This window comes from Astatotilapia calliptera, chromosome 15 (assembly GCF_900246225.1).
Source record: "Astatotilapia calliptera chromosome 15, fAstCal1.2, whole genome shotgun sequence".
Lineage (NCBI taxonomy): Eukaryota > Metazoa > Chordata > Actinopteri > Cichliformes > Cichlidae > Astatotilapia > Astatotilapia calliptera.
This window is the reverse complement of record NC_039316.1, coordinates 31,985,936-32,096,095: the sequence shown is the minus strand read 5'-3', so window position 1 is coordinate 32,096,095 and position 110,160 is coordinate 31,985,936. Positions and strand designations below refer to the sequence as shown.

The 110,160-nt window shown below is 41.4% G+C and overlaps 4 protein-coding genes and 1 long non-coding RNA gene across 10 annotated transcripts; 2 read left to right on the top strand and 3 right to left on the bottom strand.

Annotated features, from left to right (window-relative positions):
• The first annotated feature begins 1,641 nt into the window (after positions 1–1,641).
• Positions 1,642–25,039, top strand: gopc (golgi-associated PDZ and coiled-coil motif containing). Of its 2 annotated transcripts, XM_026194118.1 has the most exons (9): positions 1,642–2,233; positions 5,486–5,650; positions 10,019–10,042; positions 17,856–18,031; positions 20,449–20,614; positions 20,697–20,792; positions 22,673–22,837; positions 22,911–23,076; positions 23,595–25,039. In XM_026194118.1, the coding sequence occupies exons 1-9, from the start codon at positions 1,973–1,975 to the stop codon at positions 23,708–23,710; spliced, it is 1,335 nt and encodes a 444-aa protein (XP_026049903.1). In that variant the 5' UTR covers positions 1,642–1,972; the 3' UTR covers positions 23,711–25,039. The 2 variants fall into 2 exon arrangements, with proteins under 2 accessions (XP_026049903.1, XP_026049904.1); XM_026194119.1 differs by lacking the exon at positions 10,019–10,042.
• Positions 25,040–29,382: 4,343 nt separating this feature from the next.
• On the bottom strand, positions 29,383–48,842 carry cep85l (centrosomal protein 85L). Of its 4 annotated transcripts, none has more exons than XM_026194115.1 (12): positions 48,386–48,842; positions 45,746–46,560; positions 43,568–43,653; positions 41,470–41,587; positions 41,212–41,379; positions 40,948–41,100; positions 39,856–40,007; positions 38,404–38,521; positions 38,274–38,324; positions 37,367–37,474; positions 33,677–33,854; positions 29,383–30,693 (listed from the first exon to the last, which is right to left on the bottom strand). In XM_026194115.1, exons 1-12 carry the CDS (start codon positions 48,429–48,431, stop codon positions 30,527–30,529), a joined length of 2,160 nt encoding a protein of 719 aa, XP_026049900.1. In that variant the 5' UTR covers positions 48,432–48,842; the 3' UTR covers positions 29,383–30,526. The 4 variants fall into 4 exon arrangements, with proteins under 4 accessions (XP_026049900.1, XP_026049899.1, XP_026049902.1 ...); XM_026194114.1 differs by having other exon boundaries at positions 39,856–40,010; positions 48,386–48,839; XM_026194117.1 differs by lacking the exon at positions 48,386–48,842 and having other exon boundaries at positions 39,856–40,010; positions 45,746–46,131; positions 46,472–46,537.
• A 4,178-nt stretch (positions 48,843–53,020) lies between these two features.
• LOC113007052 (uncharacterized) lies at positions 53,021–64,610 on the top strand. Of its 2 annotated transcripts, none has more exons than XR_003269843.1 (6): positions 53,021–53,224; positions 54,313–56,274; positions 56,356–56,415; positions 63,065–63,145; positions 63,733–63,798; positions 64,114–64,339. XR_003269843.1 is itself a non-coding variant. In XM_026143394.1 (6 exons), exons 2-6 carry the CDS (start codon positions 55,743–55,745, stop codon positions 64,350–64,352), a joined length of 978 nt encoding a protein of 325 aa, XP_025999179.1. In that variant the 5' UTR covers positions 53,022–53,224; positions 54,313–55,742; the 3' UTR covers positions 64,353–64,610. The 2 variants fall into 2 exon arrangements, 1 of the variants encoding a protein (XP_025999179.1); XM_026143394.1 differs by having other exon boundaries at positions 53,022–53,224; positions 64,114–64,610.
• Positions 64,611–93,323: 28,713 nt separating this feature from the next.
• Positions 93,324–101,187, bottom strand: LOC113007072 (uncharacterized). The gene is made up of 5 exons (XR_003269845.1): positions 100,867–101,187; positions 100,374–100,417; positions 99,350–99,490; positions 95,600–95,713; positions 93,324–94,313 (listed from the first exon to the last, which is right to left on the bottom strand). It is a non-coding gene; the product is annotated as an uncharacterized LOC113007072 (long non-coding RNA).
• A 413-nt stretch (positions 101,188–101,600) lies between these two features.
• On the bottom strand, positions 101,601–102,667 carry LOC113006963 (uncharacterized). The gene is made up of 2 exons (XM_026143244.1): positions 102,040–102,667; positions 101,601–101,945 (listed from the first exon to the last, which is right to left on the bottom strand). The coding sequence occupies exons 1-2, from the start codon at positions 102,595–102,597 to the stop codon at positions 101,601–101,603; spliced, it is 903 nt and encodes a 300-aa protein (XP_025999029.1). The 5' UTR covers positions 102,598–102,667.
• Between the last annotated feature and the right edge of the window lie 7,493 nt (positions 102,668–110,160).

Here is a 110,160-nt window from a genome sequence, read left to right as displayed (position 1 = left end):
AGTGGCAATGTTCCTTATCCCATAGCCCAGGCAATATTGTGATTCACATTCGTATATACGCAGCTAATCAACGTTGTTGACAGGCTATGACAGCGTCCTTATAGTTAGCAAAGCAGCGTGGCTGATGTGGAGTGAAGCCACGTTAATGACAACGTGTACAACCGTTGGAGATGTTAGCAGGACAGACGGAGCAATTGACGGAAAAGGTGGACTTTATACCAGGTTTTTAAATTGTGTTGATAGGCCACGTAAAACCAGAGTTATGATAAAAAAAAAATATATATATATATATATATATATATATATATATATATATATATATATATATATATATATATATATATATATATATATATATATATATATATATATATATATATATGCAATGTTTGGTTTTCTTCCTGAATACTATCGTTGTTTATATTTACTGCGGGACGAAACGGTAAAAACAGCGTTTTATAAGGAAAACGCTCGAAAGCCTGTGTGCAAAAACAACACCACCCCCCAAATGGCATTTAGTTGTTTAGGAAGGGGGGAAGTTTAAGGAGTGACAGCAGTGTTTTAAGATGTGAGAGATTTGCAACGTTTAGCGCAAATCTTGTGTAGTTAGTGTGTAGTGTAGTCAATAGTTTTGTTGTGTGTGTCAGAACAGTGACACTGAATGTTACAGGTGTTACAGGAGTGTTTTTCTCCTTTATCTCATAGTGGACAGAAATAATTTTTGGAGTGGCACAAATAATTTGTGTTGCATCAAATTTGATGCAGAACACCTGATTGTTCTGTAAATAGTTTGAAATGTTTATTTTATTTTTTTTTAAAAACGCCTTGGCTGCATTTTTAGGTAAACAGCTGCAAAAAACTTGCATAACTCAGTTACTTTTTTGGAGAAGTAACTATATAATTAATTGCCCAATATTGGTCATTATATACTGTATTTTGCAAACAGAGGGTTACAGGACTCTCTCCCAGGCCAGACTCCTACTCATAATACAAGTCAGGGCTTTATTTAAAAAAAAAAAAAAGAAAGTTGTGTTTTCAAAATTGGAGTTCAAGTTATTTTTACTTCAAGTTAAGTTACTTCCAATAGTGTTAACATACTACACAGGTCATGAACAAGATTTTTTTTTTCATTGTAAGTGGGCTAAAGCAGTTAATTAAAAGTAGTCTAACATAATTGTAAATGCTGTAATTGGATTATTTTAATAAGCCATGTAACTTGGATGGATTCGATGCTGGCGTGACCACAGTGCACACGTCTACTGTTGCTCACAGGGAGTTTGTGTGTTCGCTCAGACACATGAAAAATTAGAGGGAACAATGGTCCGTGGCCTTGGTTTTTCTAACACCTGCGCTTCAGAAGCTTCCCATCCCTACGAGCAATACACCATAATGCTTTTTTGTGCACTGCATTCATGGATAGAGCCTGTTCAGTGCACAACTGCACATCCTCATCAGTTATTTAGTGAGCCAGAACTACACAATACGTGTTACTGGAACACTACACAGTAAGTCATTAAACTTGCAAATGTCACGAAAGCCCCGAGATTACTAAAATTATATTATTCATAAATAATGTTATTTAATTATTTATACAAAATTCCTCGCATTAGAAGACTTTAATTGTGAAAGTAAGAACAGGAACAAGCTCTGCGTTAACGTGTATTTCCGGTACGACGTCGACAGGTCCAATAGCAGTTCCTAGAACACCCACAGGGAACAGTTCCACAGTAGCGGAAGGAGTAGTCGTAGGTCTCTTGTATGCCGCTTTCTGCGTAGTGGCTGCTTGGATGAAATCGTGAATCTGATGTGGGACGTTCTGGTTAGACGTTGCTTCTTTCGGGAATTTTAAGTCTACGGACCAACACAGTGTTCATCACATTACAGCGATATTTTAACGGTGTTGACAGAGATTAATTTGTCATCATTTTTTAAGTTAGCAAAAAGCTAACATCAGCGTTACCTTGCTCTAACCATGTCTGCTTCGACTGGATGCTCCCCATCGGGCCAGCACTCGGGCCTTGTCCCCAGTATGTCCATGTTTCGATGGCTAGAAGTGCTGGAGAAGGAATTTGATAAGGCTTTCGTGGATGTGGATCTGTTGCTTGGAGAAATAGATCCAGATCAAGTGGATATAACGTATGAGGGTCGGCAGAAGATGACCAGCCTCAGCTCTTGTTTCGCTCAGCTCTGTCATAAAACTCAGACTGTCTTCCAGCTCAACCATAAACTAGAGGTTAGTATTTCGTCTAAGAAGAGCGGTTAATATTAGGAAGCGGGTTTCCTGTTAATGAAATGATCACGCCGACTCCACTCAAGATTTAACAGAGTGACTAATGCCACAGAGCAGCACTGGTGTTTTCAGGGCTTCAGTCACTCCTGTGTTTTGGTGTCCTCCCTGTGCTTCTGAGGGTTTCTATCCATCTGTGGCACCGACCTGTAAACTGTGATCACATGGGTTATGGTATCCACAGCAGCCTTCGTTTGGTCATTGAAACCAACATAGGTGTTAGCATACTTCACATTCATTTGTCTTCTAGATACAGAACATGGTCTCAGGTGTCTTTGACCGCTTTATTAAATATCCTTTATAATTATGTAGCGCTAACGTTTTTTTTAAATAAATAAATGAATTTCAGCATTTTTCGATTATTACGTCATGGCCTTAAAGTGACAATGATTATCTTTTCTTTAGATGTAATCAGGATTGTGTGGTGTAATGTCTCGTTTGTTTTCTGGAGTGCCCTTCATTTTTTTTCTGTAAATGTTAACATAAAACTAAAAACACTATCACTGTCATTCACTTATCCGTATTGTGTCTCTCTTATTAATATTATTATAATAATTTGTGTGTTTTTGTTTCAAGAACACGACCTGTCATTACTAATTTGACAAATCAAAAAGGCTCTCACTATAAAGACATGATTAAAAGCCTGAGACATTTTTGAACAATACAAACCTAAAGCAACAGGCTAATCCGCTCCAACACATATTATTGTTTAGGCCGTTCAAAGCTTCCGTACGTTTCCACAAAGCTGTCAGACTCGGTCTGTTGGTCGGCAGGCCCCAGGCTTCTTTTGAATGAGAGGGGCTTTAAAGACTAAGTCAGCACCTGAACTCCTTGGCATTTCCCCAGCAATGTTTGCTGTGTAATTAGGGTGTGTTGTCATGTCTAAAGAAGCTTTGCCATTTGTGAATATTGTCATTATGGGCTATATGTTTATGTTTACAATGTTTAAATAGGTGATACAGGTGCGAGTGACATCCGCATGAACCAGTGGTATTTCCTGCTTAGAGATAACCCTGCTTCTTCCAGCTTAGCTTGTTATCATGGTGATTCACCCTGCCAGCTGTTAAACTTGTTAAACAATGCATATACACTGTGCCATCCATCTATCAGATGGAGCAACCCTCTGTCCTAGACTTTGAACCTTGTTTCTAAATGTTTTCCAGTGGTGGAACAGAAGTGGATCAAGGAGGGGTCAGGACAGATGCACTGAGAAAAATGACTAAACATAACTTGTGTTTTGACAAAAATGTTGTGATTGTACAGTTTTGTTAGCTCAGCAATAGGGCTGGGTATCATCACTGATTTCTAGAATTGATTCGATTCGATCCACCGATTTCAATTAGATTTGAATCGGGGAAATTTTTCCTCAGAAATATAATTCTGATCATAATGTGCAATAATAACAGTGTGCAATACACATACACTTATTCTTCTTTTTTATACTAAGTTAATATACTGTGTTGTTTGTGTTGCGTTGTGATGTGTCATATCGTGTCGTGTTGTGTTATATGTAGTGCCGACGTAGGACAGTTTTCCAATTTCATTGTACTACTGTACTATGTATGACTGTGCAATGACAATAAAGAGTTATCTTATCTTATTTATCAGTACTGACACTTTTGAGACGTCATCAGAGGTGTAAGCATCACAGCAGATGCCTTTGTGTCAAAGTAACTGAGGATAAAACACAGAAAAACATGAAGGAGATTTTCCTGGCCTGGCTTTTTATATCAGTTAACCTTAAAAATATTCAGCAGTAGAACAAAAACGGAAGAAAACCTGCTCGTGAAGCAGAGCAAAGTCACAGAGGCATTTTGCAATTTGTCATAATTTTAAAAAGCATTTTTTAAAAGTGTGATTTTTTTTTTTTTTTTTTTTTTTTTTTTTAATCGTGGTGGAAGAAAAACAGCAAAAGTAAGAGGGAATTCATGACTATGTTTAAGTGAAGCGGAATGTAAAGCTTAGTTTTGATCTTCTTTTGCTGCTGATTCAGTCAGTTTCGGTTGGAGAGTGATGAAACAGCAGCTTCAGAACCCAGCACAAAAAAAAGGACGTAAACACAGAGCGTCGACCAGACGCAGCAGAAGCTGTGAGGTGTTGGCTTTCAGGTGAGAAAGCTGACATCTCACTGATTTTGATGCGTCAGGTCTGCGCTTTGTGTTTACATGTTTGTGCGGAATACGTTTACCTGCACTCATTTACTGTTTTAGCTGTTTGGAGGTTGTTGAAATAGTTTTGTGAGCTTTAACCTGAGATTCTGGCGTTTCGGGCAAAATACATTTATATTTTAAAAAGCAATTCAGGATTTTTATGAATTGCTTTATTCAAGCCAAAATCAATTTTAATCGGAAAATTGATTATTGAAACTCACCCCTACTCAACGTGCGTCTATTACAGCAGAAGGCGCAGGAAGGTCACCGCCTTTTCTGTCTGGAGTTGGCATGTTCTCCCTGTTTTTGCTACAGAATGTCTGTCCATGAATTAATGTCCTGAAGGTCAGGCAGACTTGGCTTGTGTGAAACAGTGTTTCATCTTTTCCGCCTCTTTAATTCAAGTACTAAATGACACATCTGCAGATCTTTTGATAAAGAGCTTTTAATAAACAAATACATCAGGGCTCTAGACTAACTTTTTGCCATGGTTGCACTGGTGCACCTAACTTTTTTTCTTAGGTGCACCAGTGCAAAAGGTAGCAGCAGCACAGAGTCGGTGCTGCGGGGCTTCAGCAGCACATTCAGCTACTCTAAGCAGCACCTTTATGATATGGGCATAATGTTGTCTGCTGTTGGCCACAGAGCCTTTCAGAGGTTTTTTTTTTGTTTTTTTTGTTTGTTTTTTACTCGAACAGCTGGTCGCAGGGATTTTTTTAGTAGCACCATTGAGAAATTAGGCTGCATTTGCGACCAAATTCATTGCACTCTAGAGCCCTGGATATGTAATATGTTATTTTCTTTAAAGACCTTTAGAATACCACATGAATACATTGTTGTGCTAAATTTATGGGATCGTAATGTTTCCGCACAGTAACTAATAATTAATACTCATAAATTACAAAGAAAAAAAAAGTATGTACTGTAAGATTTGGGTTTTGCAAACTACGAAAACAGTGATGCTGTGATCTGAGACCCATGCCCCTTTAAACCACCTAACACATCTGCTTCCTGTGCCCCATCCCTCTGTTGTTTCCTTTCACTCTAGGCTCAGCTGGTGGACTTGCGCTCAGAGTTGACCGAAGCTAAAGCTGCACGGGTGGTGGCAGAAAGGGAGGTCCACGACTTGCTCCTGCAGCTTCATGCTCTCCAACTGCAGCTTCATGTCAAGCAAGGCCAAGCTGAGGAGTCGGATAGCATCAAAGATAAACTGGTAGGGAGAACGGCTGTAATACAGTCAATCAGCCTTTGTAATCATTTAACAATAGTAACAGAGTTACTGATTGGCTGCAGTGAGTGAAGATGACATATTTATTATACAATCATTGAGTAATACACTGTCACTGACAACCTAGTCTTCTGTTTTCAGTCTAAGACGTTAGGTACGTGTATCAGACATGCTTGCTGACATAGCATTACAGTGTACAGCTTAGTGATGCGCCTGTAATTAAAAAAGTCAATGTCATTCTTGTACTCGGACCAAGACACGTATGTTCCTTTGAGGTAACATTACAATTTCAAGAGAAATTTCATTCCTGTTTACTCCTTTCGTCTTTCTACTCCAGGTCTTCTTACTGTTTTTCTGTCTTTCTAATGTCTTAATCAACAATAACACTCCCCGGCAAGCAGAATAACAACACTGTAAGCATACTGTAGTAGTTTCAGTGCTGTGGACAGGTGCCAAGTTCTGCTGGAAAACAGAAATAAACATCTCCGTTAGGGGTGTGTATTGGCAAGAATCTAGCAATACAATATGTATCACAATACAGGGGAGACCATACGATAGATTGCGATACTAAAAGCCAGACACTATTTGTGTTTATTAAGACTGAATTTAAGTGTAGGAAAATTCACAGTAAACAGTCCAAACTGTTAAATGCTTGGCATGAGCTATCTCAACTAAAATAGAGGGATACATTTCACTGGAGGAAACAAAACACTCTCTCTTTAAGTTCAAAATGAATGGAGAAAAATTAACATCTGCCTTATCAGAAGCCATGTCAAATAAACAAACAAAACAGCTTTACTGATATATCGACTATTTCTTTAACATGAAAAAAGTAAACAATGAAATGTTGATGTACTTATTGAGTACTTTTAAAATACTAATCCAAAAAATGCTCTCTGCAGCATCAAAACGAAGCACTTTTTTATGTTACCTTAACACAAACAAATATAAATCAAAAATGAAATTGCATGAAGAATTCATCTGAGTAAACACTGACAATATAAAGTGCTATTAAAATGAAGTGCTAATAAAAGAAAGTACAGCTCTGCAGTGTCCATCAATAGAACACTTTTTGTGCAACCTGAAAAGGGGAATTTGTTCACCTGTGTGACTGACGGTTCCACTGATCAGTTTTGTGATGTGCTGTAACAGTGGCCTACCATTCAGTGGCTCTCGAAGTCCAAGGGTCGCATGTCAAAGAAACTGTCTGTGCTGAGCTGAGACAGTCCAGCACTGTCGCTTTGCCTTCTTGATACAACTTTGGCAGAGTATGTCCGTGAAGTGTTGTCGGGAGGGAACAGTGCAACAGGGCTCCAGTGTTTTAATCATATTACAAAATTATTTATTCTCCACAGCACTCAGAGGGCGCATGTCTTTGCAAATAAAAACAAGTACGGACTGCGCTATCTTTTTTTGTTGCACGAGTTGAAGTTGCTGGTAGTTTCGAAAAGTTAACTTCTTTAATTGTCCGTTAAACACCTCATTTCATTTTAAAATTAGAATTTGACCCTACGTCGCTATTGTGTCTAGACACATGTACTTGTAAATTTGTTGTGTTACCCGAGTATTTGACTCTGGCGGTGAAGATTTTACAGACTGCATAGCTCTTGTCATAGTCTTTACTGCCTTCTTTTGTTCTGAATCCAAAATAAGTCCACACATGTGCTTTCAAAGCTGATGGAGGTCTCTTAGATGACTTGAGCCTGCTAACAGTTGTCTTTGGGCTCTGAGACAACTAACGTCTGCTAAGTGACGCTAGACTATAACACCCCTCAACAAGAATCAGTTATCACAGAGGCTAACGTTAGCCAGCTGAGAGATATAATCTCTCCAGCCTGTCCTGGGTCTGCCCCAGGGCCTCCTCCTGCTGGGACATGCCAAGACTAGAATTATTAACTCCCCTGCGAAAATTTGGCATTTTAAAAACAATTTCCCAAGTGACACTAAAGAGAGCAAAAATGGTGTCATGGTGCAAAACTAATTGTACAGAAATAGAATATGCTCTAGATCTAAAGGGTGCAATGTAGACAAAACATGTGTGTAATAAAACCTGAGTAAGTAAATTTGTTACTGCAGCATGTTAACTGAGCAGTAAGCGGATTGAAGGGGTGTTGTTAAGTAATCCAACATAGCAGGGGAAAGAAACTGTCCTTGTGGCGTGAGGTGTTGGTTGTGATTGACCACAGCATCCTGCAGCAATCTTCTTTGCCTGATTCAGTGTCCTGGAGGGTGTACAGGATTGCAGCCAGTCACCTCTTCAGTGCAGCGGATGATACGCTGCAGTCTGCCTTTGTGCTTGGTAGTGGCAGTAGCGTACCAGATGGTGATGGAGGAAGTGAGGATAGATTAAATGATGGAGGAGTAAAACTGCATCATCATTGACTTTGGCAGCTTGTATTTTTTTCCACCGATGCAGGAAGTACATCCTCTGCTGTGCCTTCTTGGTTAGTGAGCTGATGTTTAGCTCAAACTTTAGGTCCTGGGAGGTGATGGTTCCAAGGAAATTGTCATCTCCCTCCTATAGGCAGATTCATCTCCACCCGAGATGAGCCCGATGAGTTTGTCATTTGCAAACTTAAGGAGTTTGACAGATTGGCAATAAGAGGTTCAAATGTTGGTGTACAGGGAGAAGAGCCGAGGAAAAAGTACAGAGCCCTGAGGAGAACAGGTGCTGATGCGTTGAAAGTGAGACATGCCTGCCTAGACAGTAATTCGGTGATCCTTCTGCAGGTGTAAGCGGGAACATTTGGCTGTGAGAGTTGTCTTGTAGTAGAGCTGGGAGGACGGCATTAAAAGTGGAACTCAAGTCCACAAACTAGCCTGATATAGGTTCCTGCAGAGTCCAGATGCTGGAGGATGAAGTGCAGTGCCATGTTAACTGCATTGACTACGGACCTATTGACTCTTTAGGCAAACTGCAGGGATCCAGGAGATGGGATAGTACCAGATGCTCAAATGTCTAAATGACTACAGAGGGCAGAGCAGTCGGACTGTTTCTAATAACACTTTTCCACTTTAACTGAGCACTCAAAGTGCTCTATACGACTTGCCTCATTTGACCGTTCATATAAACACTTTGTTCTATGTTTTTTTCTAAGTACTTTTTATGGATGCACCGGCAAGCAACTTGGGGTTAGTATCTTGCCCAAGGGTATTTGGCGTGCAGGCTGGAGCAGCCATGTTGCTTAGTCTTAAAAGTAATATGCACCATGTTTGGAGGTCAAAAGGCACTGCCGCAAAAACACCATAGCCAGAGTGAAGTTTGGAGGTGGAAACATCATGATGTAGGGCTGTTTATCAGCATAAAACACTGGCACGCTTCATATAATTGAAGGAAGGATGAGTGGAAAAATGTAGACATTCCTGATTGAAAAAATCTGCTGCCATCTAAGGGTGGAGGCAAGTCAATGATCCAAAACACACCCCAAAGGAAACTGTCAAGTGGTTTCAGTGAAAGAAAATAAATCTGTTAGAATGGTCCGGTCCAATCAGCTGACCTGAATCCAACTGAAAATCTATAAGGAAAAAAAACCTAAAGCTCAGAGTTAATGGAAGTGGCCCACGGAGCCAAAATCACAGAAATGCAATTTCTCCATACGGGAGGTGTCTTGAAGCTGTCACCAACAAAGCTTTTTGGACCAAGTATTAAATACATTTCAGTAAGTGTGTTCAATACTATTTCCCTCTGTCATTTCTCATTATTACACATAATGTCATTTATGGTTTGATTTCTTTGCATATGATGACTGGATGGGTTTTTACCAACATCTGGTGAGAGTTTCATGTCAGTGGGACCATCAAAAATATCTTAACTTATAAAATTGTTCAATACTTATTTTAGCCCCTTTATGTTAAAAAAATTTACACAAAGTATAAATGGTTTAGGACTGTAGTTGGAGAAATGCAGGGCTGAAGGGGTCACAGATCGGATGTTGACCTGGTTCAGAGCAGGGTTATTATAGTCAATTAAAAACTAAAACTAGATGTAAAAGAAACATTATATTTAACTTAAATAAAAACTGCACATGCCCCCCATACAGTAATTAAACAGATTAAAACTAACCTGTGAGAAATGCATATCCTTAAGTTTATACATCTACTATTTACTGAAGCCTTTTCAGAAATGATCTCAGGCAGGCTGGCTGGAGAAAATGCTGATAAATTATACAAGAATTAGACTAAAAATAAAACAGATTTTATGGAGGGATGAATCTAAATTTCTGGTTGAAATTGTACAAGGTTGGTGTCTGCTGCTGTATATCTGATGCTTTGTAACCTTTCTAATGCTTTTTGTACCAATTTCTCTAATCAAAGACTTTTCTCTTTTCTTTTTCTGTATATTTTCCTTTAAAGCCTACACCAACCTTAGAAGAGCTGGTAAGTCGGTGTAATGGTGTCTTTCCCAGAAAATGTAGCTACATGCCTCATTTCAACCATTTACACTTAATAAATATATATATATATATATATACGTATATATATATATATATATATATATATATATATATATATATATATATATATATATATATATATATATATATATATATATATATATATATATATATATATATATATATATATATATACATACACACACACACACACACACACACTGTACTCTTTACATGCATCATGTGCCCAAGGATACTTCAAAATGCAAATGCAGTTGTTGGGCTTGACTTTAGAAAATTAAAGTCAAAGAAGTGGTGTGACTGCGCCGTTTTCAACATTTGTTTATGAGGAAGTTCAGTGTCCATTTGCAGAGTGTGGGAATCAGGGTCAGAGACAATGCTTAAAATAACTGCTGACAATGCAATCAAAGTGGCTCGAGTTAAACTGTTCTTAACTACCAATGAAAAATGCAAGCTTTTGTTGATTTACATATGATAGGGTGTTAACTAAATCAGAGTTAGCCAAAGAACCAAAGCCTGCAATCAGTGATCAACTGTGAGTTTCAAAGCTGTAAGCAAACTACTTTCTGTGTAGGTGCCCTTCTAGCTAGGAGATGTGTTAAATACTCAAGTCAATAAGCAGCATTGTTATCTAGTGGCATAGTAACAATAGTGGCTGTATTAAGACAGGTGGGAACACATTCTTGTGAAAGTTGCTTGTATAAAGTAAAAACATCAACTAGCCGATTGGCACACTTTTAGTACACAGACAGGGACGTTATCAGGCCTGCAGCTTGACCTTTAGTCACTTTCACAGTAGGATTTGTCTCACATCCATTGTAGAAATCACAGACTGTCATGATTGATCATAGACACTCATGGGTAAACACCTAAAGTGGTATGTCCCTGTGGTATTCCCACCCACCAAGCCCCAAGAACAGCTGGTGTGTTGAATGCGTTGGAGGTGCGAGCAGCTGACCTGAGGAGATGGAGGATCATGGCTACGCTGGAAACCTGGACCCTCCATGTCCAATTACTACGACTACCTGAAATAAACTCTGAAGTTCTTCTAAAAGATGTGAAAGCAGCATTATGGACAATTCCTAATGCGACGGTTATTGAAAGCAGCTGGCTGATCTACACCGCAGCAGCAGTGATCACTGAAATGCTTGGCTACATGATGAACAACCACAAGGAGCAGTATTCTTCACTGAGAAAGGCAAGCTCAAGGCAGCACAAAGGAAACTTGGCAACTATTGGAACTGCAAAAAGGGGTACCTAAGAAATGCTGCAAGTTGTCCTGAGGCCTTAGAAACTGTCAAGCAAAGACTCAGAGCCTTGGGCAGCTGCTTGGCGAGGTAACCCAGAGATAGAAGCCAGGAGAATAAACCAGTTCAAAACTGTTCAGTTTAAAGCCCCTTTTCTATTAGTACCTACTAATTGACTTGCCACAGATCACCACGAGCTAACTTGGATCACCTGGTTTTCCATTACAACCCAGTGTGCGTGCTTGTCGTCATAGCAACGCATCTGGGCGTGGACAACAAAGGTGGACATCGAGGCAAGAACATACCTGCTGCTCAGTGTGTGGCTTTTCATCAGACTTGGGGACCACGGCATTGTTTTTTTTTGTTTTTTTTATAGCCATTTCCCCCCTTGCCAGGTTTCAAAAATGGTGGTTTTAATTTTTGTGATCAAGATACTTTCATGACTCGTTGAGTGATGCTGCTGACCAACCAATCAGTGGCATGCAGTGTGACAATGATAACATTGTAGTACCTACTTAGAAAGTACCTGGTACCAGGTACTGTAACCTAATGGAAAACCCAAAAAGCCATGGCAAACGGTGCCGAGTCGAGAGGCGTGGGAGATGAAGGTTTTGCCTCACGTTCTAATTTTAAATACCCTATGAGACACAAGTAATCCTGCAGTCTAAGAGTGAAGTGCTGTAATGGGGTCATGTGGTACTATCAGGTTAGTACTATAAGATGGGGCCTGATTATTCAAGATCTTTAATCTGATGAGAAGGATTTTAAATTTGATCCTGGATTGAAGAAAAGCCAGTGTAAGAGAAATATGCTGTCTGTCTAGTACCTGTCAGTACTCTTGCTGCAGCATTTTAGATGAGCTGAAAGCTTTCCAGCGAGTTTTTAAGACATCCTGATAGGAATGGGTATCGTTTAGGTTTTATCCGATACCGGTGCCAAACCGGTACTTTTGAAATGGTGCCGGTGCTTAAACGGTGCTCGAACCGGTGCTTAAAGAATGGAGAACACAAACTTTGTCCAAAAACCTCTCATGTTTAGCTGTTTTCCACTTTTTCTTTGGTCATTTTAGCCTTTTTGGCCAGGGTGAAGGGAGTATCTGCCATCAAACAAGAAGACAGCCACATGTAACTACAACGCTGTTTGCTAGTTCACCTTACGTGCATTAATTTATTAATGTGGTTAACTACTAAACGTAAATTACACACGAACAACATTAAGCTACTCACGCAGAGAAGAACGGCTGCTGCTGCCATCATCATCCGTCATCATTTCTGCTGCACCGGCAGGGCTAGCGGCCTGGACTCTCCTCTTCGGGTTTTTGGGGGATGTTGCTCCGGGTCCGATAACAGGCACCACACCCGCAGTAGATGTGCTCGGTGTGAGGTCTCGCAGCAAGCTATCAAATACGGTGCATTTCTCAGCTTTTAAAAAAACGCTATGCATCGCCAAGTTCGTTGTCAGCTTCGAGGTGTTACCTCCTTTGCACAGTATCACCTTAAAGCACTTGTTGCAGGCTGCTGAGTTTGCATCTTTTGCTGTGAAGTACAGCCAGACTTTTGACCACTTCGCCTTGGGCATTTTTAATCTGTAGCTCTGCTCTAAAAGAACATATGTACCTGGGCCCACCTACTATCCTTGGAAAGGTAAAATGGTTGGCTAGAATCCAAAGTGTATGATATCTCAGGAAAAAAAACAAAACACCGAAATAAAGCACCGCTTTTTGGTCTGGTTACTACCGTTTATGTCAGAACCGGATACCGGTACCCATCCCTACATCCTGATAATAATGAATTATAGTTGTCCATGAACTAGTTTTTCAGTGTCACTCTGAGACAGTATGTTTTTAATTAATATTGCACAAATGGAATGGTAAATGAACTGTTTTTATATAGCCTTTTTCTTTTTTCTGCTTTCTATCTAACATTTGCACACAATAATACTCTGATGGAGTCTAATATCATCCACGTCTTTGTCTTTAAGACATTCCCACAGTTTAACTAATTGGTATGTGTTATCTGGCATAAGGAATAGATAAAGTTGGATATCTGCATAGCAGTGAAAATATATGCTATGCCTTCTGATGATACTGCCTAAGGGAAGCATGTAAAACATAAACAGAATTGGTCCTAGCACTGAACCCTGTGGAACTCCATAATTAACCTTAGTGTTTGAAGAGGTCTCTCCATTTACATGAAGAAATTCGAGTGTATTATACAGATGAGATTCACAATACTGCAGCATAGGACTTTTAGTACCTGCAGCATGTTCTAATAGCGGTAATAAAACATTATGGACAACTGTATTGAATGCTGCACTGAGGTCTAGCAGGACAAGCACTGAGGTCTAGCAGGACGAGCACAGAGATGAGTCCACTGTCAGAGGCCATAAGAAGATCATTTGTAACCTTCACTAAAGCAGTTTCTGTACTGTGATGGGCAATTTTAACTACTTTAAAGTAGTTAAAATGGTTTAACTACTGTTTTTAATAGTGTAAAGACCAGTTTTTTCAGGCTAAATGATGATCTTCTAAATTAGTGACATGTCATTTCTTCTCCCGACCATGAATTATCTACTTTAAGGTGCATGTTTGAGAGTTATACCAAGGAGTCAAGTACTTCTGATTTGAGGTTTTCCTTTTCAGAGCAGCTACAGTATCCAGCATTTTATGCAGTGAAGCTGTGACACTATAAACAAGTGTCATGAAATCAATTCATTACTGCTGTGTAATCCACTGTTGTAAATTTAAGAAATGATCAGACAAAAAATGGTGTTCAGGGAATACTGTTAATGTTCATTTGCTTTGCCATATATCATAATAAGATCTAGAGTAAGACTAAGTGTTGAGTGCGTTCTTTTATTTTTTGAAAGAAGACACTTATTTCTAATAATTGGCCTTGTTGAGGCTGTCATTTTTAATATCTACATCAATGCAAAAATCACCCCCACTAATTATTTTAGCTGAGCTGAGTACCAAATCAAAACATCTGAGAAGTCAGATAGAAACTCTGAGTAAGGCCCATAGATAACAACAAATAACACTGTTTTTGAGGTTTCCAGCTTGCATGGACAAGGCTAACCATCAGGCTTTCGAATGAATTAAAACCATGTCTGGGTCTTTGGCTCATTAACAAGCTGGAGTGGAAGATCTTGTTCTAAGTTTAATAACTTTTTGGACACCACTTAGACAGCCAGAAATTTAACGAGAACATATCACTCCTGGTCCGACTGGGGAGGGGACCAGGAGTCTAACATACAGAAGCTACAGTGGGGCAAAAAAAGTATTTAGTCAGCCACCGATTGTGCAAGTTCCCCCACCTAAAATGATGACAGAGGTCAGTAATTTGCACCAGAGGTACACTTCAACTGTGAGAGACAGAATGTGAAAAAAAAATCCATGAATCCACATTGTAGGATTTGTAAAGAATTTATTCGTAAATCAGGGTGGAAAATAAGTATTTGGTCAATAACAAAAATACAACTCAATACTTTGTAACATAACCTTTGTTGGCAATAACAGAGGTCAAACGTTTACTATAGGTCTTTACCAGGTTTGCACACACAGTAGCTGGCATTTTGGCCCATTCCTCCATGCAGATCTTCTCGAGAGCAGTGATGTTTTGGGGCTGTCGCCGAGCAACACGGACTTTCAACTCCCGCCACAGATTTTCTATGGGGTTGAGGTCTGGAGACTGGCTAGGCCACTCCAGGACTTTCAAATGCTTCTTACGGAGCCACTCCTTTGTTGCCCAGGCGGTGTGTTTTGGATCATTGTCATGTTGGAAGACCCAGCCTCGTTTCATCTTCAAAGTTCTCACTGATGGAAGGAGGTGTTGGCTCAAAATCTCACGATACATGGCCCCATTCATTCTGTCCTTAACACGGCTCAGTCGTCCTGTCCCCTTGGCAGAAAAACAGCCCCATAGCATGATGTTTCCACCCCCATGCTTCACAGTAGGTATGGTGTTCTTGGGATGCAACTCAGTATTCTTCTTCCTCCAAACACGACGAGTTGAGTTTATACCAAAAAGTTCTACTTTGGTTTCATCTGACCACATGACATTCACCCAATCCTCTGCTGTATCATCCATGTGCTCTCTGGCAAACTTCAGACGGGCCTGGACATGCACTGGCTTCAGCAGCGGAACACGTCTGGCACTGCGGGATTTGATTCCCTGCCGTTGTAGTGTGTTACTGATGGTGACCTTTGTTACTTTGGTCCCAGCTCTCTGCAGGTCATTCACCAGGTCCCCCCGTGTGGTTCTGGGATCTTTGCTCACCATTCTCATGATCATTTTGACCCCACGGGATGAGATCTTGCGTGGAGCCCCAGATCGAGGGAGATTATCAGTGGTCTTGTATGTCTTCCATTTTCTGATGATTGCTCCCATAGTTGATTTTTTCACACCAAGCTGCTTGCCTATTGTAGATTCACTCTTCCCAGTCTGGTGCAGGTCTACAATACTTTTCCTGGTGTCCTTCGAAAGCTCTTTGGTCTTGGCCATGGCGGAGTTTGGAGTCTGACTGTTTGAGGCTGTGGACAGGTGTCTTTTATACAGATGATGAGTTCAAACAGGTGCCATTCATACAGGTAACGAGTGGGGGACAGAAAAGCTTCTTACAGAAGACGTTACAGGTCTGTGAGAGCCAGAGATTTTCCTTGTTTGAGGTGACCAAATACTTATTTTCCACCCTAATTTACGAATAAATTCTTTACAAATCCTACCATGTGGATTCATGGATTTTTTTTTCACATTCTGTCTCTCACAGTTGAAGTGTACCTCTGGTGCAAATTACTGACCTCTGTCATCATTTTAAGTGGGGGAACTTGCACAATCGGTGGCTGACTAAATACTTTTTTGCCCCACTGTAACTGTGCTCCATGAGCATCTAGCAAACTAACAAATGAGTCAGCTGCTAATGGACCAAACAAACCCAGAATGGCTAACTGAAAACGGGCCAATCCCGTTCAACTGCTGGTCAGTAACCTGCCTCAGCACCACATGGAGCAGGGAAAAGAAAGGACAGATGGGCAAAACACCAGCTCCTGGTAGATAGACTGTAAGACCAGACTGACCAACCTGTGCACTGCCTGGATTGACTACAAGAAAGCCTACTACTCAGTGCCTCACACATGGGTCCTGGAATGCCTACAATTGTACAAGATCAATAGGACTCTAAGAGCCTTTGTCAGGAACTCAATGGGGATGTGGCGAACAACACTAGAGGCCAACTTCAAGCCAATCGCAAAAGTCATTATCAAGTACAAGATTAAACAAGAAGATGCTCTGTCACTACTGCTGTTCTGCATAGGCCTGAACTCCCTTAGCCAGACCAGACAAACTACGGAATGGAGCAATTGTCAGCCACCTCCTCTACATGGAAGTGTGTGCCAGGAGTGAACGAGACATCGATTCACTGAGCCACATCACTAGAATCTACAGCATCATCAGAGTGTTATTCGAACTGGAGAAGTGTAGTCGGATGGCAACAAAGAGAGGGAAGGTAGTCAGAACTGAGGGAATTCCACTACCAGAAGGCAACATCGCAGACATCGAGGACAGCTACAAGTGCCTGGGAATTCCACAGACAAATGGGAGGCTGCTAGGAAAGCTGCAGTCATCAAATACATGCAGAGAGTACAAGATCAAGATCCAGGCAGTCAGCACCTGCCAGTCGTCAGATACCCTGCTGGGATAATCAGCTGGCCTGAGAGAGAGAGAGAAGCCACTGACATCAAGACAAGAAAGCGTCTTATCATGCGTTAGTGAGCGTTAGTGACCTAGACTTGGAGGATGCCTTACCCCAAGTCCAGCACCCTGAGACTGTATACTAAGCGGATGGAAGGTGGCTGAGGACTAGTGAGTGCCAGAACCAATGTCCAGGATGAAAACACAAAGGTCCATGAGTTCATGTGGCTCCTCCATGGTATGTACCACTGGCGGATATAAGAAGTGGATAATATTGAGAAATCCTGCCAGACATAGTAGTGGTGGATAAGCAGGGGAAGTGGGCTGTAGTGATAGATACCAAGTGATAACTGGAGAACTCATTGCAGTGAGCCCCAAACTGGAATAAAAATCCAAAAGAGCGCAGCCTGCATTGTGCCTGAACTGGAAGGTAACAGAGGACAGTAGTTGTCAATGAGCAACAGGTTTGAAAACCTCAACAATAAGGCAATCTCTTATCAAACACTGTGCTATACTCCCTCAAGTCCAAAGTTTGATATAGATTCAATTTACAATTGTTGAAAAATGCCACATTAAGAGTCTTCTATTTATTAGTGAGATTGGGATCAGCCTGTCAGCTGTGGTTTATCCCCGTGTACCTAGTTTTCTCATGGTTATTTTTCTGCAAATTACATAAAATTACATAGACTAATGTGAATGTAAATCAGAGTTTAACCTCCTCATATAACATTTGTAATTAATCATGATTAATTTTTGCAAATTTAACATTACATTTTCATAATATTCATTTTAAAAAAAATAGGTTAATATTTTGTACTTACAATGTATGTGTTTGTTCTAGGAACAGGAGCTCGAGGCCAGTAAGAAGGAGAAATTAGCAGAGGCAAAAATGGAGGCAGAAACCAGACTATATAAGAAAGAAAACGAGGCCCTTCGCAGGCACATGGCAGTACTGCAGGCCGAAGTCTACGGCGCCAGACTGGCTGCTAAATACTTGGACAAGGAACTGGCTGGCAGGTAAGACGTTAAAGTTCAAACTATTTTTAGTGCAAAGTTTAGGTTTGCTAAGACTATTATGGTAACTTCTAATAATAATAATAATGATAATAATGATGATGATGATGATGATGATTCTAATAAGCAATTAGTATAATTATTAGGAAGTCATGCACATGAAGGCACGTGGCACAGACTACATGCAGTGGAAGTGACGACTAATGTGAGAAGAGTGAAATGATGGGGTTTAGTGTAGTCTGTAATCATGTTGAGAACATGATAATGGTGACAGTTTTGTTGAGATTAAAATATCAGTTTGGACCTGTGCAAGAGGAAAGCACACACTATAACATGTATACACAAGTATAATAAACAAATACAAGAAATTATTATACGTATGTCTATCAGTCTTTGTACCTATGTTGCTGAAAACCAAAGTGAAGTTTCTAGTGTAAAATAAATTTGAATGAGAAATGGTCTCTTCTGGGGGACCTTGTTTCAGTAGCACAGTAATCACTTCTCATTAGTAGGCAACATCAAAGGGTAGATGAGTATTGCTCTCTGTTTATCCCCGTTAATGGGCTACATACGACAGGCCTTTAAGGTGGCAGTACTTACACCATTTGCCGAGCCAATCTTCAACTCCCATTCACCAAAAATCCTTTAAAGAGTAATTGTAAAACAGCTAACTAATCATCTGCAGAGGATTAGTTTATTTAAAGTCTAGGAATTAAGGCACTCCGCTGCGGTGGTTTGAATCATATCTTTCTATTAAGTCAATTTGTTCGTGTAAATGGGGACAGAAAGCTTAACTATAAAGTTTACATTTGATATGCCTCCCTTAGGCAGTATTGTTGAAAGGCAGAGCCTTTATTGGAAGAATCTTTTAAAGACATAAAGACCTGAATGAATTTCCTGCTTCTAATTTCAGATAAAACTGAGATTTTGTACTTGACCCCAAAAAAACTTAAAAACATGGTGTCTAAACCAATAATAAGAGGCAGCTCCTTAAGTTTCCCGGCCCGTCTTCTGTGGAACCAGCTCCAAGATTTGGGGCACAGACACTCTCTTCTTCACTTTTAAAATTAGGCTTCTAACTTTCCTCGTTGATAAAGCTAATTAGGGTTAGGGCTGGATCAGGTGACCCTGAATCTTCCCTAAAGCTGGGCTTACACTGTGCGATTTTTTTTTCAGTCGCGTTATTCAGCTTCTGCTCAAACTGCACGATTGACTCGCAGGGGTTAGAAGTTGGTAGGTCACGATGCAGGTCTCACACTATACCGCCCGATGCTCTGATGCGACCTGAGTGCTCACACTGTGCGTCCATAAAATGAAGGTTATAACAGAAATTCTGTCGCTCGCTCTCCCTCTCTTTCTTTCACTCACACACACACACACACACACACACACACACACACACACACACACACACACCACCATCAACTTTGCTAAATTGCTAATGAAAAAAATTAATCAGGCAGCTGTGATTAAGCAGCAGTGTAGATCCGACTATTTTCACGGTTGTTGTGGTCGTGATAATTTTGTGAGGCCACATCGAAAAGGCTCGGATGAGCTTTCCAAAGTTCTACAAGTTGTGCCTCCATCACTTGTGTCCAGATCACACGCTGCACTGCCGTGCTGCGCCGTCTTTACACTGACATTTGTGTTTGCGCGTCCGCAGTGTGAGAAGCTGCAGTGACACACTCACGACGGTCGCGATTGATGATCGGGAGCTGGTCGTGAGGAGTTAATCGCTTCCCGTTACCCCACGTATACTACACGATGCAGGCCAAAATCGGGCCGATCGCCAAAACGGTCGCACGACTCAAAATTGGCTCAAAAATCGCACAGTGTAAGCCCAGCATTAGTTATGCTGCAATACGTCTAGGCAGCTTGAGGCTTTCCATTGTGCACTGAGTGCTTCTTCTTTAGTTACCAATCTCACTCATTGTTCTTACTCACCACTCTGTGTTTAATCACTTGTCAATATTAATCTCTAGTTCTTTTCCACGGTGTGTTTTTTTTGTTTTGTTTTGTTTTTTTAATTTTATTTGGTCCTGTTTTCTTTCTCTCAACCCCAACCAGCAAGCTGCCCGTCCCAGCAAGAGCCTAGTTCTGCCAGAAATGTCACCCTGTTCAAAGGGCGTTTTTCCTTCCCACTCTCACCAAGCACTTGCTCAGAGGGGAACATTTGATTGTTGGGGGTTTCTCTGTGTGTATTGTTGTAGGATCTTTACCTTACAATATAAAGTGCATTGAGGCGACTGCTGTTGTAATTTGGCGCTATATAAATAATATTGAATTGAAATGTGTGATCCATGCATTATACTTACCTATGACCAGTGATGTCACAGATGTCAAATGTTTTACATATTTCAGTAAGATATTAAATGGCACATACAGACAGTAATTAGATCTTTGCTTGGTTTGTCTTTCAGGGTGCAGCAGATACAGTTACTGGGTCGTGACATGAAAGGGCCAGCACATGACAAGCTCTGGAATCAACTGGAGGCAGAAATTCACCTTCACCGCCATAAAACTGTGATCCGAGCATGTAGAGGTCGAAGTGACCCAAAGAGACCTCTTCCCTCTCCTGTGGGACATGTGAGTGTAAAACTACAAAGTAGTGAAAGCTGTTGGTACCTTTAGTTCTGCGTCCAAAAGTTGTTTTTGTGTGTAATTACAGGATCCAGACATGCTGAAGAAAACCCAGGGAGTTGGCCCTATCCGAAAGGTTGTGCTGGTCAAAGAGGATCATGAGGGTCTAGGAATTTCCATTACAGTAAGAAGTCTCAGTATTTTATCTTTTTAATCAGCAGCTGGCCATGTTTGGATCAAACCTTACTTAAGTAAAATGGTAAATGGTAAATGGCCTGTATTTGTATAGCGCTTTATCGTATCGAGTATCGAGGTTCTGTTCTCTGTTCACTCCCCATCTGAAGCTAGGGGGTTTTCATCTACTAAGATGATGCGGTCATAGCATATTTCGGTCATCAGTGGTAATGAGCAGGACCATCTCCTCCAATTTCTTGGGGGTGACATTTACTTGCACCTTGCATTCTCTTTGTCTTTAAGAAGCACTATCATCCTTGTTTAAGCTTCAGTTGGTTAGATGTCCACTTTGTCTAAGGCTGTTTCAATAAGTATGTATGTCCAAACTTTCCAACTGGAGTCGGACATGGACCCACTTTCTACTTACTTTTTGAGTAAGCAATGAAGCCTCAATGAGAGTGCAAGTATCTGTGGGTTCACTGAACACAGGTAACAGTGGTGGATTATTCACAATGTCTGTGACCTCAGCCAAAAATGTTCTCAGCAACTCACACTTGACTTTGGAAGATCCCATCCAAAGAGGCATTGAGTCCAGTGCAAAGTGGCCCTGGGGCCAGATGACGAGCCACTCAGTCCACCCCAATGGATAAAAGAAGACCAAGAGACCAGTGTACCCTGCCCTGAGATAGGGCTACCGAGGACCCATCCTGTAGCTAGTCACGGAGAGGGATACCATCTGGTAGCCAGGCCTTAGCCCATAGGACCTAGCGCGGTAGGGGTTTGGTGCAATGTGTGTCGAGCAGCACTCAGGGGCAGAGGCCGTGGTTGTCTAATCCCCAGCTAACAAGGCTGGCTACTTAAATGGAATGTGACCTCTCTGGTGAGGAAGGAGTCTAAGCTAGTGTGTGAGGTTGAGAAAAATCAGCTAGATATAGACAAGCTAACCTCAACGCACGGCTTGGGTTCTGGTGGGTGGCGGCAGGCAGGGGTGGGTTCTTGTAATCATGCGCTTGCTGCCAGTACGTTGGGGTTTTTCTGGTGGACAATAGGGGTGCTTCACTGTGCCTTTGGGTTGGGGAACGGGTCCTAAATGTCATTTGCTTTTATGCAGTGAATGATAGCCGTCTTGGTGTCATTGAGTGGGTGCTTCATCCGGTGACTTCCTACTGGGAGACTTCAACACTCATGTGGGCAATGACAGTGAGACCTGGTATGTTTGGGAGGAACAGCCTGGGTGATCTGAAACGACCAGTTCTTTGTTACTGGATTTCTGTGCAAATCACTGTTTGTCCATAATGAAGACGATAAGTGCATGTGGCACCAGGACACCCTAGGTCGATGATCGATTTTGTACCATCAGATCTGCTGCCGGGTGTTCTGGACACTGATAAAGAGGGGGCGGAGCTGTCAGCTGATCACCATGTAGTGGTGAGTTGGGTCAGGTGGAGAGGGAGGATGGTGGACAGACCTGCCGCACCAAAACGTGAGCTGGGAATGTGCGGCGTAGGCCCCGGTCTGGGAGATCTTCAACTCTCACCTCCGGAGGTTTGACTTCCCACTGTCACCAAGTGCTTGTTCAGACGGTTGTTTGATTATTGTAGGATGAAGGTTACAATATAAAGAGCATTGAGGTGATTTCTGTTGTGATTTGGCAGTATATAAATAAATGAAATTTAATTGAAATACACCTTTGTAGTGAGCAATGTGTCATATCATTAACAAGTTGTTGTGTAACAGCCAGAGTTCAAAGAGCCAATTGCGTGATATCGCTTTTAGAAATGGAAGCGCCATTAGAACACAGTCTGATAGTGCTGTTCATCTGTGTCATTATGACATAGTGCATTAAAGCTGCTTTCAACTCATTTCATTCCTTCGGCCTCACTTTCTCAGGGTGGGAAGGAGCACGGCGTTCCCATTTTAATTTCAGAGATCCATCCCAGTCAGCCCGCAGACAGATGTGGAGGGCTGCATGTTGGAGATGCCATCCTTGCTGTCAACAGCATCAATTTGCGAGATGCCAAACATAAGGAAGCTGTCACCATTCTCTCTCAGCAGGTAACACTGGCACGCACATACACGTGCTCCCTGCATATCGCTGTTTGTGGTTAATTCTTTGTGTCTGTGTCAGCGAGGACAGATAGAGTTCGAGGTCGTGTATGTGGCTCCTGAAGTGGACAGCGATGATGAGAATGTGGAGTACGAGGATGACAGCGGCCATCGCTACAGACTCTACCTAGATGAACTGGATGACAGCATCACAGCACCACCTAGCAACCGTTCAGCATCACTTCAAGGTACGAAGAAATCTGCAGATCAATGAAAGAGCTTTTAACAGACTTTGTCCATATGTGAAGGTGTGCACTGTTTATACCTTCACCTTTGTAGAAGCGGGTGCATGTTGGAAAATTGGATTTTGCGGGTTTTCTGTTTTTCAGAAAAATCATCGTTGTTGTTTTAGTTTCTTTTGTTTTATATATAAAAATTCTGATAACACATTTCCACTTGACTTGTAGTCCCCCTTCAGCTACGATATGGGATGTAACTGCACAGAGAGCCAGACACATAATACACATAAACACATACTACACATAATACATACAAATTGAAACAGCCCTATATTAAAAAAACAACATAGAATGAGCTAAAAAGCAACATCTCACAAGGTGTCAAAGGCCAGGGTGAAGAGATGAGTTTTCTGAAGTGGTTTGGAAACAGGATAGAGAACAGGAGAAGATCTGCTGCTGGTTGTCCAGGTTGCTTTTAATTGACGATGAGGATGAGTTTGCTTATTGTCTCTGTGTCCATCCTTTAGCACTGGAGAAGTTATCACTGAGCAATGGAGCAGAGTCTGGAGATACTGGGATGTCCAGTGAGACACCTTCAGGGGAAACTCCTTCAAAGCCACCAGAAACTGACTGCTCTTCCTAGAAGCTGCTGGAATGTGGAAAGGAAAAGAACTGAAATGAAATTCAGTGACAATCCTGTGAAAAGGGGAACATCTGTTTTCCCTTTTCTCCTTGGAGTGATGTAATTTTCTGGTCATGCAACAATGATTTTTGGGTTTTAAAGTCCATATTCTTAAAGTGGAGGTATGTGCAGAAGGGAGTGATGCTGGACTCTGATAAACTTGGTGATATACAGGATAATAATGCAGGTGATGGATGTCACCAAGTTATCGTGGAGGTGTTTAGTGGAGACACTTGTTTTGCTTTACTTTGTATAGTTACTCCTCAAAGAATCTGTTACCAAACTTCTCAGATCTAATCCGTTCATGTTCATCCAAATGAGATGTTAAAGAATAATTTTATATATGATTATCCCACCCGAATATTTTAACACGACTATGTTACAAAAATAACACTTTGTAATTGAATACAATTCTTTGGGTTCCCTGTTGATTTGTCTATCACTGTTCATTATATTTCATTATTGCTTCTGTTGTGCCACATGTACTTTATGAGGTGTTCCTCACAATGTAATAAAATACAACAAACTTGCAAACTGTTTTTATCTCAGCCCCTGACCAACAGGCCTCACCACTGTGCAGAGATATTTAGTTCAATACATTCTTCTTATTTCTTACTACTGTTAATATTATTATTATGGCCCAAAGAAACAGAAGTAAGTTAATCCCACCCCCATGAACAACACTGTCTAAACACTCTCAATGCTATGTTATGCATTCAGGTCAGTCTTTTTTTTTTTATTTTATTGTCTTGGTTCCAGTCTTGTTTTTATCTTTGACATAATTGAAAGCATTCAAAAGTCCAAAACATATTTTCCCATCTCGCGTTAGCAGGCTTACAAAACGTGTGCAAAAGACAAATCAAATACAATCAGTGTACACAAAATAATAATATATTAAGCGTTCTTCAGCAGTAAAGACTCAAACAACTGTAAACGTGAAAACCGCAGACATCACAAAAATGTTTGATCATTCATACTTAAAATAGTAAAAGATAAATGAGTATATTTATCCGTATTTATAAAGGGGAAACTGCTGCTGCAGACTCCCTGAGCTCTGTAGGTAAGGCTCTCTGCTACAGTGCAGGCTCGCATCAAAAGCACTGAATGATCCCTGTTCTTATAGAGATGTTATCAAATGAGGAGGATGGTGAGTCGTAATAAAATGCAACACTTGCCAATAAGATGAGTGATCAATGTTGCAGAAAATGTATAAAAATGATTTTATTGCTGCAGCTGTACTTCAAATGTTGAAACTTCAGAATCATGTAAACATTAAATATTACTGTTCCATGACCTAAAACAAAAAACCATAATTTTCTTGATTAAATGGACGCTGTCAGTGTGTGTTCTGTGTTCCAGGAATCTGTTTAAAACAGACTGAGCAGTAGAGAAGAATTGTTTATTTAAATACTCCTATACATTTTCTTCCCATGACAATGCGGTGCAGTGTTTGCACTTCATTCGGTGGTTTTTATTGAGGTACAGCTCAACTACTTGCATATATAGGATGCATTCCCCCAGTAGAACCATTCTGTAAATAATAGAATCAGAGGAAAGATGGTGGAAAAGCCCTTAATACTTCACTCGTTCACCCAAGAACCAGTTTATCTGACATTTACACTCCAGTGGATGCATCATAGAGCAGCGTGGGGTTAGTATGTAACAACGATATGTAGCACCCAGGGATTGAATTACCAACCACTGCCATTAAGTAATGACCTGCTTTACCCTCTGGGTAACATCAGTATTAATCTAATAAAAGTAAGTGTTACTGCCCATTAATCTGGCTACAGTTGCAAGCCCATTTCTAAACAATATGAAGCTCATTGTTCTGCAGCGAGAAAGCATATTCACAAGTGGAAAACAGTCACGTGCCAACCCTCCTATGAGTGGACATCTCAACAAATTCAGTGTCAAATTTACTGTTCAAAGCTCGAAGAAGTGCGAAAAATAAACCAAGATCTGCAAACGTCAACAAACAGAACAATGTAGTGGCAATATGTGATGACAAGTATTCAGTTTTTAACACATGCAGAAGTCCTACACACATCAAAGTATTTATCATCATCTGGGAATCACGTCAAGCCGGTGGCCCTGAAGTTCTCACACATAAACTCTGTGGTCCCTGAGACTTTTAACCCGCTACAGTTCATCTAAAGCTCCAAAGGATCCGTGTACAAGGGCTCTCCACTGCAAAATACAACATCTAGACAGCAGCAGAAATCTATGCACTTCCTGGTTACACTTCTGCCTTTGATACAGTCAGACTAGGAAAGTTGACTGGCTGATTCTACCTGCAACTGTATTTTGGACTTCCTTGCTTTCTTCCTTCCTAACAATATGAAAACAACCACTTAAGAGTAAAACACTGAAGGTGTTGGTGAGGATGTGACCAAACTCCCAGCTGGCTACAGGGCTGCTCTCTCAACCCTTCACATTTCTCCCTGGACACCCACAACTGTGTTAATATCCAGGATAACACAGTCATCAATAAATATGCTGTACGTGATCATCCTGAGCCGCATACAAAACAGTGTGTAGAATGAAAATATATTTCCCAGAGGGGCCTGCTACAGTTTTTTGACATAAAATAACTCACCTACAGATATCGGGGCTCATCGGTGTCAGGAGTGTGGGTGTGAGGGAGTGGGACAGCCTGAGTCGGAGGCGTGATGTGGTGGCAGGTGGGCAGATTTAGGAAACAGTGATTTATACTTGTGTGCAGAGGTTAGCTAAACACACAGACACAGTGTTTTCTGTTAGAAACTACTAATAGGAGGAAAGTCGAACAGTTTCTTTCATGTGGACTTCTATACAAGTTTCATTTCCACCCCTCTCTTTTCTTGTTTGAAACCCAAACTTCACGTTTAACTAAGGCAATCCTACAGTCTAACCACTCCAGCGCTCAGGGGCAGATGGAAGTGCTGGCACCTGGACCAAGGCTAACTGGATGTCTCTTTTGTTGTGTCAGTTGACGTGAGGTCGAGAGTGAAGCCCACCCCGCCATCACAGCTGAGATCTTTTTATGTGATTAAAGATCAGACGGCTAATGTTTGAGTGTTGTGACTGTTAAACCCGTGAAATATAAATACATAAAAATAAAAAAAAATTTAGTTTAACCAGTATAATGATTCAGAAAACAGAATAACAATGATAACAATAAATCATAATATCAGCCCCAGGATATGCAGGATGAGGGTGACACACTGGAGTCACTGATCTCCGAATGGCCGACTGACGTTTGATTTAATAAAAACAAGTTGCATTAAATAAATGGTGAAGTAGAAGAAAGTATTCCTCTGAATTAGTTCAAATGCATGTTCATGTGTCCTGAATGTGTAAACACGATGGAATTTTCTATGTTAAGAATGACAAAGAAAATGTAATGAAGGCGTTTCAAAGTTTGAACTTTGTGGTAAATCATGTAAATCAGAAGGATAGAGAGAGAATGGTGTGGGTGAACATCAGGTAATTAGACGTTCCCGGAGTGAGAAGATGTAACGTCCAGTCTTCCTGTTGGGATGTGTGTCCTCAGGCTTCTGGGGGCGTCGCTGCAGCTTCCCACCCTCATTATCAATGACATTTGTGACAAAGACACAGGCACACTCTCTACCTCACACACACACTTATTTGTGTATAAAGTTTTGTGTTGTGGGTGCTGTGTCTGTTGTCTTCAGTTTTGTCTCCTACAGGTGCAGCAAGTGGTGATACATTGTGCTTTTCTAGTTGTTTCTATCCCCCATATCTACGCACCCCCCTGTGAGATCAACAGTTCAGGCAACAGGAGCTAAGACGTTCGCAGTGGAAAATACAGTGGAGATTTTGTAGTTTTTAGCTTTTCATCTGCTTTTTTTTGCAGTGTTGGATGGTTCATTCAGAAGGATATTGATTTAGATCATACTTCCAGCTGGTTTTTACACAGGGATAAGTGCATTTTCTGACCCAGTTGTGATGAGATTACTTTGTTTGGGATTATTACTCTTTGCTCCTGCTAAATTGCCTTAATAAACTTTTCACTTTTTATTCTTTCTAATGCAAACAGCTCGTACATGTTACTCTAACCTTTTAAAGTAAGCCTTGGGGCCCAGGCTCCAGGGCCCGTATCCCTAAAGAATCTTTGTGCAAAAAGTGGCTCCTAGCGGCCAAATTCTAAGAAAATTCTCAGAGTCATGACGTTTTCTTAGAATTTCCCCTAAAAGTGACATGACAATCCCAGTTAATATAAAAGCTATTCCTCAAGATTCCTAACGCTTAAAAGGGCTCCCAAGGCGAGATCTGCTAAGAGCAGGGAAGAGGACTTTTAGTGGCTTAGGAGTTCCCCTAAGCAGCTGCACAAAATGGCCAACAGAAGAGGCAGGAGAGATGTCCTGCAAACACTGGATGACAGGGAATTATTGAGACGCTACAGATTGGATCGTGCAGGAATCATGTTTGTGGTGGATCTCCTTAGAGATGCAATTACTTCACCAACTCGACGCCACAACACTATTACACCGGAGACGAAAGTAATCACAACCCTGAGGTATTTGGCATCCGGGAAAATGCAACAATGCAGCAGTGATGACTTGGGTCTGCAATCACAGACATTGCTAAAAGCTGAGCCGTGTTACCCTCGTTAAGACCACACTGGACTTGTAACGTTGTGATTTCTACTTCATTAAGGACAGCCCCTTGAGATAGGCCATCTTGTTTTCAACAGGGTCCATATGGGAGTGAAAGTACAAAATATGTCAGCTAGGATATTAATATGAGCAAATAAGACACAAATCATTATTTGAACAGGGTGTAATGAGTTTAAGTTTTCACATATTTTAGATTCTAATGTTAGGCTATAACCCCTACAGCTTACTATTCATTTTCCAGATATTTTCTTGAATGTGAAATATTATTTACAATTACAGTCAGCATAAGATTAGAGTGTATAATTATGTTTATTGATTTGAGGGTACATCCTTTGCTCATTATCACCAAAAGCTCATTTCCATCAAACTTGTAGGTTCAACCAATCACGGCTTTTTAAATGATGACTCATACCTAGCAACGGGGTCAACCACACCTCCTCACTAAGATAGGATTTTCCATCCATTCCTTGCTCAGAGTTCACTGAAAATGTTCTGGAATCACTTCTAAGCTAAAACTCCTGGCAAGGAATTTTTAGGTTAAGTTAGGAGCTCTCTGAGAGGATTCTCAGAATCTTTAGGGATACGGGCCCAGGCCTCTAAAAACATCCCAGATAACAAGTGCTGCAGGTGTAACAGGTGTGACTGATACAATTTCACCTGCAAGGCTTCTCAGGTTTTTTCGTATCAGGGCAGGCAAGGCCCTGAACACCAAAGCAGCCAGTCTGGGCGAGTCCACTTACCCGCATTGGCTCCGTTGGCACAGGGTGAAACTCACAGATCAGAGATTAGGAGTGAAACAGGCTTCATGTACACAGAAGAAAGCTAATGCTAGGAAACGAACACGTTTGTAAGTTCTTTGTGAAGCCATGGTGATAGATTAATATTTTCATTAAAAAACAAACAAAGAGACACTAAGTGACTTTTCTATTTTCTAGGGCCGTGCTAGTGAAGATCCTCACATGGGCGTCACTGTCTGCTGTGAAAATGGAGATTCATAAAGACCGCACATCGAAACAATCAACAGACAGTTTAATCACACACATACACACACAACAAGCTTGCACATTTGCGTCTTTCCTGCCATAATCTGCCTTATTCACAAGTGCAGTATATATTTCAACAAGATCACTCAGAGAGCACGTACTAAATCTGTTTCATGATGTTTTTATTACATTATAATGATGTAGACCTATTATGGAATCGTTGTGATGTTGTAAGCCATTGTACTGAAAAAAAAAAATAGGAGGTGTGTTGTACAGTTCTCTCCTCATATATATCATATACTGCTCATACGGTCTCATTTGTTTCTTTAGGGTCAACTTTGACCGTAAATGAAGATCAAGGTCAAATGCTTAGCCAGCTTAGGTACTCATGTCCCCAAAGGCCTCGTATGTTGTTGTGAAGTTTGAAAACAATCTTTAAAAATTGTGAGTGACATAAAGTTTTACTGATTTGGACATTTGATGTCACCTTTTTGTTCTTGCTTTCAATCAGCTCGAGCTGTTGGTGTCTATCATCAGATGCTAGACTGCTAACAAACAGACAAACAAATGGAACCGATCACCTACTCAGTGCATTCAGGGGGACAATAATATTCTTTTCATACTTTAAGTGCAATACAAGAATTACTGTTATATACTTACTTAAATATTGTCCCCTTACTTTATCTCAGTGTGCAGCTTGCTTTATATTTGTATATACTCTCTTTAACACATGTTTATAATAACTCAATTACATTCAGTTCCTTCGTACGATCTCTCTTTATTGACCTGACATCAGAGAGCTCCTGCTATGTATTAAAATACAAGTTGCATCCAGCAGCAGCAACACGACTAGCTGACTGCTGGAGAAACTATACAGATGGGCCTTTGGGATCCCAGTGTCTTTCCAAGCAGCTGTTTTTCCAAATTAGCGGATCCTCAAAACTGATTTTTTAAAAGCTTATTAAACAGTTTAGGAAAACATTAACAAACATTGTCCTTGTTCATTAACATGCTCCACCTGGATACTTTTTGACAGGAAGTTTGGGGTTGTCCCATATATATGTGAGCGTGCTGTCCACTCAGCTCCAAAGGGAGATGTCAGTTACTACACAGCAATCATACAAGTATCATTTTGCATTCTTTCTCTGCGAAGTACAGAATGTGAAAGGAAGTCACTGAGAAATGCAGTCACCCATAAACTGATCGTAGCAGTCTGAGATGCTTTTCCTCAGCGCATCGATGTCTTTCCTCAGCTGGCCAACTTCCAGTAGCTTTAACCTTAACTTGTCTTCCACTGCCACCACTTTGCAGTCACTGTCCTCTGCTGAAAAGGTCAGCGCTGAACAGAGAAAACAAAGGAGAAAATGTTATGAAAAAGTCAAGGACAATATTTAGTGAGCCAGATTATGACTGCATGAAGAAATGTGAAGCAGTGCCTTGAAAAGAAAATGATTAGGGCAGAAGGCACCATACACATGTCTCTCATGCAGTGCAACTGTGCTCTATCGCATTGAGACTGTCGCTACACTCGGGGTATGACTCCATGATTAGGGCATCAGGGCACATGGAAACTTCTTTAAGACACTTATGCTTGACTGGTCACGCCCACAGCTGTGCAGAGTGTTGGGAGTCTGCATCAGTATTACGACTGAGTTGGTTTACAGTATTTAGTCCACCTGCCTGTTTAATGGGAAGCATATGTTGACTTTCTGGCTGTGACCCCTTGCCTGCGTATTGCTCATGGTTTACGTGCTGGGTGGGACCTTGCTGTGTCAAGGCCCTTTTAAATAGGACTCCGCCCAGGCTGTGCTGACCGCTAGCTAGAGTGAATGGCCCAAAATTTGTGATGCACTGGCTGCCTGGCGAGTGAGTTTAGAACAATGTGTTGCTCACGATGTCACGGGTTAAACACTCAGTGCTTTGTAAAACAAAAAAAGAAAACTCAGCTGTAAGTTGGGTGTGATGCTTGCTCGCGGTTCATGAGGTCACATGCTTGATGCAACCTTCCTATGGCGCCTAATGGAAGAGGATGGCGAGTGAGTTCTCTCCAGCCAATGCAGACAGCCTTGCGTGTTGCTCACAGAGCCATGAGTTACACGATTGGTGCTTTCTTCATGTGAGTTGGCTGTGACTCCTACTAACATATTACCAGTGCGAGTTATTGTGCTTGGTAGGTCCCTGCTGCATGCAGACATATAGGAATCATATCATTGTTGGGTTTTCCTCTGTATGTATTATTGTAAGGTCTACCTTACAATATAAAGCACCTTGAGGCGACTGTTGTTGTGATTTGGTGCTTTATAAATAAAACTGAATTGAAATGAATTCAACTGTAAGCTACCTGTGGTCCTTACTGGTGTATTGCTCTGAAGTTTGCCACAGTGAGGTCCCATCCAGTGGCTTCAACAGACAGCTGATGGTCCAGCAAGTGAGAACTTATCTTATTTTATATGTTTAAGCATGTTTATTGTTACATTTCTTCTCTATCGGGGGAAAGGAAAGTTAGAAATGACTATCCACTTTTATGCATAATCATTTCTAACTTTCCTATTAGTCATGTTAATAAATACATTTGTTAGCTGGAATATCTGTGGATTTGGAAATCAGGCACAAAATATTAAACATAGGGACATCATATGTGGATTTACGTCTACTGCAAGAAAACCACTTGTGCAAACAGAAGGTGAAGACGTTTGATTTCATGATGAGTCAAACACAGCTCTGAGTGGTTTCCACAGATTTATAATCTTTTTGTGGGGTAGGTCAGATGTGAGGAAGACAATCTTTCATAAATAACCTAAAAAGTTCAGAAGGATGATGTTGTAGTCTGGGGCTAGCATCTGTTTATATACGTAAATCTTAAAATCTGTGTGTGGGGAACACTAAGAAAAAAAAAGTTGGGTCACAGCTAGTTTTGTTCATCCAAGTTATAAATAATGATTTTGTGTTTGATAGAAAAAAAAAGATATTTCAATGCCCTGAGATATGTTGTTGAAGTTCAAAGGTTTCTGATAACACAGGTCTCCAGAAAAAAGAAAAACAGAAAGAAAATCAGCTGCGTAGTACGGAAGAGGATTAAGGCCACTTTTTTTTCTTCGTTTCCAGAATTCTGAGAATCATGAGAAAAAAAAATTCTGAGAAAAAAGTCAGAATTCTGACTTTTTTAAAAGAATTCTGGAAAAGAAGAAAAAAAAAAGACATACTCACTATCTTCTTAATCCTCTTCCATACTTCCGTAGCATGGGATACTTTTGGTAAATTTTATGTTTTTAGGGTGTTGAATCAAAAAATTATCTCCATCTCCTCATGTTTTGCAAAAAACATTGATGCTTCTCTGAACACGCTTTCGCTCTTAGAATATATATTAAATTCATGTAAGAAATCATTAGTGGATATGTTTTTTTTTTAACTCAAATATAGGATACCAGATTTCAGTTTAAAAAGGGAAATTGTATGCTTAATTAAACTTAAAAACATGAGTTTTGCAAGAAAACCTGACGTGATGGAATTTTAAAAACATTTTTCTTGGTTTCAGTGAGTAAAAATCTACAAGAAACAGTCAAAAAACCCTATGCAGATTTTTGGTTGCAAACCTGTGTAATTAATCAGATAATTATAAAATAGTTTTTGCAGCTGTTTATTACCATTTATTTATTTTAAGTTAGTAAACATTAAAGTGATACGCTTTAACAACCTCACTTTACCTCAGCTGTCAATACGTTAAGTAAGAACCATCCACATGTATTTTACTCTGGAAGAGGCTGTAAAATTTTGAGTCTGATTCAGATCCATGAGTCAGTGAAACTCACTTCTGTCAGATGACACCAACAGTATCACCTCAGTATCGCTAAGCACTGTTTTTGTAGTTGTTAGCTCTTCCTTTCCGGCATTACCAAAGCTTTCTTTGAATTTGAGCTTACATTATTGAACTCTGACAGTTATCAAATAAACTCTTGTGATTTTTAGGACATTAGTGGGTATAATGTTAGCTTATAATCAGCAGCTATTGTCGTTGTTGTTGGCTCCAGACAGCTGACAACTGAAATCTTGGAATGGGATTTAAAATTAAATCAACAGCTCCGAAAATGAGTTTGAGAGCCCTATTCCTGGAATTTTACATGCGCACAAAGAAAACTGCTAACTGATTACTAGGTGACTAAAATAAAAATAAAAAATATATTTTTTTTTACAAATGCTACAAATCTTATTTGTATCAAAAAAATCATAAATGTCTGTATTTGTGTTCGCCCTCTAACTACAGTAGGTTACAAGTGATACATAAAGAATAAGTATAAATAAGTATAAAATGTATGCCTACATACATGTCATTCCTAGAAGCAAAGACAGGTTGGGCTCTTTCCCCTGCGCTCTCTGAGCCAAGATGCTGCAGAGACCCTGGAGGTCCAGTAGACAAAGGGACATCTCTTTCAGCAGCTGGTCCACTTCTGGAATTTCCACATGGGCTAAAGAAGACACCAGCAACCCTTCATCCATCACCTGCTGCTTGTCAGTGAAAAAAGAAAAGAAAAAAGAAAATATTTTTTAAATATCTTGGAACAACATGTTCCCATGTATCAGAAAACCCACCTCTCAGGGATCACTGCAACTTTCAATCTAGCATGAGTGCTATTTTTTTTTCCTATTTAACATGCACTGACAGCTAGGGATGGGAATTAATGCCAATTTAGCGATTCTGATTTCAATAGCGATTCTCATTGGGTTCTCACTGGCTCACTTTGAAAGTAACCACAATCTTTAAGCAGCATATCAAAGAAATTACATTCATGCAAACTAACTGCATGCTGTGGGATCACAGATTTGTGTATGTTGGAGGCATTTCCCCTGTTTATTGGTCATTACTCAGAAAAGTAATGTGTTACACATATTACACAAAACACTTTTCTTGGAAGTCATGCATTACTTTTAAGAAGTACTGCACTTAATTATTTTTATTACACCCATAAGAATGTAATTTGTTATACTACTCTTCACATTACTTTTGCATTTCAAACATATTATGCAGACACACATTTTTTCTCTCAGTATTTAGGTATGAACACAAAAGCACAAATGTAATCCAAATAAAATCCAGCACACAGAGACTACAAAGTGAAAGCCACAGTCATGTAGAATATACACGTCTGTTCATGCTTAGATGTACATCATTTAAATGTGAACAGACAAAGACGGAGCCTGCAGCACTGCTCATCGGTGCCTTTTTTACCTATTGAAATTCAGGGTCTCGCTGCTGGTTCAACATGATGGATTATCAGAACAGTTCACTCCACTATAGCTCTCCCCACTTTCCAACTGTTTCCAGACTCTCTCTCAAACCCACACAAAGACTGTTCACCATAGGGGATTCTCCAAGCAAACCTGAGCACAGTGAAAATACAGACTGGCATCTCTCTCACAGGCAAGCTGAAATATTAACTCAAGGGTTGGAGGTGAGTTGCACTAACTTATTCAAGACAATGATCCAGTGAGGATTAAATAACGGCCACTCCCACTGCTCTTGCAACAGTTGTATAAAGATCGAATGGCCAGACACCCCATACTTCCGAAAGACCTCCCACAGAATACTCCAAGGGACATGGTCGAATGTCTTCTCTAAGTCCACAAAAGGCATGTAGACTGGTTGGGCAAACTCCCATTAACCCTCAAGTATCCTTGAAAGGGTAAAGAACTGGTCTAGTGTTCTGCAACCAGGACGAAAACCGTATTGTTCCTCCTGTATTCGACTAACGGATAGACTCTCTTTTTCAGCACCCTGGCATAGACTTTGCTGGGGAGGCTGAAGAGTGTTGGAACAGACCCTCTGGTCCCCCTTCATGATGATGGGAACCACCAGCTGGTCTGCCAATCCAGAGGTACCGCCCCTGACAGCCCTACAACACCCGAGGGGCCCTGCCACCAAGGAATGGTAAATGGACTAGTTCTTATATAGCGCTTTTCTACTCTGAGCACTCAAAGTGTTTTACACAACTTGCCTCATTCGCCCATTCACACCCATTCGTACAAGCTATTTTTTCTATGCTCCAAGAGCTTTCCATATAACATTCACTCGTACTCATACTCCGATGGATGCACTGGAGAGCAACTTGGGGTTAAGTATCGTGCCTAAGGATATTTGACATGCAGATGAGAGTAGAAGGGGATTTAACTACAAACCTTCCGATTAGAAAGTGACCTGCTCAACCACCTGAGCTACAGCAACAAGGAGTTGTTTAACTTCAGTGACCTTACACCAGTGATGGATGAGTCATCCCCCTCGTCCCCAGACTCTGCTTCCTCTACAGAAGATGTCCTAGTGGGATTAAGGAGGTCTTTGAAGAAGAAAGTCTTCCTCCATGTCCTCTCCGAACTCCTCCCACAACTGAATTTTTGCTTCAATTAATGCCCGAGCCACGTTCCACTTGACCTGTCTGTACCTATAGGCTGCCTCTGAAGTCCCACAGGCTAACCAAGCCCAATAGGACTTCTTCACCCTGATGGTTTCCTTCACCTCCGGTCTCCACCATCTGGTTCGGGGGTTACCACCATGACAGGCACCAACCACCTTGCGGCCGCAGCTCAGTGCAGCAGCGTCAGCAATGAGGTCCATTCGAACTCAATGTCCGCAGTCTCCTGTTGACAACCCCACAGGTGGGGGCCTCTGCCAGGCGTTCCCAGCTTACCCTCAATATCCATTTAGGTGCCCCAGGTCTGTCGAACATCCTCTCCCGCCACCTGATACAACTTACTACAAGGTGTTGATCAGTTGACAGCTCAGCACCTTGCTTCACCCGAGTGTCCAGAACATACTTCTGCAGATCTGATGATACAATTACAAAACTGATCTTATGAACTGCGGCCTAGGGTGTCCTGGTGCCATGAGCACTTATGGACACCCTTATGTTTGAACAAGGTTTTTGTGGTTTGTGGTTGTGGTTTGCACAGAAGTCCAATAACAAAACACTGCTCGATTTCAGATCTGGCAGGCCGCTTTTTCCAGCCACGGCCGTCCAGGTCTCACTGTCACTGCCCACATGAGTGTTGAAGTCTCCCAGTAATGAGAGAGTCCCCAGGAGCAGCACCCTCAAGCACCCCACCTAGGGACTCAAAGGCAGCCAGGTACTCTGAACTTTTAGGCCATGTTATGGAGTAATGCAAAAGTAATAAAACAAATTCAATTCAATTCAAAATCCTGCTCCTCACATACAAGGTTTTAAATAATCAGGCCCCATCTTATCTTAATAACCTTGTAGTACCATATCACCCTATTAGAGCACTTCGATCTCGCACTGCAGGCCTACTTGTTGTTCCTAGAGTATTTAAAAGTAGAATGGGAAGGAGAGCCTTCAGTTTTCAGGCCCCTCTTCTGTGGAACCAGCTTCCAGTTTGGATTCGGGAGACAGACACTATCTCTACTTTTAAGATTAGGCTTAAAACTTTCCTTTTTACTAAAGCATATAGTTAGGGCTGGACCAGGTGACCCTGATTCCTCCCTTAGTTATGTTTTTCCTTCCCACTGTCGCCAAAGTGCTTGCTCATAGGGGGTCATATGATTGTTGGGTTTTTCTCTGTATCTATGAAGCGCCTTGAGCGCCTTCATAGATACATTGTTGTGATTTGGCGCTATATAAATAAAATTGAATTGAATTGAATAGTGTTTTTACAGGGAGTAATTAAGTAACACACTGCCACACTTTTTAAAACAGTAATGAGAAATATATAATAATGGATTATTACTTTGAGTAACAGCACCACCACTGTTCATATATCATTGATAGTTGGAAAGAACTTAATCTCAAAAATAAAGCTGTTGGTAGAGAATCAAGTTTAATAAGTAAATGATCTGAAGACTAAAATTAAAGTAATTTCAGTAAATGATATGCTTAATTTTCCTCTCATGTGATGATCTGAGTTGTGGCTAAAGGTTTGGGGCAGAGGAGATTCAGCACCTATCAATGACTAACCAAAAATCAATTAGACAGGCAGAAGAATTAAGCTAATACTTCCACCACAGATACCTGAAGGAAGGCTGTACTGGGTGTATTCAGGCTTTTTCCCTTTTCTGGAAGGTAAGAATATTGCTGACGAGAAAGGCCTCTTTTCTTCTGCAGTGTTGTGCTGGTAGACTAGCAAAACAAAGAATGTGACAGATGAGCTTATGTTTTCTACAGAAAAATAATATACAGTCATTGATCGTCTTCTTCTTTCAATGTGTTTAGTCTTTGTCACAGTGGATGAGCTCCATCTCACTAGATCCAAGAGCCTATGAGGTCTTCTCCTGTCTGATGCCTTCATTCACAACTGCCCAGTATATCCACTATCCATCCACTGTACATGTCCAAATGATTTCAACTTTGCCTCTCTAACCATTTATCACATCCCTCGATTATTAAGTGAATTTCAGGCTGAGAGGTACCATAGCTGATTTTGGCAATAAATCAAACAGTAAAGACTTGGATCTCAAATTTTATGACTGATGCCTGAGCAGGAAAACTTTCTGTTATGTAATCTCACTTATACTGAAGCTTGGAACTGTTCTCAAATAATAACAGCAGGAAGTTAGCCTGGTATTATTATTATTATTTTCTTTAATGAAAAAAAATTTTTTTTTTCTCAATACAGTTTTCTAAGTTTGCAGATAATGCTTTGGTAGGGTGAGGTCAAGGTCAGTGTCTGTTTTGCAGGATGACCACAACACTGCATCAGCCTTTCACGGCTGAGGATTTAAAAAAAACAAAACACAAATTGTCTTCATTACAAGTTTCTTCAGGCGACATTTTTCAAACAAAGTAGCTCTTTTGCTGAGTGATTTTAATTCATTCTCATGTGTTGCTGATCATCTGTGGTCCTCCTGATTATCAGATGTAAAGAAATACAGCATATACAAGAATTGTACAGTGAGGGTGTAGATTTATAACAACCTACCATGAGTTGTGAGGTCAGTCTCTCAATCTGTTCTCGTTGATGCTTAAACAGCTGGAGGTGATCAGACACAACACGTGAATGGCTTCTTCATGTGTTTTGTGTATGTGCATAAATGTGTTTAGAATGCTACCTTGCTGCTGTGATCTTGCTGCTTAATAAGCTGATGGTTTTCCACTTCAAGCCGCTTCAAGTCTTGCATAGGTAGCCTCACTCCATCATCCAAACACTGCTGCACCTTTTGCTGTAGACTTTACCAGAATAAGACATGAACAAAACAGAGACATGAATGAAATGAAAAGAATATCATAAATAGATCATTTAGTATCACTTGTGTCATCTTTACAGTAAATGAAGATGTGTGTTTACAGTTAATGCACGTGAACTGTGTAGTTAACGACAGGAAATACTTCAGATCTGCCAGTGCGCATGTACCATATGTGATCATAATCTTCTGGAACTGTACCCATAAAAATTACAAATACAGGTGGCTCCAAGTGGTACCGCCCTGACCTTCTAGCAGATTCACCTATGGTATAAATGTGAAAGCCCCAGGCAGTTTTCTGAAAATTTGCCATCTGACCTTTACTTTCAGTTCAAGCTCACTGGGATTTAAACTCTTCTGAAATTTTTACTAGATGCATCACTAGAGGCTGAATGTGAAATTCCTATGTGAGTTCCTTCTTGAGATATGGCATTCCCAAGATTGACTTCTGACCTTGATAGGGTGACAGCGATACACTAACAGCGCTTTACGACTAAGGGGTAAAAATGTGTACCCAATTTCAATTTGGCTCCGTCTTCTACAACATTGTCTTTTGAGCAAATGAAGACTGATTGCACCACGCTTGCTTACATACTTCTAGAATGCTCCTTAGACTATTCACTGTGACTGCTTGGATATATGCTGCAACCTTATTACAAATATTAGTGTAAAACAACAAATATCAACTTCTGTGTCAAAGTGCAGATGAGGACAGACCATTAACCCCCCCATGAAAACATATTTTTTAAACTATTAAAAAGAACAGGGAATCCAACTTTGGATTCTTTTCTTTTGATCCAAAGTTTTATTTTCAATGCCCCAAAATTCAACAAATCTTTTCTTCAAGTCTAAACCAAAGTGTAAGCTCAAACCCTTGTCTTATTTTATCAAAACTGATCTAATAATGCTCTCTAAAGAAAACTTGTACGTTTAGTAATGCTATTTTGGACATGCCTTGCTCTGTTGAAGAAGCGCTTTAAAGAGGCAAGGAAAATTGAATTTAATAATTGTTTAACTCATTTCAACTGTTGATGACCTAGGCTAAGATATGAATCTTTCCTAAATTAAAGACGAATTTTTTTTGCACTATGGTGATGAATCAGGAGATATCTATCATCCTTTAGACATTCACAAGTACAGCTAATAATAAGACGACATCCAGGGAGCTGTCTAAAAATATCAGCAGTGAGAAAATGACCTTGAAGAACCTATTTTAAATCAGGCACTGTATGTTTTCTGATTTTAGTACAGTCCTCACAAATCTGTGAGAAACGACGTACCTTATTTGCACACAAACGTATCATATACACATAAATATACCTATGTACAGATGCAATCAATTCTTTCTCTCTCTTTGCCTGCATCTTCATCTCGATGTCTTTGTCCTTCATCAAAGTACATCCTTCCTCTAGGCTCTTTTTTAGGTGAGACACTATTTTCTCCAGTTTCTTGCATTTCTGCTGTGCCTCCTCCTGCTGAAAATAGAAATATGCACAGTGAGATAGTAGAGCAGTACGAACAAAACCTAATCCTCTCTCTGACTGACTAAATGGGGTCTCACAATTTTAAATCCTGGACCTCAATCTGTTTATACTCTATATAAATAACATACAAATGTCTAAATTATTAAAATATAATTTATTTCTTGATGACATCACCTAATATTGTTTTGGGAAAAGTCTGGAATGGCTTCTAAATATAGTGGAATTGGAATTCCAAGAAATTGTTTAATTTAAATGAGAGCAAACAAAGTATCTAATATCAACAGGCAAATAAAAAATAAAGTCAATGATGAACAAGGTTGAAATGGAAAGACTGTATGAAAATACATTTTTGGTAATTGACCTTCACTTATATTCAAAATCATCCAAGAGTTTTAGTAGATACACCTAGGTTTTAATTTGAAAATCCTAGGTGACATTTTTCTCCAGTTATCGTGTTCAAAAGGTCCACTGCTGGTGGACCATCTTTAGGAGTAGTCTGGGTTACACAAGCAATGTGTACACAATTTTACACATTGCTTGTTCCTTTAAAAGTGATGCAGCACATTAATTGTTTACTGCCCAGAGAAGGTAATGTTGAATAAAAACAGAGCTTAAATGTAGGCTTAGCCTACCTCAACAAATTTTATCTTGTTTTAGGAACATATTTAGACTGTACCCAGTCTAGGGGTCGAGAGCAGAAGAAAAGAGGAGTATATGGTGAAAACAAACAGGATAAAACAAACTCAGGGATTATATTGTAAAACTGTCCTGCAGAAACCCATTTGCACTACGCTCGGAGGACAGAGGAGTCCCTGTCCCATATGAAACGCCACTTGCTTAGAGTTTCCAAGTCTCTAGGATGAAAAATGTCTCTGACTGATCAACCTGACTCACCTCAGGGTGTATGTATGCTCATATATGTGTTTACCCTGTTGGCCTGGACCTGTACTTCATCTAATGTTGGCAGGTCAGAAAGGTATTTCTCCAGTGTCTCTATGCGTTGCTGGTTTTCTTGGTTTTGGTTGTTCTCTCGCTGAAACTTCTTTTTTAGACTACAGATGTAGCGATCCCTCGTTTTTATCTGTGGATGAAGAAAATACATATTCAAACATATGTTTACGTTACTATACTTTCAAGAGTAAAGTACACTTTAAAGAGTAAAAAATGTTATATATATTAATTATTACTGTACCCTTTCCTCCAGTTTTCTGATATCCTCTGAATATTTCTGAGTAATTTGCTTGAAGACTTTGCTGAAATGGATTGTGTCAAGTTCAGCCACAGCTAATTTCTTAACAAGTTCTTCATCACAGGACAACTGATCAGGTGGCTGCTTGCGTGAAGTTCTCATTGTTGAGTCCTTAAAGATGACCAGAACTTGTGCTATAACTTTAATTATAAAAATGTTTTATGTGGTTATTAAATTTGGATATGAATGTTCATTTATTACCTGGATGTTTCGGGTGTGAGAGTCATCAAACAACCTTCTCTGGCTCTTTAAGACCTGATGTATTTTCTGTTCATTATCTCTGATCCGCGCATGTAGTAGCAAGATCTGTAGCTTTTGTCTGAAAGACAGAATTCGTTCCTACTTACAAAGATTCCCACCTGTATTGTTTTTTCCATATGCAATAAATAAATGACTAAAATAAAGTTTATTCGAGAACTGACAGGGTGAACAATTTGGATCTGCAAAAGATACCCAAACATGCCAGATGAAGAGTGAAAGTAGTGACAAAGAGAAGCACCAATGTTTGGAACACTTCAGTGTACCATAGTATTGTTGTGTGTTTTTAGGATTTTTCGCAAGCCTTTTTATACTTCAAAGTAACAAGACTTTTCCAATAAAAAATAAAAAACAACATCAAAGTTGTACATGTAAAAGGTTAGAATTTTGCTTTTGTAACCTTCAGGATGTCTGTGAAGGTTCTCAGTCATCCAGGTCATCGTTGTCAAAGGAGCTTGCAAAGAAAAGCGTCTGGACTTCTTTAAGTTGCTTGAAGACGTTTCACCTCTCATCCAAGAAGCTTCTTCAGTTCTAAGGTCAAATGGTGGGGAGTCCTTGACCTTAGAACTGAAGAAGCTTCTCGGATGAGAGGTGAAACGTCTTCAAGCAACTTAAAGAAGTCCAGACGCTTTTCTTTGCAAGCTCCTTTGACAACCTTCAGGATGCACTGGTGTGGTTTGTAGTCAAATCTCAAACAGCAGGCACAGGAATCACAATATCCACATCTAAGGCCATGATTCTCTGCCACAAAGCGGTAGTTGTAGCTGGTGTTTTTATTTGTTGTTCTTCTCTTATCAAATACACAACTCCTTATTTGCTACCACCATCTTCACTTTTTACTTAAAACTCTGTAAACTAACACAAGTTTTATATTTCCAATGCTAATGGAGTGAAAGCAGGAAAACAAAACAAGTCAAATCAACAAGTGTAAGCCTGGGTGAATAACAATATACACAGTTGCAACTGATCGCAGCTTGTTCCACAATAACTTTCACATATTTAGTTTGAGATAAGTATAGGTATTGGTGGACTGTTCTTATATTTTTCAAAGAGTACACTGAGTACAGGCTGTGGGTCTTTTCTTGGCAGCTTTAAGGACTCAGGTATGGACAGCTTGCTGCACTTAACCTAGCTGCAACTCTGATTTTTGGCTAACTTCCCTTTTCAGTGCCTTGAGTTTGGCCTCTAGTGTCCTTCTACATGGAGGCTAGTGCTCCTTGAGGCTGTTCACCTTACAGCCAAGCATCACTGCTGCCATCGTGTAGATCAGATGATTAGATTCAGTGATGGTTGCACTAGGGATTATCAGTAATGCTGCATTCACATCTTCGAGTACACCTTCAGAGGGTACAATCGCTTCTTCCGAATGTTGGAACACTGAGCGAAATGACGAAACTGACAACGAAACACTGAGTTGTTTCGTTGTCAGTCTGGATGTTGGGTATCAACGATCCCATAGATTCCACATCCTCTTCATGTAACCTCCTCCGCCGGGGTTATTTGCATAGTATAATTCCAACAGCTCCCTGTTTTCATCCCTTGTTGACTTATGCCTCTGTCAGTGCGCCACAGGGTGGCTGTGGCTACAATGTAGCTTGCCATCACCAGTGTGTGAATGTGTGTGTGAATGGGTGGATGACTGGATGTGTGAAGCGTTTTGGGGTCCTTAGGGACTAGTAAAGCGCTATATAAATATAGGCCATTTACAATTTATGCCTTCTTGTTCTAGTAGCCCACTTCTCATCAGTGTGTCCTGGTTCCTCAACACCTCATGCCAACCTTGGTTATCTAGACAACGTTCGAGCTGGTATGGCTTCAATTATCTCTTTCTTGCTCATATCCCTATCCAAGGTAGGCATGAGGGGATCTGGTCTGGGGATCCTTACTGGAGACAGACGCTCTGGTCGGGAGTCAGACCCCCAACCTGAAAGTGGGTAGTGTTACCCCTACTCTAAATGTATATATGCATGCATCTGCATGCAAACACACACACACACCCATATAGGGCAACTAAAATATCTGTCTGTTTGGCTTTCAGTACCTATTTATCTGTTGCTCTCTTTGTCTCAGTAGATCCTCTTTTACCTTAACCAGATTGTTGACAGGCAGGGAGGTCCCTCTCAGCATCTGGTAACACACAAATATAGAGAAGACAAAATCTAATTTATGCACACAGCGAAATCATGACATAATGTAAAAGCCTTAGTTGACGTCAGTTATAATCATGTAGTAGAGAAAGTTTTCACAGGACTGCCCAGTGAAAAACTAAGTACACCTCATGATTCAGCAGCATGTAGTTCTCTTAGGGTCCTGACAGAGCATTTCAGTCGCGTTAAGGTCCAGACTTGAACTGGGTCATTGCAACATCTTTATTATTTTTTGTGCATTCTTGTGTAGATTTGCTTTTCCCTGTTGGACAGATGGCGTTATATTTACAGTGATGTGAAAAAAATACACTTTTCCTGATTTCCTAACTTCTGTATGTTTGTCACACTTAAATGTTTCAGATCATCAAACAAATTTAAATATTAGACAAAGACAAAACAAATAAGCACAAAATGCAGTTTCTAAATGAAGAAGTTTATTATTAATGGGGGAAAAAATCTAAACCTACATGGCCCTGTGTGAAAGAGTGACACCACCCCTAAACTAACCCTAACTTGTTGGGCCACTATTAGCAGCAACAACTGCAATCAAGCCTTTTTCGATAACTGGCAATGAGTCTTTTACAGCGCTGTGGAGGAATTTTTGCCCACTCATCTTTGCAGGAATTCATTCACAATGAAGGGTTATTGAACATGAATCGCCTATTTAAGCTCATGCCACAGCATCTCAGTCAGACTTTGACTTCATTTTGGGGGTTTTTAAGCCATTCAGAAGTGGGCTTGCTGATGTGTTTTCTATCATTGTCCTGCTACAGAACCCAAATACCCAAATACGCCTGAGGTCACAAACAGATGGCCGGACATTCTGCTTCGGGATGTTTTGGCAGTCCATATTGTCCAAAACAACCCCACCATCACACTACCACCGCCATATTTCACTGTTAGATCCAAGATAGCGCCGATGTTTGTGGCTCGCCATCTACCTGTCTTACCTGTTCTGTTTTTCGTCTTATTGATAATGTTAACTTTGTTCCAGTTTGTTCTGTGTGTGTTTGTTCTAGTTTTTACCCTTTTGCTATGTAAAGCACTTTGGTCAACCTCTGTTGTTTTTAAAAGTGCTTATAAATAAATTGAATGATTGATTGATACTGTTGGTATGATGTTACTTTTCTGAAATACTATGTTACTTTTACGCCCGATGTAATGGGACACAAACCTTCCAAAAAAATAGACAATCAGAAAGGGGACAAACACTTTTTCACACCACTGTAACTCTAGAATACTATAATACAATGATTGCAAGATGTCCAGTGCCTGCAAAAATAATTACTGGTATGAGGTGTTTGTGCTGACTGTGGTTTTTGAGTTTGGTTTTTGTCAAACATGGTGAATTTTATATCCAATCATCTGAATTTAATTTGGTATTATTTTATGCCAGTTCATAACAGTCATTTCAAAACAGCTTGTTGTACTGTACGGTAAAACAAAAACTTTAAAACACTGGAGACTGTGTGATTGCCCCAGCAGTCTCACAATGTGTTACCAAGGTTACAGTTACAGGGAGTTACAGGGAGGACAAATATCTATTGGGTCATTGGTGACCAATCTAGGTTTTAGGTTAGCAGCAGGGTTTGGGTTGACTTAACAAGCAAACCGTTTTCATATAGCCAAAAACCTAATAACAAAATGTATGAGATTCATCTGAAATGTAACACATTGTAATTTGTGAACTATTGCTAATTGCATCTAAAACAACACCCAACCTTATCTCTAAATAGAGAGCTACATGTTATGATGTTAACAGGGAGAAGTTCATTGCCCCCAACCTAAGACCTCTGTCAAAACCAGACTCAGGGAGGGGTAGCCAACAGCAGCTGCTTGGTGAGATTAAAGACAAGACATATTTGAAAGCCATAGAAAGACAGTGATCAAACCACAAGTAACTACCTCTCTGAATAATAGGGTTGCTGTGTCCTAAATCATCCTTTCTCAATCTATGAGCATATTTACCTACACAGGATCAAGTCGTGGTCTTTTTATTTCCATACTTTTTCACTTTCCTCGTTTCTATGTTTATTTTCACTTTTATATGATAGCTGTAAAACCCCACTCACCTGTTTAAGCCCTGGATCACATTGATGTCGCTGTTGCCATAGTGACTGCTCATCTCCACCGCAGCCCTCTGTTCCAGTATCACTGTTATGACCAAGTTCACCTCCACACTTTCCTTTGAGCCTGTGCTCCATGTGCTCAGTCAGCCACATCTGGGTGCGTGCTTCAAGTTGAACTGGGGACGTTCTATTAGTCTGATGACCCAGTGGAGAGTCCATTTGGTTGTATGAGATGGGTTGATAAATACTGTAGTCCATGTATTGTTTCACTGGTGAAGACAGAGGTGAGAAAAGGGACATATCTGCCTCCAAACCAGTGGATAGCCTGCAATTGTTGTACTGGTAACCTGTGCTGGCACCTGGCGAGTGCTGGAGTAAGCTACTGCAGGCTGTGGGAGAAAGTAGCGGTAAATATAAGTCGACATCGGAAACTTGAGGTACCCTTCTATGCCTATGCTGTAGAACTCTATCTAGGGATCCTTGTGCATTTGGGTTGTACCGATATCCTGCTGTGCTAGTATTGCACGTATCAGTTCCTAATGATAAGTTGGAAAGCGAGGAGCACCTCCGGATAGACTGATGGTCCTTTGTGTCTAGACAACTTTGTGGGTCCAGATGAGATGTGGCTGGCACATGCTGCTGAGAAGACCAGTACGAGTAATTTGTGCTGTGGCTTGAAGCTGGCATTTTAAAAGTGGTTTTATGTGAGGATGAAACAAATGGCCTTACATGGACAGTAGGAATGCCATTATCCTGGCCCAAGTGCTGCTGCAAGAGTGGCTGGGAATACAGATGGGTGGTACTGGAACTGGAGTCATCTAGGGAAAGATATAAAAGGTTAAAGAAAAAATATGGGAAGGATCAAATAACAACACCAACCTATATTTATTGAGAACTGTAAAAAAAAAAAATCCCTTCAAGAAAGGGTTTTAGCATAAAAAAAGAAAAAGAAAAAAGGTACTGTATCCATTTACATAAAGACCGCAGTGACAAGATTGTGTATAATGCATGGATGGCTGTAGCTCAGGAGGTAGAACAGATCATCTACTGATCAGAAGGCTAGTGATTCAATCTATGGCTCCCCCAGTCTGCACGCCACTTGGGCAAGATACTAACCCCAAGTTGCTCTCCATTGCATCCATCGGAGTATAAATGTGTGTGAATGTTAGTTAGGAAGCACTGAAAAGCACTGAAGACAGTGAATGTGGTATGTTGTATAGAGCGCTTTGAGTGCTCCGGGGAGAGTAGTAGCTATATAAGAATCATTACCATTTACCATATATGCTCCTTGGGAAATCTATCTTGTAACTTACGACGCAACCCAAAACTCCTTTTAACCCTACGCCATAATCTTCCAGGGTTTTCAGAGACTTAAGCGCGTGTGCTAAAAGAGTAAGACATTTTTCACCTTTGTCAACTTCTTTGAGATGCCAAATGAAGACTGAACTCAGAGCTGACCTGGAAACTTCAGTGCTGAGATGTCCAAAAATATCCAAACACACCACAGCTGTGCACAGAGCACAGCACAGCTCCACTGTCCTTTCTCAGATTCATCCATAATCAAGATATTTGCAATGAACTTGTCATGGGCCAAGACCACCAAATTCCTCTTTCTTTTTTGTAACATGGTGAGATGACAGGACCTATCACACAGCATTAACTTTCCCTTTGTGAGCTGCTGGAAGCTGGGGTGGAAAGAGAATAAGCTTTACTAAAATCGCTGTGATTACATCAGAATATGAATCTGTTGAGTGCACAGTTGAAAGCTCGGCGGGGCTTTGTGTCGGGGTCCTCCAGTAGGCTCTGTGCAGCAGACAGGCTGACAGAGAGAAACACTTCTCTACCAGACTAAATCTGTAAGAACAGCAGTGGAAGTGTCTCCCACTGATTGTACAAATATAGATATATTTTTACTTGTTATTTATCTCACGAGTCGCTGTGATTTGGACGACAGAGATATGCTGCTTCAGTTTGCTCTGCCCTGCCTACTGAGTAACCCGACTCCGGCTTATTTTCATACTAACATTGATCGGGTGTTTAGCTGGGGGGCGGGATCTCTGCCGAGTGCTTCGTGAGCGTGGGCACAAACAGAGCGAACCAGAGGCGAAATAGTCTCATTTGTGCCTTTTCCAGTGGATTCTTCAGCTACTGTAGTAAATCCTGTCCATATTCAGTTTGTGGGTAATCTTAATTTTCTTTCACAACTTCTAAAAGTTTGACTCTTGGCCCAGAGTAGAGCCCCGATGTGATGTATATTATATTTATCTGATACCTTAAGAACTCTTTGTTTTCACAATATGACTAAATTATGTACAGTAATAACGCTTGTTATTCAGGCTACTTCAAAAATTTACCATGAGAATTGTTTAATATAACGGTCATTTAACGATAAACTATAAAGCGTGTTTACATGTATTTTGCAACATACGATCAAATATTTGAAGAATATTACTAAATGGACTATGCTGTGGCATCAGATGTCTGTGCTAAAAAATAAAAGCCACGGATGACTTCTAGCTCGGTAACAACGGAACCAACGTGCCGTATACTCGATATGTTAAAGGATTTAACAAGGACACAGCACTGCAGATGAAACGGAACCAGCTCCTTACTTGGCTATCATGTATTTCCAAAGCTCCTTACCTGTTTTATTAGATTCCATCTTTAAATTAGAAATGATTGGATCCATCTTCAAAATCACTTCTGCATCGCATTTTTTAAAAAAAAGGTCTTTTTATATCAGAGTAGGGAAAATCACGTTAAGCTCACTAAGATGACAAAGGAGAATAAAAGCAAGACGTTCAAGACGCGACAGTCTCCAGCAGCAAAGCTGTCATATATGCATACTTCCAGTAAACGAGGCCGTTCTGGGTTAACCATGAGTGGAAGTGCACCCAGTAATCTCTTCCTCCGACACCCGCATGCACCTCATAGTAATTCTTCGGCTGGGCTGAAACCGTTCCTGGCACAGTAACGAAATTATTCAACAAAAATGTGCAAATAACGTGAGAAGTCTCGTGCTTTCAGTCAGCCTACAAATTGCTAGGGTGACAAACCGCGGTCAAATTTCTTGCGCTTCTACAGTCACCTTTACGGCAGCGCCTGTTCTCTTTAATTCCCGATCGCATGTATGACAAGCCATTAGTGCCAAATATCGCCCCTTTTCTAACCCGTGGTTTTCTGCCACCCGGATGGCGCCTTGAACGCACCATCCGAGTGGCCAATAAACACGATTCTGATTATGAGGTATTTCCCTCTGGACTGGATGGCACACACGAGTAAATTAAGTAGAAAAATGTCATGTTTAAAGCCTCTTTAAAAATTGTTTTTTGGAAACCACAAGAAGAGAAATATGTTGCATTCCCTTATGTCATTTTACATCTTCACTGTCAGTAGACAATTGTGAACATATTTTGATCTGGCTTTTTTTCCTTAACTCAATAGACCTGGCACACATTCTACAAAGACAACTCTCTTCCTCTGCTTCAAGCTCTTTGCTTGTAGCTTGAACCTATTCGCTGGAACGTTGAGGACAATATAATTGCACAGCAAAGCAAGACACGGGTAGGCAAAATTCTTCATGTTTCTCGTGCACGGGAGAGACCGGACAGACGCCGTTCCTTCGCTTGATCCCAGTTGCTTTCTCCGTTCTCCCGTAACACTGCTCTTTTATTGAGGTTAAATGAATATGCATAGGGTCATTAACATATAACATCTCACATAGGTATACATGTAAACAAAGAATACTGTGTGTGTGTGTGTGTGTGTGTGTGTGTGTGTGTGTGTGTGTGTGTGTGTGGGGGGGGGGGGGGTCAAAGTGTGACCCCATAAACGACTTCCTTAACCTGCTGGTCTGGAAAATCCAACAGTTCATCTAAACAAAAAGCAGGGCGAAAACAGGGCGTTGTTGGAATGCTACTATGCAAGTAACCCCGGCGGAAGGGGCTACATGAATAGGATGAGGGACCTATGGATTCTTCGATACCCAACATCCACAATGACGGCGAAACAACTAGTAGCTCAGTGTTCCAACATTCGAAAGAAGGGACTGCTCTCACAGCTAGAGATTGACGAGGTACAACACAAATGCTACGGCAAGGAGGAGTCAGGACGCCAGGTCAGGGGGGAGATATCATCACCCCCACCCGTGTTTGGGTACATAGCCCCAAGTGCGATAGGAGAAGGATCGTTGAGTGCGAGAGGAACTGACCTGAAAAATAGGATCATGGCCAAGCTTGAAACCTGGATCCCGCGTAGCCGGTTACCAAGATTACGTGAAGTTCCCTCAGAAGGTCTGCTAGATGATGTTAATGCAGCACTGCGGACAATACCTACAACCACGATTACCGACACTAACAAGCTGATCTACAATACGGCAACAGTGATCAGTGAGATGCTTGGCTACAAGTTGAACAGCGACAAGGGGCAGTGCCCTCCATGGAGAAGGAGGCTAGAGGGCAAGATCAAAGTAGCACGGAGGGAGGTTAGCCAACTAACGGAGTTGCAGAAAGGTGCGACAAATAAGGTGCCTAAGAAATACAGCAAGCTGTCCATACCTGAGGCCTTGGAAACTGCCAAGCAAAGACTCACAGCCTTGGCCAGCCGCTTGAGGAGGTACACCAGAGAGATAGAAGGCAGGAGAATAAACCAGCTGTTCTCCACAGAACCAGCAAAGGTGTACTCTCAGTGGCAAGGGAACAATAAGAGAACAGCACCACCAAGGCTGGAGACGGAGCAATACTGGAAGAGCATATGGGAGAAGGATGCAACCCATAACGGCAATGCTCAGTGGCTAGAGGATCTGAGGGCTGACCACAGCGACCTCCCTGAACAGGGTCCAGTAACCATCACAGTGGCAGATATCCAAGAAAGGGTCTCCAGTATGAAGAGTTGGACAGCACCAGGGCCCGACATGGTTCACGCCTACTGGCTGAAGAAGCTGACTGCACTCCACGAGCGTCTGGCAGCACAAATGAACCAGCTGCTAGTTAACGAGAGACACCCGGAATGGCTAACTGAAGGCCGGACGGTCCTGATCCCCAAGGACCCCAAGAAGGGACCGGTCCCCTCCAACTACCGACCAATAACCTGCCTCAGTACTACATGGAAGCTCCTGTCAGGCATCATATCGGCTAAGATGAACAGGCACATGGGTCAATACATGAGCGGGACACAGAAAGGAATTGGCAAGAATACCAGAGGCGCAAAACACCAGCTACTGGTAGACAGAACAATCAGCCGAGACTGCAAGACCAGACTGACCAACCTGTGCACTGCCTGGATTGATTACAAGAAGGCCTATGACTCAATGCCCCACAGCTGGATACTGGAATGCCTAGAATTGTACAAGATCAATGGGACCCTAAGAGCCTTCATCAGGAACTCAATGGGGATGTGGCGTACAACACTAGAGGCCAACTCCAAGCCCATAGCACAAGTCACCATCAAGTGCGGGATCTACCAAGGAGATGCTCTGTCCCCACTGCTGTTCTGCATAGGCCTGAACCCCCTCAGTGAGATCATTAACAAGACTGGCTACGGATACCGACTACAGAACGGAGCAGTTGTCAGCCACCTCCTGTACATGGATGACATCAAGCTGTATGCCAAGAGTGAACGAGACATCGATTCACTGATCCACACTACCAGGCTATACAGCAATGACATTGGAATGTCGTTCGGACTGGAGAAGTGTAGTCGGATGGTAACAAAGAGAGGGAAGGTAGTCAGAACTGAGGGGATTGAACTACCAGAAGGCAACATTGCAGACATAGAGGACAGTTACAAGTACTTGGGGATCCCACAGGCGAATGGGAACCATGAAGAGGCCGCTAGAAAAGCTGCAACCACCAAGTACCTGCAGAGGGTCAGGCAAGTCCTGAGGAGTCAGCTGAATGGTAAGAACAAGATCCGGGCCATCAACACGTACGCCCTGCCCGTGATCAGGTACCCTGCTGGGGTAATAGGCTGGCCAAAGGAGGAGATAGAAGCCACTGACATAAAGACAAGAAAGCTCCTTACCATGCATGGAGGGTTTCACCCCAAATCCAGCACCCTGAGGCTGTACGCTAAGCGGAAGGAAGGGGGCCGGGGACTGGTGAGTGTCAGCACCACAGTCCAGGATGAGACAACGAACATCCAAGAATACATTAGGAAGATGGCCCCAACTGACCGAGTGCTCAGTGAATACCTCAGGCAGCAGAAACCCAAGAAAGAGGAGGGAGACGAGGAACCATCATGGAAGGACAGGCCCCTGCACGGTATGTACCACCGGCAGATAGAGGAGGTGGCTGATATCCAGAAATCCTACCAGTGGCTGGACAAAGCTGGACTGAAAGACAGCACAGAGGCACTAATCATGGCAGCACAAGAACAAGCTCTGAGCACAAGATCCATAGAGGCTGGGGTCTATCACACCAGGCAAGACCCCAGGTGCAGGCTGTGTAAAGATGCCCCAGAGACAATCCAGCACATAACAGCAGGGTGCAAGATGCTAGCAGGCAAGGCATACATGGAACGCCATAACCAAGTGGCCGGCATAGTGTACAGGAACATCTGTGCCGAGTATAACCTGGAAGTCCCGAGGTCAAAATGGGAGATGCCCCCAAGGGTGGTGGAGAATGACCGAGCTAAGATCCTGTGGGACTTCCAGATACAGACGGACAAAATGGTGGTGGCTAACCAACCGGACATAGTGGTGGTAGACAAACAGAAGAAGATGGCCGTAGTGATCGATGTAGCGGTTCCGAATGACAGCAATATCAGGAAGAAGGAACACGAGTAGCTGGAGAAATACCAAGGGCTCAGAGAAGAGCTCGAGAGGATGTGGAGGGTGAAGGTAACGGTGGTCCCCGTGGTAATCGGAGCACTAGGTGCGGTGACTCCCAAGCTAGGCGAGTGGCTCCAGCAGATCCCAGGAACAACATCGGAGATCTCTGTCCAGAAGAGCGCAGTCCTGGGAACAGCTAAGATACTGCGCAGGACCCTCAAGCTCCCAGGCCTCTGGTAGAGGACCTGAGCTTGAAGGATAAACCGCCCGCAGGGGCGTGCTGGGTGTTTTTATATATATATATATATATATATATATATATATATATATATATATATATATATATATAGTTTACTAATTAGTCTGTTTTTAAAATAACAATGTTTTATATCTCAAATCTGATGAAAAAAATTGATTATTAGGATGATGCAGTATATCATATTCATAAGTTTAAAATGTGTCTTAAACTTTAAAAAAAATCTGCTTTTTATTCTGAATTATGCGTTGGTTTTAAATTCACTTTATGCTTGTTTATATTTAGTGGTCTTCGTGAATATAATTTGTGATGTGTGGGATCGCTACTTTTTAAATTATAACTTAATGAATCATCGGTTGTTGTCTAATGCTGTGGTTTCTTTGTATTTGTAGAATGCCGTTGTGTGTGGCATAAGATCTGCCTCCAGACATCTTCAGAAGACTGGGATATGTCCGACGTAAGTGTACAGTGAAATTCAACCTGGAAAGACTCAGATACGGAGAAAGAATTAGACATGCTTTATTGAACATTAAATATTTGGCGGTCAGACCCCGGCGGGAAAACTGTTGATAAAAGCATTGCTGATTGAAGTAGGAGGTCTTCCCCCGGGGTCTGGACACTGCTGGTGGTATGGAGGCAGGGGGCAAGCATGGGGGTGCAGGGGTGGTGGAGGGATGCGAAAACGCTGAGAGGCCGAGCTATGGGTGAAAGAGCTTAAATGCCCGGAAGCTGAATGGAGGCGTAGGTGCGAGGGAGCTCCGGATTGGCTGCGCCGGAGTGAGCAGCTGAAGGGAGTTGAGATGATGATGATGATGGAGACGATGTGCAGGTGTGTCTCCCAGGTTGAATTTACGCAGGCTTCATTATAATATAGTTAATATTGACGTAGATGCAGTTCGTGAAGATTGCCACATGTTGCTTGCTCTTCCTTTTTCTTTCATCACAAAATTATAAGGATAATCAGTTTTGTAAGTGTTGTCTCAGATAGAGAATTGAAAGCAGAGAGATTTTGGACTGGATAGAGTGTAGAAGTTATGTGAGAGAGGCCAGAAATAAATAAACACATTGTAAAAATATTACTTAGATTTTATTATAATCCTTTGTAAAAAAAACAACAAAAAAAAAAAAAAAACAGTTTCATACAATCTAGTCTCAAAGGTTTTACAAATTTTGATCTGTGGGGGTCATTGTGGGAGGGGCTCTGGGACCAGGTTAGGGCTGGTGTCTTAGTTTTTTTGTTTTGTGTTTGTTTTTTTTGTTAATGTCATTGTTCAAAAAATATAAATTGGATATTAGAAATGGGACAAATATCAAAAAAGTACTGAATCGATCACAGATTGCAAATTGATCAAGCAGAATCAAAATACTTGCACAAAATACATATCTGCTGCACATTTTCTTCTTTAAATCGGGAGGTATTTCTTAGTACTTTTAAGACATCTAGAGACTTTGGTTTACGTCCCGAGCTCTGTGACGTGAACAATTTAGCATTTATCCTTCCCATGTTTATTTCTGTTATTTAATCTATGCTGTATTTACGAACAGGGTGATGTCTCATCTGATGAAGAATACATCCCAAATTCTGCATCAGATTCAGAAAGCTCAGGAACAGAGTTGTCTATTGAGTTACCTGGACCATCAAAAAACTCCCATGCTGCTAGCATGCCTGATTTATGCGTTACTTTTGCTGAAAAAGAACAGACCATGGATGTTAAGAACAACTTTGAGCACATTTTGAATGATCTTGAAACTACTGATGATCTTCATCCCGACCAAGAACCAGACAGCTCAGAGTCATGCCAGCAGAAAACAAAAGATGCATGTAGCGAAAAGAGTACTGTGGATATTAGCCAAAATGAATCCCCAACCAAGTCAACAAAATTAATCAAAAGCACAGTCAATTTTTGTTTTGTGTGTGGAAAACCTCAAACAAAATTTGCACGTCATCTGGAGACGCATGTAAATGAAAATGCTGAAGTCGCCCAGGTGCTTCAGTTACCCAAATCATCAAAGGACAGAAAAGTTCATCTTGAAAGGTTACGAAACCTTGGTAACTTCAAGCACAACTCTGCTGTTAAAACCACAGGATCAGGTTGTCTTAAAGTGAAAAGGATCTCAAAAAAGAGCAGCAGCAGCGCTGAGACATACGAGTACTGCTTATACTGTAAGGGTATGATATCCAGAAAAGAAGTTTCTCGGCATATGAAAAGATGTGCTTTAAGACCAGAGAATAATGCTGAAGAGAAGCTGAAAGATAGAGTCTTTGGTATAGCATCTACTCAATCCACAATGTCTCAGCCAATTTCAAGTGAACTCTACTCAGTACTGGGCAAGATGCACAAGGATGATGTGTCTAGTGCAATAAGGAATGATCATTATATTATGCAGTTGGCTCAGTCTCTTTTTAATAAGCATGGAAGTGACAGATCAAAGCATGAGTATATAAGACAGAAAGTAAGGGAACTTGGGAGATTACTTGTGACTTTGCGTCACACAACAAGAATCCATAATATGAAAGAGGCAATAAAACCAGCCAACTTCTTTATTCTTACTAATGCTGTCAAGAGAGTTTCAGGTTTTGATACTGAAACCAGCACATTCAAAGCCCCAAGTTTAGCCCTGAAGCTTGGACATTCTCTCAGAAAAATAAGTGATATTATCATGTGTCGTGCTCTCATGGAAGAGGATCAAGAGGCTCAATCAGGAGGTTTCACACACTTCATGAAACAAAGTGGTCTGAATTAGTTTCCCATTCAGCCTTATCAAACCTGAGTGAGGCAAAATACAACACGGTCGACAGCCTTCCACTGACCAGAGATGTTCAGAAGCTGCAGTTATATCTTGGTCAGCAAGTGGAATCGGCTAGGGAGAAACTAGGTGATAACCCAACAGCAGGAACTTATGCAGCACTAGCAAAGGTGATCCTTTGTCAAGTGATTTTGTTCAATAGGAGGAGGGAAGGTGAAGTAGCACGTATGACTGTCAAAAATTTTGAAGATCGTGACATGTCCAAACTAAACGATGACATCAGCTCTGGGCTTACAGAAGTTGAGAAAAGGCTTTGCCAACAGTTTGCCAGAGTGGAACTGAAGGGGGAAAAAGGACAAAAGGTGGCTGTGATCCTGACTTCTGATATGACCGATAACCTGTCACTCCTCGTTAGTAAGAGGAAAGAGTGCGGGGTATCTGAAAACAATATGTACCTTTTCGCCATTCCTTGTAGTGATGGTCACTACAGAGGGCAGTTTGGTCAGTTTGCAGATGCTTGCGGAGCAACAACAACTAACCTTCGCAAACAGATTGCCACGATAAGCCAAGTCATGAACTTGAAAGATAATGAACTAGACCAGCTGGCCGATTTCCTCGGCCATGACATTAGGGTCCATAGAGAATACTATCGACTGCCCCAATCAACAATTCAGCTGGCTAAGATCTCCAAGTTGCTCATGGCCATGGAGAAGGGAAGTGTGAAGGATATTCAAGGAAAAACTCTGGATGAAATTGGTGGTATGCATGGTTTATATGTTGTTAAATCGGCTTGGTGTTTGTGAATATGGTTGGTCTAATAACATTTTTTCAATTTTATAGATGACATAGATGGGATGGCTACTGGATCACAGCAACTCCCTGATGCTTCCACATTGCGAGGTACTGAAATTATTGTATTCTGTGTTATAGACTTTGCAGTTGTATTGATAAAGTATTTAAAATTTACATTTTTATATATTTAGATAATGTTATTGCAGTTCTGTTTGTACTTTGCTGTGTAGTTAATACCATTTACAGTGAGGAAAGTAAGTATTTGCTATTTTGCAAGTTCTCCCACTTAGAAATCATGGAGGGATCTGAAATTTTCAGCGTTGGTACATGTCCACTGTGAGAGACAGAATCTAAAAGAAAATTCCGGAAATCACAATGTATGATTTTATTAAAATATTTTTGTATATTACTGCTTAAAATAAGTATTTGAACACTTGCTTATCATGCAGATTTCTGACCCTCAAAGACCTGTTATTCTGCTTTTAAACAGTCCAACTACACTCTGCTCATGATTCTAATTTAGCAGCACCTGTTTGATGCCGTTAGCTTTCATAAAGACACATGTGCACCCCACAATCTGTCAAAAGTGTTGCAGCAACATGAGTAAAACCAAAGAGCTGTCCAACGACACAAGAGACAAAACTTTAGACCTTCACAAAGCTGGAAAGGGCTCCAGAGCCACTGCCAAGCAGCTTGGTGCGCGTGCACCAAGCTGATTTTTGTTAGAGAGACTTCTGGATGTTATTCAGGATGTCGCCATAGACAAAGTTGAACAGCGCCTCCTTTGACTTGGTTCCGTCCAGCTGCACAACATCAACAGCTGATGCCTCCATGATGTTCTTATGTTTCAGGTACATGGGCCAGACGTGGCCGTCAAAAAGGCCAGGTGGGTCTGGTACCAGATGGAGCGCGTGCAGGTGACTGTGCGTACCCTCTGCAAGACTCCTGCAGGCGCCCCTGAAGGGAAGAGGCTAATGTCTTCCTCGGACTGGAGCCCCACGTAAGATCTCAGCTCGTGGGGTGTCAGTGATGCTAAGAAAGGTGAAGAATCAGCCCAGAACTACACGGGACGAGCTGGTCAATGACCTGAAGAGAGCTGGGACCACCGTTGGCAAGGCTACTATCAGTAATACACTGAGACGTCATGGTTTAAAATCATTCATCACACTGAAGGTTCCCCTTCTTAAGCCAACCCATGTCCAGGCCCGTCTGAAGTTTGCCAGGGACCATCTGGATGATCCGGAGTCATGGGAGAAAGTCCTGTGGTCAGATGAGACCAAAATAAAACTTTTTGGTCTAAACTCCATTGTTGGGGTTTGGAGGAAGAAGAAGGATGAGTCTCATCCCAATAATACCATCCTACAGTGAAGCATGAGGGTGGAAACATCATGCTCTGGGCTGTTTTTCTGCACGGGGGACAGGACCACTGCACTGTATTAAGGAGAAGATAAACAGGGACATGGATTGTGAGATTTTGGGCCAAAACGTCCTTCCCTCAGTCAGAGCATTGAAGATGGGTTCTGGCTGGGTCTTTCAACAAGACAAAGACCTGAAGCACTCAGCCAGGAAAACCAAGGAGTGGCTCCGTAAGAGTCATTTCCAGGTTCTGGAGTGGCCTCACTAGTCTCCAGACCTCAGTCCAATAGAAAATCTGTGGATGGAGTTAAAAGTCTGTGTTGGCCCAAAACATGACAGATCTACAGAAGATCTGTGTGGAGGAGTGGTTCAAAAGACCTTCTGCAATGTGTGCAAACCTGGTGAAGAACTACAGGAACTGTTTGGCTGCTGTAATTGTTAACAAAGGCAATATTAATATAGTTTGACTCAAGTGTTCAAATACTTATTTTACAAAGAAATATACAAAAAACTTGTTATAAAATCATACAATGTGATTTCCGGAATTTTATTTTAGATTATGTCTCTCACAGTGGACATGTAGCTATGATGAAAAGTTCAGACCCTTCCATGATTTCTAAGTGGGAGAACTCGCAAAATAGCAGGGTGTTCAAATACTCACTTTCCTCACTGTATGTATTTTATATATATATCTATCTATCTATCTATATATGTATATATATATATATATATATATATATATATATATAAAAAACACCCAGCACGCCCCTGCGGGCGGTTTATCCTTCAAGCTCGGGTCCTCTACCAGAGGCCTGGGAGCTTGAGGGTCCTGCGCAGTATCTTAGCTGTTCCCAGGACTGCGCTCTTCTGGACAGAGATCTCCGATGTTGTTCCCGGGATCTGCTGGAGCCACTCGCCTAGCTTGGGAGTCACCGCACCTAGTGCTCCGATTACCACGGGGACCACCGTTACCTTCACCCTCCACATCCTCTCGAGCTCTTCTCTGAGCCCTTGGTATTTCTCCAGCTTCTCGTGTTCCTTCTTCCTGATATTGCTGTCATTCGGAACCGCTACATCGATCACTACGGCCGTCTTCTTCTGTTTGTCTACCACCACTATGTCCGGTTGGTTAGCCACCACCATTTTGTCCGTCTGTATCTGGAAGTCCCACAGGATCTTAGCTCGGTCATTCTCCACCACCCTTGGGGGCATCTCCCATTTTGACCTTGGGACTTCCAGGTTATACTCGGCACAGATGTTCCTGTACACTATGCCGGCCACTTGGTTATGGCGTTCCATGTATGCCTTGCCTGCTAGCATCTTGCACCCTGCTGTTATGTGCTGGATTGTCTCTGGGGCATCTTTACACAGCCTGCACCTGGGGTCTTGCCTGGTGTGATAGACCCCAGCCTCTATGGATCTTGTACTCAGAGCTTGTTCTTGTGCTGCCATGATTAGTGCCTCTGTGCTGTCTTTCAGTCCAGCTTTGTCCAGCCACTGGTAGGATTTCTGGATATCAGCCACCTCCTCTATCTGCCGGTGGTACATACCGTGCAGGGGCCTGTCCTTCCATGATGGTTCCTCGTTTCCCTCCTCTTTCTTGGGTTTCTGCTGCCTGAGGTATTCACTGAGCACTCGGTCAGTTGGGGCCATCTTCCCAATGCATTCTTGGATGTTCGTTGTCTCATCCTGGACTGTGGTGCTGACACTCACCAGTCCCCGGCCCCCTTCCTTCCGCTTAGCGTACAGCCTCAGGGTGCTGGACTTGGGGTGAAACCCTCCATGCATGGTAAGGAGCTTTCTTGTCTTTATGTCAGTGGCTTCTATCTCCTCCTTTGGCCAGCCTATTACCCCAGCAGGGTACCTGATCACGGGCAGGGCGTACGTGTTGATGGCCCGGATCTTGTTCTTACCATTCAGCTGACTCCTCAGGACTTGCCTGACCCTCTGCAGGTACTTGGTGGTTGCAGCCTTTCTAGCGGCCTCTTCATGGTTCCCATTTGCCTGCGGGATCCCCAGGTGTGTGTGTGTGTGTGTGTGTGTATATATATATATATATCGTAGTGGTTAAACTACACGCCTTTGGAACAGAGGATCGCAAGTTCGATTCCTGCCTGGGGGTGTCTGTATCCAGTAAGGGTCCTAAGGCTAGGCCATAGACCCCCTATGCTAAGCAAGCCTACCGCAGACATGAGCGAGACAGATAAATATGAAGGCATGCCGGCTCGGACGTCGCCCGGATCAACAAGGTCCGCGTCAGGTGTTGAGGAACCAGGGCACCCTGACGAAAAGTGGGCTACTGGAACAAGAAGGCATCGGTGGGCAAGGGACGAAAACAGGGCGTTGTTGGAATGCTACTACGCAAGTAACCCCGGCGGAAGGGGCTACATGAATAGGATGAGGGACCTATGGATTCTTCGATACCCAACATCCACAATGACGGCGAAACAACTAGTAGCTCAGTGTTCCAACATTCGAAAGAAGGGACTGCTCTCACAGCTAGAGATTGACGAGGTACAACACAAATGCTACGGCAAGGAGGAGTCAGGACGCCAGGTCAGGGGGGAGATATCATCACCCCCACCCGAGATTGGGTACATAGCCCCAAGTGCGATAGGAGAAGGATCGTTGAGTGCGAGAGGAACTGACCTGAAAAATAGGATCATGGCCAAGCTTGAAACCTGGATCCCCCGTAGCCGGTTACCAAGATTACGTGAAGTACCCTCAGAAGGTCTGCTAGATGATGTTAATGCAGCACTACAGACAATACCTACAACCACGGTTACCGACACTAACAAGCTGATCTACAATACGGCAGCAGTGATCAGTGAGATGCTTGGCTACAAGTTGAACAGCCACAAGGGGCAGTACCCTCCATGGAGAAGGAGGCTAGAGGGCAAGATCAAAGTAGCACGGAGGGAGGTTAGCCAACTAACGGAGTTGCAGAAAGGTGCGACAAATAAGGTGCCTAAGAAATACAGCAAGCTGTCCATACCTGAGGCCTTGGAAACTGCCAAGCAAAGACTCACAGCCTTGGCCAGCCGCTTGAGGAGGTACACCAGAGAGATAGAAGGCAGGAGAATAAACCAGCTGTTCTCCACAGAACCAGCAAAGGTGTACTCTCAGTGGCAAGGGAACAATAAGAGAACAGCACCACCAAGGCTGGAGACAGAACAATACTGGAAGAGCATATGGGAGAAGGATGCAACCCATAACGGCAATGCTCAGTGGCTAGAGAATCTGAGGGCAGACCACAGCGACCTCCCTGAACAGGGTCCAGTAACCATCACAGTGGCAGATATCCAAGAAAGGGTCTCCAGTATGAAGAGTTGGACAGCACCAGGGCCCGACATGGTTCACACCTACTGGCTGAAGAAGCTGACTGCACTCCACGGGCGTCTGGCAGCACAAATGAACCAGCTGCTAGTTAACGAAAGACACCCGGAATGGCTAACTGAAGGCCGGACGGTCCTGATCCCCAAGGACCCCAAGAAGGGACCGGTCCCCTCCAACTACCGACCAATAACCTGCCTCAGTACTACATGGAAGCTCCTGTCAGGTATCATATCGGCTAAGATGAACAGGCACATGGGTCAATACATGAGCGGGACACAGAAAGGAATTGGCAAGAATACCAGAGGTGCAAAACACCAGCTACTGGTAGACAGAACAATCAGCCGAGACTGCAAGACCAGACTGACCAACCTGTGCACTGCCTGGATTGATTACAAGAAGGCCTATGACTCAATGCCCCACAGCTGGATACTGGAATGCCTAGAATTGTACAAGATCAATGGGACCCTAAGAGCCTTCATCAGGAACTCAATGGGGATGTGGCGTACAACACTAGAGGCCAACTCCAAGCCCATAGCACAAGTTACCATCAAGTGCGGGATCTACCAAGGAGATGCTCTGTCCCCACTGCTGTTCTGCATAGGCCTGAACCCCCTCAGTGAGATCATTAACAAGACTGGCTACGGATACCGACTACGGAACGGAGCAGTTGTCAGCCACCTCCTGTACATGGATGACATCAAGCTGTATGCCAAGAGTGAACGAGACATCGATTCACTGATCCACACTACCAGGCTATACTGTCATGGTCCTGGGCCGTGTTGGCCCAGTATTCTTAGTTCTCTTGTATTTTTGTATTCAGTTCCCTGTTTAGGTTCTGTTTCCTGAGTTGCCCTGTTATGTGGTTCCCTGTGTGCTTTCCCTTTGTGACTCTCACCCCCTGTGTGCCCCTCTATGTATTCATGAGCCCTTGTCCCCTTTCGTGTTTTATTCCATGTTTTCCCCAGCCTGTTATGTCTGTGTTCTCCCCGTGCTCTCTCCTCCTGTCTGAACCTCTGTACTTCCTGTTTTACTTTGACAGTCTCTCGTCAGTATGCGTCATGTTGTGTTCACTCCTGCCCTGTCTCGTTATGATTATCTGTGTCAGATGTGTTCCCCGTGTGCTCCCACTTCCCTCGTTAACCCTCTGTGTATTTATGTCTGCGTCTCCCTCAGTTCTGTGTCGTAGTCTCCCTCATGCTGTGTGGATTTCCCTGTTTCTCTCTCCTTGTGCTTTAGTTTTCCCAGTTTAGTTTATTTTGTATTGTTTCTCGTGGCCAGCAATAAAGCTGTGTTTTTTGAGTTCATCCCCGTGTGTGTGAGTTTTGCGATTGGGTCCTCATCCTGCCTGCCACACAGCCGACCTTGACATATACAGCAATGACATTGGAATGTCGTTCGGACTGGAGAAGTGTAGTCGGATGGTATCAAAGAGAGGGAAGGTAGTCAGAACCGAGGGGATTGAACTACCAGAAGGCAACATTGCAGACATAGAGGACAGTTACAAGTACCTGGGGATCCCGCAGGCAAATGGGAACCATGAAGAGGCCGCTAGAAAGGCTGCAACCACCAAGTACCTGCAGAGGGTCAGGCAAGTCCTGAGGAGTCCAGATACAGACGGACAAAATGGTGGTGGCTAACCAACCGGACATAGTGGTGGTAGACAAACAGAAGAAGACGGCCGTAGTGATCAATGTAGCGGTTCCGAATGACAGCAATATCAGGAAGAAGGAACACGAGAAGCTGGAGAAATACCAAGGGCTCAGAGAAGAGCTCGAGAGGATGTGGAGGGTGAAGGTAATGGTGGTCCCCGTGGTAATCGGAGCACTAGGTGCGGTGACTCACAAGCTAGGCGAGTGGCTCCAGCAGATCCCGGGAATAACATCGGAGATCTCTGTCCAGAAGAGCGCAGTCCTGGGAACAGCTAAGATACTGCGCAGGACCCTCAAGCTCCCAGGCCTCTGGTAGAGGACCCGAGCTTGAAGGATAAACCGCCCGCAGGGGCGTGCTGGGTGTTTTTCTATATATATATATATATAATTTTTTTTTTTTTTTATTTTTTTGCTAGAAAAATCTATCAATGACAATGAAGAAATATTAACTTCTGTGACTTCTGATTTGCCTCACTTCTCCGAGACTGCAGCTCAAGGTACATTTTCAATGCTGTACTCAAAGTTTGCCCAACATATCTTAGGTAATGAGCTGGGATCTGTGAGTTAGTCCTGTTCAGAGACAAATCCAGTGAAATGTGCAGTAACGTATTTTAACAGCGCACATCACGTATGATAACGATGCTCTCTTGTTTCATTAATGCCACTTGCATCTCTGTTTTTCATTGCATTAAAAATGAAATCAGACTTTACTATTAACACTACTATGCTGATTACGATAACCTGGGATTGTGAATAGAACAATATTACTAACCATCAGTACATTTTTACATGGTCGATTGTTAGTTGTTCCATTCCTAATTGTGACACTAATGCTTTATGACTAGTATTTTGATGCTTCATCAGTTTTGGCCAAGCAAAATTTGGCCTGTGCAAAATCTACATCATTTCCCAGTAAACTCATTACCCAAGGTATTGTTGACTTCATCCAGTTCAGCAGCATTGCCATGTGTATAGTTAGTATAATAGAACTGGCTGTCACTGTCCCCTCTGTGCCCATGGTGTTTGATTGGTAGGCAGAAAGCCTCTTTAAGCCCATACATTTATACTGTGCAATATTTTTTAGATGACCAGGGGAATGATGCCTGTGTGACTTCTGGTTCACCTCCTGTCCCTGACTCAGTTACTAAAGGTATGATATAAATCAGATGCCATGTCCATCACTAGGCACTATGTGCAGTCAACACCAACATCATGTGGTTAGACATTATATAACATATAAAGAAGCTGAATGTATTTTGTGTTTACCAAGCAGTGTGATGAACTATCATGTTAATGAAAACAATCAAACTTTAAATTTTATCAGGTCTACAGTCTATTTATTATCACACACAATTTGTTTAGACAAGTACCAGCTTGTTTTCACAGTTTTGAACACCATCTCTACCTACAAGTGCATCTCACATGATCTTTTTAAACTTCAAATTTGTTTTGTTTTATTGAACAGGTTTACGTGTTTCATCAAGGCGGTGTGTGAAGAGACCATGGTCTGAGGAGGAGATAGGAGTGGTGATGAAACATATGAAGCCTTTTATTGAAAACGGTATCACTGTCACCAACCAGCAGTGTCTGAAGTGCAAAGAAAAGGAACAACCTATCTTGGAGACGAGATCTATTCAAAACATTCGAGATTTTGTGCGCAACAGAGGACTGGCCTTTAAAAAAAAAAAAAATGTTAAACACTAAATGCACTTTTTGACAGTCTGAGCCTTTACCTTTCTGGGCCTGATTTCAAGGTTAGTGTTCTCCATTCAAAAAGTATGTAGTTGACTTCACTGTGCTCACAGGCAGTGTTTTGTTTTGATGTGTGGTTAGCCTGAGTCTTTTAATGCCAGGATTCACTTTTATTTTCCTTCAATAATTGTTACAATGCTGTCCTTTTAAGGAATTGATTATTGAGTTGGTTATATTAAATATAGTTCAGTAATTCAACAAATGTGTTGTGTGTTGATATAAGTCTTATGTTTAACCCTTGTATGGTGTTCGGGTCTGTGAGACCCGTGTTCAGTTTTTTTCAAAAGAAAAATTAAACAATTAATTATTTTTTCACGTGTAAATGTGTTGTCTTTCCACTCACTCCACTTGATTATAACTGATTTATTTATAACATTTTATATAAAAGAAAAACGAGAAGCACATTAATTCATAAATGTGATCTAACAAAGGTAAAGGGAAAAAATTAACCATGTTTGCTGTTCATATGTCTTGTAATTGGGATGAAGTAAACATCTGTTGAGTAATTTAACATAAAATTGTTTGATAGTGTTAATTTGGAAAGCCAAAACTCTAGCGGGTCCACCAGACCCATGAACACTGGCTGAGTAACAAAAATACGAACACCACACAAGGGTTAAGTCATGGTGTCAGCCCAACTCACCCCTGGTATGCAAAGGTGCTGTTTTATTGGTCAGCCACTCAGTGCCAGTTTCTTCAGGACAATGAAAAACTCTATAAAACATAGTTTGTTCTAGTTGATGCAAGCACTGTTGTGTTATGCTTCTAGTTGTTTTAATGACACTTTGACCACCTGTTAGTAGATCACAACAGATATGATCTGTGGTGTTTTATGTATGCTTGTATGTCAGATTGTAATGCTCAGAGAAAACCAAAATATAGTCTTTTTATTATTATTTTTAATTTATTCATCCATCCATCCATCTTCAACCGCTTATCCGAGGCCGGGTCGCGGGGGCAGCAGCGTAAGCAAATTTATTCAATTTTACTATAATGATGTATCAGTCACAGTCTTATAATACACGTTCTTTTCTAAGAAGGTTATACTTAGTGCATGTGTGCGTATATGTACAGTGAACTGGCTTTACACACCATGTGTCCTTTTAAACCAGATTTACTCAGTGTGTGTGTGTACAGTAAACTGGCTTTACACACCATGTGTCCCTTCAGAACAGACTATACTTTGTGTATATGTATGATGACATCACTGACCTTGTACACCAGACTGTCCTTATAGACCGAGCTACAGAAAAGTCTCTACAAACCACCAGAATGTCTGAAAAAAATAGCCTTTTTTATATCTCAGTCGAGCAAAAAAAAAAAAGTTTAAATTTTAAGTTGTGTATAGGTTTGCTGATTTTTTTCATGATTTTTGATATGCATATTGTAGCTCTAGCACCTCTGGAACCCGGTGTCCCCATAGCCCTATGTCCAGTCTGATTTGCCAAAAATTTCAGAAATTGTCCCTCTAACCCAAGAAACGTGTGTGTGTGTGTGTGTGTCTCCTAGATGGCCTGACGCAGCAGTTAGGGGCAAACTCTATGTCCGAGTTTGTCTTTGCACAAGCAGTGCAGAAATGGCTCCGATACGCCCCAGATCGTTTGGGTGGTGCAGGACGCACATCATGCATCCCCATCCCGGAGTAAAAAAATTACAAACTTCTGTGAAACATATAAATGTAAATAGGAAACTGTCTTTTAATAAAGTATTTAGCAAACGAAACATGTCTATTGACCTTTTGTTTATTTTTTTTCTCTGTTACATCACATGCAATGCTTTCTTATTTTAGGATATTAATATTGACATGATACATTGTGAGACATTTGTTTTTTTTTATAAAGGGTGTCCAATTTGAGGAATAAGTACAATTATGTGTTTAGGTGGTTTAAGTATTGATGGAAACATGCAGTAGTTTAGTACTGGTTAAAATACCTATAAAGAAAGGTAGATGGTAGATTTCCAGTCATGATTTAATTGTTGTTTTAATAAAAAGCAACTGTGCGAAAGAGGTGGAAAATCAACACCATAGCTCAACAGTGTTTCAATATCAGAATCTGACATTGAAACAATGTCAACAGTATTAGAAAATATAACGTTGAATCAATGTCAGGTTTCAACATTGATTCAACATCAAAACCTGATGTTGTTTCAACGTTTAAAAAAAAAAGGGTGCAAGAGTGACGTTAGGTCAACGTCACACTTCAACGTTGATTCAATGACATCGCCTGATATTGACTCATTGTTTCCTTGCTATCTGGGCAGTAGTGATGGGTCGTTCGCGAACGAAATGGCTCTTAGAGCCGCCTCTTTGACGTGAACGACGCGAGCCGGCTCCTTATCGCGAGCCGTCACGTGGGTTTTTTTTTTTCTCTCACCCTCTCTCTCTCTCGCACTTTTTTCCCCGCTTCACTCTGCACGTGAGCCTTGTGCTTTACGCTGGGCAGAGGGGGGAGGGGCGGTAGTTATACTCAGTAGCACAGGAACAGAGCCAGAGGGGGGGAGAGAGAAAGAGAGCCAGGGACAACAACATCACATTAGAAAGGTATAGTAATCATCCACAACTATTTTCGGTTGCAGATGATAAAGGATTCAGAAAGTTTATTCATGTGGGCCCATATGACAGAGAATATGCATCTTCTTTATGTTTTCATATTTTAATTTATATTTAATTGTGTTGTGGTTTGCAGTGTTTTGTGTTGTTTTCACTTTCAATTTGTAAAAGGAAAAAGCTGAAAATTTAAATAGTTAAAAGTTGAAATGTGAATAGTTGATTTTTGTATTATATGATTTATTTATTACATTTTATGTGGAGTGAATAAATAAAAGTATATTTATGGTGGCCCCTAGAGATGAAGCACATCTAAACTTCAAATCAAGTACGAACTCTGAAGCATGTACAAACTCCAAAACACGTAAAAACACGTACAAACTCCAAAACACGTACAAACTCCAAAACACGTAAAAACTCATAAGCACCAATGGCGTGTCCAGCGGGGTGGCCTGGGGGGGGGCACAGGCCACCCCCCAAACCAGACTGGCCACCCCAGGTGCCACCCCAAAGGCAAAACAATAAAATTCAATCAAATATCAAATGTCCGATTATGTTTTCACGGTGACGCTCAGATATCCGAGTGTAAGTGATTGCAGCATCGCTTCTGCGCTATGCGCATCACGTTAGCAAAGGTAGGAGAGCCAAGCCGAAAGATGGCACTGCAGGAAACAATTTTTCGGTGAAAGAAGATGAGGACAGAATAAATGTCCCGGTAAGTAATATCAAGTTTGTTGAGTTTAGTAAACTTCGGTGAAATTAGAATACCAAGGAAAAAAATAACACTTCAAGAATTATTGCAGCTGTGGAATATTTCAGACAGTATGCTACTGAGGGCAGCTAACATAAGAGTTATGAGTTATAAGATATAATCTAAGTCGTAACATTGCTGTATGGAGCTGCAGATTTGGTTGCAGGTTAACATAGCTGGACTGGCCATCGGGCATACCGGGCATATCCCCAGTGACTTATTTTTTATTTTTTTTGTAATGGCATGAACAATGAGAGGTGGTGGATTGGCCAGATGCAGGTCGATGTGTAGAAATAACTCCGTTGTTTGGTGGTGGCTATGACGGGGCTTCCACAGAGGCAGCAGGTGGATGAGGGAAGGGGAGGCAGGAGGAGAGCCCCGAAGCAGCCGCCAGTCCGAGTGTCAGGTGAACTGAACTTCAGGTAAGAAGTTATGACCTGCAGTCTATCTGGGTCAGATATAAACCAAGTTTAGGTGGAGTTTATTTTCATGTTGCTGACTTTTTACTGTCAGTTGCAATAACTCATACTGCGTTCTAGCCAGTTTGACGGAGTTTTTATACAGCTGGGTGGGTGCTATGATGTTACTGATAGTGAACTTTATTTTATTCATAAGGTTAGTAGAGTTGCCAACGGCTCCTTAAAAAAATGGAATGGTCCCTCATTCAGAGAAAATATTACGCGTTTCGTATCGAGCTGAGAAGAGACGCAGTTTGTCCCGGACTTTAGCTAGAATGGAAAAAAGACACAAAGCTGGATTTATTCTGTCTTTATGCTGCACAGCTGCCTCTTCTTCTCTCATTCTCTCCCCCTCCCTCTCCTGTTGCTACTTCAATCATGAAACTGATCAATGATCAGCTGATCGGCTTTTCTCTCTTGTTTGTTTATCGCCCACTTTGCGCCAGAAAGAGGAAACCAGCGGATATTGCGCTAAACAACAGCAGCACGTTTAAGCTTGATCAGCTGTTGTTAGAATGTATTTAATATTAATTTCTAGTATCAGCTGATGTTTGCTGGAGCCACAGCTGTAAAGCTGCTGGTCATGATGTCTGTTTAGATATGTGGTGAGAGGGAAACATGAAGATGAAACCAGGAGATGTCCTTACTGAACCATCAGAGCTGAACAAATCAAATCAAATCACTTTTTATTGTCACATCACATGTGCAGGCACACTGGCACAGCACATGCGAGTGAAATTCTTGTGTGCGAGCCCCACAAGCAACAGAGATGTGCAAACACAACAACACAAACGAGCAAAATACAAGAATGGCCAACCTGAAACTAATAAATATATGTACAATATATAATAGTGTATGCATTTCTGGATGTGTATACTAAATATTTTCCTACGTGTGTGTGTGTGTGTGTGTGTGTGTGTGTGTGTGTGTGTGTGTGTGTGTGTGTGTATACACATTTTTACAAATTAAATAGTAAAAAAATAAAATAAAATAATAATAATAATAATAATAAAATATATAAAATATACAGAGTTGAATATGTGCAAAACAAGTGGCATTTATATACAGTGTGGAGTGCATAATGTTGAAGTTCCAGTAGTGAAGCTGAGGTGTCTATGACGTGTTCAGCAGTCTGATGGCCTGATGGAAAAAGCTGTCTCTCAGTCTGCTGGTACGGGACCGGATGCTGCAGAACCTCCTTCCTGATGGAAGCAGTCTGAACAGTTTATGGCTGGGGTGACTGGAGTCCTTGATGATCCTCCCCGCTTTCCTCAGGCACCGCTTCCTGTAGATGTCTTGGAGGGAGGGAAGCTCACCTCCAATTATCCGTTCAGAGCACCGCACTACTCGCTGGAGAGCTTTGCAGTTGTAGGCGGTGCTGTTGCCATACCAGGTGGTGATGCATCCAGTGAGGATGCTCTCAATGGCACAGTGATAGAAGGTCCTGAGGATGCGGGGGCTCATGCCGAATCTTTTCAGTCTCCTGAGAAAGAAGAGGCGCTGCTGGGCCTTCTTCACTGTTTTGTTTGTGTGTACTGACCACGTAAGATCCTCAGCCAGGTGTACGCCAAGGAACCGGAAGCTGCTCACTCTCTCCACAGCAGCGCCGTTGATGGTGATGGGGGTGTGTACTTCTCTGCAGGTGATGGAGAAACAGGTTTACCTTTTAGGTGACATGAATGAGTTGAAGGGAAGTTATGAACTGTTTCTGAGAGACAAATAACACCAGGATCCTTTTTTAGGTAGCTGACAGCTGGTAACTGTGCAGGGGCGGGTCTAGCAAAGTTTTGCCAGGGGGCCAGGTAGGGCATTAACAGGGAAAGGTGGGCACAAAGAAATACTTTTCTTTCTTATTCTCATTTAAAATACCTAGTTTTTATTAAATAATTATCTAAATCTTACAACCAAAGTTTTTATCTGACGTAAAATGTATAGAAATCATACATATACCAACAAGACTGTACATCACTGTCACAACAGCATTTGTTTTCATTCAAAGGCTTTATGGCTTTAATACCTGGTGGGTCGGTCTGTAGTAAAAATGCCCAATTTTTTTGTCCCAGTCCAGCCCTGCAGGTTAATACTGGCAGTGTCACCATGCCAGCTGACTGTATTTCATCATCAGCCAGTGTTGTTCTTTATCAATATTACCAAAGTTTACCATAAGGCAGCATAGAAAGTATTTACTTGCTTTCAGGTTTTATTCAAATATTAGTCTTTTCAGTTGTTTCCCCACTTTTTTCCTGTTTCAAAATCAAACACCAGTTTGTGAGAAGATTATCTTCTTTTTTTAACAGGCAGATAAAGTTTTACATTGGCATTGGCTAATTTGTCAATTGTTTGTTACAAATGTTCGTATTTTAATTTTCAAAAATGTTTTTGCCCAAAACATATGTGCACTTTATGTCAGTAAAAATACTATGCAAATATTGCTGTCCTTGAATGCTGAGTAAACACTGACAAAGCACTGATTGTATCTCTTGTACTTTATCAACGCAGTATCTAAAAACTTTGCACCGTAGTGGTTAAAATCTCATTCTAATAAGAGTTAAAAGTGCATTTGGTTATTAGGTTTATAGGATTATTGAATTATGGTTAACGGTTGGTAGAATTTTTTTTTTAAACATTATCTGCCAATTAAATCTGCCACCCTTCTCCAAATCTGTGCCCCTACCTGGCCCCCCCAACAAAAATTTTCTAGACACGCCACTGATAAGCACGTAAAAACTTAGAAGCATATAAAAACTCAAAACACGTACAAAAGACAACAGAAGTGCTCCAGGATGCTGGGCGCAGTGTTGAGCTTTTGTTATCTTGTGGCTACACAATCCAGCAAGTACCAACGACCGGATTTGATGTGTGGTAGTAACAGGTAAATGAACTTTTTTTTTTTTTAATTATTTGAATATATATGAGTGCTTGTGTATGAATACACAAACAATACATACATGCTTTCAGTTGTGTAATTTAAGTGATCTAGTAGCTTTGCTTTGGAAGTTCAGTTCATGCTAGAAATGTGTTTTGGAGTTTGTACGTGTTTTGTCTCTAGGTGCCACCGCATATATTTATATATAAACATATATAAATAAAACCACTTTTTTTACATTAGTAATTCCTTTTGTGCATAATTTTATATTATTGTTAATAATAAATTAATTAAAGCAACAAAACAATCTGAAGAGCCGGTTCGGAGCCGAAAGAGCCGGCTCTTTTTACTTTCACCTGAACCTGGGGGCGGACCTTCTGCTGGCTAAGGGCCTTTCATTTTCGGCAATTAAGGTTTATTTAGCAGCTATATCTGCTTGTCATATTGGGTTTGACAGGGTGACACCAGGTGCACATCTCCTCGCCATATGTTTTCTGAAAGGGGTTCGACGGCTGAGGCCCGTGCTTAAGTCCAGTGTCCCTGCTTGGAACTTCTCTTTGGTGCTGGAGGCCCTTTGTAGCCCCCCGTTTGAACCCATTGAGTCTGGATATGAAATTTCTTTCATATAAGACTGCATTACTTCTCGCTTTGGCTTTGGCAAAGCGAGTGGGTGACCTTCATGCGCTGTCTGTGCATCCCTCCTGCACACAGTTCTCTCCTGATGGTCACAAGGTCGTATTGCGTCCAAATGCTGCCTATTTTCCCAAGATCATGCCTGCGTCTTATAGCTCAATGGAGTTTGAGTTGCTGAGCTTTTGCATCTGAGGAGCAGAGGAGGATGCATTCTCTTTGTCCAGTGCGTGTGCTACGCACCTACATTGAGCGCACTCAGAATGTGCGTTTATGTGACCAGCTGTTTGTCTGCTTCGCTAATCCAAATAGAGGTAGAGCTCTGTCCAAATAGAGGCTGTCCCACTGGATTATAGAAGCTATCTCACTGGCATACGGCACCAGAGGTCTTGCTTTGCCCCACGGGGTGAGAGCTCATTCCACCAGGGGGATGGCAACCTCATGGGCTCTTTTTAAAGAGGTGCCTGTAGCTGATATTTGTGCAGCAGCTAGTTGGGCATCACCGCACACGTTTATGCGGTTTTATCGGTTATACGTTACAGCCCCTTCGGTGGCTCATGCTGTCCTTTCTGCTGGGTCTACCACTCACTAAGGATGTGGTGGTCCGATTCCGGTTCGGTGGCTGCTCTGTGGGGCGTGTATATATGTCCCATACTTATGTGTTGTACCGAGTGAATCGACTGAAAGAGAACGAATAGTTATGTCTATAACTTCTGTTCCCTGAAGGAGAGGAACGAGGTAAAACACAAGGTGGCCCCACTGAGCAGTTTGGCTCGGTGAAGAGCGGCTATCGAGCTGAAGGATGACTGTGATGACAGCGGCTATATGTGCAGGCGGGGCCGTGCACGTGTCATCACACGTCATCTGCCTTAAAGGCGTGAATAAAGGTTTCGTCAGGCAGGACACGCGAGGGCGTGATATCCTATACTTATGTGTTGTACCTCGTTCCTCTCCTTCAGGGAACAGAAGTTATAGACATAACTATTCGTCTTGTACAGTAGAGCGGAACATTACATTTACTCTCAGCGGAATTCACGGAGAAGGCATACAAGTTCATGCACTGCACTGGCCTGCACCACGATTAGTATAAGGTAAGAATGAATTTTCTTCTATTCGTTATTTCCAGTACAGTAAAAAAACTCGTTAATATACAGTTTCGGACAAAATGTGGGAGCCCGAAATTTTGTCTACTTTCATCTTACAGTCCGGCAACAAATAAATTGCACTGCGAACACAGTCCAGCAACAAAGAACACATTTTTGTTTCATACTTGTTATATTCCGTTACAAAGCTAGCCTAATGCGTTGAGGGTTCCTTTGTTAGCCTTGCCGTCGCCTCGGCCACCATTGACCCAGACCGTCGCTCTGTGGTTGCTTTTTTGCATAGTACTAAAAAAAAAAAAAAAAATAATAATAATAATAATAATAACTCTGTGATATATGATTGGTAAACGTAACTGTATAAATGTGTTCAATGACTTTGTTACCTTTGATGATTGGAGAGCACCCGCTTCAATTCGCACATGAAAACTTTAGACTCAGTTCGATTGCTCACACAGCATGCCCACGTGACTTTACTTTGCATGCTCACCGGAAAATCAATGCGCAATTATGTGGCTCTAATATTAGAGCCACATAATTGCGCATTGATTTTCCGGTATGGTTGTGCGTAAGTGCTGCATATAATACATTATGTTCAATGGGAGAAATTTAGTCATTTAACTCTACAGCCAAGTAATTATCCCAAGAGCCGTTTTCCAGTAAGCAGGATTAACAGACTCAACCCATGAAGTCATAGTGCAACACCGAGTTGTAATTTCAGTAAACTCATCTGAATTAGATCGTGACAGATGTTCAGAATTTTCAGCTTTTGATGTCCATCCTGATAAGCACGCATATGCCTTTTTAAACGCATGCATAATTGTATCTACAATACAAGGATTTAGTAATACAGTGGGGTATACAAAGAGCCAAATGAGACTGTTAAGCAGTCTGTAAACCCGACACTGCAGACTGAAAGACAAACTCCATGAACTGAAAACTGACCTTAAATATGAGTGCGGGAAATCCACAGTTTAATTATTTATATAGCACATTTAATTACAACAGGAGCGTTGACCAAAGTGCTGTACAAGAATACAACATACATAATAAAACTTAGAGTATTAAAAGCAAACACCAAATATGAATTAACAAACAACTCTCATGCTGTATTAAAAGCCAGTAAATAAAAATGCGTTTTAAGATAAGATTTAAAAAGATTGACAGTATGAGCCTGTCTGATGTGTAGGGGTAAATTATTCCACAGCTTAGGCGCTACGACTGCAAATGCTCGATCACCTCTATGAACCAGCCTCGACCTTGGTACAGCTAAAAGCAAAAGATCACTTGATCTAAGAGATCTAAGGGGGGTATAAGTCTGCAAGAGGTCAGACAAATACCTGGGAGCCTGTCCATTCAGGGCTTTGCAAGTCAACAATAAAAATTTAAAATTAATTCTGAAGCGGACAGGGAGCCAATGAAGGGAGGCAAGAACCGGGGAAATGTCTTCACATCTTTTAGTACGTGTCAGAAGACGAGCGGCAGCATTCTGGACCAACTGCAGCCTTGCCAGGCAGGTCTGGCTGACTCCAGCATATAAGGAGTTAAAATAGTCCAGCTGGGATATAATAAAAGCATGAATCGCTCGTTCAAAGTTTTTAAAAGATAAAAATGATCTCACCTTAGATAAAAGCCTCAGTTTGAAGAAAGACTGCTGTACAACTGAGCTAATTTGTTTTTCAAAGGTGAAATTGCTGTCAAATATAACCCCCAAATTTTTGGCATGTGATTTGACAAAAGGCTCAAGACTGTGCAGGTTAAAATTAGAAGTGTTGGGATTGCCGCTTGGTCCAAAAATGATCACTTCGGTTTTGTTCTCATTAAAGTTAAGGAAATTAGAAGCCATCCAGGATTTAACTTCACCGAGACACTGAAGTAAGGGTTCTAGTGAGGCAGGACTGTTTCCCTTCTATTGAAGATAGATCTGAGTATCATCGGCATATGAATGAAAACAAATGCTGTATTTTCTAAAAATTAGACCTAAAGGCAGCATATAAATGGAGAACAATATTGGCCCCAGTATAGATCCCTGGGGAACACCACAAGTAAGGGGAGCTGAGGAAGAGATAAAATCGCCAAAGCTAACAGAGAAGGTCCTGTCAGACAGGTATGACCTGAACCACTCTAATGGGGTGCCCTTTACGCCACAATGCTCCAGCCGTGAGATTAAAATGCTGTGGTCAACAGTATCGAAGGCAGCGGTCAGATCTAAAAGCAGAAGCACAGCTGAGTCACCTGAGTCAGTGGCTAATAAAAGATCATTAAGAACTTTTAAAAGTGCAGTTTCTGTGCTATGAAGAGTTTTAAAACCAGACTGAAACCTCTCAAGAACATTGTGTCCATTTAGAAAAGATTGCAGCTGAACAAACACAATCTTTTCCAAAATTTTTGACAGGAAGGGGAGCTTTGAAATAGGCCTGAAGTTAGTGAGGATGGAGGAGTCAAGATTAGGTTTTTTTAAGTACAGGCTGTACAACAGCATGTTTAAAACAGGCTGGCACAACACCTGAGCTAAGGCTGCTATTAAAAATAGCTAAAATGTCAGAACTGACAACCTTAAAAATCTTTTTTAGAAGATGTGTTGGAAAGATAATTGAAGATGAAGTGAAGACAGATAATAATATTGACTATTTAAAAAAAGTTCCAAGAATCCAAAACTAACGCACAGGAAGCCACAAGGTAGACAAACAAAGTGTACAACTTGAAACAGAACAAAGAGTAAAGAGCTGAGGAAAGCTGAGAGCTTAAATACTTGCGCAAGTTGATTAGGGAGAGAGGACGCAGCTGGGAGAAACAAGACACAGGTGAATTGAATCAAACAAGTATGACCAGTGGAAGCAAAAGCAAGTGCACAAAAGACTAGAGGTCAACAATATAAAGCAGTAACCAACTAAAGATAGGACACAGAAATGCAGACTTTGCACTAGGAACACAGAATGCCAGGAGAACAGCTTCAAAGTAAAGAAATGAATAAAGAACAGTATACGCAGAAAATAAAGAATAAAGTTAAAAGACAGCGTGGTCTTCAAGAACCCCGAGTACGATACAAAAATGTAGTTTTATTCAAGTGAACAAAACAATGTAGACCATGTTCATTTTGTTAATAAGTTGGAAAAAAAATAAATACTAAGGACAGCATTTAAAAAAAAAAAATAGATGAATAACATAGATGGGAACATTTGACAATGGAATTGTAACATTATCAAAACAGATTTTTCAGATATGCACAGTAAAAGATGTGGAGATCAGCCGAGCCCGTCAAGCACGGCCTGCCTCCCCAAATCCACGTTCAGTACCGCCTGTCAAGACAGCACGTTCACGGAGACCCAGTTATGTTTTTGGACTGGGTGCTCCAGATTGTTTTGTTTTGTTGGCTGTTCTAAATTTAATATAATAAAAAATATTTTATTTTTAAAATAATCTTAAAATGTTACTCTACAAAATTTGCAGCAATTTGTTTATTATTTTTAGGTGCGTCTGTGGGACCCAGGAAGATCGTATACCTGCATCTCTACCAACTTGCATTGCACTTTCTGTGCACTCCAGCCTCTTCTGTTCGATGTGAGATTATTTTCTCTAAGGCAGGAGAAATTATCTCCCAGAAAAGAAACAGACTCGGCCATCGCACAGTGGAACAAATTCTCTTAAATAAAACCCCAACATAATAACTTTAAATGCATCATGTTTTTACTTTACAAGTTCATAAGCATTTTCCCTTTCCAATTCACAATCAATTCCAGGTTCAAAAATATGTATAAGAAAATGGCCTAATATAATATTATTTATAAACATAGTTGTCCAGCTGTCCAGTGATTAAAGTACCTGGAGTCAGGACCTCACAGCAGAGGCATACTCCAAAATGTGTTGTACGTTATTATTATGTATTTTTTGTCTATTGTATTTACCAACATCAAGAAATCACAGCTCCCCCAAGAAAAAAACCCCATTCATATTCTTTGCCACCAATGGTCACCAGAGAGGACTGTATTGAAAAGAGAGTAATGAACCTTTTTTTTTTTTTTTTAAACACAAAATACAATGGTAAATGGACTGGTTCTTATATAGCGCTTTTCTACCCTTCTGAGCACTCAAAGCGCTCTATAAATGCTTCAGAAAACTTTGTTTGGCCAGAAATACCTAATACCCCCCTTCCCTCCCCAAATAAGCTGATCTTGTGATCCATAGGAAAAAGGAAACTGGGCCCCGTGAAACCAAGCTAGAGTCACCGACAGAGGCAAAAAGAGAAAGAAAAAGCAAATAAAATAAAAAATTCCCCTCCATACTTCCGCACACTACTGTGAAAATAAACAAACCTCGTTATTCAATTATATTTCTACCTTAAACATTCTAGTTTATGACAAAGACGTAAAAAAAAAAAAAAGAGGGATGAGGGGGGGACGTCAAACTTTTGACACAATCCTCCTCCAACGAGTCTACATCTGGGCCAAGTTTCATCTCTATCCGCTGCAATATTCATCGAAATTTATAGAACAATTATGTGTCAAGGCTTGCTGTGTGCCTTTCACAGTTGCACTCAAGAGCAGAACTCGGGCACATCAGGGAATAATCCAAACGGTGATTTTATTAAACCACAACAACATACGAAATACCACGAGCAACAATACAAGGAGGAGGGGGGGGGATCAAGCCTTCCACTTAACTCATTCACTGCCATTGACGTCTATAGAAAAACTTACGTTGACTGCCATTGACGTCTATAGACGTCAGTTACGTTTTTCAATGGGAGGGGCTAGAATACAACCTCAGGCAACTTGAAAAACTGAAGCCCACCAGCAGTAAAAGTAGACCTGCAAGGAGGTGCAGGGTTTGCGCACGTAAGGGATTGCACAGTGAGACAAAAATGTGGTGCAAGTCTTGTTGTGTGCCCTTGCATCCCGGAAAGTGTTATAATGATTACCACACAAAAGTGAATTATTCATTGTGAATAAATGTTTCACTATGTACATTTTATTTTTTCATATATTTGTAAATAAATTGTTTTGATATAACATAACCTTTCTCAGTGTTATTTCTGTTTTATAGAAGTGAAAAACTATTTTATATGTTAGAGGTGTCACAAAGCAAGAAATATTAGTGTCAAAGGCACTTTTCTGCTTGAAATGTATTTTTCACAAAAAGCTCGTTTTCTCCCTTTTTTTGGTCAAAACAGGCATTTTTGGTGGAACCCACCTCTCTTCTACAGCTGATTACTAAAGAATGGAAAATGGTAGAAACAAGCTTTTTTTTTTGGATGAAAGAAGAGAGTCTGTTCTTCATTTTGGTAGGTTCAGCGTTTATATGATCATAACACACAGTTTTCTGTGGCTCTTCAAAAATGAGTAAAAATGCTCAAAAACCCTGGCAGTGGGGAGTTACCTGATTTGAAAATGGCTGGCAGTGAATGAGTTAACAGGGAAATCATACTGTTAGTGTGAAAACACCCAGGAGGAATAACATGATCAAAAAACAAAAACTCAACAACATATATACGCCAGGTTATTAGGGACATGAGAAACACCAGGGAACATAGCTGAACAGAATCTTACTAACGAGACAAGGAAAAGCAAAACTAAACACAACACACACAACATATACAACATATCAAATAATAAAATTGACAACATAAATAAAACAGGAAGTAACAAACATAGACTAGGACTAAGACATATGAACTGAGTGGAAAAAAAGGGACACTTAGAAGCACAATGAAACAATATTATAGTGAAAAGACTAGAGACAGCCCAAATATAATCCACATCTAAAACTCCAAAAGAACAAGTCATAAGTTTAAGTTAGAATGGAAACGTCCTAAAACTGAAAATGCAGGGTCAAAGACCCAGGACATCATGTTATGATATTTATTGACTCAATGTCATAGTGTTTAGCTTATTTGCATGACAGGTCTAAAGTTCCATGGCTTTGAACAGCCAGAGAATCCAATTCCCAGCCCAGAGCAGCTAAACGTAACTTTTAACATTCTGTCATTCTGCTTCTATATCAAAAATCCACTTAAAATAGTCAAAAAAAAAAGAAAAATATTATTTGTCACTTTCTGATAAAAACACTTAAAGTTAAATGAAATTATTCAACACTATATACATTATTCACAAGGACACAAAGACTTCAAAATGATAAAGAAAATGTTAGAAAACCCATTTGTTGTCTTGACAACATACATTCATCTTCACACAGAGAGCGGTCCCATTCTCCAGCCTCTGCTTTCCAAAACTGCTCTGTGTTCATCTGGAGGCACTGTGTGTGAAACCACCTGGAATAGCTGTCACACTGGATGTTCACTCTGTGATGGCTGTATAAAAAAACCTTCTCCACTTTTTAAAGACTCAGTCATCAACATGTTTTTCACTTCTACCAAAACCTTACTGACTTTGGAAAGGGTACTGCGAAATTTAGCTGTAGAGTATGAAGTGATTGATGAGGTTCCAGTGGTTTCACCTCACTGTGGTGAACACCCTTTTATCTGTGATGGAATCACAGTAACAACAACTTCTGTTTCCTTTCTTTTCCACAGCACAGTGCCTATATGCCTACTTTGAGAAGATATTTAAAATTTCTGTCAAGTAAAAGTGCTTTCATTCTGTTTTATCATATGGAAACACATAAATTACTATACTGTAACATACCCTCATAGAAACCTAAAATATTTAAAGGCCAACTAATGCATGTATGGTTTTTGTGCACAGCATTGTGACTTTAACAATTTAAAGTTGGGAACGTGTCACGAGTTTCGTGTGTTTGATTTTGTATTCCGATTTATATTTAAGTCCACTTTGTTATGCTAAGGATTTATTCTATAGTGCCAAGGTTGTTCTTTTTAGCTTTTTGATTATTAGAGTCCCTCTTGTGTTTTTGCCCTCTGTGTGTCTGTGTTTATCTTTGTTGCGAGTTCTTGTGTCTCGCTTCCCTCGTGTTTCATTCTCTTCCCCCTGCCTGTCATGTTTATCGATGTTTCCCCAGTCATGTCTGTGTGTCTGTCTGCATCTATGTGTTTGTGTTCCCGCTACTTCCTGTTTTACTTTTGTAGTCTCCTGTCTGTGTGCACCATGTTTTGCTTTGCTTCTTTTACTTTGAAGGTACCTCGTCTCATGCGTTATGTTTAGCTTTCCATTCTCTGTCTCGTTGTGTGTAATTGGTCCCAGCTGTGTTCACCATCAGTTTCCCGTTCCCTCATCATTGTCTGTGTATTTAAACCCTTTGTTTTCTTCTGTTCAGCTTCGCGATCTCCCTCATGCCCGCCTGTGTGTTCTTTTCATAGTTTTCCAGTTTGGTTTTGTATTGACTCGTGCCAGCAATAAAGCTGAGTTTTTTGAGTTGAAGTTTCATGTCCTGGAGTCTGCATTTGGTCTTCCCTTCCTGCCTGCTGCACACAGATCATAACAGAATGCTAATTTCCTCAATTTGACATCTGTGTAACCTACCGCAATGAAAAATTAATCAGCAGGGGAAATCTATTAAAAGGAAGACTATTAGAAATGGAAGAGAAATAATTTTCAGCACAAGAGAACACAGTGTTGCACTTTGTTTAATACACAGCTTTCTGACTTAAAAATGCTCAGGTTCTTGTGATGTAACCGTCTCCTTTCTGAACTGTGTATGAAAGACAGAGCTGCACCTCTAGTGATCATTATGTTAGGACTGATCATTATGTTTTCATTAAAGTTTATAATGATTGATTTACCTGTAATTTATACACTGTGTTGCCCTTTCTCTCCTTGTGGTCTTCTCTGGAGGTGGCTCGTATATTTGATCCTTCCGTATCTTCTGGGCTCTATAAGACATGCTGTGACTTTAATTCAAGCAACAGTTGACCAATAAAATATTGTTTAATGAAGTGGTTCTTATACTTTTCTTGCTAGGCCCCCCTTTGGTTTTGTTTTCAAACTCCCGTGCAGTTTATTTCGTAAACAAATAAAAGTAAACTGCAATAAATTACAGGTAGCAATAAAATAAACTACTAACTCTTTTATGCTACGCTCACACCTACATGGGTATTTTTTTATAATGCAATATTTATTTGCTTTTAGAACAAAGGGAAACTGTCTTTTACAGCACACCAAAAACAATATATTAGGTTTCTCGAGAACATTACAGTACATGGGTATTTTTGAAAACGCAGCTTTTTCTGTGTTTGGATCTTGCGTCCACACATAAACAGCGTTTCGAATCACTGAAAACTGAGATTTTTTTTTTTCCAACTCAGTTTTTGCGTTTGTGGACAAGGAATACGGAGTTCATCACGCAACGTCAAAGCTGTGCGCCACGTTATTGTTTACATGAGATAAATTTCTACAGTGGTAGATGGCGACAAAATACTGTTAATCTTAATATCTGCAGTTTTTTGTTTTTTTTACACACACACACACACACACACACACACACACACACACACACACACACACACACACACACACACACAGTCCCTCTATTTAGAAAGACAGAGGCGTCATGGTGTAATTATTTTACATGTAGTTGCTTTTTTTCCTGTGTAATAATATTCAACATTGCTATCAATACGTTTTTCAAAAAATACCTCTCTGTGCAAAATGGGTTCAAAAACATGAACAACTGTGAGATACTGTTTGTCTGTAATTTGGGCTGGAGGAACAAATTGTGACGGATCAGACTGATATTATTTGTATCTTTACTGTATAAAGAGCGAACATCTCCAAAATGTCAGGAGTAGTTAATCAAGAAGTAAGAAGTGTTTATAAACTAAAAATCAAGAATGTGGGATACGGACAAACAGTGATTTGGACAGCCCACCGCGTGCTCCTGATGTAGGGGAAACTAATTCTGTCGGGGAGACCTACCTCGGCACTTGTGCAGGTGAAGCTAAAGGCAAGATATGCTTTATCATATTTTCTAGTATTTGACTTGAAAGGAAGTTTGTTTGGAAACATATTTGGCGATGCTTCATCTCTTGCTTTGCGTTTGTGTGGGAGCCCCATCAAAAACCTGTCCATTTTTCATACTGCATCCCCCTTTGCAATGGCTCTGCGCCCCACACTTTGGGAACCTCTGGTTTAATGTGTGATGTTTAATGGTATATTGCATTTCATGGTTTTCAAGTGTTTAGTCTTGCAACACTTTTATGTTACCATATTTTTCGGACCACAAGGCGCACCGGATTATAAGGCGCACTAAGCGAAACAAAACAGTCAGATAAGTCAAATTTTGCTCAACTCATTCTAATTGCTTTCTCCACTTCCATACCATTGATTCATTAATGTTGAATTCTCTCGCAGCTGCATTATTCCCACGTTGTTGCAGTATATTAATGACTAACCTCGTATTGTGGATGGATTATCTCAGTAGTTCTCCTGACTGAAGTTTACAGCATCCTGCCAAGCGATTGCATTTGTGCCCAACCATCGGGAACCCTCACGTAACTTTATCAAGTGGAAAAAAGTTAGCAATTATCCTCCAGCTTCATTGTGGCTACGTCCACACGTACCCGGGTATTTTTGAAAACGCAGATTTTTCTATGCGTTTGCACCATTCGTCCACGTAAACGGCGTTTTCGGTCACTGAAAACGGAGATTTTTGCATTTACGTGTGGACGAGAAAAACTGAGAAAACGCAGCGTCAAAGGTGTGCGCTTTTTTTGACGTCACACTGTGCCGAAAATCTCAGTTTTCAAAAATACCCGTGTACGTGTGGACGTAGCCTGAGTTTATTATGCTAACATAGTTGTGTTGCTAGTGATCATTTGGACTAGCTTGTATATAATGATGTGCTACATGTAGCACATCATTATATACAAGCTAGTCCAACTTCAATAACCCTACAAAAGTCATTGCTGTTTAGTTTTCCGTCTTTATTTATCCTGTTAGTGATAGCAGAGCTGTATGTTTTAATTTTTTTTTTTTTTGTTGTTGAGAGAAGTCTCTCAGTCAGAACATGGTATATTACGTTTAGGTGGAAACTATTCTGTTTTCATGGATGCGTGGATGTTAAACTTAATTGTTGCACCTGTTAAAGCAGCAACACAGATCATTTTATTAAAGATGAAGGAATTCAGACAGTTAACGCTCAGTGATGCCGCAGTGTTCGTTTGACTTTGGGACCTGAAGCAGAGTTTTCTCCCAGATTACTCCAAGGCTCCTGACTACGGTAGCTGTAAAGCTCCAACAATCCATCAAGCGGTATGGCTTCATAGCTTACCAAAGTCGTACTAAAACAGATTCTTGAGTGCCGTGTACCACGGAAAATCTGTTCAAGGTCAGTAAGCACAACCAGAATTCATAAGGCACACTGTCGATTTTTGAGAAAATATAAGAATTTAAAGTGCGCCTTGCACTGCGGAAAATATGGTAGTCTTGACATCAATGGAAACTGAATTACCATAATTAGTAAATTCATAAACCAAAAGCAATGATTACCTTAGGTCAACTTGTTAAAGTTGTAGTTGGATCCTCTGTCAGATTTCCTTGTCCTTCACTATCTGCAAATGAGTCACACAACAGTTCTCTGCATGCCCTCTCAATTTCCCCTATAGTTTCTTCCTCCTTATCAATAAGACAAATCTGAAACTGCTGATTTTTTTTTTTTTTTTTTAAGTCACTTTTACATTATCATGGTAGTCTCAACAATGACATCAGCACATGCCCTGGTAGAGAAGTTGTAGATTCCAGAACTTATTGCCGGGATTGCAATTGAGTACAAAAATACATATGCCACAATGAGGATATACACAAATGTTTTAAATGGAGGTCCAAATGCTGTTTCTCGGGTATACCTGAGGTTTGGATCAGAGAGAGCGCTATGTCCAGTCTGAGCCTGGCAACCCCCTCCTCGTCAACAGGGTAGAGTATATTGGTCCCTGAAAGTATTTGTTCTGCAAGCTGAACATTGTCTACTCCTTAGAATCTGTTCATTCAGGTACAATACACCATGAGCATTTTACTTACCTTGCATACAAAGACGCCACAGGATGTTAGGTGCTGCTGTTTTGGATGGGCAACAGTTGAACACGTCCATTTGCCAATGGTTGGACATTTTCTCCTAACCAGAGCTGTGTAAAAAAAACCCAAAAAACAACAACAAATACACCAGGTACTGAATGTTATTCAGTGCAGCAGCCTTATGTAATTCACATGTAGAAAAATGACTGCTGTGGTTAACATTAGCCTTTTTTACTTACCTTGTTACATTCCTGCACTTATCCATTTGTGCTTGTGTTGCCCCAAATGGGTCAACAAAGACAACCCGCATCTCTTTTAGATACATTATCTTGAAAAACAAATGGAGATCATGTTAAACCTAGTAATTTCATTTCAAATTCTCATGGTTGTGTGATGTCTTATGTTGTGAAAGCAGTTTCACCCCGGTTCGTTGATTCCTCAGGCCTCCAGAAAGAACACCGGGACTCAGTCAATTCACAACACTTTTATTAATCCACACTCATTGATTACACCTTCTAGAAGGGAGATGTACAGGACCCCGGAATTCCTCTGCAGATCTCAACTCCTTTGTCTGTTAAACAGTTTTGTTTATGTGACCCACCCCTTCTAAGCCCTCTGCCAGGTGCCATAAAACTAAGCACTATGTTTACATGTTTGTGTGTGCGAGCATGTGTGTCATGCGTGTGCGCATTCCTGTGTGTAAGTGCATGTGTATACAGTGTTGGGAAGGTTACTTTTAAAATGTATTCCATTACAGAATACATGCCCCAAAATGTATTCTGTAATGGAGTAACGGAATACGTTACTCAATGACAGTAACGTATTCTGAATACTTTGGATTACTTAATATGCTTTTTACAACAACGTGAATGTACTGTTGCTGTGTGATTTATTACTATTACTGAAGGTCCGCGACTCCGAACTGTAGTAAAGGGACCTCTGACTAATACGGCGGGGTCCCTGTCGGCTTGTAGCCGAAAAATAGCTTTACTTTGTTGTGTGGGTCAACTTTTCTTGCGAGGGACAGAGAGAGGCGTTGAAAGGCTGCTCCAACGGAACTTATTGTTTTCGGAGGAAAACACGAACACGGTGTACAGTCGAGTCTTAATAGCTTACTTACAACTGGGCTCGTCAGGCACTCTTCTTGGCTGCAGTGGTTATTATATTTACATGCTTCCAGCTGCCGTTTTTCCTCGATGACAACTCGTACCTTTCCACTCCCCTTTTTCTCCCTCCTCGCGCTCACAGACCCACAACGTGTATGGCAGTCCATTCTCCCTGCAGCACGGACTACACTGCCCATGATGCTACATTCTTTAGAGCTATGCTTGTAGCATTCTGCCTGTTAGCTTAGTAATGAAACCTTTCCATTGCCCAAAGACAGAGGTCATCCATGCTTCCAGCAGGTTATCCACTCCCGAATGCTCATGCATTGTGATGGACAACGTCCTCAGGCCTTCCAGCGCTCAGGTCACAGAGCCATCGGGAGCTGTATTATTTGGAATAAAGGTGCAACACATATCCCCAAACATCGCACAAACACCCCCTTTTCCCCCCAACAACATGTCTAACGCCATCCGATTTTGTACTGCCATTAAAGATGTTGGACCCAACTGCTCAGCAAGCCCTTCAACTGCGTCCCTGGTAAGGTTTGCCAGTCTCAGGACATTATAGTGCACATAATTAATACGATCCACATTCTTGCTAGGAGTTACTGGAAAGAATGCAGAAATTATTGGGTGATTTTCAAACCCTCCAGCAATTTGGTCCACTGACTTAAATTCATTAGGCACACCCCTAGGAACCCCAATGGCATCTATATATGTCGGTGATCCTATTGTAAGGTCAAACGATCCTGGTGACTGTTTGGCCAACACATGGCGTCTCCGCCTGGCTGTCAGATGAGCGGTGCCGGGCTTACCCAGCCGCACCCCCTTTCCACCTATTAAAACGAGAGGTGCACCTAAACGTACCATGGCACAGAGACCAGAAGTCCCACTAGGAATTCTGACATACAATCTGTACCCATCACAATAATAATACAAACCAGCACGTGCCCACAGGCCTATGTCGGTACCGGTGTCTCTTGATGCCTTTCCTCTGGCCAGGTATGTCCAGAGATGGGCAGTAACGCGTTACTGTAATCTGATTACTTTTTTCAGGTAACGAGTAAAGTAAGGGTATTACTATTGCAAAAACGGTAATTAGATTACTGTTACTTTCCCGTAGGAACACTGCGTTACTGAAACCGTGATTTTTTTTATTTTTTTTTTGGCGACAATGTCTCATGACAGTGACGTAAGCGAGTGCGACGTTCATGACAACAGCTGTGTGCAGATCAACAGTGGATCGAGTGCGGGAGAGAGTATGAGCATGCAGCGTTTAAAGCGTGGAAGTACTGACCTTACTTTGAGTTTGATTCCGTAAAAAGTGACAAAAACATTAGCGTCCGTTGTGTGTGGGAAGAAAACTTCTTTTTACAGCGAAAACCCCCCCACTAAACTTCCAAGCAAGCACAGAGTGTGCTGCGACGTAATGGGAAACTCACAGAGAAACTCGCGGATTCTTCCACTGACCGCTGCGGCACACCTGCACCAGGGCAAACCTCCGCCTACGCCACTCCTGCTTTACAGGTGAAAATAGAGCAACAGGACCACTAGTGTTTGATTTTATTTATTTTCTGCTGTGTTTTACTTGCATCTATTTGAAAGACTGAGTGTAAACACACAAAAAAAAAAATTATGTGCTGGAATGTGCAGAAAATAAGTTTAAATGTTAAACAAATTTCTTCCAGTCAGAGAATGTTGCATATAATTACATTTTTGCTTGATGCATAAAGTTAAAAGGTTAAAACTAATAAAACAAATTTTAAAAAGACTTTTCCATTTCATTACATTTTGTATGATGGATTATGCAGAAAAAGTAGAATTGGGCTGAAAGATCTATCGATTTATCACCTATTCAGGTTGTAAATCATGTTTTTAAAAAGTAACTAAGTAAGTGGGAACCGCGAGAGTTTTATAGAGTTATTCTAGGGGTTTTTTTTGCCGTGCGTTTTTGGAGAAAAGACGGAGTTCAGGAGTTTTGTTTTTTGTTTTTTTTTTGCTGGGAGCCGCGGTGGGATCGCGAGAGTCTTTTGCGACTCGGACTTTGATTCTAAATCTCCTTGTTCGTATTAAACAAATGCATATAAATTGAAATAAAGTTTTCCCCCGAGGCATGCAACCTGTATGTCTCGCCATATTGAACGTTACAAAAGCACAAGTTTAACTAAACACTTTTACTATGGTTTAACACATTTTCACTAGGGGTGGGTTTTTATAATCGATTTATCGATTAAAATCGATTCTGGCTTGGATAACATAAAATCGATTCATTAAAATCCTGAATCGATTTTTTAATATTAATTTATTTTGCCCGAAATGCCAGAATCTCAGGTGAAAGATCACAAAATTTCAACAACCACCAAACAGCTAAGACAGTAAATGAGAGCAGGTACACGGCTTCTGCACAAAGACGTAAACACACAGCGCGGACCCGCGGATCAGAATCAGTGAGATGTCGCCTTTCTCAGCTGACGGTCGGGGCTGAAAGCCGACAGCTTGCTGATTCTGATCCGCGGGTCTGCGCTGTGTTTATGCCCTTTTTGCGCTGATCATATGGCTGTTAGTTTTATCTCTCTCCAAACAATATTGACCGAACCAGCAGCAAAAGAAGATCCAAACTACGCTTTACATAAACATCGTCATGAATTCCCTCTGACTTTTGCTGACTTTTCAGGATAAAAATCACACTTCACGCACAGCTCTCTCTCTCTCTCTCTCTCTTTTCTGCATTATTTGCCTGCTTGTTACGCACAAGTCTACCGTTGTTTACAGCGCTGTCGGCCGACGTTTTTTTTTCCCTTTTACTTACTTCCGAAAAGTAAACATAATTTCTGCCGTTCAATACTGAACAAATTTAAACTTTTTAAAATTAAGCAAAATGCAAAACGCTTAGCCGTGTCTCTAATAAAACAGCTGTAACTTCAGAGGTAATGTTCATGTGTTGATTAATGGTTTTCTTTCGTTTTTGATTAGTGATGGGATTTCCGGCTCTTTTTAGAGATCCGGCTCTTTCGGTTCGGCTCACTAAAAAGAGCCGGCTCTTTCGGCTCCGAACCGGCTCTTCGGGTTGTTTTGTTGCTTTAATTAATTTATTATTAACAATAATATAAAATTATGCACAAAAGGAATTACTAACGTAAAAAAAAGTGGTTTTATTTATATATGTTTATATATAAATATATGCGGTGGCCCCTAGAGACAAAACACGTACAAACTCCAAAACACATTTCTAGCATGAACTGAACTTCCAAAGCAGAGCTACTAGATTATGGCGTTATTTTTGTGCCACTATTCTGAGCGCACGTAAAAAAGGTTTGCAGGTGCAAGTGTTGCATTTTGAGGAGAAATTTATTTTGAGCGAAGAAAAGCTGAATTTGAGTGAACAAAATTCATTGCTGCATGCAAAAAAATGTATATCCGTGTTTGCTATTATCCATATACACACGCACAATAGCAGCCCCTCTCGCTCAGTTTTTGTATTTGCGCTCGCAATGTGTCGCTCACGCTCTCAACATTTCTGCCCGTGCACGCTCAACTCTTTCTGTACACCGTTATATTTGTGCCACAAACCCAGCCAATCACAGACTTGGATGCAAAAAAAATCTGATTGGCTGTTTTTGTCTCCAATCAGCTCGAAAGGACGAAATGCAATATCCCAGAATCCATTTCGTCCAAAGCTCAAACGAGGCAGTGGCGGAGGAACACAGAGTGGCGGAGTTTGAAATATTACTCTTTCTGGGACACAAAATAAACTTTTAAGATATTTTCATGTTAGAATGTAGCTGTGTGAACTTCAAATATCTGCTCGATACGTGTTTGTACGTGTTTTGGAGTTTGTACGTGCTTCAGAGTTCGTACTTGATTTGAAGTTTGTATGTGCTTTGTCTCTAGGGGCCACCGTAAATATACTTTTATTTATTCACTCCACATAAAATGCAATAAATAAATCATATAATACAAAAATCAACTATTCACATTTCAACTTTTAACTATTTAAATTTTCAGCTTTTTCCTTTTACAAATTGAAAGTGAAAACAACACAAAACACTGCAAGACACAACACAATTAAATATAAATTATAATATGAAAACAAAAAGAACATGCACATTCTCTGTCATATGGACCTGCATGAATAAACTTTCTGAATCCTTTATCACCTGCAACCGAAAATAGCTGTGGATGATTACTATACCTTTCTAATGTGACGTTGTTGTCCCTGGCTCTCTTTCTCTCTCTCTCTCCCTCTGGCTCTGATCCTGTGCTACTGAGTGTAACTACCGCCCCTCCCCCCTCTGCCCAGCGTAAAGCACAAGGCTGGCGTGCAGAGTGAAGCGGAAAAAAGTGCGAGAGAGAGGGTGAGAGAAGAAAAAAAAAAATACAACTCACGTGACGGCTCGCGATAAGGAGCCGGCTCGCGTCGTTCACGTCAAAGAGGCGGCTCTAAGAGCCATTTCGTTCGCGAACGACCCATCACTATTTTTGATGTACTGCAGATTATTTTTATAAAATCCCAGGCCAGGAAAATCACCTTCATGTTTTTCTGTGTTTTATCTTCAGCTACTTTGACACAAAGGCATCTGGTGTGATGCTCACACCTTTGATAAAGTCTTGCATGTGTCAGCTTCCTTTTAATAGATACAAAAATATGTAAATGTACTGATCTGAATTATAATATTTCTGACTGTCAAAATTTCCCAGATTCAAATCGAATCGAATCTAATTAAATCGAATCGATTCAGGACCTTGTGAATCGATTCTAGAAATCAGTGACGATACCCAGCCCTAATTTTCACCTATAAACACGGACCCCGAGACAGGCGCGCCCACGAACGCGCACAAACACACAGCCTCAGGCGCGCTCCCGTACACACATACACGTTTTTCCAGCCACGTGGGCACTTCCATCTAGGAGGTTACGCATGGGGACACAACATTTCTAAATGTAATAGAGGTATTATTAAGGCATAACTTGAACTCTTAATTTTTTTTAGGGCCCAAACATCTATTTTGGTACCACAATTTGTTAAATTTACAAAATCCAATTTTTGTCAGGTTTTTCTACCTGGTGGGGACACAGCTTTTATGTCTTTTCACAAACCACCACCAGGTGACACTGTTGCACGTTTACAACCCAGAGTAATCAAAGCTGGTATAATGAAAAAGCTTTCAAGTGCTGGTTGGATTTCAGAGAATGGTGTCTGCTACATATTTTCATTTATTGATTTTTATATTGTTTGTTATTTTGTCATTACCCCTTGTATTTGTGCACTGGCCTGCTTTCAATAAAAAAAAAAAAAAAAAAAAAAAATGTTTCAACTAAAGAGCTTAGCTTCCCAACTTATCTTTCAGATATACAGTATAAAAAGAAATACTGAAATATCAAAATACCACAAGGGGATACAAAATACTGAAGATTTAATATGTATAATGTGCTCATACATTTAACATTCTGCTTCATGTGGTCTACCCTTTTAAAAACAGTGAATGTGAGAAGACATTAAGACAGTTTTAATCACTTTGGTATTTTAGACCCCAGCCTAATCAAGACTATTTCAGTACCACAATTTTGCCTTAATTGTATGATTAATGTGACCAATATTATCCAAATGTAATTTATCAATATTTATTTATTTTAGATTTTGCAGACCCCTACTAATCATTATAATTAGCCTCCCAAATTCAATAATAATTTAAAAAGACACCACCAATCAAAAACAAATTCTCCATCTCATGCTTGCATAAACTCAAAGTATTAATACACTAAACCTAAAGGCACACATGGACTGAAAAGAAAATTTAGTATAAACAAGTATGGTCACATGTTATACTCGCATGGTTATAGAAAGGGTTCACAGACCCTTTAATTCTGTCCACAGCAAATTATATAGCTGCAGTTAAATGTGAGAGAAAACTCCCTGCTCAAACTTAACCTGAACAGCAAAGAAAACAATCTTTTCAATACTAATGTACCATTGCAGTCATGGCTGTGTGTAGATGGGCAGGAAATGGTGGACCCAAAATGCAGACTCACGGAGACGAAAGTGAACCGAAAAAGCAGCTTTATTGCTGAACACAAACTAACTTAACCTGAGAATACAAACTGAGGAAATAGCAGGCAGGATACACGGGCAGAAACACAGCAGGGTGAGGGTACGATGTGACACGGAACTGAGGGAGATGCCGACATAAATACACAGGGGAATAACAAGGAGCGTCAGAACACACGAGGAACACAGCTGATACAAATCACAAAGACGAGGGCAAAGCAAGAGGCACAGAACTTCAAAGTAAAACAGAAAACACACATGTGAAGACAGACTGAGAGACATGGGCTTAACAAAGGGACCTGACTAAACTGGAACAGAGGGAGCCCACAGGCAGGGATGACAGGACACAGAACAGAGGGGTCACAGCATAACACGAGCCCGCAATAATAACAAAGAACACTGGGTCCCCGACCCAGCACCGTGACAATTGCCTGGTTGAAATGAACAATCCTTTTTTTTTTCTTCTCTAAACAGGAGAAAATTTTAACTGTAACTGGAGCTGTTTATGTTCCATTTGTTTGACATTAGCTTGTTTTCACTGACTCTCACTATATAGCATTAATTCGGTTTTTCACGTAAAACTTAACTCCCTCCCAACGTCTCTCTTTCAGTGCTAATGGTGAAGTCTCAATAAATTTGAGACACTGTCTTCCCAGGAACCTTTCCAGAGCTGATGTACTCCATTAGAGTCTTCTCCACAGCCTTTATTTCTGCTTCAGTCCACTTCCTTCTTGTGGTTTGTGATGCCCCTGAATAAAGTAGACAGTAACCGTGTTATTCAAAAAGAAGAGCATCAAGTTGGTGTGTAATCACATGACTCCCCTTATGACCAGATCTGATACTTGGAGTATGTCGACAAGTATAACAAAAGCTATAGGTACATTTGGACTATACTTTGTACTTGTTGGTATTCCTCAAGTATAAGTACAAGAAAATGCCCATAATGCATTGCATAAAAGCTTCACCTCTGACATTACCTCCACAGCTGCATTTGTGACAGACTGACAAGTTATAGCGTGAATCCATGATATGACTGCAACCTACATCTGGTATCTTTTTCTTGTGCTTAACCGGCAATAGCCCTTATGTTAATGGTAATACTTTAGCAACAGCAGAGTAATCCACAAGTTAGCAACATACCTGAAGATTTTGTCGATGAGAGTGCAGCAGCAGATGAGAGTGCAGCAGCAGATGACGCAGCATCTGTCACACTCGTGTTATCCTCATCTTCACTGTTTGATGCATCACTGTCAATAGCTACGTTCTCTGGGAAACACAGCAACCATTTGGAAAAAAAAACAACAACATTACGACTGCTCCTAAGCAATGTTAAGAAGTATCACACAATAGGGTATAGGGAGAGGAGGATAGCTGTAGTTAAAGCTCTGTATACGTATTTGTCTGAAGGTTGTCAGTCATCCAGATAAAGTTTTCTAGAAACTGCATCAATTGAACTTCTTGTTAGGTTAAAGTGTTTTATTACTCTACCAGAGAGTTTCTTCAGTCTGCAGAAAGTTGGTAGAACACAAATGTATCCACCAGGTGGGTTTCATGTCACACATGACCTGAAAAGGCTTATTACAAATGAGCCCTTTTCAGTCTCCTATTTGAGGCCTCCTACCAATTTTCCTCAGAAAGAAGCTCCTTTCATGAGTAATAAAACATTTGTAGACAGTGTAGAAGAACAGAACTTATCATCCACCGTGCTTATGGACGCACAGTCTTAGCTACTCTACACCAATGGGAGCTCTCATCCCTCATGGGCCATCTGCATAATACTGCATGATTTTTGAAATACTTCGATTTTAAATACACAATTAACACATTTTTTTTTTTTTTACCTTGTGGATCAAGATTTCTTCCTTTGAAATCTGACAGCTGTCCTCGTTCCATGGCCATAAGGACTTTGCTTATCTTGGCCAGCTGTAACGTCCCCAGTCGGTAATATTTGCGATGCACTCGAATATCATGGCCAAGGAAGTCTGCCAGATTATCCATTTCATTGTCTTTTAAGTTAAGGATCTTGGACATGGTGGCCATGTGCTTCCTTAATTTAGTAGAGCACAACGCTTCTGGTTGTTTTGCTCCACAGCTCTGCGTGATCTGTCGAACAACATCTGACCCTCTGATGTGAGTAAGTGCTTTCGGTCTCGCAAACATGAAAGGATTTTCATCTAATACTTCACAATTTCAGCGAGTGTTCACGAGCAAATCCATTGATGTCATCATATCAGGTGTGAGGAGTATGGGGACTTTTCTTCCACGTTTGCCTTTTACGGAGCCCCGCAGGGGACATGGGAGAAAAAAAAATTAAGACTGACTTTTGCGAGATCTCGCTTTTGCGAGATCTCGCAAAAGTTTTAGCCGCAATCCTCACGTTAGCTTCAAGCTAACAGGAGGTCGAGACCTACTACAGCCGGGAGGAACACCGCTTTCCCGGCACATCGTGCCTCGACCTCCCGGTCGGCTTCGAGCCGGCGTCCGAAGAATGCGGCTAAAACTTTTGCGAGATCTCGCAAAAAAAATCTGACACCATTTTCAACTTGCCATTTTTCTGTCCTTGGAGCACCAGTCGCCCTGTCTCACGCATCTTCTGTCTGATATAATCATGTTTAGTGACATCATGCCAATGCTTATTGAAAAGATGCTCCCCAAATTTCAGTATGCAACTCTGTGCGGACAACATTTGTTATCTCATCATCATGCATGACTTGTACCAATTTCCAAAATTGTACATTGGGACTGGCTCTGCATATTTACATGGAGCCTGGACTGTAGATGTTCCTGGCCTTAAAGCTTTGACCTTCCTGCTGAGATGACATCTCTGCATGTGCCTCCATAGTGACCTTCTCTTGAAGCAACCCTGACAATTAATACAGTGCAAGTAATCACTGGCTTTCACAGGTACACTAGATTGTTGACGAGGTATCAGCGTTCCTCGTCCTTTTTTAATCACCTCATTGTGGGCACGGTTCCCTTGATTTCTTAATAAACTCAACTGTATTTTCTGCTCTTTAGACCCTACTTGGAAAGCCATTGCTTTTGCCACTTCTGGTTTATCTTTGTGTTTTGATTGCAAATGGCGTGCCATCTTGCTGAAAGGTTTACAGCAAAACTTACAGTAGAACTTTTTGTTGTACAATCAGCCACCATGTTTCTTCTTCCTTAGTGTCATAACCGTCACGTCAGAACAATCAGGTGAAGAGGACTCTCTGGTGTCATCAAATGAAGCAGATGTGTTTGTGTCTTCTGCAGCATTTGAATTTGAGGAATTGCATTGAGTTAGGGTACACCTTCTCTTCAGTTGTCGGACATCTTCCTGAGAGTTACCTGAAGTAGTTTTCCGTGCTTTTTTTCTTCTTACTTTTGTGTCGTATGATACTTTCTGCAGAACTGTCACTTTCTTCAGCAGTTTGAGGAGCATATTCTTCCTCACTGATGTCAGGACTTGATATAGATAGGCATCCAAGCATTTGTCTGGTAAGCTAAAAAAAAGAAAGAAAGAAAATAGTTAAATTTTTCCACTCACACAAGCATTTAAAGACCAGAGGTAGTACAGTAGTAGTTGTAACAGCTGTACTGGTATTGACAGTGGTATTAATACCATTTACCGTACCACACATGTCACAACTTAATTTGAACTAGTCATATTAAGTAATCTTTCCTCTGCTGCATCACATTTACCAAACAACCCTGGGTGGCTTTGTCTGGATATGCTGTCATTACCCAAAGACTGTCAATACAGCTGTGGTGTCACACTCATTAACAGTCACTTAGTGTTAGCTTAGAGATTACATTGTCCCAGATGTTTAAAACTAACCTGTTTCTAGGAAATTGCTGAACTTCGTTTTCTTTTTGTATATATACACTAATATTTATAGAAATTGATTTTCTTTATTTAAATATATGATATAATTTTTTACCTGGACCAATAACCTTTGAAGAACATTGTTTTATGATTGTAAGGTAGAATAATATCTACTCATCTACTGTGTTCCAGGTAAACTGAAGATTTTAGTAGTGCATTGCATTTTAGGATTGTCAGGGGATGAGACTGACAAATGCTTAATTAGTAGGCGACAAAAGCATGACAGTCAGTTGTTGAGCTCCTTTTGTCAAATTCAAAGAAATAATTTTTAGTCATAGCGCATAAACAATAAAATGGGCATTTTGGAACCACCTCACAAGAAATAATGATCCAAACGATCCTATCACAATGAAGAATCCTGTTGCCTCACTACACAAAAGAGACTTTAAAATGTGTCACAGATAAAATATAAGTAGGCTTAAAAATAACATGTATCACCTTTTATGAGAACATACAGAATATACAGTTGATTCATTTTAAGTCATTACGTACTTTAAGCTATTCCTTAAAATCTTTTATTGCAAACTAAATGCAATCATACATTACTACCTATGCAAATGCAATGCTAATTGAATTTAAACTGCTGTTATTACTGTAGCTGTAACACCTTGAAAACCTTTGAACTTGAAGCACTAAAACCTCTGAACTTCAGACACTAGAAAAGACATTAAACATCAGTGTCCCTGACAATATTGATAAATGAGAAACCCCTTGTCTCAAGCTTACAGTCGTTCTATCAAGGCTTGCTCTTAATCCAAGAAGGTGACATGATTGTACAGGATAGTTATTGTAATTTTTTTTTTCACAACACTTAGTTTTAAATTTGACTGTTACCATCTATTCACTTTGTGCTCTGTGCACAAGAATCTGAGATCTGTTGTGGAGTTATACGAATAAACTTACAATAACACTGTCTGTCCTTCTGAGCTCAGGTACACTTGTATCCATGTCAGAATCAGCTGAAGTGGGTTTAATGATAATGGTACTGTTGCTGTCACTGGACAACTGCTGTTCCATCTGAAAAGTAAATAGAAAAAGATACAAATAACAATTACAGATTAATATAAATTCCAGAATAATTATTGCTACAACACAGATTTGTAAATGTGTTAATGCATTTTTGCAGCAGTTGCTCTAGCAATATCACAGTTGTTGTCAATTTCAGATAAGATGGGTCACAGTTTTGATTTGGCCAGCAAAATATAAACTCTAAACAAGGGTTTGTTTGTTTTTGTCATTGTGAAAGGCTCACACTTTCCAGCAGGGTGGAAAGACCTGAGTATTACACTGTTTAGCATGTTGAGTTATCATAAAACTACTTTCTCCTTGTGCTTCTGCACTGTACATAAAGCACCATTCTTAACCGCACACTTTATTATCAGCAGTCTGACAAGCTGTCACCACAATACACTACTATGTTCACCTTCCTCAACCTAAGCAAGTGAAGCAATAAAATCATACTGTAGCGTATGAAAATCATCTTCTGTGTGACTCAGTGTAGCACATCTAAGCTATACTACTGCAAGATGTAATATACCTAAATCAATAAGTACACATATCAGACAACCTCCTCTCCTTCAGCTCAAACCACTGCAGTGTATTTATTTTCTTTGTTAGAACCTGGAAAAAGTCTTACAAAGCTAAGACAGACACTGCAGCTGAAGCCAGAAATAATCTTTACCATGACAGAAAAAAAAAAAAAAAAGGAAATATTTCAGCATTACACCATTTTGTCTAAAGTACATTATTAGAAGATGTAGTAAAACTCAGCCACAGGGGGGTGGGAGTACGGACTCTAGGGACTATATAATTGGTAAAGGGAGAGAGCTGGAAGTCATGATGGAAAGAAGGAAGGTAGATTAATTGTGTGTGCAGGAGCCCAGGTGCAAGGGAAGCAAAGCCAGGAGCATTGGAGGTGGATTCAAGCTGTTCTACCAGGGTGTTCATAGGAAGAGAAATGGAGTACGGGTAATCCTGAAGGAAGAGTATGTGAATAGTGTGGTAGAGCTGAAGAGAGAGGCTATGTTGAATGTTGTCAGTGTGTATGTCCCACAGGTTGGATGTCAGGTAGACGAGAAAGGAGTTCTGGAGTGAGTGAGATGAAGTAGTAGAGAGTTTTACTAGGAATGAGAGACTGGTGATTAGAGTAGATTTCAATGGACATGTAGTTGAAGAAAACAGAGGTGATGAGGAGTTATTGGTTAGGTATTGTGTTAAGGATAGAAATGCAGAAGGACAAATGTTGGTGGATTTTGCCAAAAGAATCGAAGTGGCTGTGGTTAACTCATACTTCAAGAAGAGGGAGGAACATATTGTGATGTATGAGAGTGAAGATAGGTGCACACAAGTGTGCAGAAGGTGCATAAGAGACTGTAAGGTGGTGTCAGGGGAGAATGTAGCTAAGCGGCATCATATGGCAGTCTGTAGGATGAAGTTGGACGTAACGTAACGACAAAGAAGCAAGTGAAGGCAGAGGCAAAAATTAAATGGTGGAAAATGAGGAAGGAAGACAGTTGTTCATGACGGAGCTGAGACAGGCGTTGGGCAGTATAGAAGAGTTACCAGATGACTGGGAAAGTACAGCTGAAGTGGGAGGGCAACGGCCAAGAAAGCACTTGGGGTATCCTCTAGACAGAGAAAAGATGACAGGAAACCTGATGGTATTGTGAAGTACAGGAAAATGTCCAAATGAAGAGGTTAGCAAAGAAAAAGTGTGATAGTCAGAGAGATTAAGGAGGTAGACATGAGCATTGGGAGTACAGCCAAGAGAGAGGTGGCAAAGAAGAAAAAGGCTTATAGTGAGTTGTATGTGAGGATCGAAGGAAGGACTTGTACTGATTGGCTAGACAGAGATCGAGCTGGAAAGGATGCGCAGCAGGTTAGGCTGATTAAAGACAGTCCAAATCACCATCAGGGTGTATACCTCACCCCTGACGTCGTTGCCCACCTCTCAATTTTAAATACACTTAGTCATTGAGGGTTAGCAGGAGGGACTATGCGCTTACCTGCTGCTCCTTGGCAGGTAGCTCCATGCCCTCCTGGGTTTTAATTGCACCTTAGAACACATATGCATCAACACTACAATGAGCGGGTGGAGGGAGGTTTGGAGTCTTCTCCCACCCCCATTCTCTGCGGCCTGCTGGAGCGGGAGGGCTAGTAGGAGGAGTTGGCCGTCCGACTGCGGTCTGGGGTGTGGGGCCTCCCTGCTGCTGCGGAGTCGGGGTGGTCTGCCTCTCCCCACCGCAGGGAAAAGGGTAACACCACCTGGGTCTGGGTGCAATTCCCCCCTCCAGGGGCAAGGGTACCTAGACCCGGTTTGTAGAGTACGCTTGGGGAGTGTGATTGTGTGTACAGCGTCTCTTTATGTCTGTCTCTACGTTGGTTGAGTGTGGAGTGAGTGCATATGAGAGCATGAGGGTGGGAATGGATGTTTGTGTCTGTGTGTGCCTGTATGTCTGTGTCTATATGTCAGGTTGGGTATCAGACGCCACCTCTCTGGGGACACCTCAGGCCCTCCAAGGTTTGGAGGCCTATCTCCACCCACCACCACTTCCCCTGCCGGTGGCGGACTCCCTCAGGTGTCGGTGTGTTGGTGGTTCTTTGTGTCTGGGGGTGGGCGTCCGGGTGCACACCGGCTCACTCCTTGGCGGCCGCTTGTCGGGGCCTGGGGCTCGCTCGGGCCCCTTTGGAGGTGGGGTGCCCCCGGCCTCTCGGCCTAGGGCTCGGTCACTCAGGCGCAGCTGGGGGCCGGCGGAGCTCACGGGCGCGTCACTGCAACTCCCCCTGACTTCTGCTCCGCGGCTGCTGGGCGAGCCCTCATCTGGGACTCTCCTCAGCTCTTACTGGGACAGTGGCGCGGCTGCCCCTCTGTTGGTCTTCCATGGTCTCTTGTGTTCTGGGGGCCTCTGGATGTCTGGAGTTTTGATCTCCTCCATACCCGCTTCACACCCTGGAGGACGGGGCTGTGGCCCCCCCACACTCCCTAGCAGATCATTACATGGAGAAACCTTTGGAATGCAAGCATGCTGATCCACACAGGTATGCACACATGGGTATTCACAGACGCGGACTAAAGCTTTCTTGGCTGCTACCTCAAAGCACACTGTGCGCTGTCTATCTTGCGTGCTGCACAATATCGTTTATTACTTAGTAAATACTGATATCTATGACTAGCTAGTTTATTGTGATGGTGCTTTGTTTTCTCTATTATTATGTTGCTCTTTGTTGTTTGCTGTCTCCTCTGTTTGTTTTTGTTTGTTTGTTTTTTTTTTTCTCCATACAGGTGACCCAGGAGTTTTTTTTTTTCTCTCTCTTCCCCCCCCTTCTCACCGTCTCTTCTCCCCTTTGGTTTTCTTTCTTTCTCTCCCCCTCTCTCTCATTCATTCCCCCTGTCCTATTTATTAAAAAAAAAAAAAAAAAAAAAAATGACAAAGGATGAACTGAAGCTCTGCCATCACGTAATGTCGCATACTGCTGTTTCTGATGTCATTTAGAAAAAAAAAAAAAAAAAAAAAAAAAGACAGAAATGGAGATGTGCTAACAAGTCAAGAGCGTGTGACAGCAGGATGTTAGGGATAGAGTGAGATGGAGGCAGATGATCCGCTGTGGCGACCCCTAAAAGGAGGATCCAAAAGAAGTAGTAGTACAACTGACCTTCGTATTGAGGCTACGGTGTAGAAACAAGGTCCTCTCCCTCTGGTCGTTTAACTTTTTACTATGTGCCCTCTCGTAGCGTTGCTCACATACACTATGTCACCTGAGTTTCTGGAGGCTAGGCAAGCCACGACTTTGAACCTGCAAACAAAGAAATAAATCAAAACCCTTGTTTTATTGTTTTTTGGTTTATTAGATAGTAGTGGAGAGACAAGACAGAACAAAGAGGGAATGACAAACAGCAAAAAGCCTAGGTACGAAAAGAAGCCTTACTGCTGAGACAAGGCCTAATCATACCTTGTATTTAAACAACTGTATTACAATGAATGATTTGTTTTTAACGTTGTCCTCAAACATTTTAATGTGGCTGACATTTGTAATTTTTTTAAATTAAAATTAAGAAAAAAAACAAAAATCAAGGCCACAATTTGATTCCACTTAGCTCTCACATCACAAGATGTACATATCTTGACATAAATAAAATATATGGACCCAATCATGAAAACAAATACTAAGAATATTTATCACATCAGAAATCATGAATATGTATCTGCAGTGCATAAACTAATTTACTACCTTTTATATTGAGGTCCAAACTGGAGGAGTTTGCCTACTTAATCCTTCTACCAATTTAACCGTCTAAACACACTGCAGTCTAACCTTTGCTTTAAGCTGAATGAACTGTACATATTACACATCAAACTATCCCAGAATGTTTATTTTCAACGGCAAAAACATAATGTGTGCATGTGATATTTTCAGCAATCATTCTTAGTCATTCTAGCATGATGTACACTGAATGAATAGTGAAAATTTCAATATTAATGGATTATTAATTGCAATATTGGCTTGACAGCTGTATAATGTGTAGATGAGAACTCAAACAACCCTAAACTGCTCCTTAAATAATAATGTAAAGTGAATATGTCAGCGTTAACAATGTGCAATGTCTATCACAGCTGTTTAAGTGCACAGCTGGTTTACTGGTCCATTTTAAGAACCAAAGAAAGATGACCTATCCTACCTCTTTCTTGTGTGCAGGGTTAAAGGCATCTGTCCCATCAGCAACTGCAAAATTAAAAATTTTGACTTGGTTCAAGATGAACTAACAATAGCAAGTTGAGACTGTCTTTGAGCAATGTGTTTAATTTACTATATATTGAGTTTTGCCTTAAAATAGCCTAAACACTTGAAAGGCTGAATTTATTGGAAAAGAATAGTTGTTGCACAACCTCTACTTACACCAAATTTATTTCTAACAAAAAAAAAAATATTTCATGTTATTTACCTACAGTGACAGCAGAGTATCTGCTGAAGACACATCTGAATTGTAGCTTTTCATTTCTCTGGTGATTTGCTGTTCTACCTCAATGAGAATTATAACTGCATTTATTTGATATATTCAGGTTTGGAACCAATTGTACAATTTGCAATTTAAAAATGACAGAAGCCAATTTACAGTTTTACCAACAATGAAGGAAAAAAGCAAAATGTAGGGTAATACAGAGCTTTGTTACCTGTGCATTCAGCACTGCCATTGGTGGATGCAAAGCTTGGGCCATCCTCCTATCAGCACAAGTGAAACAGTTAGTCAAACTTTAAGGATCTACATAATCAAATTTCACTGTATTTCAGTGAGCTCCAGTTGTACAATTTGGCAGTATATTGATGTATGTTACTTTGTGACATGATAGCCTGTCATGGTGGTTATCATTACCCACAACATTTCCTAATATTTTCCTGTCTGTGACATCTTTATGAAAGTACAGTCATTGCCAATATACAGTCAAGTGACAAAGCTACTAACTTAAATTCTGATGTATGATTAAAGCAGTACAATGACAGGGGGGAAACAGGACGGAGGGCTCAAAACAAACCAAACAAAGAGCCAGAAACAAAAAAAAAAAAAAAAAAAAAAAAAAAAAAAAAAAAAAAAAAAGCGCAAACACCGGAGCCCGGAAAGCAACATAACAAAACACAGGCTCACGACAGGCGCAGGCGGCCAGGAAAAACAGTTCACACAAAGGTCAGGGGGCCGGCCCGGAGGCTGACGGCCCAAGAGCCCAGAAAACAGTTCAGGGGGCCGGGCAGGCGGGAAGCACCGGTGGCGACGTAGTTCAGGGGGCCGTCCATGACGGCAACGACGTCCAGTCATCGGCCTGGAAAGCGGCCGAACAGGACAAGCAGGCCGGACAGGACGTGCAGGACGAGCAGGCCGGACAGGACGAGCAGGCCGGACAGCATGGGGACCTCAGGCGCAAACGAAGCTAGACGGAGCGAGGCTGGCGCTGCAGGCGACGGCTTGGGAGCCGCTGAGGCTGGCGCTGCAGGCGACGGCTTGGGAGCCGCTGAGGCTGGCGCTGCAGGCGACGGCTTGGGAGCCGCTGAGGCTGGCGCTGCAGGCGACGGCTTGGGAGCCGTCCCTCGGACCCTCCAGCGGAGACAGAAGGCTGAACGGGCCACTCAGACCCTCTAGCGGAGACTCAAGACGGCTGGAGCGGTTCTCCAGAACCCCCAGCGGGACCAACAGATGAAGGCCGGACGGACCCCTCGGACCCTCCAGCAAGACCAGGTTGCAGAACAGATGACTGGAAAACTAAACAATCCAAAGAAGCAACTTTGCTAACAGTCTCTGTATTAGCTGGCTCAGGTGAAACAGATTCCTCAGAGTGAAACACAATGTTACTCACAGTGGGTGCGATGTCAGAATGTCCAGAGTCAGAATGCTCAAATGGAGCGTGCAATAAACAGTCACCGTCTCCCCCGAGAGGAGTTTGTTCAACGGTTCTGGAGTGGCGGCGACCTGAACGCAGTTTCCTTTGGGATGAGGGAAGAAGAACCGGTGGAGAAAAAGAGACCTCCTCCTCATCCTCCGACCACATAGCCGCCAGGAAAAAGGCAGGCGAACGAGAACCCGGCTGTTGTGGGGAGGGAGAGGAAGTCCGTGGCAATGTTGAGACAGGGGGAGAGTGTGTGTTGTCCTGGGGCAGCGGTGGGGAAGATGTAGTGAGTGAGAGAGCAAGCTCACCAGCCTTGACTTGCTCTCTCCAGGCAGTAATGGTGCCATCCAACTTAGTGTCCTTAGCAAACTGAGAAAGCTGAGGGTTATGACGAATGGTGGCATCTACTGCACTTAGCCCGACTGCCATAGTCCGTATATCCTGTGACTGGGCAATGCGGTCGAGCAGACTCACCATCCGCATCATCTCGCCGTTGAACTCCGAGGAAAAAGAGTCTGCAGGGTCCATGTTCTGGTTGCGATCTTCTGTTATGTGACGGCTGTGTGCAGGCAGGAAAAGGACCCAAGGTGCAGACTCCAGAGACAAACGTAAACTGAAACAGCTTTAATGCTGAACTCAAACAGAACAAAAGTAAGAATCCAAATAACTTATACAGGCAGACAAAACACACAGCAACATAAACGGTAGATCGCGACACAGAGAAACACAGGGCTTAAATACACAGAGGGAGCAATCAGGGAATGGGTAACAGGAGGGAAACACAGCTGGGGCAAATCAGGCCTAACGAGACAAGGGGAAGCGAAACCAGATACATTAACCTCAGACAAGGACCTTCAAAATAAAACAGGAAACATGACACAGACTGAACTAAAGACACAGACTCGCACGCACTGCAACAGAGGGAACAGAGACGTGGGACCAGGGCAGACACAGACACTGACTGGACACGGGGATATAGCAACTAAGGATGCACAGAGATGCGAACTAGACAAGGGGATACAGGTGACAGGGGAGACAGAGCAACTAGAGAGGACAGAGACATAAACCATAAGACAGAACTCAAAGAAACCAAAGACTAGAAAGTATAAATAATATAATAAACTCAAAAACCCTGGGTCAACGACCCAGGCATCCTAACAGATTCAGGTGTGTTGACCCAAGTTGAGATCTAAAACCTGCAGGACACCGGCCCTTGAGGCCTGGAATTGCCCACCCCTGATCTACAGTCACGTAAGTCTAATGACTGTAAAAAAAAACAAAAACAAAAAAACCCTCGACCTTAACATATGTATTTCAAATTTAAAAATGTAGTTGTCCTCTGCTGCCCCTTCTACCGCTTCCGTAGCTGCCGCCATTGTTGGAAAGTGAATTGACTGGGCCGCACTATAAATTCTGGGATAGACTGGACCACGAAAGATACACCCGACCCATCCTTCAAATCCAGGGAAATGAAGGATGCATTTGGAGAAGCCCTCGAATTGGGAGTCTGGCTGTGACGTAATTGGCCTTCAAATGTGGCTTAGGAATTGGGACATAAGGTCTTTATGTATGTGTTGTTGACTCCTAAATTTTTTTGGGACTATGATATAAGACATGTAGCATCAGTTCATCCAAAAGAGAGAATGAGTATATCAAAGTTGTCTGTGTCTCTGTCCAGTGATAAGCTGAAAGTATCTCTCCAGAAGGTCTTCCAAAGCTACTCTGCAGAATGTTATTGAAATGGACTGTAGAAGCACAAGAGAGCCATCACATATAATCATCACTGGCCTTTTGTTTGTCCTACTTCTATACATCCTATAATCTCTTTTTGAAAAGCCTGAAGAAAATATGTCACAGACACAGTAGTGTGGTCACATGTCACATATGTTGCAACTGGTAGTGGTGATGATCCCTTGAATGGATTTCTCACGATGACTTCACAGACATAGTGCGGAGTAGCAGAAGAATTATCTTTACAGATAATTCTTGCTGTCGCATCAAAGGAAACAATGACTTCTTTGCACCTCTAGTAAAAGACTGAAAGAGTGTTTATCCCCTTAGGATGCAGGAGCACGCTTTGAATGACTTCATTTGGAAATCCTTGCTGTCTGTCTATGAATACTTGGCCATCTCATTTGAATGAGGTCTTTTTTTTTTTGTTCTGTGTGACCATGAAATATTTTAAAGGACATCTTTTGATGGCGCCTCATCCCGACACTCTGCTTCTTGTTCTGGGATTTTATGTTCTGGGATTTTAGGATGAGAATCCAGGTAAAGACTTTGTGGTAATTTGGGTTCCAGTTTTTCCACTATGACATTTCTGGACTCTCCACGCACCGCATCTTGTTTTCAGTTCTTTTGTGTTGTGGCACATCTCACCTCCTGGGAAAACACTTCAGGGTTTTTTCATTGTTTCCCATAGTCACTGGACAATCCTGAATACGGCAATATGCCGTACAAGAAAATACAGGTGCCTTAGTCCTTGACTGACTGGTTTTGATGCTCTGCCTCTTAAATACCAAAATGCAAAAGGGGTGTACTGACTTTATGCCAGTGGCTATAACATTAGTCCACTGCAGACCTTGGAAAAGCCTCCCTTTCTGTGTTTTTTTGCCATTCTTTCTGATCAATGACAAAAAAAACCCAAAATGGTTGCTGTGGCAAAGAGCATTTGAAAAAAATCCTCTTCGGCATTACTGTCAGCACTACTATTGGTCGATGAATTTGTATTCCACTCCATCAGTGTGTGGCTGTTTCAGTTCAGCAGAAACATTTTGGACATTGCCATTGTCCTCACTGGCCTCCAAAACATCCTTTAAATAACAGTAGATTTGGCAAATAAACATAGTTTGTAACTAGAGACACTGTGTTCATAGAGGGAAAGTCATTTAAAATCCAACCTGTTTGAGGGAATACAGAGTCATTCTCTTCCTTTGAAGGTGGAGACATGTTCAAGTTGCCAGTGTGAGTGTGAAATAATTAACAACTTAAGAGCATGCTTTGGTAAAACAAGAACAAATTGTTTAAATTATTTAACATAGCATAGCACCTACTGTATAGTACAAATATAATAGATATTTAAATTACAATTTTTATGGATTTCTTTGGTGCTGTTCTCACACGAGCAAGTTCATTCTCACCACAGTTAATGCAGTTATCAAAACAGTTAAGGCATATTTCATAAGTTATGCTCACAAAATACAAAGTAAAGTAAAATTATTAAAAGCTTTCGGTCAAAAATGGAAAGTCAGTCACTGATTTGTCTCAGTGAATGGTGAATAAAAACCCTTTTACTATAGTTTTAAGACTTTTAAACCAAACGATTTCATACTCTAACTCAAAGCTGTCTGAATTTGGAAAGAGTACTTCAAAAATGTATGCCTAATGTAGAGTAAAAACTGCTATTAAATATCACATATTTATTTGAAAACTACAAAAGATGACATGTAGGCTTTTTGTGTAACTGGTGGTGCCATGACATGCATTTGTGACACAAGAGTATGTATATCTCAGGAATTCATGGAAACATGGAGGCCTGAGCTAAAATTGTTTGTTATGATTGTTGACAATTGGTTGGTACAATGTCTGCAAAAAGACAAATTCTAAACTCTTGGAAACTAGTTTCTTCAGCACCACACTGTTATGATGGGTGAGCTGGCTGTATATGAAAATAGTCTTCTGCAGTAGTGAGAGAATGCAAGTAGTGCAATTTCACACCCACAAATATAGAACATAGACACAATTTAGATTTGTTTGATACAAGATTTCAATACTAGGCAGTGCTAAAAGTATTGCTGGTTGACATAATTTACATTTTCTCAAAATTTTTGAAATCTGTAAAATGTGTAACTCCCAAACAGAAAAAAAATTGCTTTGATGAAACAGAAGTGTTGAAATACAACAAAAGAATAATCGCACTTTTTGTCAGGGTATGGCTATGTGGTAGGCAGGATGTAGGATCCAAGCGCAAGACACTCAACGGAGAAATAAACTCAAAGAGGCTGCTTTATAGCAGTTGAATAATTTTCACAAAAATAAACTTAAAACTAAAAACTCTGTAATACCGTGACTGGGAAACCTGGAAACTAGGGACAGAAATCTCAGGGAACACAGAAGGAGAAACACACAGCATGGTGAGGGGACAACGTGAAACTGACAGAGAGAAACACAGAGTTAAAATAAACTGAGGGAAATGAGACACATGAGGGGAGCACAGCTGGGAGCAATCAACATGATGACACCAGGGTGAAGCAAAACTAGACACACTAACATCAGACAAGGGACTGTCAAAGTAAAACAGGAAGAATAACACAGATGTGGACTTGACACTAAACACAGGGAACATGAAGCACGACTGGAGCAGTCGGAGCAACGAGCAAAAACAAAACAGAGTCCAAAAATACAATTCTGGAGGCCGGCCCGAAGGTTGACTGCTCAATTGTCCAAAGCCAAGAAGCTCCGGGGGTTGACCAGGAGGGCAAGTGAAACAGTTCAGGGGGCTGGCCACGTGATAAGCGGCTGCAACTGAAGAGGCCAAACCGTGGGGACCGATAAAGTGTTCCAAACCACGCCGCTCTTTATTGATCTTTGCGTCTAGGTCTCCAATAAGCAAGACTATGTCATGGTGAGGGATTTCGCGTAAGGCTTCATGAAGGTGGTTGTAGAAGGTCTATTTGGCAGTGTAACATATACTTGGAAGATCGTGATCTTCGTGACGTTTGTGCGAAATCAGGCTGTGAGTCGTTGACAGACTTCCAGCCTACGAGAGCTGTCCCCACCTTCTTGGACATGACAATGCCTACTCCTCTGATGTGTTCCGGTACTGTGTACCAATTGAATTCAAGCAGCAATTGGGCCAGTTTCCTGCATTGGAGGAAAGTTCTTACATTCCATGCCTCAATTCTTGTTAGTGACTTTGCGTTGAAGACAGAGTCTCGCGTTTAGTCACTAAACGCTGGCCAGTCTAATTTTACATTGGTAGCAATATTAGCTATATTATTTACAGTTGTTGCTGTTTTCTAAAGTTGCATGTACATCAGCTATACAGATACAATGGTCCAGCCATGATGTACTATGCCAGGCTTCACTTATGTATATGTAGCTATCTGGAGGCAGTAACAATTTGATAGAAAGGATAAGATTATTATCTTCACAGAAATGGATTAAGTGGTTAGCAAACCGAGAACTGATGTCTGAGTGGCATTAAAATCACCCACAACATATATACTGTAAGTATCATTATCTTGAATAAATGCATTAATAAAAGCCAGACTACTGAGGTATTCCTCCTCATTTTCAAAAGATTCATAGGGAGTAAAAACATTAAGAATAATAAAGCTATTATTATTCTGTGTATATTGTATACCAATACACCAGTCTACATCCAATCTAATGGGCTTTATCACAGGGTCTATTTTTTGTCCCAGAGAACAGCAACCCCTTCTGGTATTGTGCTTCTGACTATAGTTGTGCTGGGATCAGTTGTTGATTCCCCCCACTCCCAAAATCTTGCATTAAGGCAATTGAGTTTTCCCAAGTCCTGTTTGGACAACCCTGTCTCTTGCAAACAAAAAATGTCTGCATTCCGACTGTCTGTAACAATCCATCGAACTTTATCCCCTGCACTCTGTCCTAAACACAAGCCACGACAGTTGTAAGATAATCTCCGAAGATACATTAGCACCAGAAGGTGCAGTTATCTCCCCTGCTGGATCCACTGTGCTTGACCGGGCCTGTGTGGTTCATAAAAACACCAGACCAGAGCCCCTGTGGAGCCCCTTGTGGAATTCAGCAGTAACCTTGAAAGAATCGAACCTGCTCTCTATAAGATGCTCAGTAAGTAAGATGCTCAGCTTGGACCTCAGACTGACACTTAAGAGCAGTCGCACGTTGTTTGACCTCAACATCGTTGGCCAGAACGATTGAAACGAGACAGTCCATGGGCCGGTTGCAGAAGATTTTGCTGCTTGGTGTGATAAGGCATTCCTTTCATTAAATGTGTCAAAAACAAAAGACATGATTATTGATTTTAGGGAGTCTTCTTATAGCCCATCACCTACTATCATTAAAACTGCTGATATTGGGATTGTGGAGAGTTACAAGTATCTGTGGGTTGTTCTTGACCACAAACTGTGTTTTAAACCTCATGCTGATGCCAGTACCAAAAAAGTTCAGCAAAGTCTGTTCTTTTTATCAAAAATGAGATCTTTTAATGTCTTATCTGAAATGGCCAGATATGGCAGTCTCGCTTCTGTCAGTCTGCCCCAGGGCAGCTGTGGCTACAACTGTAGCTGCCTCCACCAGTGTATGAATGTGAGAGTGAATGAATAGTGGTATTGTAAAGCGCTTTGGGTGCCTTGAAAAGCGCTATATAAATCCAATCCATTATTATTATTATTATGTTGTCCTTGTTTTACAAAAGTTTTACTAAATATGTTTTCTTTCTGTATCGCTGCCTGGTTTGGTAACAGGACTCTGAAGAACAAGAATTGGTTGGGACTTTTGGTAAAAACTCCCAGCAAACTCTCAAGGCGTTTGCAAGATGGATTTTTGGCCATTTATAACAAGCACGTGCTGGGAAAGGCTTATTCTATTAATTGTTTTAACCATCCACTTTACAATGAGTTTGACCTCTGGCCGTCGTTTTAGAGTACCTGTGAGGAATACCAAAAGACTCCATATTTCCCTTATCCCCACTGCAACCCGTCTCCTTAATGGCAAATAACTGTCTTGTACCTTTTTATTATTGTTTTGTTTACTCTTATTGTTGCCCTTGCAGCTAAACTACACTCAACAAAAATATAAACGCAACACCTTTGTTACTGCTCCCATTCCCCATGGGATGGACGTAGAGACCTAAAATTCATTCCAGATACACAATATAACCATCCCTCCCAAACAGTGGTCACAAATCAGTCCAAATGTGTGGTAGTGGGCACATCTGCTATATTGAGATAATCCATCCCACCTCACAGGTGTGCCACATCAGGATGCTGATCTGACATCATGAGTAGTGCACAGGTGTACCTCAGACTGCCCACAACAAAAGGCCACCCTGGAATGTGCAGTTTTTTGCGCTATTGGGGGTCTGGGGACCCAGAACCGGTCAGTATCTGGTGTGACCACCATTTGCCTCATGCAGTGCAACACATCATCGCATGGAGTCTATCAGATTGTCAATTGTGGCCTGTGGAATGTTGGTCCACTCCACTTCAATGGCTGTGCGAGGTTGTTGGATATTCGTGGGAACTGGTACACGCTGTCGTATACGCCGGTCAAGCACATCCCGAACATGCTCAATGGGTGACATGTCCGGTGAGTATGCTGGCCATGCAAGAACTGGGACATTCTCAGCTGCCATCTGCCCTGAACAATGTGAACCATGATTCATCCGTGAAGCGCACACCTCTCCAACGTGCCAGACGCCATCGAATGTGAGCATTTGCCCACACAAGTCTGTTACGGCGACGAGCTGGAGTCAGGTCAAGACCCCGATGAGGACGACGGGCATGCAGTTGAGCGTCCCTGAGACGGTTTCTGACAGTTTGTGCAGAAATTGTTTGGTTGTGCAAACCAATTGTTCCAGCAGCTGTCTGGGTGGCTGGTCTCAGACGATCTTGGAGGTGAACCTGCTGGATGTGGAGGTCCTGGGCTGGTGTGGTTACACGAGGTCTGCGGTTGTGAGGCCGGTTGGATGTGCTGCCATATTCTCTGAAACGCCTGTGGAGACGGCTTATGGTTGAGAAATGAAGATTCAATGCACGGGCGACAGATCTGGTTGACATTCCTGCTGTCAGCATGCCAATTGCACGCTCCCTCATTGCTTGTGGCATCTGTGGCATTTTGCTGTGAGACAAAACTGCACATTCCAGGGTGGCCTTTTGTTGTGGGCAGTCTGAGGTACACCTGTGCACTACTCATGATGTCAGATCAGCATCCTGATGTGGCACACCTGTGAGGTGGGATGGATTATCTCAATATAGCAGATGTGCCCACTACCACACATTTGGACTGATTTGTGACCACTGTTTGGGAAGGATGGTTATATTGTGTATCTGGAATGAATTTTAGGTCTCTACGTCCATCCCATGG

Coding starts and splice junctions, on each gene's coding strand:
- gopc (XM_026194118.1), top strand. CDS start 1,973: ATGTCTGCTTCGACTGGATGCTCCCCATCGGGCCAGCACTCGGGCCTT. Junction 5,651..10,018: donor ATAGCATCAAAGATAAACTG/GTAGGGAGAACG, acceptor TTTCCTTTAAAG/CCTACACCAACCTTAGAAGA. Junction 22,838..22,910: donor TCACCATTCTCTCTCAGCAG/GTAACACTGGCA, acceptor TGTCTGTGTCAG/CGAGGACAGATAGAGTTCGA.
- cep85l (XM_026194114.1), bottom strand. CDS start 48,431: ATGGATCCAATCATTTCTAATTTAAAGATGGAATCTAATAAAACAG. Junction 41,588..43,567: donor AGAGAGCAACAGATAAATAG/GTACTGAAAGCC, acceptor TCTGTCTTTCAG/ACAAAAGCTACAGATCTTGC. Junction 41,101..41,211: donor TCAGAAAACTGGAGGAAAGG/GTACAGTAATAA, acceptor CTTCATCCACAG/ATAAAAACGAGGGATCGCTA.
- LOC113007052 (XM_026143394.1), top strand. CDS start 55,743: ATGACTGTCAAAAATTTTGAAGATCGTGACATGTCCAAACTAAACGAT. Junction 56,416..63,064: donor TGATGCTTCCACATTGCGAG/GTACTGAAATTA, acceptor TTTTTTTGCTAG/AAAAATCTATCAATGACAAT. Junction 63,146..63,732: donor CTCCGAGACTGCAGCTCAAG/GTACATTTTCAA, acceptor AATATTTTTTAG/ATGACCAGGGGAATGATGCC.
- LOC113006963 (XM_026143244.1), bottom strand. CDS start 102,597: ATGGACCCTGCAGACTCTTTTTCCTCGGAGTTCAACGGCGAGATGATG. Junction 101,946..102,039: donor ATTCTGACATCGCACCCACT/GTGAGTAACATT, acceptor TGGATTGTTTAG/TTTTCCAGTCATCTGTTCTG.